General features: G+C 46.0%; 8 protein-coding genes across 11 annotated transcripts in view; 5 read left to right on the plus strand and 3 right to left on the minus strand.

The window, feature by feature from the left end:
• Window positions 1-1,974, minus strand: part of LOC8036510 (DAZ-associated protein 2-like) — a 3,944-nt gene extending 1,970 nt beyond the window's left edge. Inside the window, exon 1 of the mRNA XM_002411873.5 lies at window positions 1,771-1,974. Coding sequence (XP_002411918.3) covers window positions 1,771-1,905 — 135 coding nt within the window. The 5' untranslated portion in view covers window positions 1,906-1,974. The remainder of the gene's footprint in view (window positions 1-1,770) is intronic.
• A 12,236-nt stretch (window positions 1,975-14,210) lies between these two features.
• LOC8036508 (RNA-binding protein 4) lies at window positions 14,211-20,530 on the minus strand. Of its 3 annotated transcripts, none has more exons than XM_040499780.1 (7): window positions 20,207-20,520; window positions 19,565-19,592; window positions 18,247-18,447; window positions 17,923-18,026; window positions 16,805-17,104; window positions 16,239-16,295; window positions 14,211-14,705 (listed from the first exon to the last, which is right to left on the minus strand). In XM_040499780.1, exons 2-7 carry the CDS (start codon window positions 19,565-19,567, stop codon window positions 14,330-14,332), a joined length of 1,041 nt encoding a protein of 346 aa, XP_040355714.1. In that variant the 5' UTR covers window positions 19,568-19,592; window positions 20,207-20,520; the 3' UTR covers window positions 14,211-14,329. The 3 variants fall into 3 exon arrangements, with proteins under 3 accessions (XP_040355714.1, XP_040355715.1, XP_029829956.1); XM_040499781.2 differs by lacking the exon at window positions 14,211-14,705 and adding an exon at window positions 15,526-16,040 and having other exon boundaries at window positions 20,207-20,530; XM_029974096.4 differs by lacking the exon at window positions 14,211-14,705 and adding an exon at window positions 15,526-16,040 and having other exon boundaries at window positions 19,559-19,592; window positions 20,207-20,329.
• Window positions 20,531-20,562: 32 nt separating this feature from the next.
• Window positions 20,563-34,231, plus strand: LOC8036507 (ras-related protein Rab-32B). Of its 2 annotated transcripts, XM_029974097.3 has the most exons (10): window positions 20,563-21,061; window positions 23,882-23,978; window positions 24,066-24,190; window positions 24,327-24,359; window positions 25,100-25,196; window positions 25,495-25,551; window positions 25,649-25,681; window positions 27,901-27,928; window positions 31,188-31,371; window positions 32,933-34,231. In XM_029974097.3, the coding sequence occupies exons 3-10, from the start codon at window positions 24,079-24,081 to the stop codon at window positions 33,076-33,078; spliced, it is 690 nt and encodes a 229-aa protein (XP_029829957.1). In that variant the 5' UTR covers window positions 20,563-21,061; window positions 23,882-23,978; window positions 24,066-24,078; the 3' UTR covers window positions 33,079-34,231. The 2 variants fall into 2 exon arrangements, with proteins under 2 accessions (XP_029829957.1, XP_040355716.1); XM_040499782.1 differs by having other exon boundaries at window positions 20,756-21,061; window positions 23,882-24,190.
• Window positions 34,232-35,245: 1,014 nt separating this feature from the next.
• Window positions 35,246-56,315, plus strand: LOC8036506 (neutral and basic amino acid transport protein rBAT). Its single transcript, XM_029974098.3, has 13 exons — window positions 35,246-35,337; window positions 37,521-37,746; window positions 38,851-39,109; window positions 41,437-41,613; window positions 42,810-42,961; window positions 44,288-44,413; window positions 45,583-45,657; window positions 47,121-47,218; window positions 48,683-48,881; window positions 49,704-49,838; window positions 52,703-52,783; window positions 53,233-53,421; window positions 55,428-56,315. Exons 2-13 carry the CDS (start codon window positions 37,555-37,557, stop codon window positions 55,593-55,595), a joined length of 1,851 nt encoding a protein of 616 aa, XP_029829958.2. The 5' UTR covers window positions 35,246-35,337; window positions 37,521-37,554; the 3' UTR covers window positions 55,596-56,315.
• Window positions 56,316-60,201: 3,886 nt separating this feature from the next.
• On the plus strand, window positions 60,202-64,629 carry LOC8036505 (lipoyltransferase 1, mitochondrial). The gene is made up of 3 exons (XM_002411868.5): window positions 60,202-60,818; window positions 61,369-61,476; window positions 63,530-64,629. Exons 1-3 carry the CDS (start codon window positions 60,351-60,353, stop codon window positions 64,100-64,102), a joined length of 1,149 nt encoding a protein of 382 aa, XP_002411913.3. The 5' UTR covers window positions 60,202-60,350; the 3' UTR covers window positions 64,103-64,629.
• Window positions 64,630-65,612: 983 nt separating this feature from the next.
• LOC8036504 (tRNA N(3)-methylcytidine methyltransferase METTL6) lies at window positions 65,613-66,830 on the minus strand. The gene has a single exon (XM_002411867.5). The coding sequence runs from the start codon at window positions 66,692-66,694 to the stop codon at window positions 65,822-65,824; it is 873 nt and encodes a 290-aa protein (XP_002411912.4). The 5' UTR covers window positions 66,695-66,830; the 3' UTR covers window positions 65,613-65,821.
• Window positions 66,831-68,789: 1,959 nt separating this feature from the next.
• LOC8036503 (dyslexia-associated protein KIAA0319-like protein) lies at window positions 68,790-117,016 on the plus strand. The gene is made up of 20 exons (XM_029974100.4): window positions 68,790-69,003; window positions 74,032-74,086; window positions 75,509-75,593; window positions 78,885-79,085; window positions 80,262-80,445; window positions 81,222-81,410; window positions 81,508-81,600; window positions 86,013-86,145; window positions 87,199-87,263; window positions 90,265-90,425; window positions 92,622-92,881; window positions 93,362-93,510; window positions 96,761-96,912; window positions 97,582-97,791; window positions 103,149-103,243; window positions 104,622-104,770; window positions 105,612-105,734; window positions 107,045-107,135; window positions 109,932-110,029; window positions 112,379-117,016. Exons 1-20 carry the CDS (start codon window positions 68,913-68,915, stop codon window positions 112,537-112,539), a joined length of 2,745 nt encoding a protein of 914 aa, XP_029829960.3. The 5' UTR covers window positions 68,790-68,912; the 3' UTR covers window positions 112,540-117,016.
• Window positions 117,017-132,030: 15,014 nt separating this feature from the next.
• LOC8036499 (exostosin-1b) overlaps window positions 132,031-141,960 on the plus strand; it is a 165,867-nt gene continuing 155,937 nt past the window's right edge. Inside the window, exon 1 of the mRNA XM_029974101.4 lies at window positions 132,031-133,110. Coding sequence (XP_029829961.2) covers window positions 132,212-133,110 — 899 coding nt within the window. The 5' untranslated portion in view covers window positions 132,031-132,211. The remainder of the gene's footprint in view (window positions 133,111-141,960) is intronic.

A 141,960-nucleotide genomic window follows, 5' to 3' on the forward strand; every position in this document is an offset into this window, starting at 1 on the left:
CAGTTGCAAGTCGCTGACGCTTCAGCGTCCCCAAAAATGAAAAATAGACCTTCTACAGGGTGTCACAAAAGAAAAAATTACTTTTTTTTTTTTTTTTTAACCGCAAAAATAAAATATGCATCGCCGAACGCCCATTCTCTGCCGAAAGGTAGAGCTAGAGGTCACAACCAGATGCCAAAGTTTCAGTCCGATTCGGTAACTTAATCAAAAGTTATAAGTAATTTTCTGAAAATTTCAATGGGAAAATGGAGCCTATTTTTGCCCGTTTTCGGTTTCTGGTGCCATAGAGCCCCATGTGTTTGGAAACAACGTCGGCCGCCATTTTCCCATTGACATTTTTAAAAAATCGCATAACTTTTTATTAAGTTATCGAATCGGGCTGAAACTTTGGCATCTGGTTGTGACCTCTAGCGCAACCTTTGGGCGGAGAATGAGCGTTCGGCAATGCCTAGTTTATTTTTGCGGTAAAAAAGACCGTAAATTTTCTTTTGTGACTACCGTTTGCATGTTTAATTTTTGCAGACCCGAATGCGCATGAGGTCTGGGGGGTCTCATGGGTTCCGGGACCACCTCCAATTTTGGCGGGGGGTTTCAGACCCCCCGTTGTACCTAAGGTCCCTCCGTCTTCGTCCTTTGCTTGGGGAACAGAGATGACAAATCCTGGATAAACTACAATAATACATAGCAGCAGAAAAAAGCTGTAGAAGTGTCGGTTTGATGTTTTCCAAGAAGCACAAATAGAGCTTCCCCCCTGCCCTTCCTCCTCTTTTTTTCGGGGGCCTCTACTTGGGCTCGAGCTAGGAGAATTTGTAAACAATTCTTAGTAAAAAATAGGATAGATCAAATTAATCAGTTGCCTGAATTTGCCGGGCCATGGCCGACACTTTAAGAATATTTGAGAATGTCTGCTTCTCTTTCGAGCAGAAGTCTCGATGTGACGAATTTCTTTGTCACGTATTCGATTTGGGAGGAGCTTCAGTTGCTGACGGGCATCTGCTCGGCATCAACTGTCGAGTCACACTTAGATAGAAGCGTCGGTATCGGCAAGCTCAGTGTTAACATATAATGTAAAACAAGTGTGCGGCGCTTTGCAACAGAACTTCGCGCGCGTGCGCAGCTAAGGCAGCACGTCATTTATTCTGGTTAATGCAAACTTTTTTTCTAGTGCAGCCTCCGCAAATACAGAATAACAAGAATCAGACAGGCTGTGAAAACGAATAGCCCTGACTCACGCCGCGCAAGCTGTAATGCGAGAAGCTCCAGGCTTGCTTTTGAACATTTTGTTTTATAATATAATAAGCAATTTCGAAGCGCTGTTATTAAAACTCTACTTGGGCTCTCCTCCTCTCCCCCATTTCCGGGGAGAGGAGGAGAGCCCGCGCACGCTCAAAATGGGAAAGGGGACGCGGGCCTGTACTTTCCACTGCATTGCCAAGAACCACGACCATGTGCCGAAACGCGTGTGTACGACCCTCAAACGCGCGTGTCCAGAAACTTATAAATCTCACCTAGCTGACATTGAACAGCAAATTGGCTAACTGAAGTCATGTGCTGACGTAGATGCGTCCGCCATTATGTTGTTCTGAGCCGCCTGGAGCGTGTCTGAAGTAGCTGTAGGCGAGCATTCCAAGGAATCGGATGACACCCTCAAATGTGTACAGAACAGTCATAAACAACAAAATGATGGACTAGCGTTATGTAAGCAGCACCTATATCCTCTAAGCGGGAGGTCGCTCTGCGCCTTCGTTGATGGGCGACGGTCTTCCTCACCTGCGGACCGAAGGCCGGGCCTTGCTGCGGTGCCGGCTGCCCAGGCGGCCTCAGAGGAGCGCCCTGCCATTGCATGGGCGGTGGCATACGCGACCCGCCGGCAGAGCCTGGTTGATTTGGGTTGTTGCGCTGCATGCCGGCCTCCCCTTCGCACACCCCTAGACTCCGACCGCAGTTCGAGCGTCCACCAGCTTCGCTGCCTCGGCGGCCTCAAATCGGAACCAACAACAGTGGGGGAACATCGCGCGCGTACGGAGCCACGCGGGACCTGTGAGCCAGGTGTTAGCATAACGCCGAGGTTTGACTAGACCGTGGTTTGACGAAAAAGTTTTTTTTTTTTTTCGCCCAATATTTTTAAGGTCAGCTAAAGCCCCTCGATTCTGGGAAAAGTGGCGTCATTCATTGTTGTGGAAATGCTCGAGACACGTGCCGCGATGGTAAGAACATGGCGTCTGAAAGTGCTGCGTTCTGCTAGAGTGCCGCCATGATCTTCCCAAAGGCTACACGTGCCTCGTGCATCGACGCACTTTGTGCTACTTTTGAAACATGAAGGGCCTTTAAGGTTAGCCTGATGATAGGGAGTTTTAGTGGTTACGTAGCCTGGTTTTAGTAGAGCGTTTCAAAGGCCCGCTACCGCTACGGGCGCGTGTTTCAGAGCACGTATCGAAGTGGCAGCGCGAGCTCCCGCTACAAATAGCCTGACCCGAAAACACGATCTCCTAAAACTCTCTAATAGAGAGTTTTAGTAGATCGTTCCGATACCTCCGATAGCCCCGATAACGATACTATGCATGCGCAAGGGAGGCGGTGGCGGAGTATCGGGATATCGTTATCGGAGTCATGGGAACGATCTACTAAAACTCTCTAGTATCACCGCTTGGTGCCAATTAGAGGAAGGGGCGAAATCATATTTTTTGTTTCTTTGATTTCTACGCTAGGTGGCGCAAGCTGCCGCCCGTTATAAAGCGTACAACCGTTAGAATCCATCAGAGCCGTTCTGGAATCCATCCATCAATCCAGCACTGCTCGTAGTTGCGGCTGTCGGAGTTGTCGCCCTGTCGCGTCTTTTCCTTTGCCACGTGTAAAATGCCGAGGAGCATATTGCTAGTTGTTGATTCCCATGCTTTCTATTTTGTGGGGACTAGAATACGCAGTCAACGGACCAAATACTAAGCCTGCTCTTGGCATATATGGCACCACATGGTTGCAAGGCATGTGAGCCTAGTTCAGCAGAATGCTTCTATGCGAGAACTCGTGCACAGGAAGCACTTTCCAAAGCCACGCCCTCGTGCCCATGCCTATGCCTGATGCACGCTTGGTCTTTCCCCCAAAGAACCGAAAACCGGTGTTGTGCGAACGCGCGCGACACGTGTCACGAGCGAGTGAGCGGCTATGGCACATTTGACGCTACTTGCAAGATGAATACAAACCCAACAAGTGGTTTATACCTTAAACTCCTTGACATGTGTTTGTCTCACAGATAGTCAACCAAACAGTAGAGATTTCGTAGATTGATGTGATTGGTTGGAGTCATTTTGGAGCACCTGGTGTAGTAGAGTTCATTTTAGCAGCAAAATGAACTTTTAGAGCTTAAGCACACTTCATTTTCATTTATTCCACTGCAAATATTATGCTAAAATGTATGTGTTGGTCTGTCGAACTGAAAGACAGTGTCTTGCATCTCACTTCTCCGAAACATTTTGTTAGAATCAGTTGCACGGCAACCTTGACTCCCTTGAAAGCGGGACAAGCTGCTCAGTTTTGCGAAGCACCACCAAACACGGCAACAAGATGCTCATAGATGGTCAGTATGAACTGCAGTGAGCAGGTATTTTCGGCACGGAAGCAAGGGCAAAGCCAGTAGAATAATTTAGAGTCCCAAAATAATGTTAGAATAGAATAATTTAAAGTACCAAAATGTTATTTCTTCAAATTTGTTTTAATAAAGTTGTTCAATTTGTTCTAACTGCAACTCTTCCATCCAATTTCTTCAGCTAATCTTAATTTACTCTATTTACTGTGCCGTCGAAGAGATGTGAGGCCATTTTGAGGTATTAACTAAACCAGTGGTTTTCGAATCTCAACCACTAGTGTTTGGCGGATCCCTTGAGGGTCGGCGGAGATGACGGAGGGCCCTGTTCGTGGTGAAGAAGGGAAAGTAATAAATGGATTTGACAAAGGCCTAGCGTGAAGCAGACTTCTCTCGATGACAAACACACGAGAGAACTCATTCGAGAATTGAAACGTTTCTTTCTAATCTGAAAAAATAAAACTTTTATTGCCGCGTATCATGGGTGCGTGTTTCACGCACCCGTGATACACACGCGACGAAATGTCACCACAGCGTGCAATCAGCCTATTTTCGGTGAAACGTATAGGGACCCATCACATCACTGTAGATCAGTGGCGTCACGAAGGTCAGCGGCACCCGGGGCGCTAGCCCGTTGGCTAGCCCAGCCAGAACACCCCTCCCTTTGCGACACCACTGTTGCAGATAGTTCCGAATACCCCCGACACAGATACGATGCACGCGAAAAGGCGGCGGCGGAGTATATTGGATAACGGCCTCTGCAGGTATCCGAGTCATTGGAACGATCTACTATAACTCTCTATTCGCCTCGAGACCCAGATTGAGTTGTGTAGAAGCGTGCTTTTGTTTATCCATGGTTCTCTCCGAGGTACGTGATGATACCATCTGTCCACAGCGCAAGTGGAGACAAAGCATCCACACTAAAGGCAAAGAGCACGAGCACTGCCTTGGCGCCTCCCATGGCTTCGGCCGCGCGTGCGTAGCATTCGTTTTGCTTCAAGTGTAAAACAAAGCATAGTTCCGCTTTCACCACATAAAACCGTGTCGATCGAATCTCTATGCGAATAGACCTATGGGGAGTATTCACTGGGCGCCATATTTGTGGGTGCTGTTTAGAGCGCATGCTCAGAACGAAGATCGACAATCTTGAGGGTGTGGAATGCACGTTGCAAAATAACTGTGGAAGCTCGCCATCTGCACGCGCTTAGCATTCACGCACAGAGCTATGGCCGCCAGTGGATACTTCCTATTGCTACATTACTCACGCATCAAGGAGAATGCAGGGATTGGTGTTTCACGCGCCGCACGTGCTGGCCTCAGCAGTCTTTTCTAAAGCAAATACCTAAAACAAATGGCATCTTGCACGCGCGTTCGTCAACGCTTTATTTTGGTTATTTCCTTTGAAGGTTTTATACAGGGAAGGCGTGCACGTGTGGCGCACCGATCCCTGCATTCTCCTCGATGCTTGGCGTCAAACGCGCCAATGCACGAGGTCTATGCCCCCGCACTAGTGTACCCGCACGGCCCTTGGAAGCAAATGGCGGCGCAGCTCACGTGTACAATTAATGAAAAAACGGTTAAAGTGCAGGCGAGCTGGTGGATATTTACCATGATGGAACTTACCCCGAGACTGGGGTAGAAACAGAAATTTAAAAGTAGAAGGGACAGAGACAAGTGAAGAAGAGAACGTCTCAAATGACGTTCTCTTCTTCACTTGTCTCTGTCCCTTCTACTTTTAAGTTTCTGTTTCTACCCCAGTCTCGGGGTAAGTTCCATTAGAGCCACTAAATAAGCTGCGCTTAGAGTATCGGCACTCCGTTCCCCGACATTGTTGTGGGCGCCGCCATTTTGGCTCGTATGCAGAGCAGTCGCAACTGCCGATCGTCATGATTCAAAAGGGCGACTTCCTCGGCATTAGATTCGGTGTTAGGAAGGTCATGTAATACCCCTGTCAGACGGCAGCTAAAATGGCATTTACGCCAAATGACATTCAGGTTTTCAAATGACATTCATGATGGGACCTGCCAGACGACAGCTAAAATGACATTTAAGTGATGTCTATTACAATTGCGATCGCAAATTCGTCTCGTGCACATAGAACACGTTTTCGTCAATAAACAATTTTAACACGGCGAAACACTTGTTTTTTGTGTGTGTTGTCTGCTGGGACAAGAAAATATAACGAAAAACTGGGATAGAAAGTTGCGCTCACTAGTTTCTGACGAAAAAATAAAGCGAAGCGTGGGGCGAAATCCATTAGCCAACATAACGTCGTCATAAGCCGATCCGTAAGCCGAGCCTCCCGCGCTCCGCCACTACAGCTGACAGCTTGCTCGCACAGTTCTCGCTTGCAGTTCTTTCGTTAATTTCGGTAGTGCTTGCTTGCTCTGGCTGTCCCTCACGCTCGATCTTCGGCTGCCGTGTTCACTTCTACGTCTGCGAGGGATCCTGGATGCCGTATTGCGCTTCCGCCGTCACTATCACGGTGGTATGGATTGATCTTGGTTCGAGCGTCTCCGGCTGTTGAGAAGGCCGTCCATCATCTTCGTCGTAGACGCATTCCGCGAGCTTCGGTTTGAAGACAGGCTACCGTACCTACTAACGTACTGCGTCTTCAAGCAGGCGTTTGGCTGATGTCGGCGACGTGATCAGGCACCTTGTGAATGTGTGTCGGTGTTACATAGAGTGCTTGGTTCGCCAGGTGACTTGCGTGCACCTAACCACCCCAGTGACAAAGTGAGTCGGCGCTGCAAAGCTATACTCTCCTGCGGAGGACAGAACCATCGCCAACTTGCTCGTCGTGAGGCAAACCACTGCCAAGTGATCGCACCCCTCCGACGCGACTGGCCGAAGATCTTGAGCGCCGCCGCGACCGCTGAACGGTTAAACACACACGGGATAACCGAACTGCCCCAGGACTCCCTCGGGTCATAGGGAATCGCTGTAGGAATGCCACCTGGGACATCAAGTTGCAGCACCAGCGGCTACCAAAGCACAATAAAAATAGTAAATACCCTTTTTTGCGAAAACCAAGAAAAAAAAGAAAAAAATGTTTGAACTAGTAGAAATAATATCCCTACATGTTTTTTTTAGCTCTTAGAAAATGCACGCAATCTTGTTTCAAACTCACAAAATTAAAAAGATAAAAAAAATTCACTTGTCTTCCTTTTACTGAATGTCACTCAAAACTAACTGATATAGCTCCTGTCAGCATTCTAAAGTTATTCGTTAACTCGTTTTAATGTGAATAAAACAACTGGATTGATCATCTTCCCAATTGTGCATCTTTGATTAGGTGAAAATGACTGAATAATTGTTTCGAAATACGAGACAAGAGTGCCAGCTTCTAGCACTGTAAATACTATGTTTAGAAGCTATAGAATGTTTGCCATTCTGTGAAGTTTCCAAGAAATGTTCCAAGCTAGCTGTGTGGTGAAATTTTGACTGCTCTGCTTCCCCATTGAATCTACAATATTGAGAATAATATGTCTAAGGTGTAAGATATTTTATGCCTAGAGGACTGATGCATCTGTTGCAATGTTTCTATCCAACTACAGTGATTCCTCTGGCTCTCCTAGACCACTGCTACCAGTTCCAGTATCTCAATGTTGGGATGCTGAGGCAGTTTCGTGACCATCTTCCAGAGGTTGGCACTGGCTAGCACTCGGGAAGCAGTGACGCCCCAGGCACATATGGCCACAGTCAATGGGACCGCCGTGTCCCCACGGATCCTGTGTAACCACGTGTTCCTGATAGCATCCAACATGCTCGAACCTTGCCCAACCCAGGACATCATCTTGCAGGGAACGGCACGTCGATCAGTCAATTCCGTACATGCGACGACCCTCCCAGACTTCTCAGCATCATTCCCAATTTCTTGTAGTGATGGATAAATTTCAGCCTACTACTGACTTGGAGAATTAGAGTGGATACAGGGGCTATGGTTTCATTTACTTCATGCGCAAGTGAAGCTGAAGCTATGAGCATGAGCATGTTGCCCTGAACGATGCTAACACTACATGATCGTGCATGCTTGGTAGCGACATTGAAAGCCTGGATCTTGCACTTAAAATGAAACGGAATCTTGCGTCGTGAGTGTTGTGTGTGCATCTGGCATCATCGGCGAGTTGGCAGAAGTCAAGCCAAGGCGAGTCAAGCTGGTTTTACCGAACCGTTTGTCATTCTGGGAACTCGTCGTAAACCATGTGTCTCTTGTCTAACTCCTCTTTTCTGCACGGCCAAGTCGGCCGCCTGAATAAAGCTTTGGGCAACAACGAGAATGAAGAAATTCAAACTCCGAGGCACGCAACCACACTTTTTTGAGCAACGACAGCTTCGTGGCAACTTGGCAACGACGAGAGCATATGGCGAAAAAAGACGAGCCTAATGTTGTCATCAAAGGGCGGCTGAGACATCTCGAAGAGTTAGACCCAAAAAGATTGAAACATGGCCCCTGTACCAGGAGCGACTAAACGTTTTCTTCATTGTGCTCAACATCGTCGAGGAGTCCCCAATATGCGCAGTCCCGTGTAGCCTTTGTGGACCGACAATCTACTCCGTCGTATGCTCGTTGTGTGTGCCAGTGGACTCCCTATGCGGACATTGTGTTGGAGCTCACCGCCCACTTCACACCGTGCCTGTCAGTGATTGTTCAGTGCTTTGCGTTTCATAAGTGCAGCCAACAGCCTGGAGAAAGCATCTCGAATTTCGTCCCCGCCCCACGCTGCTTCTCCGAACACTGCAACTTTGGTGAGACCTTGTCAGCCATGCTATGGGACCGTCTGGTGTGTGGTGTCCTGGACAAAAGGGTGCAGCGTCGTCCCCTGGGCAAACCAGTGCTGGAGCTCAAAAAGGCATTTGAGGCTGCAGATCCTTTGCCTTTGTAGGATTTGCAGCAACGACGTTGATTTCCGTCAACAGCTTAAAGGGGCACTCAAGTGGATTCTGAGATCGTCTATTTATTGGCATAACTCAATCTATGGGCTTTAAGCATTCTAAAAAACCCAAGGTAGCATTCAAGGGCAGCCGATTTTCATAGTAAAAGTCCAATTAAAGATTCTGGCACGCCACCTTTTCTGTGCCGTAGCGCAGAACACCAGGGGGTGCCACCGGACGGGAAGGCAGCATGGGAGGGCACGCGACAGCCAGTCACAAGTGACGGCTTCTCGGCGGACTGATTTTTCAAAGGCGCACATGTTTGAAAATTTAGTGTGCCGGGAAGCCATTATTCGTAATTGGCTGTCATGTGCCCTCCCCTGTTGCCTTCCCGTCCGATGGCACCCTCTGGCGTTCTGCGCCACAGCGCAGAAAGGAGGGCATGCCGCAATTTTTAATAGAATTTTAAATAGCGAGATTGACCGCCCTTGTATGTAATTTCGGGTTTCTTAGGATGCTTAGAGTCCATAGATTGAGTTATGACATAAAATAGACGATCTCGGAATCCACCTGAGTGCCCCTTTAAGACGATGACCGCCTTCTTTATTGAAAGTAGCTACCCACTCAGCATTCTGTGCAATGCGAGCAGTCGCTTCTCTAACATTTCGCGACACAACGCTCTATTTCCCCAACCAAGATCTAAACCACCATGCAACACCCTCATCATCACGTTCCATCCCTCCATACCCAGGCTCAGCAGACTAATCATCGAGACCACTTTCCACCTGGTAGACTCTACAGTTATCTCTAAAGCACCCGCCCTAACGTCCTATCGAAGCACAACTTACGATCCCTTCCAGTATGCAGCAACCACTCCGAAACCCCCTCATCTTTACGTGCCATCCCTCCATACCCAGGCTTGGCAAACTAATCATGGAAACCACTTTCCACCTCGAAGACTCTACAGTTATCTCTAAAGCACCCGCCCTAACGTCCTATCGAAGCACAACTTACGATCCCTTCCAGTATGCAGCAACCACTCCGAAACCCCCTCATCTTCACGTTCCATCCCCCCATACCCAGGCTCGGCAAACTAATCATGGAAACCACTTCCCACCTCGAAGACTCTACAGTTATTTCTAAAGCACCCGCCCTAACTTCCTATCGACAGCCCAACTTACGATCCCTTCCAGTATGCAGCAACCATTCCGAAACCCCCTCATCTTTACGTTCCATCCCTCCATACCCAGGCTCGGCAAACTAATCATGGAGACCACTTTTTACCTCGTAGACTCTACAGTTATTTCTAAAGCACCCGCCCTAACTTCCTATCGAAGCCCAACTTATGATCCCTTCCAGTATGCAGCAACCATTCCGAAACCCCCTCATCTTTACGTTCCATCCCTCCATACCCAGGCTCGGCAAACTAATCATGGAAACCACTTCCCACCTCATTGACTCTACAGTTATTTCTAAAGCACCCGCCCTAACTTCCTATCGACAGCCCAACTTACGATCCCTTCCAGTATGCAGCAACCATTCCGAAACCCCCTCATCTTTACGTTCCATCCCTCCATACCCAGGCTCGGCAAACTAATCATGGAGACCACTTTTTACCTCGTAGACTCTACAGTTATTTCTAAAGCACCCGCCCTAACTTCCTATCGAAGCCCAACTTATGATCCCTTCCAGTATGCAGCAACCATTCCGAAACCCCCTCATCTTTACGTTCCATCCCTCCATACCCAGGCTCGGCAAACTAATCATGGAAACCACTTCCCACCTCATTGACTCTACAGTTATTTCTAAAGCACCCGCCCTAACTTCCTATCGACAGCCCAACTTACGATCCCTTTCAGTATGCAGCAACCATTCCGAAACCCCCTCATCTTTACGTTCCATCCCTCCATACCCAGGCTCGGCAAACTAATCATGGAAACCACTTCCCACCTCAAAGACTCTACAGTTATTTCTAAAGCACCCGCCCTAACTTCCTATTGACAGCCCAACTTACGATCCCTTCCAGTATGCAGCAACCATTCCGAAACCCCCTCATCTAGTTCCGTCCCTCCGTACCCAGGCTCAGCAAACTAATCATTAAAACGACTTTCCACCTCGTAGACTCTACAGTTATTTCTAAAGCACCCACCCTAACTTCCTATCGAAGCCCAACTTATGATACCTTCCAGTATGCAGCAACCAGACCACAAAGCCTCAGACTTTGCTCCCTGGTACCACGCCGTGCGGCACTCCGACATGTCTTGCGTGCAAACAGACCGGCCCTCCTTACAACCTGCCAATGAGAATTCCTCCGGCCCTTCAAAAGTGTCACAAATATTAGATAATGCTGCTCTCCAGCTAGTGAAGGCACATCTGAGATATCATAATGACCACTGTGCCCAGTTACGCCAAACGCTCACCGTCGCTAAGACTCCTCAAGTCCCTTGACTCATCTTTCGATTCACACTCATGCAAACTTGTTGACAAAATTCTGGAAGTCAACTCATATCTCTATGCCGATGGTCTCACCTGTAAATCAAGGAAACTATACACTCTCTTGCCCCGAAATGATGAGGCTGCCGTCCAACGCATTGATGATGTCACCATACGAGACGATTTACCCCTCACTGCCCCTGAACACGTTATCTTATCGAAGGGCCCGTCCTTCGTTCCTGCACTTCAAAGCCGACCTTACCCTTTTTTGTTTTTACATGTGGACAGCAAACAATTCTTCTGATGCCTACTTTTAGATGCCCACTTCACCCAGCATCCGTCTAACTTTAATCGCACCATGTTCGACACCATTAACCCAAAGACTACTATTCGGACCCTGCTTCCCGCCAAACACCCTGAAACTGACAGTTCAATCAAAGCATGTCGTAGCATTCTTGCCAACTCCTCTAGCAAACTAATCTCTAAATACCGCAACGCAACCCCACAAGAAGTTACCGCTCTAAACTCCCTTCGAAAACGCACTAACCTCGTAACCAAGCCAGCCGATAAGGGTGGAAACGTGGTGGTCTGCACTCTGCAACGCCTACCCCTCCCTCAAGTTTACCTCACTGATATCGAAATGCGCTGTCAACTTCCTAGACTTAAAAGTCACTAGTGACGGTCACAGGTTCCACACCTTTGTGCACTATAAACCCACTGACAGCCATAGCTACCTTCTTTACTCCTTGATCCATCCTAGATCCCAAATCAACTCTATTCCCTTCTCACAATTCCTTCGCCTCCATAAGATTTGCAGCGACGAAATCGATTTTCGTCTTTAAGACAATGACCGCCTTCTTTACTGAACGTAGTTACCCACTCGACCTTCTGCGCAATGCGAGCAGTTGCTTCTCCAACATTTCGCGGCACTGCTACTGCGACTCGCATCTTCCGAGTGCTCTAGTGGGGCATGTCGGGCTGCTTCAACAACCCGAAACAGCTCCTATGGCTATGTGGCCTTTTCCTTTTCACTCTTGTCAGCTCAGCTGCACACTACTGTTTGTGCCGGCCCTTATACCACTGCTTTGTCGGCCTGTTCTGGTACTTGTGGCATCATCACTGACATTGCCACTAGTCTCGGGTATCTTGGGGTCAATACCAGTGACAGCCTTGATGCTGGCTATTGGACTGTCATCGTCAGCCTCACACAATTATTTTATTGCTGCTTTTCTAGAAGGTACCTCACCCAGGTTGCTTTCTGCGATACTTTTACACTGCACGTCTGAAAACAAGTGAGGAGAATGTCACAAAAGTGGCCATGGCTGCAAGAAACTGCCACTTATTTAGAGACAGTGATCCCGGGAACTTGTAGATTCCTTTGTAATGTAGCCAGCTCACTACTTTGCCTACTTCTATGGTGGCCCCCAGCAGCAGATGTTTTCTGGAACACGTAAATATCTCAAGTAGCAACTGTGCAGCAACTGTATTCAATGTATATATGCAATGCATTATTAAACAATTTTTAGGATGTTTTGGAATAAAAATGTGCACGCATCACGTAAACACACGTAACATATTTCGCTTTGAAACAGTATGGGATTATCCAACATCAAAGAAAGCTAGAAATAGAAACATTGAGAGACTGACTTCACGCAGCATTTCTTTTTATTTCTTTTTGGAGGATGTCAATGGGAATGTAAAAGCCGGTCAAGAGTCAGGGTGACGAATACCTAGACTACGTTTATTACAACAGGGCATTTACAAGATTTGTACCACTTAAAGAAAAGTAAACTGTTTTTGTCGTATTGCATTCTTCCCAGAATCTCTACTTCGCGGCAGCCAAGTAAAGATTCAGCCAACTTCGCAAGCTGTTGCCAGAGCAACAAACGCGAAATTTAAAGCGCTGCTAGGTGAAGTAAGCTAGTATAAACCACGACCACGCCGGTCGTGCAATGAACTCGTTCGAGGTACGCAGTGCTGCGACGACCCGCACACACAGAACGAATACTAGACGGCCGTCCGCTCCGCTAATTGTTTCGCGTGCTCCTGTTGGTTATGCCCACCGTGAAAGTTATATCTTACCCAAAAATGTTCCTTGAGGTTTCGGTATTGTGATGGAGCGCGACGTATATCTTGAGGAAACGGAGGGCTTCTCAAATCGCCTTTGGCCGGTGCAGAACCCGCCGTTCCGCTTCTGCTACCGAAGACCATTCGAGGCGCTCGTCTCGCATAGTTTGAGTACCGACGTCTCGCGGGACAGGTCGCCTTTTTTTGTCTGCAGGCGCTCCTTCCGATATCGTAAAAACGCGTAAATGAGGAGCGCATCGCAAGTGGAACCAACGAACCGAGAGCCGACCGAGGCGAGCACACGACAAGTTCAGCGGTTCAGAGCCATTAGGCCTACTGGGTAACTGGAGTCGTGAGTAGGTTAAACAATTAGGAACGTAAAGTGCGTGCGAAATACGCGTTAAAGAAATTATTTTCGTAATTAAAACGATGTAAAAATTGTTTCCGTAATATATGCCTTCTTTTTTTAAAACAATCCCGTAATATGTGTCGAGCGCTGCCATCGAGAGTACGCTTTGCAAGCCGTAAATGGGTTTGGGGAACTCTGTTTACCCGAAATGGCATTTAGGTTAAATGCCATTTGAGTTGCCGTGTGGCAGTGCCTAAATGACATTTACACTGAATGTCATTTGGTGTAAATGCCATTTTAGCTGCCGTCTGACAGGGGTATTATATTGCTTTGCTCTGTCGCGAACGGTTTAAACATTTGTGGAGGGCGGAAAAGCATTTTCTGTGATTTCAGATGAAGCTTCAGATAACTGGCAACCATGATTTTAAGACACAATATGGCCAAGTGTCGTTACTCTGAAGCGTAGCTTATTTAGTGGCACTAAGTTCCATCACGTGTACCGCGGTACTTGTAATATATCCAGGACTCTTGAGCATTAATTATTCACTACGGGTGTTGGGTAGTAGTAGTAATAGTAAAATTTATTCAGGAAAGGGGTGGCACTTTTCTAACCGCAAAAAAATGAACTACGGATCGCCGAACGCTAGGCTCGAATGCAGCCGTCCGGACCAGCCGTAATGAGAAAATTGCGTACAACAAACCCCGCGATCTAATATACATAAGAAAAAAAAAACCCGCTAATTTTATTGTATTTGCTTTAGCGATTTCCAAAACAAATTTAGCCAGTGGAGTACAACCACTAGCCTGGGGGTCGTACCGGCGTGCGGTCGTGTACCGTTTCATTTGGACATAGGATCTGTTTTGATCCTATGTCCAGATGTCCGCAAGCTACCGGCCCCTAGCGTCGCCACTGCCCGAAAGGACTTGGGTCTTCAAATCTCACGAGAACTCTTTTTAAGGGGACGAAATGTAGCCGAAGACCTAATTCCGAGGCCTGTCATGCAACTAATATTACACTTACAAGATCAGTAATGACCCCTGGAGTTTATGAAGTGTTGTAGACAGGGGCTTTCGATTTGAAATAGGACAGGAAGTACTGGCACTTCTGGACATCCAGCTTCGAGGTAACTATGCAAGCACGATGAACCTTTGTCACCAGTGTCACACTTGTCCCGGTTATCCACGCTACCAGACTGGAGAGGGGATGACAAAACATCTTTATTGCTATCAATACCTACGCCATGAATGGTCCCACGGTGGCAGGCACACCTGAAAAGAAACGACACGCACACCAGCCAACACCCCAATGCAGACTGCAAACCATCACCAGTCGCCACAAGGGCGGTGGCCCGTCCCGGACGATCCAAAGTCCTCCGGTACCACCACAGCACCAGGGCCAACCTGCAGGGGAAGATGCCAGCCGCGCAGAGACTGACCACGGGGTGTTGACTTATCACCGCGACACTATCTCCAGTTCCATGCGATACTACATCAGTTCGCAGCTCCTGGAGCTCCAACAGGCGTTCATCTTCGTAGATTTTGGTGCCCAGAGCACGTCTCGTCTACGTTTCAGTTTCTCAATTTTCACCCAATTACATCATAGAAGTGGCATGCTGTTAAGTTGGCCACCACGATCCTGCTTATGTGGCAGCAACGAGGCAGTAGCCTGCTATCTTGATGGCTCATGGAAGCTTCTACAAACTGGGACAACCACCTTCGCTTATCTTGCGCAAAAAAATCTCCTGCAAAGTTCACAACTGACATGACATATCCAACAATCTGTAGCCACTCTGGGACCAGTCTTAATGCTCCAGGCACTATGGTGAAGTCTGGATTTGTCACTGGAACACAAACTGCAAGAGGCTAGAAATGAACCATAAAGACGAGGTTTGGACCTGGGCTACATGTAAGCAGCATTAATCAAACCGAAGACCAACTTGCTCGCAAGATCGATCCCTCTAGAAGAGTGCCCAACAGAACGAGTTCCAATGTCAAACCAAAATGACTTGTTTCGCGCAGTTTCCCGGTGAACACTCCCCCCCTCCATGAGTGGCAGGTCGACTTCCAAGACAGCTCCCGAGAACAGTCCTCGTCTGCGGTCCCGTCTCACGCCGGCAGCGGGTCCAAAACCGATCTTCCCGTCTCACGACGCCACACCTCCACTGCGCCGCAGCAGACTACCGCCCCACCCACCAAGCAATGAAAGACGCGGAAGCCGTTCTTTGACTCACGTGGGTGGACGCCAGCGACGCACCGCCACCGCTTTATTCAGACACAGACTTTCGCAAAAGGTGCACTTTTTCCGCACACCAACTCACTACTCACATGATGGGGGGGAAAGGGGACCATGTAAAAAAAAACAACAGGTGGGTGTATAAACAGAGGTTAGACTTTGGGAGGGGACGCCCCGGGTCCCCGTTGCAAAAAAGGAGGTATGATGGGGAGTGAACAAAATGGGGAGGCTTTTGTCGGCGGGCACCTTCCGGGCCCGGTCGAAGAGTGGCAGCCGCTGCCACAGGATGCCACCGACCCGAGACCGTAGGACCGTCCCGACGAGGGCGGAGAGCCACGGCAGCGCGCGTTCTCTGTCCACGACGCGTTCCTTCCTCCGTCCGTTCCGAGCGCCTGGTGCCGCCGAGTGTGTGTGCCGCCCGGCGCTCCGCGACACGCGCGCTCTCTCTTTAGAACGCGGGGGTACGCGACGCGCTGGGGTACGTCGTCCGATCGGCCGAATAACTGGAGAAAAGAGGCACACACGCCCACTGGTTAGCCACGTCCCACCACCGTCCAATGCCCACGCATCGGGCGGAGAACACCAAACACACCCTCCGCCACCGGCTAGGCACGCACAATCCCAAACACGGCCCTGCCACACCGACCAAACCGCATGCACCGCTTCCATGAGTTATGCGCGAGAGAGGAGGGTCCGCTCACCTGTAACCGTTGCCGTAGCTCTGGCTGGGACCCTCCTGGGAACCGTAGTAGCCGCTTCTGCAAACACAAGACCACCCACATGCAACAACTATCGCTGACACCCTAGCGCTTCTCTTACAAGATCGCGTCCAGCTCACCACTTGTGAATGTTACATTACACTAGGCCGGAGAATGCCGACTTATGAAAATGCACATGTTCGACTAGCATGCCCACTCCATAGTGGTTTTGTTAATTCCCCTAGCGCAGAGCGTGCTGCGTGCAAGCGCTCGGGTCCGGAGAGGCATAGTCCATGCACTCCCCCCCCTCTCTGACAAATTGAACACGAACATACCAGGCAACGACAAAGCTTCACAGATTCGTTTCAGACAGCCAAAGGCTAGATGTTAATGGAGCATCTTAATTACAGCATAACCGACTGTCTCTCTACGCTCTAGACCAGTGGTTCTTGAATTTGGGAAGGGGGGGGGGGGATCCCGTAGGCCTCCTCAAGGCAATAATGCTACAAGAACCGAAGACGCCTCGCTGCCCTCAGACAATGCGGCCAGTCTTCCCCGAGGACACCCACCCAAAGTCTTCGTAGGGCCGTCTGTAGTAGTAGAAGTCGTCCCTGGGCGCGGATGGGGGAGGTGGGGCCGCCCTGCGCTCGTAGGGGTCCGGGTAGGGTCGCATGCGGTCCGCATAGCCCCCGGCCGCTGCCCCAAAGCCACGGTCTGCCCCGTAGGCGGCACTGCGGTCCAGGAACCGGTCTGGTCCTCCGGCGGCGCCGTAGCCGCCCAGCCTGTCGGGACCCCCGACGCTCGGGTAGCGGGCCAGGGGGCCTCCCGCCGGAGGCATCATGGGCATCGCAGCCCCGAAACGGGCATTCCTGCAATGCCCAGGAAGAAAGTGGCAATTGCGATGAGAGTTACACGGACACATTGGCAATGAGCCCCCTCCCAGTAAGCACTCCCCGACCTTGCCTCCCGGAAGGCACCATCACGCTTGACGAACACATTCAGCACACATCTCTGCGTGTAGTACTTTATCTTTCTTGAAAGGTCCTTCGTTGAGAGAAATCAATGAAAACCGATACAATGGCACGATATGAATGTGCTCGAACTGGCAGAGGCATAATGGCTGCCCATTTTAGATTGGGAACGACAGCCCAGTCCTCTCCAATCAAGGAAGGTCCATTTATTGCTTCCCCATTCTCCTACCCGAAAAGCTTTGCTGCCTACCCACTAATAGGAACAAGCCAGCTGATAAGAATCATCTTCATTATCTCAGAAGACCCTAAATTCATCTAAAAAGGGAAGGACTTAACACATGACACGGCATGAGCAAGCCAGTTGGCACCTTGTTCCTGGTTTCTTTCCTCCAATGAGCGGCCCTCATCAAAACCATGGTCTGAGGCAGGTTAAAAACACAGATGCCCAGCTTTTGACAAAACTCCATCACATGCACGGCCAAAGCTCAGCAGAAAGCAACAAGTGCACGCTGAAGCACCCACTATGTGGTTACCCTGTCACTGACTGTAGGGAGTTAGCTCGACTGAAGCGCCAACACATTTGGACATCCTCACGTCTGTGCGTAACGGATAAAAAAGTGAAGCATCACGTAGCACTGCATTCTTCTATCCAGTTTTAACTAAACAAACAGACGCCAAAACAAAGTCTCAAACAGTGCTTGCAAAAGGGCACTCACGGGTTGCGTGGGCACTCCTTGGACCAGTGTCCCTGGCGGCCACAACGGTAGCACTGGCCGCGGCCGCCCATGCCGGGCTTGGGGCGCACCTTGCTGTGAGAGGCCTGCAATGAAGCAATTCGCTCAAATTAGCCAATTCCCTCAAAAAGACAACTGGATAATCGCACACAGACCAGGATAATATGGTTTGCCCCCGCCCGCTCTCCTCTCCCAATCCCTACCAATGAAGATTCCCCTGGATAGAATCGCCGCAGTCTACGCCAAGAGATGCGCCACGAGTCTGATGGGAACGGAGGTTTTTCTCAGCCTCCAGTCTTCACTCACCTCCACCGTGATCTTGCTACCCATGAACTCAGAGTTGTGGAGGGCGTCAATGGCTAGCTTGGCTTCATCCTCGTTGGCCATGTGCACAAAGGCGTAGTTCTTGACGATGTCGCACTCGTCCACCTTGCCGTACTTGGCAAAGATGGCCTCCAGCGATGCATTGTCGCAACCTTCGGGGAGGCTACCCACGTAGAGCTTGGTCTGAAAGCCCACAGATGGCAGCACCAATCAGCACATACACGACTCGCCACCAGCCAGCACACAAGCCTAGTAAGTCTCGATTTTTAGCGTTACCAACTGCTCAATCGGGTGACATGGTCTGCATTTGCACAGTGAGGAGGAAACCCAACTGTTGATTGCCTGCAGCTGTCTAAGCTTCACCACAAATGGGCACAGGTGGTGACCACCATTAAATTGCAAACTCTCCACAGTTGGACTCCCCTCATTATGAAATCTAGACCTTCCACACACGCCTTGCCCACGTCACCACAGATGGCGGCACCCATCACCACACTATTCTCAAACAGCTATCGACAGCTATTGTCCTCTTTAACAAGCATCTTGCAAGCAGCTGTGAAATTCGCGCAGCTGTTTTTTTTTCACAATGGCAAGCTATAAAGTTCACGATTAAGGATTTTATGAAGCAGCACAGGCAAAAGTCAAGCTTTCTATTAATTTTTTGTTAGGAAAGGTTTAGAACCACCTTTATAGATAAAAGGAAAAACTGACCACTTTTTAACTTGACACAAATACTTGAAAAATCAGATTTTCAGGGCGGCATGCGACGTCATAATGAACTCCAAATTTAGCCATAACGCGATGAGGTATTCAACACTTCCTCAACCTGGCAACTCAAATGCTACAACACCGATGATGTGGAAAATTGCCACCATTATCTTCAGTTCCTCACACGTTAGAGATCAGAACTAAGCCTCCAACATTCTCAACGCAGGAAGCAGTGCAGACGAAACTGATGCTCCCAATGCGCTCGGCTGGCTTATTCGGCTGCCCCACTCGGCCGCGGATGGAAGAAAATTATCCGACGGCATGACTTCCACGTAGCCGCAACACTCGTCTAAGGTTACCCAGAGTCACTTTCGTGCGTAACCAAAGCCGAACAGCCAACGCAACAGGAGCGAACGGGTAAAGAACAGTGAAGCAGCGAATTTTTTGTTTTCTTAGCATGTGACGGATTAGCGCAGCAGTAGCCACCTAAGCCTAAAATTACCGCCAGCAGACGAAAAATTCGCTTCTTCAGGACGTTCTTCGAAATGCTAAGGGGATAGAGAGTATTCAAAAAATATTGCCTTACACTAACCATTCTGGGCGTCGAGTTCGCCGAGTACCTAGATGGGAAAGAAAAGAGCGTGATCAAAATGTCCACGTAGTATAGTCGCGAGACAAGTTAGAACACCGCCACGCGAAACGACAGCAAGAAAAAAAAAAAAAAGAAAACGGGTTGTTACAATAGGCAGACTTGAGTTCGGGAATGGGACGTCTTCAGGCTGCGGAGAACAGTTCAGTTAATCAGTCAATTAGTTTTTAATTATTTTTTTTTCCGGGTTCAGGCTCCGGCGCTTCCGCAAACTTGATTGAGAACCTTTCAAAATGGCGGCTTCTCCAACCCTGGTAAAGACGACGCAGTTTAGCTCGACGGGTCGGTACGCTGGTCACAACCGGCTGTTTGGCGGTTTAAAGTGCCGGAAAATACATATGGCATTGAGAAATGTCTAGTTTCAGGAAAGGCTAAGCGGCTACGGAGTTAGCGTAGTTCGATTGCGAAATGAACAAAGGCGGCGAAGAGACACGCCATTTTGTAGATTTTCGAGCCCACGCTACGCCTTTGGGAAGGAGGCCGTTATTTGAATGCTACAGTGCTTCTGTACAACCTAATATTAGCAGAGTCGTTTGATCTTTAAAGGAGGTACCGAAAAATAAGAAAGACCACTCAGCCACTTACGACACAGATTCTTCAACGGAGCGCCTCAAGAGGGTTCACGCCTTGCCACCTCAACCGCAGCCTTCTGTTCCGGTCACGTGAAGACAAGAAAAATGTTCCCCTCGCTCGTCTCTGACGCAATGTATGTTACTCCGCGGACCAGATTACTCCTTAATCCGACTGCTAAGAAAAATAGTTCTCGTAGCAACAAGTGTTAAATATATAATTTAACCAATCATTTGTTATATTGAATAAACTACGTCAAGTAATGCAGACAAGGCTTACTAACAAAATGTACAATAAGCTCGAACTTAAAGTTTAAGAAGCGTAGCGGTGGAACCACATCGCCTGCCACGATGCATAAAATCACTTTGTGTATTCTTCCGCTCGCCTCATTACATCAATCACGCGCATTGCAAAATAATCCACCAACCGTTACGAGCTCAATGTGGAAATTATAACCGAAAAAAAAAAATAGTCTCTAATACACAACGGCCCTAGGTCAATTTGGTACCGCTCATACACGCTTCGGTAGACATTTCAGACGCTAATTTAGGCAGTTTGTATTTTAATTTAAAAGATTGGCCACCTGTCCGATCCAATCCGCTAGTTTGCGGTCACCTGCCATGAGAGAGCGGACCCTATTGGTCGGTGGTCGACAGGTGACTCATAAGGACGCTTAGACACGTGTGTGTGTGTGCGTGCGCCTTGTTGTGTGAGCTCTTGTGTGTGTTCGCGGGCCACATTCTTGAACGGGAAATGTGTTCTCGGTGATTACCCCCTTTAGCTGTTCCGTCCAGCGATGTATTTCTTTTAACTAGCCACAACAAGTTGTCAGCTGACTTGCAACTATTTGTTTGGACTCTGCCTGCAAGGGTAAGTCACCTGTCACAAAACATATCGCCCGACTGAATCAAGTTGCATTACCTACAGCGTTTTCGCGTGAGGCGGAACGGGGTTTAGTTATGCAATCTTGTCTGGGACTGCGAGTAATTGGCATTGGAACTACTGCGATATTTCCGCATATCTCGCGGGCGTGGGACTGCCAAGGTCGCACCGTGTCCACTGGCGAGGATTGCACAAGTGGACGAGATCGCGTCCTTGAGCTCTTTTAGAACTTTCAACGGGACGTTGCTTTATTGTTTCTCCTTTTTTTAAATATATATAATAAAGTTAGGCAGGAATGGTTTTCCAAACACGCAGAAAAAGAAAGTAGTGTTAAATCAAAAGATAATAAACGACCATATTATCTTTTTTTTTTAATTTTTAAGTATATATTAATTTAATTAGTGCTGCCTTGACGAGACTGATCTCTGTCAAATGTTTACGTCCAGATTAATTACTAACTGTCTTACACATTTTTTTTTGTTGCTTATATGTCTCAAAAGAAGCACCTTGACTATATAAATTTGTTCATCTTGATTTCGAATAGTTCCTTGGCACACAATCACATACATTGATCTCTGTGACAATTTGCTAGATCGCGCATCCCCGCTTGGTTGCTGCAGCGCAAATTCGGCCACCTGACGGCCATATCGGGACACGGAGTATCTACCTTTTGGAGTGTTGCAGAGGCTCGGTGGCAGCGTGCTGAAGATATGTTTTCTGCTCGTTCGTCATCATTTGCCGAAGAAGTTTGTTGAAACCCTGTGTGAACGGTGATAATTGCCTTTGAGAACACTTGGAAATTTTAACGGAAGCGCAGCACCGCAGGAAAAAGGAGCAGTTGTCAAATGCAAGTCTCGCCGGTCTCGTGGTGTGATCAAAGCTTCATTGGCACACTGAAGTGCTGCGTTTCTGTGCCTTCGCACGCTTAGATACCGATCAAGAGTCAATGCAATCTGGATTTGTTTCACGAGTTAAAGTGCGTGAAGACGTATGTGCTCATGAAGCAGCGTTTTACTTTACTCTGCGGCTATTTGTATCTTGCGGCACTCATGTTCTAGAAACGAGCTTGATCCAGTGGAGACAAAAGAGGGGTAAGGGCGTACAGCGAAGGCGACTGATGGCACACAACCATATGGGCCGCGTTTACAAAGTTTTAATCTCGCCGTTTCATACTTTTGTGTTCGGAAAACCTACCTTGCTCCACAGCGTTGCTCTATTTGTGCTGTAATGGGATCCATGGTCAATCATGCGTAATAGCAACCACTAATTTTTTTTTTCCCTTTATTGATAGCAACTTGCCGGAACAGCTGGCGCACCTTCAAAACTTTGACACTGCGTCAACTCTTGATAAGTATTCAAGCGTGCGAAGGTACAGAGACGCAGCACTTCGGCGTGCCAATGAAGCTTTGATTATGCCGCTGGACCGGCGAGATTCGAGTTCAACGAGTTGTGCCTTTTCCTGCGGTGCTGCGCTTTCGTAAAAATTCACGTGTTCTCAAAGGGAATCCTTACAGTTTACACAAGGTTTTAAAAAACGTCTTCGGCGAATGATGACGAACGAGCAGAAAAACCTTTCTTCAGCACGCTGCCGCTCAGCCTCCGCAACGCTCCAAAAGGTTCATTTTTCGTGCCCGAAGATGGCCGTCCGGTGGCTGCATTTGTGGAGCGGGGAAGCGCAATCCAGCAATTGTCATAGAGATGAGTAATCACATAGCTTGCTGCTACAGCACTGTGCATTATAGTATTCACCCAAGCAGCACAGATTTGGTCGATCATTGTCCGATGACTGGGAATGGTCCTTTGGCCAGTGGCCAGCTGTTGGCCAATAACTGGCCACTCTTTGGCCATTGGCCAAAAGTCCATCGCCAGATATTGACCAATGATGGGCCAAAATCCGTGCTGCTTGGGCATAACTAGGGCTCTGTGTTTTCGGAGTTTATTTTTCGTGAAATTCGGAGGGTGTTTTTGGGAGTTTATTTTTTTAGCAAAAATTGGGTGTCTATCGGAGTTTATTTTTCGTAAATCCCCAGTTTTTTTAAATTCGGAGATTAATTTTGCAGTGTTTCGTTTTAAAAAAATAATAAATAATAACCGGATGCAAACATATGCCAGATAAAAAATAAAACGAGCTTGTATCGATTAAGATTTCTTCAGTTGAATTTGGCATTGGTGCCATTGCCATTGAGAATACTAATTTATCCACGACAAAAGTCACACACAAGTGGCGCTTTGATAAACGTCGATACCTTAAAATCAATAAACTGCCGTAGGTAGCCGTAAGGAAGCTCGTAGTCATCCCATCAATCTATCACGCGGCTGCGCGAGGTGGAGTGGTTAAGGATGTAATAGAGAAGTTTCCACTGGCCCTCTTGCCTATTTTATGCAATCTCCATGGTCCATAGCTTTCACTGTTACCCCCAGAAACATACCTTCTGCTTTCTCTAAATTCCAAATCCCATGGCCAAAACTGGAAACCAAAAGAGTGGCTTTTGTAGTGACACGAATGTTACAATGACCTGATTTCCTGAACTAACCTTGAAGGGACAAGCAGTAAGACCCCCTTTTGACAACAGGGGGGGGGGGGGGGAGGGGGGGTTGCATAGGCACATAACTATTCGGTGTTATCGGATAAATCCGAATTGACAAAAACTTTACCGGCGGGTGTTTTTCGGAGTTTTTTGGATTTATCCAAAAACACGGAGCCCTAGGCATAACTTACCGGTTATAATTATCTTCCCTACATTTCTTAATCATAAGGTTATTTTGAAAGTAAGCTTAAGAAAACAAAATGTTTCCTGTATTCTTTAGGTGGCTGCTGAAAGTTCGGTGCCAGGAATGTGTCAGCAAATCACCTGGACACATCTACCTTTGTTCCTGTCTGATAAGCCCTAAAAAAAAAGTTCACGTGAGAGATAGCTGTCTTTTCTTTTTAATAGAACACAACAGTATTTCCTTTTTCCCGAGCGTAATTGTGGAAGTCATTTCCCTGCAGACGCTGATCTGCAATGTCGTTTACCTCGAAAGAAGCCAATCGTCTGAACGGGACTTTCGACTACAACAAATATGACGTGGAGGATCTCCTCTTCAAGGTTCTTGTCGTCGGGGAGTTTGGAGTCGGTAAGCTCATTGAACGAGTTTGCGATTCCTTTGCTCGAGTGCTCAGATTGGCTTCAATTGTCCTTGATTCTTTTTTTTTTTTTGTGCTGTCAACAATTTGCAGTTTTACTTTATGTAACCTTGTCCTTTCCTCCAGGAAAGACCTCCCTGATACGGCGCTACACTGAAGGCAAGTGGCTATGGCATCACTAAATGTGTTATGCCAGTTCGTCTCTCTCGGCATAACCCTCAAATTGGGGCAGAACTTCAGCTTTGGGCTAGTGATGTTGGGACTAACGTTGGGAGATGAAGTCAGTTGAGTAAAGTTATAGACACTGTAAGGAGAGAGAAAAAAAAAAAAAAAAAAACTTCTAGCTACAGCCTGCACACGGTTAATATATTTTGTGTGATGAGAGCTAGGATTCCAAAGATGAATTCCAATCAAGCATTTTGAATTCTTAAGTTATCAGAAAGAGTGTGCGCTCGCGATGGCCTTGCAGAATGGGCTTATGCCATCAGGTAATAGTTGCCACTATTTGATGGGGAGAAATTGATTTTTAAAACCTATTGTTTCGCCAGTATTTTGCTTACACAGTGCAACCCACATATAATGGTAATGAGAAAGCCCGAAAATGCAATAGTCATAACCGCTTATCGTTTTATCTGGACTGGATACCCTACACAAAAATATATCGTCCTCTAGAAACTGATTGCTATAAATGGTACATTATTATATGTGGTGTCATCATAAGTAGATTGCACTGTAACTAAAAATATTGCCAAGGCAATATCATGCCCGCATGTTAAATTATGCCATGCTGCTTTCCAGAATGAATTTATCTGGTTCATACAAACTCTTGGAGAAATTTTTGCAATGGTCTGTAGAGATGTATATGTTGTTGAACGTCTCCATGACTGCTTTGCTTCCAGGAGTGTTTAATCAGGCCTACAAGATCACAATTGGGGTGGACTTCTCCTTGAAGCACATTGTTTACGACAACAAGAAACACATCACTCTTCAGCTATGGTATGCCAAAGTAGTATTTTCCTCTCTTTTAATATAGCATTACTTCATCTATGATAAAAATTCATTTGTCAGACATTTTGCACTGACATGTATCACATGAGGATAGGAAGTATACCAGAGAACATTAGTGTAATTAATATTGCCTGTTGATGTTGAGAACCCAAGTTAACTGTCCTTCTCTCGCCACTGGAGACACCAGATGTCAGTTTAAGACTCATTAATTCCCTAATATATGAGACCGACTTTTAATTTTAATGTGATACTGCCGAAGTTATTCATCCTTTCTTTGATCTTTAAGGGACATTGCCGGTCATGAGCGTTTTGGCTGTATGACACGGGTATACTACAAATATGCGTAAGTAATATTCAAGCTGTCATTTCCTCGTTTTGCCTGTCGCTTTGAAATTTGTCCTATTGCCTTTGTTTATTGTTGTCCCCGTCTTTCCTTGCAGCACTGCAGCAATAGTGGTGTACGACCTGTCGAGGTAAGTTCGGTCGTCGTCTGCAGTTGATTTTCACCACGTATTTTGGACCGCATAGACGTTTGCAAGCAGCTGCGATTCGAGAGCTGGTCTGGCCACTGTGGATGAAAAACACCTTGTTTGGGTGCAAGTCTAGAAACCGGGGGTATGCCTGAGCAATGTTTGACTTTCAGACAATCTACCCACACCGGCAGTAAGATAGCGGCGCCCGGAGGCCATACTTGCAAACGTCTATACACCTTTCCAATAAACACTCGACCCCAGGGGCAGTAAACTCTTTTCGAGCCCAGTCACTGGGTTTGAGGCTAGACTGTCACCGGCGTCCCTGCTAACCCTAACCGAGTGGACTGTGATTCCGATAGGCGCAGCCCTGCGTAGGCGCAGTTCCAAACACTGCTGGCGGCTAAATTCTCGTCTTTTCCCGCTGCATTTTGTGTTTCATGGTGCATGCAGTTTCCCGAGGTCACTGTAAAAGCATTGTACCACCTTTGAAAAAAAAAAAAAAAATCATAAAGAAACTTATAAACTATTTTTGTTGGGTACGCGCACGACAGAACAAATGCGACTGGAATGTATAGTTCTAGTTTTTGGTGTTATTTTTTTACGATAAGTTTTTAACGGCTCCGCGCGATTCGCCGCATGACAAACGACAATGCGCTTAGCTGTCATAAATCACAAGAGAAGAAAGCCGAAAGGCATGCATTTTTCACGCTCACAACTAACGTGTTTAGCAATGGACAGAACACGGACATGCAATTTAGAAAGTGTTAACATTCGAACAATATATTGTACGTACCATACGATGCAGTGTTATCTAAAACAAATTTATTTGAGAAAGATCTCAAATAACACAGTCACAGTCGAGGACAGTCACATCTTGACGGACGGAATCCAAGATGACTTCGTTTTGGAGCCATTTTGGGGAGAGCTTCCTTTTTTCACAACAGCACCAAGTCAAAGAAACGAACGCGACTGACCCGTTTTCACCCCAACCCAGACAACTATTTTCGGAAATGGCTGAGACCTCTACGCGGATTATCTCTGGGAGGGGGGAGAACAATGTTTGCAAAATCGCGTCGAGGGTCGTTCGACGTCCTTCACCTCCTTCGTTTCCCGTGAGTGTCGAGCAGAAAAGCTTGGATGGCAGGCACTTTCCAGCCTTATTTCTCACGATAGAAGATAACACAGATAGGGTACACAGCACACATAGAAAAAAATTAAGTGGAAACTTTCAAGAGGGGCGAGAAAACGTCGACTGCTAAACCGCAAAAATGTAGGTAGAGAACCGCGCTGAGCGGGTCTTCACTGTCCAAGAGGGTGACAGAAAATTTCTGGCTGATAGAGGGCGCGAGAGTCGCACCAGCCGCGTTAGCATCAGCAACATAGCGGCGGCCTAAAAGCGTTTTTCGGAAAGGTGTATAGTCTGCACCTGGTATGTTATCCGCAAAAACAAATTTTGTCTGAAAAAAAAAAAAAGTTTTTCCTTGAATAGTTTGCAACTAAAAACAGTTCTTGTACACTGCACGCCTTGAAATACGCCTGCTTTATTAGCGCACAGAAATATTGTATCGTCAGAAAGCATCATTAACAAAGCCTATCATTCACAGAACATGACTCGTTGTAATGAATGATCATGGAAAAACAAATCTCTGCAGGCTCCGCACCGCATAAAATTACATCCTCTAAACACGTGTAAAGTCCGTGGACCATAGTACGGAAAATACTGTAAGTGTTTCATGAAGTCAGCCCTATGGTTATGTATACAATATTGATTAGTGATGCTAATTAGCGATGTGGCACTAGTTAAGAAAAAAGAAATGGAGGTGTTCCATTTTGTTTAAAATACGTGCCTATGAACATTTTGCAGAGCGCATTTCAAACTTGCGAAACATGTAATGCTCTTTTCTAGCTCTGTTTTCCGCAGATTTTCTCGTTTTTCTGCAGCAAAGATAATTTTCTTGTCGCTCCCCTCTCTTAAGCTGCGAGGGGAGCCAAGTTGGGGCAAGGTAAAAAATGGACAGGATATAGGAAAAGAGGAAAGTGTACATCGACCTCTAAGACAAAATTTAAAAAAAAGAACAAGAAATTGGTTGCCGGAGTACATTCATTTAAAGTTTTCGCAGAACATGACGTATTGAATTCGGCGTAGTTTTCCTACAAAATGTGAATCTTCGTGGAATGTGCCAACCACTTTGTTTTGTTTTTTTTTTCATCTTTTTCAGGCCGACCACCTTGCATTCTGTGTTGAAGGTATGCTGACATCTGCTATTTCTCTCTTGCTTTTTATCAAGCGTTTTTGATGCAGTGTGGAATGTGCAGCTGTTTCTTTTCATATTTTTCATAAAACGATGAGAGAAAGAATTCGGTGACAATAGATTGATGGTTGGACGTTGGTGGGAAAGGAATTTGGAGGGCAGAAACGAGTATGGAATGCGTATGTCTGTTCAAAAGCTTTGGCTGCCGCACACGCATCCTGTCTTGTGCAGGCGGCAGTAAAATTCGCCAGATTTTTGTCATATACGGTATGCCTCTATGTATTGCACATTGCGAGCTAATACTTATATGTAGCTTCTTTTCAAGCTCTAAATTTATCTGGGTGTTCATGAAACAATTCAATATTTGTTACAAGAATGTGCATCCTATCCCATCATTGTTTACCTTGTTGCTGTTAATGTTTTTTTATTTAAAAACAGCTCCTTTTAGGTTAGAAACAGAGTGCACAGGATAAAAGAGATTGAAGAGAGACATACATACATCCTATTCTCCAGTACTAACTAGCCCAGTTTTTAGCACTTCAGCAGTACCTTTGTTCTTTAAAATGGAGAACATCAAAATGCGTACCTTTAACGTTTATGCCATGTTGCTTGGGGTGACTGGGGAAAATATATGATATGACTCATCTTCTGCTGATCGGTGCAAATGGTGTTTGTCCCATACATGACAGCCTTGTGGCTGATGAGAAGAACAGTTGTGAGACGTTTCAAAGTAATGTTTGGAGTGCACACAAGTACTGCTTAAGTGTTTGTGTTGACATCAGTCAAATCCACTCCTGTGTGCTTACTTGGCTTGGCTTACTTTGTATAGAGTGCGACTCGGTTAGCACAAACAAAGAAGTCATTAATATTCGGAGAGTTCGTCAGTTTTCTCGGCTGAGCTCTCTTGGGCGGTGTTCTGTTTTCCTTTGTTCACCGAACGCTCATAAGTGTTTAGGTGACGTGTTATTAAAACAAAAACGCAGCTCCCCTTAAAATTTTTGCACCCCCTCCCCCCCCAAAAGAAAAAGCTTTCGGTGCAATGTTAAGGTTGCATGCCTCATTTTCAGTATTGTGAGATTTTTGTATTGCCGGTTTCTATTTCTGGATTTTGAGACAATATACCAAAATGGAAGCACGTTTCTGATTTGCTTCTTTCTCAAAATGGGCCTCACAGCCTAATAATTACTGCTGTAAATTATTTTGAGGAGGAGGGGAGTTTATTTTCTGACATGCGTCTGCAATCCAGGCACCTTGAAAATATTTTTTCGAAGTTCAGTGTCTCTACGGGCAATTCCGAATCCTGCTTCTATTTCTTTTGCCAAATACCAAAATCAAAAAAACACTGACAGGTCAAAATTATTTTTTTTTTATTATTATTTGAAACGATTGAAATTGATGCATTGACATTGCCCTCAGTATTCAAAACTTAAGAACTTAAGAATCAATTTCCAAAAGCCGAATTTGAAGTTTCCGCACGATCCGCGCCAGTGCAGAGTTGTCAAAGATTGAGTTGTCCTGCAACTCGAGTTTCTCTCGCGCCTCGGTGTCATGTTTGCCAGTGTCCCCACGGCCAACCGCTCCGTGCGGGCCGCCTATCGCTGTGATCAGACGACGCTTCACTCTCGAGATGGAAGTTCTTTGAGGGCTCTTTCAGCGATCTCCAATTCTTTGAAATGGTGTGAGGTCGAAAAGAATGCGCAGTGGACTTTTGTTAGCGACGGGAAGGGACACCTCACGCCGGTTCTGCATGAAAGGCTGTCCCAGCGGAGTCACAACCGAAACAATGGTACACGAACACCAAGCCCAGTTGTTTTCATTGTTTGACAATTTCCTTCTCGAAGTTTGAGAGGTCGCAGGGCACCTAGAAAAGATAACTTCTTCCGATTCCCCGACTCACCGATCATCCTCAGTGCTACATGCGTCGAGTACCGCCATGTTTTCCGAGGGTGGATAAAAAGCCAGGAGGCGACATCACTCCAGACTCCGATTTTCAGTATTTCAAAAAGAAGGGCCATAGTGCATTCGCAGTTGCGTTATAACACATGTTTTATGAATGCAGTTACTAAATATTATAGAAATGACGCTTACAAAGCTTCTAAATTTCATAATCAATTACGTCGCAAATAAAAAGGTGCGAGGTGGTTAGGAGCAAGAGAGAAGGGAAACAAAAATAAAAAAGTGTGCATGTGTGCAGAAAACTTTTTTTGGGTGTCTATGACTAGAATTCGCATCGTTCTTGACAACAAAAACAAATATGACCTTTGGGGTTTCAGTTATCGGTGCCCCTTTAACTCAAAAATGTCTTGCAACAAAAAAACTTTTGGGGTGGGGGGCAATTTTATTTTGTGACATAGTATGTGTTTTATCTGAGTACTCAACAAAAGAAGTTTTTTTGTAAGTTCAGCATTCCTTTAATGCTGTAAAGGCTGGTTGGTACACTTATATTAGTTTGAAAATGAGTGTACTCCAACCAGTTTTGAGCCTCTTGTGACTGCTTGCGACCAGCAGTGCGGCAGCATAGCTGGTTGTAAGCAGCTGCAAGAGGCCTAATGGGGAGCTCCGGAGGTTTCTTGAGCTACCCAAAGTAAACATTTTTTGGGAAGCTTCTCACCGAGCACCGGTGCACTGCAGAGAAGCAACATCTGCAGAAGCAAGCTCCGTGGGTGTTGCCTGTCTGCAGTGCACCGGTGCTCTGAAAGAAGCAGACTCAATGGGGCCGCGGGAACAAAAAAATTAGAATTACACGAAAACGCCGTTTGAAATAAGCAGCTTATGAATACATGAAAAGCATGGCGGGACAGCCAAAATCTTGAAACTTTGAACTATCGCGAACCTACATACTGTAAAAGTTGTGTCGAAACCGCCGTTCAAATATTTCCGTGCTTTCTAGTGATGTGACGCCACATGTTGCATAACCTGCAACTGAAGCAGGCAGCCCAAAAAACAGTGTTTTGCATGTTCCTTTTTAAATATTTTTGTTGATATGAGCTTTTTTAGCATTAATTTCATACCATCTAACCTCTTGTAACCTGTCGGGAACAAGCTGTAGTGCTCCCAGATTACAACGTTCAGATGCATCTAATAATGCATTCAGCCAATTTTGAGGCAAATGAGTGACTATAAATGTTTTGCCTTTATAAACCGGTTGTAGCAGTTGAAACCAGAGGCATGTGTTTGAACCAGCCTTAAAAGTTTAGAGCCAGCATCTGGTGACAGGGTGCTTCTGGTTCCCTCGCTCGCTTCATCTTGCACAGTGGAAGGCGGACCTGACGGAGAAGGTGGAGCAGCAGAATGGTCACCCGATCCCCGTGGTTCTGGTGGCCAACAAGTGCGACCTGGAGGGAAGCACCATCAATGCCCGCTTCCTCACCAACTTCTGCCAGGAGCACGGCTTTGTCGGCTGGTTCTTCACCTCCGCCAAGGAGAACATCAACATCAGTGAGCATGCCGCCTCTTTTGACGACCTCGTTCGGGGCCGCAATTTCCCTCTTGTTTATACGACGAGCAAGGTTGTCTGCTTATTTTGCAGATGATAGTGTTGTTACAGCACCGGGCTCTTTCGTAAGCAATCTTCTGTAACTACTTACTACCAGAGAGCTATCTTATTAGGTAGTCCTAGAGCACTTAAGGGGCACTAATGTGCTTTTTAAGATCCTCGTATTGTCATAATTCAACCTACGAGCTCTAGGCATCCTAAAAAACTTGAAATTACATTCATGCACAGCCAATTTTCATATTAAAAAAGTAATCAACGATTCCAGCACTTACCGTTGGCGTAGAACGACAGATGGCTCTACCAAACTTTGCTGAATATGGTCGAACGACGGACTGCGCTCGTCGGTCACTAGCGAGCAATGGTTTCCCGTGTGGACAACCGGGACTCGTCAGCCGCTCGTCCACGCGGGGACCCATCGCTCGCGTGTGGCTGACAACTGCCATCCGTCATTCCACCATATTCAGCAAGGTTTGGTAGTGCTATCTGCCCTGCGTCAACGGTAGGTGTTGGGTTCTTCCGTCACTTTTTTAATATGCAAGTCGGCCGTGGATGAATGTAATTTCGGATTTTTTAGAATGCTTAGGGCTCATAGATTGAAATATGACCATAAAACGAGGATCTCAAGAAGCACTTTAGTGCCCCTTTAAACTGCATATATATATATTTTTTTTTATGCAATATTTTTTTTTTTTGTATTCCTGGCCGCTGAGCTGGGCAAAACAATACTATGCTAGACGGCGGGTGATAGAGTTGATGTCGCGGCTTCTGCCACTCATCGCGCCTCCAAAATACAGCTGCAGCAATGCAGCCACCGAAGCGGCGCTTGCCGGAACCGGAAGAGTTGACATGCCTGCAAGTACCAAAGGACGCGCATGCACATGCTACGGGTCTCGACAGTGGGCGCTGCGCCGCAAGTTTGTGTGGTGATGCAGCTCGGCCACAGCTAGCATGGTCCATGAACTTTTGTGGCCAAGTGTACTATAAATACAATGTACCTTCAAATTAAGGTACAAGTACTTTTTAACACAATCTCTCGAGATGCTCTTGCATTCCCCTATACAGTGTTTCTTTTTTTTTTTTTTTTTTAACAATTGTTATGCATAGTCCCAGGGGTAATCGGGGGTGCATCAGTTATTTTCAAAAATGGTGGCGAATATTATTTAAAATTGAAGCTTGGGCATGTTGATAAGGCATGACGATTAAAACGTACAGCGCACAAAGACAGGGGGAAGAATATTGGATAAAGTTAACTCCCCACAGAGTACCAGTCATTATCAGAAACGGTGCCAAAATCGCTTGCCTGTTTTTTTCGGTAATTGGCACCATTCAGTTCCACGTATTCGAGAGGTCCGTTGGCCGCCATCTTGAGCACCTCTCAAGGTCGTTCTTTTTGCTGTCTTGGCAAACCCGATATATCTCAGTACATGCCGGTAGTGGCATCCTGGAACTCTGCGACAGTGGGGTCAGCGTGATGCTAGCTCTCCTCTCTTTTTTTCTTTACAGACGAGTCCATCAACTCTCTCGTGGAGCACATTCTGACCCTGCAGGAAGAGAACCTGTGGCGCTCGAGCAGCCTGTCCTCGCGCGACCTGTCCGTGAAGCGTCTCACACGCGCACCGTCCAAGAAGCGATCCTCTTGCTGCCGTTGAGCTCACCGACGGAAGCTTCGACCCCGTTGTCGTTTGGGTGCCCCTGGACTTTCGACGTCGTCATCGCGCTCGTTCGTGCGCGGCGACCGTTTGTGACGTCTACTTTGTAACTGCCTCGCACGACGGTCGACCTCACAAATGTGCCGGTGGCTTGCAGGAAGTCGTATTACGAGCGGAGGGGGTGAAGTACCGCAAGGCGGTGTGAGCAATGCCTTCTTTCAGAAGCCCCAACGATGCATCACGTCGCTCGGCGTTTCACTCTCTTTGTGTGACCCAAAATGGCACGTCCCTCGAGGTTTGGTCCAAAAACTTTAGTATTTCGTGTCGCCCCACTGCCAGAGAAAGTTGCGTTTGCCGCCGAGGGCCGTTGATCGCGGCGGCTTCTCTGTTTTGCTAGCACGTTTTCAGCTTGTTGACAGAAAGTTCTTGTTGCGCGTTTTGTTGTCTGCCGTCTTTTGAACGAATGTGAATTTTTCTATTCTAATTTCTTGACTCGTGTGTGTGTGTGTATGTTGGAGAGTACTATGCAGGAATGCGTCTTCGAGCTCTGGGATTTCACTCGGAGCGAGGTCGGACGACTGCATGTTGCATCGTCGGTTTACTCGAGGACTCTTGTTACCTCGTTTCTTTGGAGCATGCAAAGGTGGAGGTGGTGCCCCTGTACCGCACAAGGTTTTTTTCTATGACGTATCTTTCATTGTTTATGTTTCCTCCGCTCAATATGTTTCAAAGTTTTGTTTAAAGCCCATACATTTCGCCGTGTGATTCTCATTGTTGTTCATGTTCATCCATTTGCGGCGCTGCTGGCAACGCCACCGTTTTTCGTTCCCAACATTGGTACGCTGGCGTACCTGTGCCATTCCTATTTTTGCATATACACCGAAATCATCACATACACTCGTGTGCTTCGTCCCAAGCAGCGAGGGTGCATTGCTCAGCATATTTTAAAGAACAATTTTCTCAGTTTTGTCTACGGGCTCTCTTTGTTGGGCAAATGGCGATTGTACCGGGTGTTTTGCCACAGTGTCCCTGATGACCATCACGTGCCCCTATCATACCTCAAAGCACACAGTGATGTTCAAATATCTGTGATGAAGTTGTGTATATGACGTTTTTTGACCTCTCAGTAAAGCTTTGTTTTTTTCATCCAAAAGAGTGTTCGTTTTCGCCCACGGGCCCGAAGCCTACGTGTCGGGTTCCTTGTGGTTTTATACATCATACATTACAACATGTTATTGAATTTATATTACATTATGGTTTTGTACATTACAACATTTTATCCAAGTAAAAATCAACTTCCACACTTTTTTTTTTATTTTTTTTTTTTTTATTTTGCTTTGTTGATTTCGCGATTCTGGTGTAGATAGCTTTTAAAATGTTGCTCAAAAGACCGCCGTTTTTTTTTATGTTTTGTGCAAAAATTGCATTTCGTTTGGGATAAAATCGAGACTTTCTTGAAAACTAAGAACGCCCCCATGTAGAGTGAAACGAGAGCTTCGGTCAACAGCTTGCCATGCGTCGCGCTGTAGTTGGAAGTAAAAGCAGTAAAAGCGGTGCATAGGGAACTCAAAATTTTGCTGAAGACACCTCCTGTCAAGCTTGCTGAAAATATTTTGCTGTATGTCAGTCTTTAATCGGGAAGTTTGTAAGATATGTACTTCATAGCACACCAAAAACGAATCTTCTAAAGTGTTTTTTTTTTCTTTCCTTCTTTTTTTTATGTAAACGAATGGCCAAGTTTGTCAAGCGGTTGGGCGCTGGGTTGGGAGCAAAGGCGAGCAACGCGAGCGATCGGTATTTTGCTGAAGCCATTTAGACGCATTCAGACAAGCTTGCGCCATGTACGGAAAAGAAAAAAAAAAAGAAAACTATGTGGTTTTATTGTTAAATAGTACGCTGTAGTTACTGCAGTATTTGACGATGACGACTCCCTAGAATGTCCCTAGGGACCCTCAAATCCAGCTTACGCTCAAACTACAAGGCACCTACTTTCATGATGTTTAGGTGCTTTTACATTTCTAAACGTCCGTCAAGATTAAAAGATAACCATTAATTAAAAATAATTGTTGTTAACAAAGTAATTTCTGCTCAACGTGCGTCATCTAGGGAATCTTTAAAGGTCTAGGGATAACGTACCCGGCTGGACGGACACCGACGACACTTTATGACTTTATCCGGCTGTTCACTCGGTTCACTTCAGTCGTTCAGTCTGCGTGCCACCTCAGCAAGCTGCAGCTGAGGACATCCTTCATTTTATTCGTGAGTCTGACATCTTCGAAAACCCTTATTGGTTTATAACTCCACGGGAAAAACTATGAACGCCGATAAAAAAAAGGCGCTATGGGGGGAAGATCGGGCAGAACCACCTTTCCGCTCAGCACCGCACCTCGTTCCGCTAGGACTAACTCGAGAGGCCTCAGCCACCGCGGCCCCAAAGTTTGCCTCAAGTTCGTTGCCAATTTTATTCTAGAAGCCTTTTTTCCTCACAAGCCTATGATTTCCGTATGAATGTTCGTATAAGAGCAGGCGAAATTCTTAACGAATAATTCGGTTTTAAGTATCCTGAATGTTCACGAGTACAGGGTGTCACAAAAGAAAATTTACACGGTCTTTTTTACCGCAAAAATAAACTAGGCATCGCTGAACGCTCATTCTCCGCCCAAAGGTAGAGCTAGAGGTCACAACCAGATGCCAAAGTTTCAGCCCGATCCGATAACTTAATCAAAAGTTATAAGTGATTTTCTGAAAAGTTCAATGGGAAAATGGAGCCTGTTTTTGCCTGTTTTCGGTTTCTGGTGCCATAGAGCCTCATGTGTTTGAAAACTCCGTCGGCCGCCATTTTCCCATTGAAATTTTCAGAAAATCACTTATAACTTTTGATTAAGTTATCGGATCGGGCTGAAACTTTGGCATCTGGTTGTGACCTCTAGCGCTACCTTTGGGTGGAGAATGAGCGTTCGGCGATGCCTAGTTTATTTTTGCGGTAAAAAAGACCGTGTAAATTTTCTTTTGTGACACCCTGTACAATGATCCCTAAATGATAGTGGTACGATCACCGCCGTGGGTACGATAAGGCTCAACGCCGGAGCTGGCTGAGATCGACGGATGAACTTTGGCCGCTTGTTATCCTGAGAGACGAAATATGTAGCAGCCAATCGTGCGGCACTTAACTTGTTGACCTCATAGCCCTGTGCCGGGGATCAATAGTAGCCACGCCGGATGAGATGTAACTTGTTGAAGACCCGTTATATTTTTCTGTCGCCTTTTGCGCAGTAAAAGCCCCACATTGCGAAGGGGCCATGTGACGTAAGCATCACGCACTCAAGCGTTGCTTGAGTACGTGATGCGTAGGCGTAGAATTCGTTTTCAGACCTTGGAAATGAGCTCTGTGCGGAGCAGGTGGCTTACCGCAAAGGTAGTACCACGCAGCTGTGGCGTTAAGCCGCAGCACGCTGCAAAAAAAAAAAAAAAAAAAAAAAGAAGGTTATTTTTTATTGTTATAGTTGCTTGAATCACTGTGGTTCGGACAGTAAAGAAGCAATAAACACGTTAATTACTGAAGTCTTTTTTTTTTTTGTGAATTTATTGAATAATTTAGCTACACCTCTTGGTATGGAGGCCAGGGCGTACAGAGTGGACACGAGTGCTGTGTCGGCATTTGGCCGAGACCCGTATCCTCTGAGAAACTGAAGGAGAGGAGGAAAGTAGAGCGCGTGGAGACTTTATGACGCCGAGTTCTGGTAGGAATGTAGACATAAAGTTAGCTTTGTCTCCTTTGCATTGCAAATGCATTGGAACATAGAATGCAGGCATCGGGCGTTTGGCTTTCGCATTCGAACGTGCTTGACAAATGCAGTGGAGAGAGGCAGCTAGCTTTAGGTATACCCACTAATCATTCCAACTAGAGCTCAGCATTCTAATGTCCCTATGTGCTCTCGCCTCCTCTTCTCCCATTGTTTCACAGCGCACATGATGCACAGATTCCACAGAAGTCGCGGCTGGACACTGACACAGCACTCGTGTCCCGCCTGTTCGCTTCATTGGCATCTGGTGAAGAATTCAGTCATGACCTTGCTATACTGGAGGTATTGGTTATCTCCACATTCAAGGCGCCTTGGTTGCTTCGAGGCAAAGCGCTGGCCTACGGATCCCCAGGTGGCTGGTTCGAATCCCGGCCAAGGTGCCTGCAATATGACGGGGGCATATTGCAGAGGTCGAGCTTTCGGTTGCACGTCAAAAGATCCCCAGGTGGTCAAAATTATTCCTTTGTCCCCCGCTGGGGCGTGCCAGATGCCCTTCGTTGGTTTGGCACATCATACCCCCAATTTCGACTTTGATCTCCACATTTGAGAGCCACTCCCCCTGCTCCTCTCTTGCCCTTCGATAACATACTTGATAGCTAGACTGCTCTGAATGTGTGGTTCTGCACTTTTTACGTGCAGGCTGCAGTAGGTCCCCTAGAGCACTTCAGTGGCTATGGAGGTGGTTGAGAACGAGAACTACAAGGCACCCCACGCCACCGTAGAGGATGCCGTGGCAGATGGCGAACTGGCTGCCAAGGAGAAGCTGGTGACGGCGACGGATGCCGCCAAGATCACCTTCACCAACAGCAAGGCAGATGGCAAGGACCTCAACGGCGATGCCAAGATCGAGATCCAGGGAGTCGAGGTTTGTTGGTTTTTGAGCACTCAATACAATAGAAAGCAAAATATACGTCTGGGGCCAATGTTTTGGTCATGTTCAATGAGATATCATCTAGCTGCTATTGCCATCTGGTGTGATCATGCTCTTGGCCACCCGCTGTGATCATGCTCTTGGCCATCTGCTGTGATCATGTTCTTGGCCATCTACTGTGACCATGCAGATCATGCCCTGAGCCATCTGCTGTGGATGTGCTCTTGGCCATCTGCCTTGGTCATTCTGTTGACTGTCTGCTATAGACGTGCTCTTGACTGTTTGCTGTGGTCATGCTTTTGTCCAAGGGCATTAGTCTGTTTGGTATCAAACTTCAACATTGACAGTTTTAAACAGTGCCTTTCACAACCCTGCAGGATGTTTGTTACATTGGGAGCCATTAAAAGGGAGGCCCCGTGGTTTCAAGTCGGCAACAGACAAGGGTGCATGAAGTGCTATCCAGGCAGCACAATATTAGTCTGTTTTAACTTAATAAAGGTTGTATGTTTTGACTGCAAAATTATCTCTCAGAAGCATGCATCTGGGTTACCAATTCAACAAACCGAGGTGAAAAGCAGTTCAATTGCAGCTGCATTATAGAGTTGGCCTTAGCTGGATCCAGCCAGACTGCCTCATTTCCAGCTAGATGCAGCTGGGTCCAGTTCCATAATCCAGCTGCAGGTGGATTGACTCTCACCTGGGAAGCTTTGAATTGCATGGTTGACATGGCAACACAGTTGCAGTGACCCCAAGGGCATTAGTCTGTCTGGTATCAAACCTCCACGCCACCATGGAGGATGCTGTGGCAGATGGCGAACTGACTGCCAAGGAGAAGCTGGTGACGGCGACGTCACCAGCCAGGTTTTGAACAACAAAATGCCAATCCCCTACAATGTAGTTACATTGTCAAATGGTACTAGTATGTGAATGGGCTTTTATCTTTGTAACTCCAAAATGGAACAGGAGTAAGAGAAGCAATGCAAGAGATATCTAGGGATGTCTAGTGACATTTTAGGTGCGGAGTAAGGACATCACGGTCCAGACAGTCCCAGCACCCCCAAGACTATACCTTTCCGTAACATACTCTTTTGTCCGCAGTCGGTGTTTGTGGGACTGAGCAAGGACGAGCTGATGAAGTATGCCAACGACCCATTCTGGGTGCGCACCCGCATGGCCCTTTTCGTGCTCTTCTGGCTGCTTTGGCTGGCCATGCTGGTTGGAGCAATCATCATCATCGTGGTTACTCCGCGGTGCGCTTCGCCCCCACAACTGGCGTGGTGGCAGAGCTCGCCCGTGTACAACGTTGAGGTGACCGCCTTCCGCGACTCCAACAAGGACAACACTGGTGACTTTGAGGGTGAGGCACATCTTCGTCTCTATGTTCAGCTAGAAACGGGGAGATTTTCACATTGAATGGGTCCACCTTTCGTGAAACGCTCTGTATATCAATATTATAAACGGTTTAATAACGAAAACAGAGAAACCATCAGAGTGTGGTTCAACTTGGCTTGCGTGTAGAGGGGGGTTACAGATTCTAGGGTGCTATATTTATTATATTTGAAATGAAGTATTTTCCATTAAACCATTTCCAGCTTGTTTACATTTGTTTGTATACTCGAGTACTGGGCGAATCTATGTTTTGCATGCAATCAGTTTAGCTAAGCTGGTACAATGCCTTAGGTTACGCTTTAGGAACCAAAGTTTGCCTTGGGCTTTGCATACAATTGTGTCTTCATGAATATTCCATCGTAGGTCCGTTGAGAGTTACACCAAGGTATTTAAAGTTGGACATGCTTGGGAGAGGATGGTTGTTTACAGTGTATGAAACGGTAAACAGATGCTTTTTCTGTGTAAAAGTCAAAATAACACATTTTCTCCGATTAAGTGGCATTTGCCAGGCAGAGCACCAGTTCGAAAAATCCTGCAAGTGTTTGTTGAGATAAGGCTGGTCCTCTACTTTTCTTATTTCGTGGTACAAAATACAGTCCTCTGCAAACATTCTTGTCACCGTTTAACATGACTGCCCAAATCGTACATAAAAATAAGAAATAAGAGGGGCCCCAGGACAGGCCCCTGAAGGACATCGGAGACAACTAGTATGCTATCAGTTAACACCTCCTACGAATACGCTTTGGCTGCAGTTCACGAGATATGATTCAATCCACTCTGTTGTGTTGCTATTATTTAGGATTATCCCGATTTTTCTCAGAAGTTCGGGATGCGTCACACGATCGAAGGCTTTAGAAAAATCCATAAATACTACATCGGCTTGCCCCTGCCTGTCTAGAGATTCCGCAATGTCATGTACTCTTTCTGTCAGTTGAGTCATGGTTGAAAGTAGACATCTGAATCCGTGTTGACAAGCATCAAGGAAGTTGGCCACATGTTTGAGTATGATGTGTTCAGCTATTTAGCTACATGATGAGGGAAGGGGAATATACAGGTTGGCAAGTTTGGCTTTAAGGCAATGCCATTTTGCTCGCCTGGGGTGCGCTTGGATGTGTCATAATCCGATTATGAAGCCTTGCTAAGGCGACGTAATCGGATTCTGGCCACGCCCAAGCGCACCCCACTGAGCAAGATGGCGGCGCCCTGAGACCGGACTTGCAAACGTGTATATGGCAGTGGACAGCGAGTCACTGGCCTTGTGGATGGGCACAATCTTGGCCAGTTTCCATTTGTCAGGAAATATGCCATCATTCGACGAGTTGCTAAAAGTTCTGTGCAGAAATTTAGAGCATTTAGTGTATTTAGTGCCGCTAGTTGGCATGCAAAGATTCAGACCTCTGAGACCGTAACATTTGTTTTCAGGGTGGACTCTTTGTTTAGTTTCCTTCTACATTGACCTTTTAAATTTGTACAGTAGTTGAGATGCTCCGCATAGTGTAAATAAATGATTACTGTGACCTATGATTCGCCCACTAGCAGTGACATAGCCAGGGGGGCGGCTTATGCGACTTCAGTATACCCCCTCACACGCACACACACACACACCCCAGCATCCCAGACACCTCGGCCCCCCTTGCCAAATATCCCTGGATATGCCTCTGCCCACTAGAGGTTTGATCAGGTTGCAGATAGCCAAAAAGTTAAGAACACAATATAAATGGAAAGGTTCTAAATACAGGCACTCTAAGAACGCATTAGACATGATTTTTTGCTTAATTGAATCGACATGCTGGGTGTTCCCGGCACAACCATATTGTTTTGGTTTCCAAAAGGAGGTTACTTGTCAAGCTACTCTACAAAGCTCTTTTAGAGTGCAGCTCTTAGGCGCCCGTTTCCGGCTTGAGTGGCGTCGCCGTCGGCGTAACCAAGGTCACCCCAAGGTCACGTGACCCCTCAAGGTCACGTGACCCCTCAAGGTCACGTGACCCGTGCCATGGTCACCTCAAGGTCACGTGACCCCCAAGGTGACCCCCGAAGTCACGCGACACCCCCCCCGAGGTCAGGCGACCCCCGGAGCATATTAAAGAATGAGGGGAGGAGGAGGAGGAGGAGGAGGGGTCTGCCCTCCCCTTAGTACCCTTCCCTCCTCCTCCTCAAGAGCTGCGCTCCAATTTGGCGTTACAGGGAGTTGTAAACGGCTTTCACTTTTTCCCTCTCCTTCTTTGCGACTATATAGAGTACAAAATTGAATCGAAAAAAATTTCTGCTATCTCTAATCGTCCCCACCACCTTCAGGTCTGACTTCAAAGCTGGACTACATCAAGAGCCTGGGCATGACCACTCTGCTCCTCAACTCCATCTTCCCCACCGCTCCGGGCAGTGGGGGCACGACGGACTTCTCCACGGTGGATGAAGGCCTCCTGGGCACCCTTCACCAGTTCGAAGCGCTGGTAAATGCCACCAAGGAGCGGGGGTGAGTTGAGTTGGACCTGTGGCACGTCTCTCCTGCTCGGTCTTCTCTCTTCCCTTCAACAACTGAGGGTTTCTGCGTGCCTATGCGGAGCACAAGTTCATCTGCTTCATGCACGGGGGTTGCGATGACTAGTGGGTAGACCTTAAGACATCTGATGTTGAGGGCTACCCACTATCCTTTCAATCAAAGCCAATCGGAGCTCGGTGTCATTCTGACGTCACCGCAACTCCTGTGCAAGAAGCGGACGACTTGCTCTTTACATAGGCTGTTGCAGGGTTAGAGTAGCGGCATAAGCCCCTCCTCCTAAGATCTCTGCTCTTCACAATTGGTTTTTCCCTCTCCATTCTCCTTCTCTCCGGCCTTCACTCTGCTAAAGTGGTAAGGGTGGAGGGCTTTGTTGGAGGAGCTCGTACAGCTTTTCACAGCCTGCAACAGACTATCGTTTGAAGACCTATCTACTGTAGTCGGTGACTGGTTAAGAGTGCAGTGAGGCTCCGCCTTCGGTGCAAGCATTTTTACAGTAGACTCTCGGTAATTCAAACTCCAGAAAGCCGTGTACGTCAGCGCTTTATTTCGGTTATTTTGAATCTCTTATACGGGCAAGGTGCGCGCCTATAAAAGAGTATGGCAGCTCGTGAGCATGCACAGCCAAAGCACCACCGAAGGCAACGAGCATGTTCTTGAGGCAGAGCTTCTACTGCATTCTTAACGTGTTGCCGCCTCCAGAGAGCGAGCAGAGGCAGATAGTTGCCGACACGACGAGTGCAGGTTTCACGCGTTTTATCGACGGCGAAGTTCTGGTTTGGGCGCGATTCTCTTGACGCGCCAAGTGCTTGTGGGAGGAAAGGGAAAGGTTTGCACCAAGCGTTCGTCATCACCTCTATGTTCACCGACGAGATGAGAACGGCGGGCGGTCCCTTGGTTGTAGCGCCTCCAGGACTAGCTTCCCACCTTTGGTAACTCTTTGTCGTCTCACGAGCTTTGAGTATGAATGCACAGCCAAAGCACGGAGGGAGGCAAAGGGCACGTACTGGAGGCTAGGCATCCGAAAGAGGCACCCCGCCGTTCTCAACCTGTCTGTGACCATAGCGTCCTTATTAAAGAGGAGGCCGAGAATCGACGCTTGCGATTTGAGAACCATGCCAATGAGGGAAGCCAAGGTGTCACACCTCCCCTTTCCCCGCTTTGGCGCCAGACATGCACCTGGTCCTGGAAGTGCTGCCGGGCTTCACGGACGCCACCCACCCCTGGTTTGCCAGCAGTGCCAAGAAGGAGAACGGCTTCGACGACCTCTATGTGTGGCGGGACGGAGCCGGAGGTGACGACAGCAAACCCCCCAACGACTGGGTACGTGGACGGACCCTTGAGCCGCGTTTGCGCTGCCCCTACGTCGCACAGAAGGGTCGAGCGTGTTCGAGGCCGCTTCGTACGCATGTGCGCTTTGAATGTGTCTGCGGGCAGTTCTTTTATGACCAATGTGACAATGTGGTGCAACGATATTAGCATTAAAAGTATTCGCAGCTTGTATTTTTTATATTGTTTATTTTAGCGCAGTGGTCGGCAACCTTTCGGCGCAGCGGGCCGAGTCACCGTGAAGCTAAAGTGAAATGGGCCGGATGGCAAGCAGCGGGGGAGGGGGGGGGGGGGGGGGTTAAAATTAAAAAAAAAAAACAAAAAAAAACACTTGCACAAACTTACATTGACGTACATAAATCGAAAATGAACAGTTTCTTTATTTCACGACACACGACATGAGATACAACATTTCCACAAAAACCTAGAGACTCCTCTTAGTGAGATTTCTGGTGTTGAACTGCGCTCGACAGACTACGACATCCACATTCAAGCTACTAACTGCGAGTCGCAAACATTGTAGAGGTCCTCGTCAGTCATTCGTGAAGGCGGGCAATGGGCAGCGAATTAGACAACTTTATTTTTTTTTCCTTCTTTTTTAGCTGGTCGCATTGGGGGGGGGGGGGGGGGGGGGGGGGAGGGGAGGGGGGGGGCGCTGGGGGGCTAGGGGTTGCAAGATACTGCCTCGCGGGCCGGATCCGGCCCACGGGCCACTGGTTGCCGACTACTGCCTTAGCGCAAGAGAGAGAAGACTCTCCACCTTCCCCCGGAATGACGCAGTTCCGCCATATATTTGCAAGGGGAAAAAAACTCAACGCTTGCCAACCTGCAGCTGCTTACAGTGGTCGTGGGAACCACGTTGCGACATCGCCGGGAAGGGAGGGGGGGGGGGGGGGTCGACCTCAGTACCCTCCATTTCCCGCTCTCTTTCGTATCGAATCCTAAAATGCTCTCGTTTGAGCGCACTTATATTTGATTGACTTTTTGTGGCACTGCCTACTTGCAGTCAGCAAAACTATCCCCCCTTCCCAATCCCCCTTCCACTGCTACTGTCCTCGAGCTAAACCTGGTATGTTTTACGAACGAAGAAGAGTTTGCATTGGCGTTCTCTCTTTTCGCTCAACTTTGACTAACGAGAGAGATGCTTCTCGACGTGGAAAAATTGGGGAACTTCGATGTAGATGACGTCCTGGACAAGTTCGGCGTTGCCCGCACCCCTTTTTGTGAAATGGGCCCAGGTGGGAGCATACAAAACTTGAGCCATGGTTAGGCATTGTCGTAGGGAACTTTGGGGAAAACTTGTTCCTCTTTTCTTTCCAGACGATGGCAGACGGGCAGCCTGCCTGGAGCTGGAACAGTGACCGTAGCCAGTTCTTCCTTCACCGGCGCGGCGTCACCAAGCCGGACCTGAACCTTCGCAGCTTCCAACTCCGAGAGCGTTTCAATGTAAGAACCTCACCTTCTAGGCTCGTTCGTGAATGAACCCCTGCTGTTTCTTACCTCGGAGAATGACACCTTGCACTTTTCCAGTGAGACATAGTCGCTTGTTGATGGTCATAGTTGCAATCTGCAATTATTATCGCGAGGTCGCCAGTGGTACTTGGTTACTTCGTGATGAAGGTTAAATGTTCAGGAGAGCTTTGTGCCACCAGGATTCTCTGTTTAGATATGAGCACAAAAGGAGCAGATTGTCGCAGCATAACATTTATTTCAGGTAGCTCTAAGCATACATTCACTTTACCGCATTTTTCAGACTACCGTTAAATCCCGAGAGATAGCGTATCTAACATCAAGAGCAAATTGGCTGAAAATGTGGAGTGGGCTAAGTTTAGGTGTACAATCCAGAAAAGATTTTAAAAATTTGCCATTTTTAGGTTGTGTCCCCTCCAAGCTTGTTACAGAGGCAAGGGGCAACGAAGCAGAGATGACTGTACTTCCAAGTCAGCAACGTTCGCTTATGTACCGCCATAGCAAACTAGCCACATTTACGCTGATGCCATCATTGATCCCAACACTACTATTACTAGGAGTAGGTTATCTTTCAGTGTTTACAAAAATATAGCAAATCAAGCCAAAAATGTGGGTGGGCTTCTTTCGGGCGTGGGGCATCTTTTGGGATTTTACGGTAAATAATCAGGGGAAACATTGGGAAGTTTGATGATTTGCAAGTGGCTTCGAGTCATCCATTCCTATAAGCTAATGTGCTTGTTTAAAAAAAAAAATAGAGGAGGTTATGTAAAAACTGAAAGCTATTGATGCAGTGCTGGTTCACATTATACTTTCAATGTTGACCTTGGACTTGTACCACCATGCCACAGTGGTCAGATCAGTGAGTAAGCAAGGTTTTGCCAAAACATTTAGCTTGAACAATAAAATCTGTTTTATCAAAGCATAGCTCCGATGTTCCGTGCCGCTGTTGCTCAGATTCTGTTTATTACAGCCGTTGCATAGCAGTGATTGTGTACCAGCTCAGCTACTGTCTCGAATGTGCGCATGGGTTTGTTGAGAGGCATATCATTAAACAGGACGCGTTGCAGGGGGGAACGTCTGCACTGTCTGGTTCCTCCATTTGTTCGTTGTAGAGTTGGAGTTTATTCCTGCCTTTGTTTATTCAGGAGATCCTGCGGCTCTGGCTGGACCGTGGCGTCAGCGGTTTTTTGGTTTCCAACTTGACTGAGGGCAGTGCAAGCGTGAGTGTTCCGTTCTCTGGCATGCACCCTGTCTGCTTAGTTTTAGTACAGGGTACAGTGTGTCATACAGCCAGAGTACAGGATTTGAGCTGCAGATGGTGTTTATGAGGTATCACATTGTGCATTTTAAGGGGGGGACACTGGCTAGAGGTCGAACTTCTGAACTACTCAAGTGATCGGAACGTAATTTAGCAGGGGAGATTAAACTTCATACGTAGGTGTACTGTGCAAACTTTCAGCTCTAGGACAAATTTACATACCTGCATAAGTTGATGTGTCACTATGATATGCAAATGAACCTATTAAGCACCATTTTTACTGCTTGAATATAATGTGGGGGATATGGGACTTAGGGCTATCTAGTTTTAATAACTCTAATGTAAATATTTCAGGAAGAGTTATTACCTCATGATAGGAGATGCATATCTGTCCTATGTCAATTTTTGAAAACTTTGTTTTTTATCACTGAAGTTTTTTTTATCATTGAAAACTTCAACTTAAAACGAAGTAGATAGCCCGATTCCCCAGTAAATTTCAGTTCAGAAACATCTTGATTGGGGTATCAGAATACTTTTACCTTTGAACAAAAGATTCCTTCATATGAAATTTGCAGCAAGAAGTGGAACTGAGAAAAAGTCATTCAAACATTGAACTCCTTTGTTCCACAATGTGTTGAAAATGTTTTATATCAACGTAACTATTGCGCGTATGGGTATCAAATTTAGTGCAAGGGTGTATGATTTGATTCTAGAACCGAGAACCTCAAAATTGAAAAATTAATTTTTTCAGAAAAATGTTTAGGCCCATGTCCCCCCCCCTTAAGAAGGCAAGAACACTCAAAGAGAGGCACAGAGAAGGAGCGTCACTGCAGTACCATACTTACTCGAATAATTCCTGCGCTGTTTAGGAACGAGTGTTGAACATTTACTTCCATGAAACAACGGGCGAAGGACAGAGCCTTTTGTTGCCGTGAGGTTGGTGTGCAAAACACGATACTCTGTTGCAGCAGAGACTGTGATTTCATGTAGAACTACTTGTATCTGCCTCCGCCATCCTCCATTCACCCCTAACCTGACGGTGCGGTGAGAGCCATCTGCTCGTCGGAGCAGTCACGCGTCTTCTGTCACCACATGATAGCGCTCCCTCCCGCATCCACACATAGAAAGTAGGGTCAGGCGATGAAGGAGAGGTTGCTCATTGGTCGGGCAAACTCATACGTAGTTCCCACCACACTGTTCGCTTAGGGGCGAATGGAGTGTAGCAGTCTTCTATAGATAGCAGCGACTGGCTAAATCCATGTTTTGCGACAAAGTAGGTGCGCAATCCTCGTAGTAAACAGCGCCAAGTAATGTTGTCCGATACCACAGTGGGGGTCGGAACAAGATGGACCTTGTACTTTGCAGTTGCGATGTTAGCTTGTCCAGGAAATTTCAAAGCGGCGTATGTATTTTTGGCCGGCACAGAACATGCAGGAAGGAGACATCCCCGAAGTGGTGGTGCTGCTGCAAGATTGGCGTCAGCTTCTGACCAACTATTCGGATAGCCATGACTCTGTGCACAGGTGGGTTGGCGCTGGGAATGGGTGTCTGGCTTTGGGGTGTTGAGCGCTGATAAGAGACCATTTCTCGTAGATAGTAAGAATAAATTGGCTTCTACCTGAAGTGGAGCGCAACTCACAACCTCTTGATGGTCAGTGGAAGAACCCGTCTGGTCCAGGTTTCAATCTCGGGTCCCCTCCAAAACTAGGAGTGCGCTCCTCTACTCCCGGAGAGGTCCTGGGATCGAAGCCTGAAGCAGGCGGATTTTTTTCAGAGACCACCAGCCTCCTAGAGGGTGCGAGTTGCACTCCATTTCAGGTGGAGGCCGATTTATTCTTAAGTGAATCTCCTCCACGCTAGGTGGGGACTTCTTAAATTTTGATCTCTCAAATACTGCAAAACCTACAGTCTAGTTATAGCATAGTCCTTAAATTACTTGGCTTGGAATCTTCCCGTCACGCTATGGGAAAGTTTTCGCTAGACACAAATTGAAGCACCAGTGGCGCTCTACCGACGTTAGGAGTAAACCAGTCGGGTCGCTCGAAGAACCTAACGGAGGGACGTAGGTTGGAGAAGCCGTCATGGAGAAAGCCCATGGATCTGTCTACTTTCATAAGATGCCCCACGGAATCGTTGGAAGAATGGACAATGGGAAAAACCATTTGTACTGAAGACTAAAGGGTCACATTATTTTATAATAATTGGAACACCGTGTGAAATATGCTGTATCTGGTTTGAAAAAATTGGCTGTTTTTTCAATAAGTTCTTTTCATTCTTTACTCCTTTTTTTACTGCTACTTGGTTCAGCGCTGCTCGTGCTTACGAAATTTACTATGGCCGACACCGCAAAAGCTTTCAGAGCAGCAACATTCAAATTTCACTTGGCGCCAAATGAAACACTGTGAGGACAGCAACATTCAACCTTTTGTCACCACAGTGCGATCCACTAAAAACGATACCACACAGGCACGTAGCCAGGGGGGGCCCATATGGGGCCCAGGCCCCCCCCCCCCGGAATCTTTTATTTTGCTGGGACCTCCTCTCCCCCCTCCCCCTCATACAGCATTTTGTCATGGGTGCCCCCCCCCCCCCCCCCCCCCCCGAAACAAAAACCTGGCTACGTGCCTGAAACAATGTATTGCATATAACAATCAGTTTCTAGAGTTCCTAGAGTAGAAACTACCAGTACTTTCTAGTCCAGGTATGGTAATCGGTTGAAATGATTGAAATTTCGGGTTTTTTCGTTATCGTCATGAATGGATTGCACTTTACATATACGGCCAACCGCTAGGATCCCGACATCTCGCAGCACAGCGCGCAGACTCTCGCGACATCGCTCGTTGCCACCTGGGGTATCGTTACTTTGAAAATAAAGATCATCACTATTGTTATTATTTTTGGCACGTGGGCGGTATAGGACGCTGAACACGCCATTCGAAGATGCTTATCTGAGAACGGTGTGGTGATCCGCGCGGTTGTAAATGCAGGCTGCTGGCGGTGGAGGCCCTCGGAAAGCCCGCCGAAATGTCCCGGCTGTACGGGTCGGCGGACGAGCCCCTGGCTGACCTGGTGCTGAACGGGGAGTTTGCCCGCCGGTCGGGCACGCTGGATGCACAGGTCCTCAACGACGTGGTGCACGAGGCGCTGAATGCCACCACGGCCGAAGGTCAATGGCCGTCCCTCGTGGTGAGTGAGAAGGGTGTCCGGCCTCGCACGTACGGAGGGGGCCCTTCGGAGCTACAGGCCGAGAGAGTTGAGAGGATGTGGGGCGTTGCGCGTACAGCACCTCTGGAGCTGCGTGCAGATAGTCCAGACGGCGTTGGACCTCGCATGTACGGCAGTGGGTCCTCCATTGCCACGTGTAGAGAGAGAGAGAGAGGGTTTGGCCTCGCCTCGCATGTACATCGGTTGGTTCTTTGGAGCTGCGTCTAGAGAGTTAAAAAACTGAATGGCACCAAAGCTCTGGATGACTCCGAGGCGGAAACCGCAGCGTTTCCCTCTATACTCAGTGTCGGCGTTATGGTGCGATGTTTTCGAGGCCAGCATTGTTCCCTCGGTGCTGTCGGAGCTGCTTGCACAGGCCTTTGCACGAGGGCACGTGCAAATGAGACGAAGGACAAAGCCACCTGTTCTCGCAGCACGTAGCCTTTTACCACATATCAAACTCATTTTCCTTATCCTATCCCTTACGCTTATTGTGCATTTGCAATGCGAAGTGCAGGTTCATCCACTTATTTTGCGGGGATTGTAGCGACGTCAAAGCGCCAAGCTCCGATTGGCTACGATGGAAGGATAGTGGGTAGACCTCAAAGCAAGCAGCCTTAAGGTCTACCCAGTATCCTTCAGTGAGAGCCAATCGGAGATCGGCATTCTGACGTCACCACAACCCCAGCAAAAGAGGCAGACGAACTTGCACTCCGCATAGCAAACATAGTTTTAGGAGGTTGACTGCAAACCTTTTTCGCAAGATTCGGACAGTTGACGAGCGTTCCTGCCGTTGTCTTGCAGCTGGGTGCCAAGGGTGTCCACCGTCTGGCGCACCGGGCAGGCGAGGAACTCCTGGACGGACTTCACATGGTGGCCGCATTGCTTCGAGGGACGCCCCTGTTCTACTACGGCGACGAGCTGGGAGTGCAAGGAGACGTACGTTTTGGCCCTCTCTCGCCATCAGTCTAGTGTGTGTCAAGGCGACACCTCCTCGATGACAAAGTTGTAGCACCAGATCTAGCAGAGGTAGCGCGTGCCGCAGGGGGGAGGTCACGAGTATGGCGTCTGAAACTCATCTTCGACTGGCATGTTTGGCAATCTTACTGCTCGTGCATCAAAGGTGGTTTCGGGGTGGCTGTCAGGTGTCGTAGCGTCCTCATTAATTCAAACTCCACAAAGCCCTACATCCTCATTAATTCAAACTCCATAAAGCCAAAAATTTTGTTTTTTAATTATCGGAAATTTGAATTTTCAAAGATTCACCTAAATACGATGCAAGATAAAAATGATTTGTTGTGTGGATGGCTACACATGCAAAGTAGATGTTTCACGATTTCCTCTACACAGGCGTACTAATCATGAGCAGGTATGCCACGCATGAAACATTGGTGAAATGCATGGCCGAAGTTTATTCATCCCTCCAAAATGTTGTTTGTCGTGTACTGTTTAGACAGCAGATGACACCTCAAAGCAAAATTAAGTTCGCTCTTCCAGCAAAAAAAGTTGTCTATTGTGGACTATTAAGCGGCAGACAGATGAGCAATGAAAATGGGCACCGCGCGGCAGCTTCCACGGCAATTTGCACGGACGGCGTGACGTGGACTTGTGCTGTGCCGCCAAGTCGCAGCGTCCACGTAAGTTGCTATAGCAACAGTCGCATGTTCCTGGCTTTAGCTCCATCGAGTGGCCTCTTGCCGAGCACCAGTGCACTGCAGAGAAGCAGCACCCGCAAAAGCGAGCTTTGCTGGTGTTGCTTCTCTGCGGTGCACCAGTGCTCGGAAAAAAGCGCGCTCGACGGGGCCGTGAGAACGAAAACTGAATTGCACGAAAATGCCGTTTGAATTAAGGGGTTTATAAATACATGAAAAACAGAGGGACAAACCAAAATTTGTTTGAATTACCCAGAAGTATGAAATATCAGTTTGAATATTTGTGAGCGTACGACAGTTCTAGAAATTCCAATGAAAAGAGGCAACTGGCCAAACGCGTTGCCGTCGCCGCAGTACCCAAACGCGCTGTTGCAGACGCTTCTGCAGGCCGTCGAGCCGAGAATGAGCTACAGCCGAACGGCGGTGGCACGGCTGCGATCCTGGCACCTTAACGATGTACGCCGTCGAGCGGAAATCTAGAGATTCTTTTGAGGACGCCGTAAACACGCCCGTCGGGGAGATGTGCTTCGTGTAGCGTGGACATGCCCCTTGCGTCGGAGGACACGCATGCCGGCTCAAACGCCGACTCTGATATCTCTTTCCCGTGCTGGCCTCGTGTGGGTGGCGTGGAAAATCTAGCACTAGGGGCTTGTCAACTTTAGGAGGTGTCGGTTGAGGGAGGTGCGGCGACTCGGAGTTCCTAATCTTGAGACGACGGTCTCAAGGTTGGGAACTTCGTTCCGTGCGACGTGCAGTCCTCGTGCCGTGGATGTCGTGTGGGGTGGATGAAATGCTGCCAAGACTTTCACGTGACTTGTGCACTCCCTAGGTGTCTTACTTCTGCGAAGTGATCCCCGGTGTCTCGTGAAAAACAATCATTTAGGTTGTTCGGTCGCTTGTTGCAAATAATGCAATTTGCTGCACTTCAAATAATGGTGCGCACTAAAAAAAATGTTCTTTTTTTTTAAATTTGTTTAGATATTTTTATTGATGTCTCGAGCTATACTTTCCCTGAAAAAAAAAATAAACAAAAAAATAATGTGGGTATTAAGTTGCATGCAATGTGCTGGCTCAAGAGGTAGTTTTATTTGGAGGAAAACGTTGCGGGTGCATCGAAATGAGAATTGTTTTGTCAGCCTCCCATCACCTGGAAGGAACGCAAAGTAGTACATCCACTGCACTTCTCTCTGTGGGAGGATTGACTCAGAACGCCTTATCCACAGCTCTGTTTGAACTGCATCTCGCTGCTCCCGTATTGCATTAATCTTTTTTGGGGGTGGGGGGGGGGGGGGGGGGGGGGGCATATATATTTGACATGTAAGTTGAATAATCAAAAACTTTATTTTTTAGTGTTCAATGTCCTTTTAAAAGGAGTGGATAATTCATTAGCTTGGGACAAAGATGGAACTTCACCATTGTAGGCACATCATGTGGCCTGTGAAGTGTCTCATTAATTTATGTATTAAATTTTTAGGGAGCAGCTGCCAAGTAGTTACTGAGTGACCAAGGTGGCAGTGACGTTTGAATCTCTTAACAGCTAAGATCTGTAGCTCAGTTTAGTTTGCTGTCTTATAGTCATGTATGCTAGTTCGAGATAATGAGACTTTAAATTGTGCGCATGTGCATTTTGACATGTGAAATATTACATCCATCCCAGATAAGCCTAGTAGGTTGTTTTTTTGTTTTTTTACAAAATGGAAATTACTTTGTACTATGGGCCTGTCCCTGTCAGGTTCATCGGATGAACCTTGTGTTAATTTTTTTCTGGGAGCTGATGTTCGCTCTTTGTTTTTAAATAGAGTATGCATACTCATGCTTGTAGTTTTGGGAAGTGGATTCCCTGCACGAGAATTTGATTTCCAAATCAAATCTCATAATTAGACATGTGGTGTGCATTTCGAAAGAGAGGTATTAGTGGAGTCTCGTCTGGCGACATTAGTAAGCCCGTCGTTTTTGACTATGTTTGAATGGGCACACCGCTAAATCCCATAAATGATGCTATCCCCCAAGATGTTTTGCAGATGGCACGCTTGTTGTGGCTAAAGAAAATTTGTGAATGAGAGGGAAGTGTTTAGAAGCATTAGACTTTTTCATCCTGCACAACAGTAATGGTGCCTTATGTTTTTTTTTGTTTTTTTTTCTGTGACGCAGTTGCAAGATCCGTCAAAGAACTATGTCATGCAGTGGTATCATCCCAGCGACTCGGAAGGGCCCAGTGTTACCAGCGTTGAGGTAAGCGACATCCTTTTGTCTTCACGGTTGAACAACTTCGCGAGCTAGAATAGTTTGGGACGTCGCAGTTCTTTGGCCTGGACTGCACCTGTCCGATAAAAGTACTGTTTATAGCCATGGATTTGCACCTGAAGCTTTATGCTGCAACTTTGAAATCTCTAAACTACTCTACTACTGGCTTTTTCCGATTTACATGGCTCGTCATCATTGCAATCAAAACAGACTGGAGCCAGAATGAAGCAATCATTAATCGGGACTACAGTATGTGCCAAAGACCCTGCTTATGACTCGTATAACTTGCGGCATTAAGCGACCAGAAATTGTGAAAACGTACAGTCCCGACAGTCTTCTTCAGAAAGTGAAAGCTTAAACCTTGGTAGAAGTTGTCTGGAGTTCTCGCTTTTGGTGCTCGTTTGACATTTGCACGATGGCGCTGTTGCGGAATTCAGGCGCAGAGGAACGAGACCAACTCCCACCTGAAGGTGGTGCAGCACTCGGTGGCTCTCAGGGAGAAGCTTGCGGTGCGTCTGGGTTCGACGGTGACGTCGGTACTCAACAACGGCACCGTGTTCACCATGCTGAGGGTGCGCAAGGGCACCCCGGGCTACCTGGTGGTGGTGAACACCGCTCACGAGCCGGTGAGTGGCTGTTCTGCGTGTCTCTCGTTGCCGTGTCTGTTTCAAATCTTCTTGAGTAGCCTTGCGTGATGCATGCACGTGCTGCTTACAGTCGGTGCTGACTGGCTAGCTGCGAGCGATACAGCGGGAGTCTCATTCAAATAACCTGCAAACAAGATCGACTGCATTGGAAGTCTTAACTGAAAATAGTAATTGCTCTCGTCGAAATCATCTGCTGGTACTTTTGACATAGGTCATCTCTGTTTCTTTGAGGCAATGTGCTGGCCTACGGATCCTCAGATGGCAGGCTCTAATCCCGGCCAAGGTGGCCGCAATACTACGAAAGCTAATGGACCCTTTGTGAAATTTCAAAATAATACATAGATTATGTGCGGCCAACATCAGTTGGTCGTGCACTGTTACGTGTGGGCATCGGGCCAGAAGCGATGAGACCAACTAATGGCGGCTGTGCATATTCTATGCGTCATTTCACAATTTTCGAAAGGGTTCTATTGGGGAGAAGGTACTGTGTAACCAAGATTTCAAACCCACACCGTAAGATCCCCAGGTAGTGGGCATTAATTCTCAGTCCTCCGCTGGAGCGTGCCAGATGCCCTTAGTTTGGCACGTAATGCCCGTTCACACTCTTGCAACAGAGTATGACCGGGAGAGACGAGACCTGTTGAAACCTCTTAAAATTTCTTGGGACGAGAGAACACACTGGCACGCTGACACCATCTATGCGGTGACCCTGTAACTGCATTTCAGAACAGCAAAGGTTGTGCGGGATTTCCGAGGTCAAATGTGCATAATACCTATAAGAAAGGCTCGTTTATAATGTTGACAAAAGTTTTTTGAGCCAAGAAAGAAAGGTTAATGCGTGAGAGAAATAAAAAATACGCCGGACCGCCAAGTTTACACTGGTACCCAATAGATGGCGCCAGTGTGTCCTCTCGTTAGAGATATTAAGAGGTTCCAAGGCACCTGGTTTTAAGAGGTCGCAAGTGTGTGAACGGCCCTTTAGGCACCCAAATTAGACTATTGACGTGACCTCTGATTGCACCAGACTTGCCCATGCCCTCGTTGTGATCGCTTGAATGAGACGTGGCTGGTCTCATGGCTTTTCAGATAAGCGGTCATGGCTTTTCATATAAGAACTTTCTGAACCCAGCAAACTAGAAAGTACTCGCTGAAATTGAGAGGTTTGGGTTAGTGTTATCCATTATTTTGCAACCTACAAAATGAGCCCTTAGCGAGGCGTAGATCTTTCGGAGCACTGTCTGGATGTTTCGAGCTTTGACAAAGGTGACATTAGTAAGTTGTTGTTTCTGTTTTTTTCCCCATCTTTATTGTTTTTCTGCTCTTATCATTCTAGTTTCCCCGTGGTTTTGCAGGTTTATTTTTTAGTTCCCTGTTCGTTTCCCTACCACTTTTGTTTCCCAAATTTTCTAATTGCTACCTCGAGGTGCCCAACGTGCCCCAAACCATTGCTAGCCCTGCTACTAAAACAGTTATTTTGTGCAGGCTGCAATTTTCGTTGTTTGCCTTTTTCCCCTAGTATTGTTTCTACTCTTATCATTCCCAAGTTTTCCCCTTGCTTTGCATGTTTATTTTCTGGTTCCCTGTTCATTTCCCTACATCTTTTATTTCTCTCCTAAATTTTCCCATTTCTTCTTTTAGGTGCCCATAATCTGCTCCTTCCCTAGTTCCTTATTTTGTTTCCTTGCTCTTTTATATAGTTCCCTAGTTTCCTATTTTTCCCCGAGATGCCATAGTGTGCCACTTACCTAGTTCCTTGTTTGTTTTCCTTCTCTTTTTTTTTGTTTCCCTAATTTTCCTACGTCCTTCTTGACGTACCCGACGTACTGCCTCAAGCAAAAGCTTGGCATAGTACCAGAGCAGGGTCTTGACACTATACCTTCTCTCACTATGACACAACGGTTTCAGGTGTGTCCCAACTGTAGGGATACCATGCTGCGCCGCCCTGGCGCATCTGCTAACTCTAATGCCAAAACCGTGTTACGCAGGTGACGGTGAACCTCGCAGAGGCGAGCTCGCACATACCAGAGTCTGGGCACGTGGACGTGGTGAGCACGCACTCGACACGTGCTCTGCAGTCCAAGGTCAGGCTGGGCGAACTCTCCTTGGACCAGCACGAGGCCCTAGTGCTCCAGTTTGTGCCCATCTTTGAATGAGCAGACAGCCCTGGGTTGTCCGACACGTCTGCATAGCCAAGACAAGACAAATCCGCTCGCAGCTGTTGACTTGGCTCACGGGGGGGGCTCTTGGATCAGGTTTCAGATCAAAAGTGGAACAAAACTTGGGATCAGGCTGTGGAGCTAAAGTAACAACAAAAAGTTTGCAAAGCTTTTTTTTTTGGTTGTTTGACACGTTACTGAAGGAACATGATGCTTTGTGCCACATAAATAACTGCAACGACTTTATGAAGACAGGGTCATTTGGAGTAGAGAAAATAAAAAAAGATTAACTTTAAATGGCACAAGCAGTGCAATTGTTTGGCACATTACTAAGAGAATGACTGGACATAAAGCTTTTCTGTGGTTTGTGCCACATTAAGATATAAAATGACTCTGCGAATGAAGTTTTGTTTGCAGTGGAGCAAATCTAAATAAAATATATTTAACTTTAAATGGCACAAACAGGGAAGTAGACAGTGAACACTCGTATGATGTTGGTTTTTGCTCCTGAAAATTTGTTCCATTTTGCTTTACATACATCCTATGTGTCTTGTCAGATTTTTAAATTTTTTAATTTAATCTTTTTGCATATGATGCTTTCGATTTTTAAGACATCCGTTTGAAACTTCGCAGCTGAATTAATAAAAGAGCCTTTTGTAAACACCGTAGCCAAGAGCATTAACAATGCGGAAATAAACATTAGTCTATGCATTAAAACTGTGGTTGTCTTGCTACTTTATTTAGTGTGGTTATAGCATTTTGGCGCATGTTTTACATCTTTGTTTGAATCTCGTGTTTTAATTAGTAGTCTTGGAACCTCGCGGCATAACTTCATTTAAAAAAAAAAAGTTTTTTAAGACATGAAATTTTGTACATCTGGACGACGTATATAACTGCTTGAAAGTGTGGTAACACTGTCTGCACTACTTTCTTCTGCTCATCTTGGTTTCATCAAGGTGACTTTGAAAGTCTGTTCAAAGCAGCAGTTTCATATTTTCCAAAGTTCCGACCACTCAACAAACTTGGGTGAAGGAGTTGGTTTTTATTGCAGAGGACACTTTAAATCCCCTGTGCGACATCAAGGTGAGCTCGTCCAAAGCAAGAGCTTGTTTCATATTGCGACTTGCTATTCTGTTTTTGTGCCTTTCCACAAAAGAAACTGAACCCTTTGCTCATTCGGCGGCTTGTCACTAGCTGTTGGAGCAGAGATTCCCCATCCTTTGCGCACCTCTAGATTTAGCACCGGGAAGGTAGAGTTCGACTGCTCTCGCTGGTGCTATGACAGAAGGCATGGGGTCACAGAAGTAGGAAGCTTCTGGAGGTGACATGGCGCTACCAGAGGTGAAGCCGGGGGAGACTTGTGGTTTGGAGGGACACTATGACGACCAAACCGTAAAAACCAAAAGACTATGGGCACCCTTGGAAGTGTTCCCACCAATCGCGACCTGTACTTCCGAATTCACTTGAGCCAGTACGTTGACTCCTATTCCTACCTCCATGCCTAGGGGCCACTGTGGCCTGGGCAAGGGCCGTATATTGGGAGAGTTTGGCCAGTTTATGATTTCATCGCCGTAACGCCCCTCTCCGGAGTGAGCCAATCGGCCTGCGGCATAGAGGGGCGCGAGCACATGCGCATAAACTCCCGTCTGCTTCCAGCTGTGCGTGGAATGCTGCCATCTTTAACGGTGGGACGCGTCCATGGGATCGACATCCAGTTTGCTTTTCTTTTATTTCGCTGGCTCTGGCAAGAAAATGATAGTGTTAATTCCTCAGCGGGTTAAAAGCTAATGAAAGGAGGTTTCTCGACGTTTTACCGCAAACTTTTATTCGGGCGAAAAAGAAGTTTGCCCGTAGCAGATGATGCGTAGCCTCAACCAACAGTGCTTTGTGCTGAAAGCGTATGGTGTCAAAATGGCGGTAGTTTCCTTTGCTCCCTCCTTCCCCTCTCGTTCCTTTGGCACTCTCCCCCTTTCCTTCACTTTTCTACTCTCCAGTGCCTTTTACTACGCCTACTAACCACACTCCCAATATATGGCTCTGGCCTGGGCCAGAGCAGTGAGAGTTTGGCCAGTTTATGATCTTGCTGCCATAACTCCCCTCTCCCGAGTGAGCCAATCAGCCCGTGGCGTAGAGCAAGAGGCACGTGCACATTTGCGTGAACTCCCAGCTGTGCGGGGATGGCGGCGATTATCATTCGTTCGACTAGTGGAATGCAAGGGATCGACATCCAAATTTCACTTCTTTTATTTCGCTGGCTCTGGCAAGAAAATTGTACAGTATTATTCCTCGGTGGGTCAAAAAGCTAACGAATGAAGTTTTCTCTATGTTTGACTGCAAATTTTTATTCAGGCAAAAAAGAAGTCTACCCGTAGAAGACGACGCGTAGCCACAACGGTGCTCTGCCACAAGCTACCTTAGCTCTGCGCCAAAAGCATGCTGCATCAAAATGGCTGTTATTTCCTCTTTACTCCCTCCTGTCGCTACTTCAGCGCTCTCCCCCTTTTTTTCTCCTCTCCAGTGCGTTCGTCGCCACACCTACTGGCCAGACTGTCCCAATATACGGCTCTGGCCCGGACTATCCAGGCAATCCTTTGTTATCCCTAGTGTCACTTTTACATTCCTGAAATTAGTGGAACAATGCGATTCTTTGATCCGCGCTTAAGGGAAAGCTGGAACACTTCTTGATAAAAACGAGATAGGGGTGAATTCTGACATTTTTATCATGTGAATCTGTTCGTTTTCCCCGAAGATGTAACTAAATGAGCGAAAACACGAAAAACTTTCGAAGCAGTCGTGACGCGTCATACTAGGATGAACATGGTTAAAAGCAACGTCAGTTAAAAGTCATACTAGGCGCTTTGGGCCGCCAAATGCGTGTCGCTCGTAATACCCCCGCACGGACAGCAGTCGTGATGTCTCTTCCTGACCTTTTCTGAATATAGCAAGAGTGTGCGTGCATAGCTTTGACAGGTGCTGAAGATGCGCGAGAGCCGAGATTCCGAAAGTCCCGAAAACTAATGCGGAGGGCAAGTTCGTCTGCTTCTCGCGCAGGGGGTAGCGGTGACGTCAGAACGCCGAGCCCTGATTGGCTGATCGCGCCCCCCTATCTGAGCGTCGTCTGCTCCTTTGCAACGTCGTCTGCTCGCAACGTCGTCTGCGTCTGTCTTACCTTTCCTGCGACTTTCGGAAGTGCAGAGGCCAGATTCACGAAACGATCTTACGCCAAACATGTGCGTAAGACAAAACTTAAGAGCAAATTCGTATTCACGAAACGAAATTTTCGTAACTTTTGCGCAGGTTACGACAAAATCCTACGACAGCTCCGAAGCTGTCTTCGCACTTCTTACGATCAAATCAGCATGGCCGACAACGTCGCGGTCGCGACGACCCACGGACGTTTATTTTTTTACGTGCGGTTCTGACGCGTCCCGACTTCAAGCAGCTAGAGAAGAAAGTACTTGAAACAGACCACGACGAACAAGAACACTGGATCCACAAACACCCGGGAAAAGCTCCCACGGCCACGATCCCACCGAACGCGACCAAACGAGCTGGGCAGTTAGGCCTAGCAGGCTCTCCGCGACTCGGCGACCGTCTGCCCACGACCGGCTGGCGTGCTGAGTGGAATATACCCGCGCGACCCTTGTGAACCCTTCCCGTATAATATTTTGATTGCTGACCTCAATTTTAGATTAAGGGGTCAATTTCTTCCTCTTGTTATCTCCTTGTTTCCCGAGGCAACGGTGACTCTCGCCAATGAAAAAGCGGTGAATCTCCGACAGACGCAGCAAAGGTAAAGCAGCCATCGCTTTGACCGCTTTGACTAGCAGACGTAAAGCAGACGACGTTAACTGCGCCAACCCGCCGACGCCGTTAAAGAGTGAGGGGTCTCGCCGCACACGAATGGAGGGAAAAAGTATTTGGGAGGGAACTTGCCTCGGTTCTAAGCAAAAAAACCTCGGCGCCCCGGGACACCTCGCCAGGGAGTCCTTTGACTTCCCTCCTTGATGCGCGTCTGCTAGTTGTTAGACAAAAACAACGTACCGCTCGAGCTATTTCGTTTGCCCTCTCTTAAAGGCGAGGTCGAGTTCGCTCCGAAAGTCGCAGGAAAGGTAAGACAGACGCAGACGACGTTGAGAGCAGACGACGTTGCAAAGGAGCAGACGACGCTGAGATAGGGGGCCGCGATCAGCCAATCAGAGTTCGTCGTTCTGACGTCACCGCTACTTCCTTTCTTATGCGCAGAAGACGAAAATGAGCCCACTTGCGAGGCGTATATGTCCGTCACGCCCGGGAAGGAGGGGCTTCAGCGGTACTATTTAGTTTCTGCAGCCTTCGTGCACAAAGTTGAAAATTAATCTCGATACTTGTGATCCTGGAGGCCAAATGAAGACTATTTAGATGTTTTTACTCAAATACAGAACCGTCTCAGCTGAACTTAGATGTCGTTACTTTCGGTTTCGATCAACTTACTTAACAAGATTATTTTTGCCAAACGTTCAAGTTTGCCGACCCTGTCGAGCGTTGGGGCCTCAGGTTCGACTGGACTGGTTCGACGAAAGGAACGAGAACGAAAACTCGCGACCCCGGAGTTTTTGCTAAGTTTCGCTAACTTTGACAGAATTTTGCGCATCTCGTCAACCTCGTCTGCTTCCCCGAAGATGGCAGCCTCCATTAGCAAAGCACGCCACTCACGCGACGCGGGGTTCCTGCACGGATGGCATCGCACGACGAATACACCGAATCTCCGCAATGCGTTTGCTGGGCTACCTCGCCGCGTCTGTGTCTGGCAAACAGCACGAACTCTCATACCTCGCCAAGAAAGGGGCAGCCATCTTCTCCAAATCGAATGACATCTACCGCAACCTGGCGCTCGAGCAGTGGATCTACGAGAAGGTCGATTTTGAGCCCGGCTCACCGGGTCTGCTCCTGATGTGGGCTAACGCACCGGCGGTGGTGATCGGGAGGCACCAGAACCCGTGGGTGGAGTGCAGCCTGAATAACGCCTCCCGGTTTGGCGTCGACGTGGCGAGGCGGAACAGTGGTGGTGGCACCGTCTACCACGACGCGGGAAACCTCAACTGCTGCTTCATGGGTCACGAACGAGACTACGACCGCAAGGCTAACCTCCGACTTGTCTGCGATTCTCTGAGAACTTGCTGGGGCGTGAATGCGTCCATCACGAGCAGGGATGACGTGCTGGTGCAGGACGCCTTCAAGGTGCCCTTCTGCTCTTGACCTCTTTGGCGTCTGCTACCGTCGCCGCCATCATGGGGCGATTGTAGCAGACGCCATTCAGCAGCGTTACTGGACTGTCTGTTATTATATGTACTTACACGTTTTTTGAAACTACACGAGTAAATTATTGCCTCGACACTCTTTACCAAACACTGCAGGTCACCCAGGGTGACTTGCTTTGCAAACAGTACTTCACAACTTTGAGTCGTTTGCTTCATCATGCTAATGCACTTTTAGCTACACCACTTTGTTATATCAATTGTATACAATTAAATTGTTCTATTTAAGGATCCAGTTGAGGCGCTCAATGTGACCAGCATCCCATTGAAACCAAAAAGAAATGTGAAATGGGGGAGAAATGCTCTGTAGTAATTCATATATTTCTCAGAATCTTCACTTTCAAAGTGTGTGTCTTGTTTTTGCCAACAATCTTTCAGAGGCAACTTTTTGGGAGCATTTGGTTAACATCTTCCTAAATCAGTTAACTGTTGCGCATATCTTGCCAGACCTGCCATTTTTATACCATTTCCAGATATCTGGCACAGCCTCCAAGATTGGACACCAAAAAGCTTACCATCATTTCACACTCCTGGTCGATGTCAACACAACTACAATGCACCAGGTCTTAGGAGGACGATGTGTGAGTGACAACTTCCTAGCTCGATTTCATTGTGTTCTGTTTCTTTTGTAGTAATATGGGAAAAAATATATCGTAACCCCTACTATCATGCCCCTGTACTGTTGTGAGATGGATTGCCATAATTGGAGATTCCAGCAAAACTGAAGCTTTAATTAGCCATTACAGGAAACAAACCAAGAGCAGTCATTTGTTCATACCAGCAGCAGAATCCCATAGAAAATCCCACTAGAGATAAGCTCCCTGGAGGAAAGCTCACCAACATTTGTGCGGGTCTGGAGAAAAGTTAACCAGTCTGTTGACAGACCCGGAGAAAAGCTCACATCAAAATAAATTTTTGTGTAAAGTGGTTGCCATTTTGTGCCTCCAACAAGCAATTTCCACCGCACTAGTAGTATCTATGCAACCTCTAAAACCTAACTAAGACAAAAAAAAATTGCTTGTTTATGTCAACAGTGTTACACGGTGTACACACTTCACATCAGGTTTCCAGGCTGTAGCCAGGGTAGAAATATAATGAAAAAAACAACAATAAAATAAATCAGATTTTATTAATTTAAATAAGATTTATTTGATTTATTAATATGTTTTAAATCACTGTAGCTAGAAAATATTGATTATTTATCACTATATGCATTTTAAATACGACAGATTGTTTGATCAATTCTTTCGATCAGTGGAAACAATGAGGAAAAAAAGTATTTTTACCAATTTTAATCATTTTTTGTTTGTGAAAATTCTGCCAAACTAGAAGAAAAAGAGCTTAGTATAAGTTGTGATATGTGACATATATGTATGTACAAAATATGTGACATAACCGGCGAACAGAGACGAAGGTAGAAATAAAGCTCAAAGCAATAAAAAGTTTTCTTGCGTGATGATTTTTTAAAATTTAAATACAGAACGGATGCACATAAGAAGCATCTAATAACAAACATAATATTTATATATATATATATCTTTTTTTTTTTTGGGGGGGGGGGGTATTTTTGTGGGAAAGGTTTAAGTCATCCTAGTAAAACTGGTCTGATTTAAATCACAATTAAAATCTTGATTTTTATTCTCCACCCAGGCTGATAGCCCTTGTTGCATTTTTTTCATCAACCCACCTCGCGTGAGTAACCATAATTTCATTCCAACGTAGCCTGGATGTAGGAAATACAACCTTTCTATATTTTCAGTTTGAATGAGCCAAGAATTGAAACCACTTGAGTCTGAAACAAATGGTAAAATGTGAAGATTTGGCAATGCGGTGTCGGTATACTACGTAAAAGGTCATTTAAAAAATAAATATCCAGAAACTACTCAAGCTGCAGTCCTCTACACTGGTTATATTCCTGCCCCTTATTATTTTTCAATTGCGTGCTATTGAACTTACATATTTTATTTTCGTCAGGCAACACGCAACATAAAAAAAACGTTTTTATATTTTAAAAATAAATTCTGCTAGGGAAATACACAATGACCACGTGCGCTCATTGGAATGAATGTATTTCAATTGAGTGAATGCTCGATTCTTAGATTTGTAGGCGAGCTTTTCTCTGCATCTGTCAAAAGGCCTGTGAGCTTTTCTCCGCTTCGGACAGTTTTGCGGCGAGTTTTTTCCGGTGGGATTTTCTCCAGTGAACTTTTCTCCGCCGCCTCCAGTAGCCGGCATCATAAATTTACTGCAACTGGTAAACAAAACTCAAGGTTGTGAAAGCAAGCATCGGAGCAGCCAATAAGGGCACGCCAAAAGAGGATTTTCAAGAATTCCTCGAGAGCCATGTGGGGTCATTCCCATTCGTCCTTTCTAAACCACACGCCTCCTGCCACCTGACTCAGTTGTAGTGTGCGGCTTTGATGCCTAGGAAGAATGGGTCGAGTAGGTTTCAGCTTCTGCAGAAGTGTGGCTGCCAGTCTTTCTAGTTTCATACGCGTTCCAATAAGCCAGCGTTTACAAATACGGGAAGTACCGTTTTGCACTCGCAACGGTTAAGATATGGCAGGGTCGCTGGCAGAGAACAGAATTGTTCGGTCGAGCCGGCCAGTTGAAATCTATTTGCTTTGGTTTCAGGAGCACATAGATAGCAAGGCGACATCCAGCGTCAAAGCATCCGTCAAGAACCTGAAAGAACTCTGTCCCAGGATGACGGTGGAGTCCCTTGCAGAGTCCGTTGGACTGGCCCACCAGGCTCGGCTGTCGCACGACAGAGGATCCCAGATCCACACCGTGGACCCTTCTGAAGAGAACTTCCCGGGAATCGACGCAACCTGTGCACACCTCCGGAGCTGGGACTGGGTGTTTGGCATGACTCCGCGCTTTACCATCAGCGGCACCTTCCAGCTGCCGCCGAAGATAGCCAGCGGATTGGACCTCGGTGACATGCTCAGTGGTAGCAATGCCGCCGTCATGAGGCTGAGCGTCACGTGTTACCACGGCAAGGTGACAGGCGTGCGGTGCGTGCCCATCCTCGCCGAAACAGGGTTGCAGGAAGTGCTCGACACCGCACTTCTCGGGGTACGGTTTGTGCGCGGGGATTTAGAAGATGCCTTTCGGAAGATGCTAATGGTGTCCACCGGGGGTAACCATGTTCTTGGCTTTATTGGCCGGTGTGTCCTAACGCTTGTTGCCAATGCACAAAGATAGCAAGAGCACAGCGAAATTGCAGCAGTGAGATTTGTTGAACGGCCACATCAAACAAGCTACCTCAGCTACGGTTAGCAAAAGCAATACTGCTCAGAGTTGTGTGCCCTGTTTATTTTCTCTGGCTAGTGTTTGAGCGGGTAACACTGCGACGGAAGATACTGACACACGTAACTGCATTAGGGCACAGAAGGAAGCCTGTGCTCACAGTGTCTGCTTCAGTCGGGAAGAAGGGCTGACAGACTAGTCATTCACATTTCATGCCATCGTCGGCCAACTGCTACCAGGCAAAAACCTTGAAAAAGATAATGTAGGCAAGGTATAAAAAAAAAAATCAAGCGAAAGAAATGAGTGGAGTCAGGCCAGAAGTTAAAAGAATTTTCTATAGTAATGAGTTGTAACTTGTGATAACCAAAATTTTATCTGTAGACGTCCTTATAAAAGGTTTGAGCATTGTTACAGCCTTGAACCAGGCGTGCACATACCTGTGCTTGTTGAAAATGCATATATAAATTTTTTACTTCAGTTAATCTGTGTCAATTTGGTCTCATTTTTTTATAATATAAAAAGTCCCCAGATTTTCGTCTGGTAAGCTTATATATAACTTCAAAATTACGAAAATTACAGGACAGCTGAAGCTCCCCCCTACACACTCTATCAGTAACTATATGAAGTATTTTTTGGATGCCATATTTGAGTGCGCAATCCAAAGCGCATAGGCCTCCTATGTTGCCCAGGCGGCGCTGCAAAAAGAGATTCGTTTTGGGTAGTACAAACGTAGGTGTCTCAAACTGTCGCACGTCTAGAAGCGTGCCTGCCCTGGTACGGAACGCAATCGCAAGGAAAATGCAAAGAAACAGGAAACGTTTGAACGCCGTCGTATTGTGGGCCAAAGATGAGACGCTACGAGCGCCACGGTGGCGCGAGTCAAAAGGCATAGTTTCACACGTCTCAAAGTATAGAAGAAAAAAAAAAAAAAAGAAGCGTCACGACGCCAGATATTTTGCCATCCCCACAGAGATAGAAGACGCGTACCCTAGCACCGGAAGCACGAACCCCGCATTTTCAATTGTGCTACTGTGTCGGACCTAGCCGATTTCGCCGGATGTCAAGGTATTTTTTAGTTCGCTCTAAACTTTGACGCAGGAGGCCTATGCTCGGAACGAGTGCACACCTAAGGTCTGCCAAGGCCAACGGCCTTCATTGTTGTGCCTGGAACACATCTCCCGACTGGTGTGCTGACTGCGTCCTCAAATGTGGTCCCTCAATTTTTGCCCAGTAACATCGTGGAAGTGTCGTGCTGTTGCCCGCCACGACATTGGGAGTGGCACGTCAGCAGTGCAGGTTGCTTTCCAGCTGGACAGTTTATGGAAGCTCCGACAGCCAGGATTTGGGCAACGATAGCAATTCTCGCGCCTTGTTGCCTTCCTTGCCAGAGTTTCTGTAGTCGACTACTAGGATCGTAACATCCGACAGCATGACAGACCGACTCCTGCGACGTAATTTGTTGCAACTTCGAGACCACTTTCAACGGATGGGCAGGACAGGAGGGTAAACGTGCTGGTGAAAGACTGGTTCCAGGTCTTGACGGTCTGGTATGCATGTTACAAAAACACAGTGGAAGCTTGCCATCAACTCGCGGTCAGCAGCTAGGAACACGGCTTTGGCCTCCAGTGAACAGCCAGCAACCTGTCTTTTTTTCTTTTTTTAAGCACTTGAGCATCAGGTGAGCGTCCGGTCAGCGCCATCTCCGCAGAGTTTCCGGAACCTGCCCTGCACGAACACCCGAGGCACGCAGATTCCTTCCTTCTTGTTCACAGTCTCGCGTCGCACGTAGCCGTTGCTCTCCGCCTCAAAGCCGGCGTCCCGAAACAGCCGGGCCAAGTTCTCCTCGGAGAAGTAGTACGCCCTCGTGCCGTCCTGCCGCACGTAAAAGTCATCGCCAATCTTATGACCCGGCGCGAATCTTAGCATGGCCTGGTCGTAGAGCCCGTAGTCCCTGAACAGCACAACGCCACCGGGCTTGAGCACGCGGCGAACGTTCTCCAACGCCGCCGACATCTTTTCGGGACAGATCGCGGACAGCACGAAGATCATGGTGACCACATCGACGCCGCATTCGGGTACGCTGTCCGTCAGAGCATCTCGCGTCAGGTCGCATCGAAATGCTTTCACGCGGGCTTCGTCGTAAAGCGCGTGCGACTTGACGAAGTCGACGGCTCGCGGCGAGAAGTCGCAAGCGTACACGAAGAAACGGGTGTTCTCTTCGAGCAAGGGAAAGATGAAGTTGCCCACGCCGCAACCCACTTCGAGCAGCACGGGCGGCTCGTCGGCGCGGTTGGAAGACGTCGCCGACGCCGCGAGTTCTTCGAATTCTCGCTGGGTCCAGTGCCTGTCCTTGAAGAACCGGGTTTCGTTGCGCTTGTAGAACAGGTCCCAGTTTTTCTGAGCTTCGGCTTCGAGCTTCGTGCGCTTGAACTCCGACAGCAGGTTCGTGTCCAGTGCCAGCTTGGAGGCCTCGGATTCGGTCAGCGTTCGGGCGTAATGGCCTTGTCGTTCGTTTGGAGCGTGGTTTTCGTTTGTGTTGGGGTCCATAGCTGTCTGTTAGGTGAAAAACTCATTGATTGAACCTACTGAACTTTGTACAAAACATGATCTCATTTCTCACCTAATCGCAGACCGGCATCTACCACCGCGTGCGCGAATACGCGTGTAAATAAAATGTTGAACTCGCCGTGTTCGCTTACCGAGCTCCTTCACATTCCCTTAAATCGGCGGGTCGATTCCGGGCGAAAATAAGTTTATGACGTCACTACGCGTGTATGCTTTCGAGTATGCCAGAGTAGTTTCGAGTAACCCGCTATTCATCCGCGAATTACACTATTGCTAAAGTCCCGTAGTATTCTGAGATCATAGTTTAATCAAGATGAGCTTTTCTTATAGCAAGTAAAAATTGGCTTTGTTATACTTTATTTTAGACAACAAATCGCACAAACACTACGTTTGGAACGGGAATAGGAATAGCCAACAGAATCCACCTATCATCGGTTGATTGACGATTGTAGCAGATGACTGTCTTTGCTCGGTCGGCTATCGCCGTGATGTTGACTTGCAACGAACGGTGATAACCAACAAGTAAGACGTTTTTTCATTGTAAAACAGCGTGCTAACTCTGCGTACGTTCTCGCTTCTTAGAATTCTAAAGCTCCTTTCTCACCCCGATGGCTTTTCTTCGAGCTACCGTTTCAGTACTCTCGCTTCGCACACCTTTCAGTATCGGCAGATGTCTTGCTAGATCGAGCGATGCTTTCTTTTTTCTAGTTTTTTTTTCTTCTTTGAGTTGCTAAGACAACTAACTGGTCGATCGTTTGTGGTCGCTGGTGCGTTTAGGGTACCGGCATCGGTTGCGTTGCGATTTGCATAATTGGGCTGTCAACTCGCACCTGTGTTGTTTGGATCTTATTTGCGCGTTAAAGACCACCAGCGTTTCCATATGGTTTTGTTTTTGATCCTTTGCGGCCTTCGTTCTTTTAGTCGTAATGAACTCACTTTCGTAATTTTGCTTCATTGCGCTCGTAATTCGGGACTGTGAGACCAAAATAAGCTTGCAAGAACAATAACTGAAAACGAAAGTTACTCGTTCTTTCACCTTGAAAACTAACGACCTTCCCTATGCTTTTTTTTTTCCTTTTTTCTGCAATTTACAAAGAATTGCTGTTATGACAGAACGATATGATTTCGGTTGAGAATTCAGTTTTTTACCTATGTTATAATAAAAGCAAAAAGCAAATGACATTGTTACAGGCATGGCCATTTAATAGGTCATGAGGTTTTTACAATATGCTGTGCGCCTTAAATTTGGCTAGCTAGGTTCGGTTAGTGTGTTTGCATCTATGCAGAGCGCAAGTTCGTCTGCTTCTTGTACAGAGAGTGTGATGATGTCAAAACGCCAAGCTCTTATTGGCTGAAAAAAAATAAATAAATAAATAATGGGTAGAGCTCAAGGCATCTAGCATTGAGGTCTACCCACTATTCTTTCACTCAAAGCCAAATAGAGCTCGGCTTCATCCTGACGTCACCGCAACTCCTGCGCAAGAAGCAGACGACTTGCTCTTTGCATAGCTTTGGCAAACACGGTGACAAATACCTGCTTCACAAGCAGGTGGTTTTGCCGTGGTCTGCACACGTTATCAACCTGGGGCCTTTTGGCATTATCGGAGCCATTGTATTGTCAACAATTTAATCTGTCGGCGTAGTTTTGGTCGGTGCTTTACGAATGCAATGCGGCAGCAGGCTTTCATGTTTGATTCGACGTTGCGATTATGCTGATACGGTTTGAGACTTAGAAACTAACAATCTGTTTGGTATGAAGAAGTAGAAACAATCGTCAGATGTTCACGAACACCAAATAGATTTCTTTCGCCTTGCAGCAACATCCATCAATTTTTCGTGCCCAAACCTTCTACTATTTTCGATGGTGAATGGCAAACTTTTCTAGCCACTTCTGTAAACCAAACCAAACCGAATACAGAAATGTGGGGGGAGGGGGATGGGGGGGGGGGGGGGGGGGGGCCTCCATAGATAACAAGCTAAGATGGGAACTGGCCTGGCCAAATACGTGACAAGTATCTGCCTGATAACAGCTCCTCAGCCCAAAGTAAATAGCCCTCTAGCACTATGGGCACCTCCCTGTTCTGTGTTTCTTCAGGAAGCTTCTGCAGAAAGCAAGAGATGTCGGGCGAGGCGTCTTCATCTGGCACTGCCTCGACGTAACCTTGGGCCCAATCTCCAAACCTAGCAACTTTCGGCTGTCATGCGGCTGTGGGCAACGCTACTCGGCTTGGGCTGCTTTTCGGCACTCCTCTGGCCTTCACGGGCTGGCAATACTGTAGCTGACACCGGCAGTGAGTAGATGCAACCTTTTTTACGTTGCACTTCGTGTTTTCTAACATATTAGTGGAATAGATATTTGACTCTAGTTAAACCTCTGAAGTCCCCGCGAGCTCTCGTCTCCCCTCTTCCTCAGTTTCTCGGCAAATTGTCTATTGCTGGTTAAAAAAACCAGGACAAGCTCCCTCCACAGAGCTCTCTGCTCATCGTGATTGGGTGTTTCCTCCTCTCCACTCACATCCTCTTCAGCATTTGCTCTGCTAAAGTAGGAAGTGCAGAGGGCTGCGCGGGGGGAGCTGGCTTGCTTTTCTTAACCTGCAACAAACTATAGTATCTATATTGTTCTGTAAAATGTGGATATAGTGATCATGGATCAGTTTAGTTTAGTGTTGTAGAAGTTTGTTGCGAGTTGTAGGGAAGGTATGCTGTATATAACGGTGTGGGACGGATATATATGTCTAATTAAACAAACATGATCACTCGGAGAAGGTCTCAATTTAAATGGTCTCGGCGATTGGTATTGATTTTTTCCTCGGATCAATGTGGGAGGAAAGAATGATCTAATCAGCGAATCATATGTCTTGTCTAACCATGTTGTTCTTGTGACATTTTTACAAGTACTTTTTTTTTTTTGTTTTAAAATTTCATGCTCAATTGCTTTTTGAGTGGCATTTTTTAAAACATGACCTTGTTGATGCAGTTATGTTGAAAACTTGTTGGAGGCAGGTTTTGTTGAGACATCTGTTCAAAGATTGATAAAGTCAGTGAGTCTCACTGTAGTAATTGAGTCTTTGGTTGCTAATGACTCGATATCATCAGGTCCTCAGCCCCTCCCTGTCATTTCTGTTCATTTGAGCTGGATTTATAGTAAATCATACATTATGATGTCACCGAAACATGGCAAGTGTGTCTCTCCGTAAGACGTCATTCTAGCTGGTTTCAGCGAGGTGAACGCCGAATCGCTGTGCAGATGCCTCAGTTTCCTTTAAAAGCCGACATACAACACGGTTTTCTCCAGGGAAGGTAATTCTTTTAGCACTCCCCTATCCTAAGCTGCGAGGGGAGCCAAGATGGGGCAAGGTAAAAAGTGGAGAGGATTAAGGAAAGGAGAAGGCGGGCAAGAGTGGAAAGTGCGAAGTGTACGTCGGCCTTTAATGCATTTCATTTTGACAGCGGATCACTTTCCTCTTATCTGCCTCAGTTGAAATGGGCATTCTGGGAACACCAAACTTGTAAAACAATGTTGTGTACCATATGTTTTTCCACAAAAATTATGTTTTTTGGTTCGTGCTAAGTTTCATGGAGTATGTGATGAGGTTATGGTTTCATTTCCAAGTTTTTTCTGACCTGGATTAAAGTTGATACTTTGCTTTCCAATGTTTGTTTTATTATTTCTACCTTTGTTTGGACAGTGTTTTGGATCGTTGGCTGCATTATTGTGGTTCTTGTTTCTGTTTTGGCTCTTAGTTGCAACTTGTTTGCCAAACTTTTTTTTTTTTTTTTACTTTGGGCTTGTTTTTGTTTTTTGACAAGGGCAAGAAAGAGCAACAGATTACACTTTTTGGGGTGCTCTCATTTCTCAAGCTCAGAGCCTGTCCTCCCTCGTAAACCAAGCATGCAGCAAATTAGTCGGAAAGCATGGACATCCAAGTTTTGACCAACATCCAGAGCATTTGTAATGGCAAAACATTCACTTTAGAGAGTTAAGAACCACAAAACGCTTAAACAGGTTCAAGACAAAATTCCAGTTTCAAAACACAAGTGGACATTCATCCGAAGTTTAGGTTAATTAAAACGGTACTTAGATGATACAGATTAAGAGCACTCTGTACGTCACCATTCGCATGCTTCTGCTCCATTCAAACACTCAGTTTGGTCTTTCCCCAATATCTTTTCTGGTTCATTGTCTGAAAATATTTCATTCTGATCAAAGCTTCAGTGCCATGGCAACAATAGCAAGTGCAATGAATTCGCTAAGGTTAATCAGACTCTTATTGAACAATGTTTGAGCAAATGGCCGCCATTTCACTGAATGATATTTTAGTGAATTGCGAAAACCAACTCGACAGGCTAAACAATTACTGCTATTACCAGTAGATCACAGTTCGTTCATTCATAAACTGACAGTGCAATTGAAACTATGTGTTCATTGGACCAGTTATATGCTGCTTTCTTTTGCCACACAATCATACCCTCATCCACACCCGCTGGGTGACAAAAAGGTGATTGACTTATTCGGTGGACATGTGGCTCCCTTTGCGTTGTCTGCTTAGGGGCGAACAAAACGAAGGAAAATACTCCTTTCACTCCGTGAAGTCCGCACCGCCTAAGGTACCCATAAGCAGTGCTTAAAAAAAAAAAAAGATATAAAATGTTTGTTAAATTGTTTCTCGACGAAATGAACCACCTCCGAATCGGCAACGATAACAACGACTTCGTCGCACGACCGTCGGGAAGGTGATCCCCTCTCCGACAATGTCCTCGTGGACGGCGACGACGGCGACGACGACGGAGGCTTCTGCCCGGACTCGCTGTTTCCGAGGCTGACTCCGCTGCGCCACGTGGTCCCGCGCGGCGACGTGAGCGCCGGGCGCTTCACCAAGGTGGCGCATGCCGGCAGCCTCCTGGACTGCACCAAGGCCTGCTGCGCCGCGGGCGCCGACTGCCACCTGGTGTTCCTCCACGGCGACTCCTGCTTCCTCGTGCACTGCCGTTCGGCCGCGCTGTGCCAGCCGCAGCGCCGCGCGGGCGCCAAGTTCGACTCGAGCTTCATGGTGGTCGTGCGGCCCCTGCGTAAGTCGGGCAACGCAACGGTCCGGCGGTCGGCGTGACGCGGTGGCTCGAGATTCGGTTTGCTTCTCGTTTTGCACGGGGGTGAACGGTTGGATGACTGGCTGTTTTGCAGTTTGTTTCGTTCTTGGCGCCTGCGCAGCACCGGTGTTAGATTTCGTTTGCTCCTCATTTCATGTGTGTGCAGACGGTCGGGCACCAAAGGTGGAGTCCTTTGTGTTTCGTTTTGGTCTTGCCTCGTTGTTTCTTTTTTTCATTGGCTGTTGATCTGTTTTCATTTACGTTTCAAGTACATACTTTACCGAGTGTCCAGAGACATGAAGGTCGTCACAGATATATTTTTCGTGGGGGACATAGGAAGAACTAAACTGGATAGCAATGTCATCTGGTCACGCAATGCTTGATACTAGGATACGTGGAAGTTTCATTGTATCGTTGGTGGCATAATAACTTCAAATGCCTCTATGCGGTCTGGCTGCCGTGAATGTTTTGCCTCTCCGGTGAGGAAGATTTGCAACATAGTGTGCTCAAAATTGTTGATTGATCTCCGTGGCACCACCCACGCTCATCGACAGTTACCGCAAAAATGGCTACCGCACTTGGGAATTGCAGTGATTTTTGCCGCCTTGGATTCGCTGTCCTATTTCCTCCATGGGAACTAATTCTATCGTGATTCTTTTGCTCTCAATCTTTTGCGGGGCTTGTTTTGGTGATCGATTGTCCTGATTCATGGTTATGTCTCTTGATTGGTTGATGTAAATATCCTTCTCCATTGTGCATGATTGGTTTCCTTCGTTTTGTTATGTTCCTTTTGCTTTGTGGTACTGGTCTTGGATCCATTTTGGTGTTTCACGTTTTTTTCAGATAACAAGCGACCTTGACTTGTGTTATATTTTTTTTTTTGTTTTTATTTATTTTGCTCGTTCTCACCGTCTCCCATTGATCGGTTATTTTGATGTATACTACTCTGTATTTGCACCCCTTATTTTTTTAAATTTGTGATTCAAATGACTTCATTGTTGCATGCAGTTTATCTCGCTTCCTTTAAAACTCAAACTCATGTAAATAAAAGTTATCCAATGTCTTTGCTGTAGGGCGACAATTTAACCAGTTAACACAACTGCTAGCCTTTAAAAAAAAAACCTGAAAAGGGAAAAAAAACATTTTTACAGTCTGGTTGGGACGTGCGTGTCAAAAAATTAATTTTACACACACACAAAAAAATAATTTTAAAGCAATATTGACGGCGCGAGACGCAATTTAGTTGGTAGTCACCTCCTCTCCACTTGTTTCCTCTCGGTATTTCGAGTGCGTGAAGGAGAGGTGGATCGGCTTCGCCTTCACGTTGAGGTGATCGGCTTCGCCTTCACATTGAGGTTTAAAGAGCGAATTACCATCTCGTTGAGTGAATGACAATTCCGTGACATCAGGGTCTTTGCGCGTACAATTTAAATTAAATCTCTCGCTGTTAATATTGCTCTAAAAAATTTTTTTCCGTAATATTTATTTTTTGACATGTGTCCCAACCAGACTGTTAAAAAAAAAAAAAGGTTTTTCTTTTCAGGGTTTTTTTAACATGTATTGTGGAGTGCTCTGCGAGTCCTAGGTGGCATATAAATTAATGTTAAATTTAATTTTGACAGTAATAGGCTTGCAATTTTTCTGTGATGTGTGCAAACTTGTCATATCTCATTTGTCTTTGAATGCCCACTTCATATGCGATAGTCCAAAGATCGTTTGCGAACCGTGTGATACCTAAATATTTCAGATCTACCTTTAGAAGTGGGTCGCAGTAAGGACAGCCTGCCCATGCCTAAATTTTACCAGTACATTAATCATTAGCCATCCAATACATCCAGAAAAGAAAAAAAACGATCCATACTGGGAAGTCGGGTGTGTGTTTTTGACATTAATATTGAAATGAAGCTGATGCTCTAACATTGTGTTGACAGTCATTTAGTGCAATGATGAAATCAACCTATTAAATTGAATAAAATTAAAGCGAGACAAATTTTTATGGACATATAATTTGTTTTTGGATTAGTTTTTATATACAGCAGATACATCAAATTCCTTTCAAGAAATAAACACAGCCATTCAAATAATTCATTCAGAAGAACAAACGATAGCACTGTTACTCAATAAAGATGCTGGAGCTTCAGCTGAAGTAGCGCACTTGTCGTAGAGAAGTCAATTCCAATAAAAGCACATCAGGATGAAGCTATATCATTATGTACCCTGGTCTTTCCCAGAAAAGGGCACAACAGAAGAATCTCACGAGGCTGATGTCGGCTCAAGCGAAGACTCGTAAGTGACCTCATTTTCCAAGGTCGTTCAGTGGTGAACTGACTGTCCACGACCAGTCTCTCAAGTGGTTACAGTAGAGAAGCTGAGATACGCATTAAAGTGGACGAGGCAGGGAATGTATAAAACTATAAACGATTAACATTGCGTACAGGTTAGTAGGAGTTTTTAGGTGGTATTTCGATCCCTTTACCTTAATCTAGTTTCATGGTGTACGGTAATCTGAAGATATAGCTGAGGGACAATGTATGGCGCATTGCTTATTTCACATATTTGTCTCATGCGTCCAGCAAGCATTTAAGTTTATGTAGTATTGTCTTTAAAACACAGTTTCAACCCAGGGATGTCTCAAACCTGTTGAGGTTTGAGTTCGGCTAAGGCTAACTTTCTTGAAGTTTAAGCATGAAGCTCAACTGAAGTTTGACTTTCGTGTGCGTGCACAAAATTTTTAAAGTGAGCTGACACAACCTAGTGGAGAGAAAATGAAATGTTTTTTGGCCATATCACTCCACTGCTGTGTTACTAACTAACGATTGCATTAAAAGTACCTATGTTTGCTTTTATATCCTGTAAATGCTGGTAATACTTCTACAAAATATAAAATAAACTACTTTCTAAACTTTTTTTGGTTTCCCAAGATTCAAAATGGGGACAGGGTAACACTGTTCACGAGTCAAACTTCGTCAAACTTTCCAAAAAGTTTGGAGGTAGGGGGTTCAACGGCAAACCTCAATTTCAACACAAGTTTGCGACGTCCCTGGCTTTAGCGTTCAAAATTTGCCGTTTGTCTGCAGAATGGCGTGTGCCACATTTTAGCGTTTTCCACCAGTTTAGGCAATATACGAAGATCTATATTTACCTTTTGAGAGTCCGTAAATATTGTCGCTCGTTTCGCAAGTGTCCGCGAGTTAATGAAAGCGTCTCGAAGAGCAGCGCGTGGCACGGTGCCTGTAATGTATCTCCGATTGGTGCGTTTAGTGTCCCGAGCCGCCCACGCATCGAGAGTAGTCCCAAAGGGGGCAACGAACGATGTCGCAGACGCCAAAATGTCCCATTGCGGTCCCGGCAGCGTGCTGTAAAAGTCCCAGCAAAAAACGCGAGCGAACACAAGTGTCGCCACCGTTGTGGCGTCCCAGCTCCCGGCCGCCGAAGCTTCCGTGGACAGTGAAGCGGGAAAGCAAACCGCAGCAAACATTGCATCTTCCACATGCACCATCGCAGCCATGACACCGCTGGAATCGCGGACGATGGCGACGCGATGCCTCCACGACGTCGTCGGGCGGAAATCGAGGGACCACACTTGAGGACGTGGGAAGCGGACCGGTCGGTGATGCGTTCGAGGTGTCGCGCTCGTGGCGGTCGGTTCGGGCGTCTCGAAATGGCTAATGCTGCCTCTTACGAGTGCTCAATTCCTGCCTCTGACAGGGTGTCGTCGTCGACGGTTCCGTTTTCGTGGGCGGACCTGAAGGACCTTGGCAAGTCTTCCACGGGAGCATCTCGGAACGCAACCGTGAGTGCTTATCGCGTTTCGTTTATGTAGCCCTGCTTCCTCTGCAATGTATACGTGCTGCCTGCATCGGCAAGTTCTAAGGCTTTTTCAGATGTAAACTGGTGTACAAAGGGGGAAAGCTTAAAAAAAATTGAACTTTAATATCCAATCGAATCTAGATCTGACTGTGAAGGAATCTAGGTGCTAGATGCACAAACTTTGAGCAGTTTGCTTTTTCATGGAGCGGCGTGCCATGTAGGCAGATGCTCTTAGAATAGCAACTCTCGGGATTTTACAAACTCTATCAATTGGTGGTTTAAAGGGGCCATGAATTAATTTTTCAACTTTTTCCTCCTTAGCTTTCCTCCTCAACTCAAAAGCAGAATGAGAAATCACGTGGTCATGACGTAGTATTTCACCATATGCGATGGCTCCAAGCTTTCACCGAGCTTATTAAACACACCATGGAACTTGTCATTCACAAGTAATGACAAGTGTAGTCATGACACTGATTGGCCTCGAACATTAATCCAAATATTCGTCTACGGATTGGTTGTTGACGAGTACGTATGTCCAAGTGACGCAGTGCTCGCGTCTAATGCGTGAGCTGGGGCTGGCTGACATGCTTTCGGTACTGTGGATGTATGGCGCTGACATGCTTTTCACTACGGATGTATCACGGTGAAAAGGCAGAAAGCTTTCAAAGGAAAAGAGGTACGAAAGGGTCTGCTATATTTTACAATTTTTGTAGCGTGAGCTACACTGGCCGAGGTTGAGCAGTTTCGCTTGGCTCCTGGAGAGCCGTGCTGCGCATGCGCGAGGAGCAGTGACGTCACACGGCGCACAGCTGGCGCGCCAAAGCCGCCGCCGCCGCCGCCGCGCGCGCCTCGCCGCCCTGCGTATTTAGAGAAGTGACGTTATAGCCGCAGCAGACGCACTGGTGCCGGCGCGTGCCCAGCTGTGCGCCTCCGTTGCGCAGTAGCCAAGTCTGACGCTGCACCGGAGCCGCTTGATAGCGCCTCTCACTTTTTGCGCATGCGCGGACGTATCGGTTGGGGTATACATATGGCAGGGCGTTTGCCAGTGTGGTATAGCCATGAAGAAGGAGAGCGAAATTGCTGCTCAGCGGCGCAGAAGAGCGGAGAAGCTTAACTCATCGGATCCCAAAGTAGTTGCCTGGCAATTGGTGGTTGAGCGTAGGAAGTACGAACAGAAGAAGGCTAAACGTGCTGCGGAGACACCGGAGCAGAGGGAGGAACGTCTAGCAAAGCAGCGTCGCCAGGAGGCTGAGCGACATGCCCGACCGCTCACGCTACATATATCCTGGCATAGCTGAGCTAAGCCACTGCAATTTTTTGTGCCGAAAAGCAGACTTTTGACCCCTGAACGATTTGCAATTAGTAAAAGCCTAATCTGAAATCATTTATCTCAGGCCGAAATTCATTTCATGACCCGTTTAACATTAAGCCAATAAGATTGTAACAAAAAATATTGTTTCTGCACGGTTATTTTTTTTCCCCGCTGAGCATAGTCATGTCTGGTTAATATGGTACCCCACCGTATGGACCAAACTTTCGGGGACAAACTGGGTAACTACATGCATTTTCGTGTCATTATTATGGACGTCTCGCATTGTGTGCAATTTTTTGGGAGGTGCCGAGATTAACAGGACATCACGGTTTTATATTTCCGAAGTAGGATTGCAGCAAAATATTGCATCAGTGTTTTTCTATCGATGCAGTATTTTGCTAGGATAGAAAGCAAATTTTTGGGAATCACTAAGCAAGGCCTCAAGATTCAAAATCCACTCTTTACAAGAAAAGTTAAAAACTTGTTGTACGGCCCCTTTAAGATGAGTCTACTGTATGAAATGGTTGAACTCAAAGCAGCACTTGTGGGTAGGCACCTACAGACACCTCAGTATTCATTCCTTTTAAGAACTGAGGAGGCGCTAGTAAAATGGTTAAAGGAGGCAGTCAATGCAATGCACTTCTATCTAAGAGGGGACTAGTAGGCTTTGAGATAGCACTAGAGGAATAAGTGTACCTAGCATTTATGGACAGTCAAGTGTTTGGGCACTAAACATGTAACTAGGGTTCTTTGTTATCGCATAAATCCTATAAAATCCGAAAAACACTTGGCAGTATAAATTTTGCCAATTCGAATTTATTAGAAAACCTAAAAATTCAAAGTTACGGTAGCAACAAAAGAATTAAAAAAGAAGGAAAAAAGATAAAATGACGGTAAGATTGGTTAGAGAACAGGGTCAGTGATCCCAAGGAGAGACCACTTGAGTTTCAAATCTGAGACTATTGACGAAAGGGTGTTTACCATATATTTTGCCAAGGTTTCTTTAAGACAATGGGTGATTGCACTTGTGGGTCATGGCAAAAGGAACTGCTTTGGCTTCCAGTTTGGACCATATACTATTTGTGCTTTGCAGAGGAGAAGGGGTCATGTTTTTATGCCTGGAAAAAATTTAAACCCATAAAATTTCATAGGAGGGGGACAAGGCAATGAAGCTTTTACGCTTCCCAGCGACCACGTCTAGGTGTTTGGTGGTCTTATAGTACTGACGTTTATTCGAGCAATTTTTGTTTGCAAGTTTTGTCATGGAACGACTAATATTCCCAATGGCAAGGGCACCAACAATCCAGCTGAAGAAAAATTATTCAATACAGGTGAATTTAGCGTATGTTTGTGTTTCGGAAATTATTTATCTTTATTTTATATTCTCGAAAGTTTTGGAGCACGGCAAAATTAAACCTCAAACCTTGGAGAATCGCAAACCTAGCAAAAACAAACTTAGATAAACCCAGAATTTTCGGCGAAAAATGTACTTAGAAAAACACCCTCCGAATTTCATGAAAAATAATAGACTCCCAAAAATGTGGAACCCCACATACTATAATGCAAATATGTTTGTTTGTAGCTATAGCCTCCAAAAACCAATCAAGTTCAATGGGAAGCTTATACTTTTACGGAGGTCCGGTGGCTCCGGCAACATTTTAGTTTGCCTTACCCTCTGAGCTGTTCAGAATGCACTCCATGTCGCTGCTACAGTGACGAACGACTACGAAACATAAAATGTTCCGTTGGTACCGGGCCAGCACAAAGGGTGCTGGCACGAGAGAGAGGCATGCGTCAGTGCCCGGTCGTCATTTTCACCTTCGTCACAACTCGCAATGTAGGCGGCTCCGAGACTTCGGATGCAGTACCCAAACAGTGGCGGTGGCAGTACTACGTACGCCAGCGGACGATTACGGACAGTGTCTCGCTTTTTACGGTACGGCTTTGCTACGTGCCTCGCAGGTACCCGTGACCCACGTGGTGGACGGGGGAGGCGGACAGACCTGCTACTATGGACTGGTCCTGCAGTGCCCCAAAAACGAGGAGTGCGTCAACCTCAGCGGGAAACGACGCAACGGCGTCTGCAATTGCAAGTCCGGACTTTCCAGGGACCCCACCACGGGCTCCTGCGTCGCCACCCTCAATGCGTCCGCGCTCACCCAAGTGAGTTCGACCGTGCTTCACTCCTAGGCATGGCACTGGGACTACTTTGTGCGGGTACGTCGAAAGGCCTCGGACCTAATTTTTGGAGAAGAGAGTAAGGCACGCTGTAAACGACTGAATTTTTGCGAAATTTGCGACTCGAAAAATATTGCATAAAATGGATCAATGTGAATACGTATCATTTTTGGTAACCAATAGATGCCATACCACTCCCGGTCGCAAATGTTTTGTATACACTAAATGTTTCCAAAACACACACTTGATGAAATTTGTGCATAGTATTGCACCTGCGAAAAGGAAGTAGCTTACGGTATGCGAGTTTACTTTCTCGAGACTTCGGAAACGAAAACTGTGGTTTTTCGAGTTTGCTGTAGACGTACGAAAATGTCTGGATGATATCTCCGACTGGTCTTCTTAGCATCCCGTATTGCCCGTGTGTCAGAGTCTTTCAAGTGAGAATAAGTATGTCTTAAAAGCCGGGGCTTTATGCCGTCCATTGTTGCAATCCCAGTGGTTGTTTGTAGAGGTGACGGCAAAGAAGGTTGCGTCGTTGTCGTGACGTCGCAACTTACAAGTCTTGGAATTTTCGTCCATCGGCCAGCTCCAGGGGGAGCCGCACTACAACGGGCATCTGCCATACACCTCTTCTGCTGTACCAACGCCAGAATCGTAAAAAAAATTGCGGCGTCGCCAGCCTGAAGTTGAGGGCCTAAAACCAAGGTGGAGATATTTTTCACCACGGATGTGGGTGGCGGACGTTTGGTGGACTTCCACGATGACCGCAGTTTTTTTTTACTTTTTAGGGCAGATTATAATCTTTTCGAGACATAAAAAAATCAATTTAGAATATTTTCGAAAATGTACTTGCACCACCCTGCCCAGTTACTTTTGCACAGTACCAAATCGCTGGTAGCTAGACATAGCGGGTCATCAGCAACTCCACGATGTCGCCGTTACGGCTCATAGTTTGCCGCGGTTCACCTGCACCATCGGAAAAGCGATATCGACTGAGTGAAGAACGTTCGTTGTACCTAATTTTTAAGATGTGCAAGATTATGAAAATTTTCTAAAATTAATTAGTGTTCACTTCACAGGCTAACTCGAATACGCAGATATTCCAATCTATTTTAAGTTCTGAAAGTTTGTGTGTGTCTAATGATTCCACGTTACCGTCAGCTGAACTCGACGACCAAGCTGCCTTTGACACCTTCGAGCCCACCGACGCCGGTGCCGGTGTCGTCGTCCACGGCCACGTCCACGCCGTATGCCCTCATTGTGTCGGCAGGAGACAACAAGGAACTGCACCTCCCAGAGAATGAGGTCATCCTCTCTGCCTACGTCTTCAAGGAGAACAGTGAGGGTGCGTCCGCCAGTCTTTTTGTCTTCACGTTTTCCCTTGTAGTTCTCAGCAATATCTCAACACAGGATGTGTTATAGGGCTAGTTTCTATGAGACGAACGTATCAAAAGAATGTCGTGCCTGCTCGTGATTGCTTACGAGGAGGGAATGCACTGGCAGCGCACTGACGCCACCTATGCAGACCTCGGAACACTTTCCACCTGCAGAAACTAGTGAATGTTTTCTGTCTAGCTAGTACTTCACAATTGAGCATCCTCTTTAATAAGACAGTGTGTTCTCTTGTCGCAAGCGGTTAAAAGCAAGAACTACGCACTTGGTTGCACTCAAACGCGAATGTGTCAAAAAGCCTTTAAGATTTCTGCAGTACCTAATCGTCAGATTGGTAAAAAAACCTTCATTCAAAGCAATAGCCTCTTATCGGAATCCTGCATGGACTTGCTTGCCCGCGCTGGTTGCAGCCTAGCGAAGCTGTTGGTTTGATGTCATAGCCCCTTCTGCGGGAAGCGAAGTGTCACATGGCATCTGGGCGTCACATGACATTACAATGTCACTTATGTCACGCGACATAATGATTGACATCACACACGTAAGGGTTCACGTGACATCGTGGTATGTGATGTCAAAATGTCACATGACAACATGGCATCACATGGCACCCCAGTGTCACATGGTGCCACAGTGTCATGTGATGTTACATCAGAATTTTTGCTATGCAGTTATGGTGGATGTCGAAAAACGCGAAAACTTTACTGCCTGCTGATCTCCCCGTCCCAACAGGAAGCCAGTACCGGTACCAGTGGACCCTGGTGTCGCACCCCGACGGCGAAGAGACCGGCGTCATGCAGGACCAGAACACCAACTCCCTGAAGCTGTCCCACCTCCGCCAGGGCCTCTACACCTTCCGCGTGGAAGCCACCGGGAACAACTCCTACGGCGACAACACCGTCAACGTCACGGTGCTCCCTCGTGAGTGAGAACCGCGTTGGGTTCTGTCGGGTTCCCGATTAATTTTGTTCAGCGATGTGGCGTGGGTGCAACGCTTCCATTGATCACCCTTTTTCAGCCAAACGTATCAACAAACCACCCGTGGCTGTCATTCAGCCGGACAACGTCACAGTCAAGCTACCCACCAAAGAGACTGTCCTGGACGGCTCGTGTGAGTTAGGCCACCAAGGGCTGCTGTGGCATATTTCTGTTTTGTCTCTGCTTGTTTCTGACACTTCCTCCCAATTTGTTTGAATAGTAGGTTTAATTTGAGTATTATATTTTTGCTGGTTGTCTCCTTTTTCAGCAATAGCGTCTTGATTGTTTCTTGATACTGTTGACAATAAGGTTGCAAATAGAATGACAGTGTCAGACTTCTCCCACCATGCATTTTCTTATGAACCATGATAAAGTAAAAAAATAAACAATTGGATTGCTTCATCTAGCAATTGCCGGCATACCGTAACATACTGAGCAAGCACCCAGTACCCTATGATTTTCACAAGGTTGTTGCTGATGGCTACCGTATTTACACGACTGTAGGTGGACCCTTTTTTAAATTTTTGAAAAGCTGAAGTGCGGGGGTCGACTTATAATCGAACCAAAGCATTCCACCGCCGGCAAAAATGAAACAATCGCGATACCATGGACACCTCGACTTGTTACGAGTTCAGCCGGCTGTACCTCTAGCATTGCACTGTTCTTTGCGCTCATTTTACAAATTAATAATTTTTTATGTGCGCAAATGAGTATTATTGATAGTGATTCGCAAATTAATCCGAATGTACGGCGGTGAACAGCGCACGGAGCGCCCAATTCCCGGAGGGTGGTGGCACTTCTTGTAAGGGCCACTCCGGAGGCCACTGCAACAACCCCCGCGGCTTCTCTTCGCAGTTTTTCGCACAATTCACGGTCACACATTGTTTCATCGAGTAACGAGATCATGCTGGTGCGCTAACTACGTTCATTTGTATTCAAATGCGTGATCCGGGCAGTTTGGGTTTTCGGTACTCGTTTATGGCCATTCTTCACTTCGAAGCAACCAACAACTGCGCTGTTGGATGCAAGTTTGACCCGTCGGAGCGGTTGATGCTCCAGTGGGGCCTGCGGTGGCGCGGGATCTCTTAAACTGTGACGGCAAACGAAAAGGCTTCCGTGGGCCAAAGTCTGGATAGGTCGGGTTGCCTTCCGGAGTTGGAGGTCAGGCATGCAACATGCGCCTCAAACGTGCGCAATCGTTCCCTACCCGTGACGTCCAACGCGATCGCCGAGCAAGCGCGGAAGATGTGGTTGATCCTGTCATTTGCGAAGTGCAAGATTTCGTTGGAAGACGCCGACGACGGGCTTCGAGGACGTAGCAGTGATGGCGACGGGACTGACAACACCAGTGCGGACGAGTCGTGGACTAGTCACGGACAGAGTGAGAAATGGGAGCAGCTTCAGTTGTCGCGCCTGCAGTTTGAACTTCCTAGTTTCGATAATGCCTGACCATCTTGTGCACCTCGCGCGTGCATGCACAGCCAAACTTTGCCGTTCTCACGTGTTCGCAATAAAATGCGCATGTAAAGATTTTTTTTTTTTTTGCTGATGTGCGATGTGGGGGGTCGACTTACAATCGAGTCGACCTACAATCTTGTAAATACGGTACTTCCTTGATTCGGTTCCAAACACTTGCACGCACGCTTCTGCAAATTCCGAAACCAACAACAATTTTGCTAATAGTCATGTTCTGTGAGCTATTTGTACAATATTTATACGACACCCAGTTGCAGGTTGCCCTTCCCTGCATTATTCTTAAAATGTAGGATACATATCTCATAGAGACGAGTGCCTCTGCTAACAGATAATAAGAATAGTAATAATTTCCTTCATCTTCCATCAAAAACAATGTTGACGAAGCCAAAGGGAAAAAGCTGTTGGAAGCAGCTTGACTGGCCCCGGGCCTCCAAAGCACAGCAACAGTAGAGCACATATCAAAATGTGGTCTTATACATTGATAATTAACCAATAAAGAACATCGGTGAGCTCATACAATAGAAAAGTAGAATCTGTACACACGTGTAAAAAGAAGAAAACATTGACACTACAAGTTGCTCTTGAAATTAGAGGATATGGTTAAAAATGATCATATCTTATATATAGTGCCTTCATTTTCAGGATTTATACTTTTCAACAATGGGGGGTGGGGGGAAGAATGTGGTATTTTATAAGCTCGTAATAAGGAGAAAACGGGTTTTTGTAGTAACTATTATGAAAATTGGGTTATATATATAAATAAATAACTATACTTGACAGTAAAAAAATATTGATCAGTTCTAGGACATGGAATGCTTTATTTATGCAAGCAAGTCATTAATGTGCAGATGTTCGGATTAAACTGTGGTACAGTCGACTTCCATTAATACGACCTTGACGGGACATGCTAAAGGGGGTCGAATTCAAAAGTCTAATTAAAATATTGGTGCAATATTTTAAATAGTGCTTTACATCAGGTGGGCAACATTTTTATAATGCGCCACCACATGACGTTGGCAGCGGCCGTGTACGTCCTTCGCACTTTCGGTGCGGCAGCAATTACTGGTGGCCGGCAACCGAACCGCAACCCGCCGGGTGCTACGAGGCAAACATTATTGGTTTGCGTGCATTGACGTCATCAGTGGCCCTCTCTCACAAACAGCCAATCAGCGCTTGCTTCTCCGGAGCGGTGTTGCAATGGTTTTGTGCTGAGACCCGGCCGTGTCCCGTGTCTTTACATGTGCTCTCTTCTTCTCCATCGTCGCAATTCGGTGCACACTTCAAAATTTGAAAATGGGTTCTTTCACCGACGGGCGCGGCCGATCACGCTTGTAACTTGCATACCACTTAATTTGGAAAAAAAAAGGCCTGTTTTGTGCTTCATGCACAATCGTGCATGTAATTTGCCCATCGCCGCTTCTCTCTAGGTTGAATTAACCGATATTTTATATTTCAAGATTGAAAGGACCAGTTTTCTTTTCTGCAGAAATGTGTGGCGTCTTGCCAGGACTTTTGAACAGGGTCAAATTAAACAATATGTCGAATACCGTATTTACTCGCACAATGAACACACTCGCGTAATGAACGCACCCCCAAGTCGGCTCTCAAAATTTTGAGTTTTTTTTTTCACTCGCGTAATAAACGCACCCCCAAATCGGACGTCAAAATTTTGACCCCCTCCCCCCACGCACGCGAAATGGACGCACTTTTTTATCCTGGTGCAGCGAGGTCGCGAGTGCATGGGCAGCGTGGGCGAACAAAACGCCTTGCAAAAGGTGTCTAAAAGATTGGCAAAGATCCAACAGAAGCAAAAAAAAAACATGGAGAAGAGCTTTTTTTTTTTTTTTTTTGCACAGCCCAGTCTGGGCTTTGGGTTCGCCTGCCGCCGCGCGCAAGGAGGTAAGAAGGAGAAGCGCGAAACAGCTTGCGAAAGGCGGCAAAAAGAAAGAAAAAAAAAAAACCTTATGGAACTGAGAAAGAAACAAAAGCAAAAGAGCTTTTTTTTCTTCTTTTCTTTTTGCACAGCGCAGTCTGGTTAAGGGGAGTCGCGTCGCGCACCGCCCGCAAGGAGATAAGAAAGATAAGTGGAGAGCCCTCCCCTAAGCAAACAAAACAGCTTGGGAAAGGCGGCCAAGAAGAAACCCCAAGGAACTAAGAAAAAGAAAACAAAGAGGAGTTTTTTTTGCACAGCTTAGTTTGGTTACAGGTCGGGGCGCCGCCCACAAAGAGATAAGAAGTACTATTTTTTAGGATAAAAGGTTGGTTCATTATGCCAGCCAGTAAATAGAGTAAATAGGACGCAAATATTTTACTTCGCCTAATAAACGCCCCCCCCCCCCCCCCCCCCTCCCCCAACTTTGCATCGATTTTTCGTTAAAAAAAGTGTGTTCATTCTGCGAGTAAATACGGTACATTGAGGTTGGATGAACGCAAGTCGACAGTATAAGGGCTCACTTGGTCATTTCAGTTTTCAGCAAATGTTTGTTGACAGACATAGTCAGCTGCATGCGCAGCATTTCTGTCCCAATAGTAGACCTGTCCAGTCTTCAGACAGATCTTAACTGAATGTTTTCTAAATAAAATTGTCTTTGCAATTTTTTTTTTTTCTAGAAGGTATTGTTTAATTATTTTCTGCATTACTTTTGTTCTGAATTCAGAAAATAATAGAATTTAACCCAATTAAAAAAAAAACATGTTTAAGGTGTAAAAATGTTAGGCAGAAATAGGTCGGCCAGATCATTTACTGTTGCTCTCGAATATCCGGCACGGACAAGTGTCTCCCCGTGCAAGTCGGCCGACAATGTTGGTAGTGTCGCACACCAGCCACTGACGATGACGAAGTTGGCCAGTAGCGGCACGCATGATCGATCTTGCAATATAGGGAAATATTGCGTTTTACCCGAAAATGGAAGGACCCTACCTATAAAATGCTCATTTATATATTATTAATTTCAGTACGAAACTTGTCAAATCAAATTAGAACATACACAAGAAATGAGGGCTGCATGTTGCGAATATGCTGCTCATACTTCGAGGACTCGGCGTGGGTTTCTGTCTCTACATGTGCAGTTAGCACAGACGACGACAAGATTGTGCGGCACCACTGGGAGCCAGTAGTGATCCCGATCGGCTACAACGCACGCCTCAACGACACCCCGACGCTTCAGCTCAAGGACCTCATCCCTGGTTTCTACCGGTTCATGTGAGTCGCCACGCCCATACCACCTGCAGTCGCTTCAAACGTGCAGTAGACTGGAAAAGCATGAACGAAAGAGACGTGGAGAAAGCTCAACAGGAGTAGAGAAGAGGGCTGACTGCCTGCTAATATGACGGATGCCTCGTTGGCTCTCGAGTTTGAGAGCCAGTTGTCAGTTGAAATCAGCTGTGTTCTGGTCTAACCTTAGCCTTGACACTGAGACTGCTTTAATATTTGGTAGAGCAGTGCTTCTCAACCACTGATGTTTTGGGCACCCCTTCTGAATCAGCCAGGGGTGAAGGAGGGATATTGGATGATTGTAATGACAAAAAAGTAAAAAAAGAAAAAAAACTAAATGTGTGAAAACCAACTTCGAAACTCCGAGATGGAAAATAATCAACCCTACTCACTTGGCACATATGGTTTGGCCTGTTTGCTCTTGTGTGACAGTTAGCATGAATAATGACAAAAAGTTATTACAGCGGAGCTGTTAAGGGCTAGGTTCCCCAGGATTGTGTCCGGTATGTTGACACAAACCTACCTGGACAGCTACCGCCATCTTTAAGCGACGGCGGCAAGCACACAACCAGTCTGGTTTCTGCCGTCGCTCGTAGATGACAACAACCATTTTTGCGTCACGTGCGCCGTATGCGACCGACTCAGGTTTGCCAAAGACGTATCCACGATTGGCGGTGTGTCGGACAAGAAGAAGCGGGAATCAGGCGCGTGCGCGTTGCGGCAGTGTGTTGAGTACAGCTCCGCTGGTCTTTCTTCTTCACGAGAATGGAAAAGCTGAACGTTTTTGCTTGGCTTGACTGATGGTCAAAGGCTTCGGTCACACTAAGAAGGCCCTCAGGGACCCCAAAAGGGCCCACGGACCCTTAGTTAATAACCACTGTGATAGAACATTGGAGCAGTCTTATTTAGAAAGATGCGTATTGTAAACACTTTTGTTTTTGAAATTTGTGTTGTGCGGCGGATTTCCACTATAGAATGACGAGAAGCACTCCACGGTATTTTCATTACAAGTACAAACGACTTCTGTGCACACTCTTCCAGGTTGACGGTGACCGACTCTGACGCCGTCACCAACTCCACTTATGCCAACGTCACCGTTCTCAAAGGTATGTTGAATACCGAAGAACCTGGCTATATCGAACCTGCTGTCCATCCTCTGCTGTGCGAAACAATCTTTTAAAATGCGTCGAAGATTTTTACAAAGACAAGCACGGAAAAAGGCATCGTTTAGTCATGTGCGAATAGTGGATTTTGAGTTCGAAGCGGATAGTGGTCTTAGTTGAATATTTTATAATCGAATATCAAATAGTTTCTCCAAGCCTTTCACTACCGCACTATGCTTACAACAAAAACTCGGCTGAACTCATAAAGCTAGTTTCTAAGCTTCCATTTGTCCATATCTACACTAAGTTAATTTTATGGCCTCAGAAAGTTCACTGCCTATGTTGGAAAGGTATGTAAAGTATGCATTTGACATAAAATTAAACCTATAAAGATGTCCAGCTACAGTCAAACCCGATTCCCGTTTAATTCGAACTATTTCTTCTATTGAACTATTTTTGAACAGACTAGTAGCTGCGAAAGATGCGGTTACATTGAACGAAAATTGTTGCGTCTCCTGATAGGTCGAACTGCCAAAAGCACCCTTTTGCTCTGCAAGCTCGCTTTCCCACGACGCAGGCGGCCACGTGTGTTTGAAAGCCAGCTTGCAGAGCAAGCTGACTTTTTTTCTTCTGGGCAACCGCGTCGAGTGAACGGAAGAAAAAAAATTCCCTTTTGCGGAGGGAGTGGGGAGAGGGTGAGCCGGTGTGGCCTTGAAAAACAAAGAGGCGGCCACAGAATAGCCGCACACCACGTCCCTCATGATGTACAGACGCTCCTTTGAACGGTCAGTTGGTTTCTCTCCTATTTGTTTTCCTCCTTTCCCGCACATTCTCTGTATTGGGTCGTGTCGTCTTTGGTCGTGCCATTGTTGCCATGTTGCCATCGTTTGCAGCTCAGTTGACACTCGCTGATCGTGGCAATTGTTTCGCTGTTTGTTTGCTGTTCATCCTCTTTGATCGTCCGTTAGGGCTGCCGTGAAACGGCAGTATCTTTCCTTCAAAATGAAACTTGAAATCATCAACAAATGCAAGCGAGGAGCAAAGAAGGTTGACCTCGCCGCGGAGTCAACAATTTTACTAATTTTCTTGTTTGTTGTCAAATTCATTAAATAAAACCTTTATATTGAATTACCTGCTATATCAAACTGGTAGACAGTTTTTTGCGAGTTCGATATAAATAATTTAACCCTATACCCAATTCAGTTTCATGAATTTTGCTATATGCAATGATCCTTTTTTAATCTTGAGCTTGAGAAAAGAAAAGAAAACAATAACAAATGATGAATGTAGGTTGTCAGGACACCTGTGCCTAGCATATATTCTTGCACAATAACCAGAGTTTAATTTTGAACATTCTTCTGTAGTGTTAATTTCAACAGTCACAAAGTTTCCTTTTGTCTTTAAATAGACAAAGCGCATGCTTGTTCCACCCCACTTTTAAAGAGGGCTTTTTCCCTAAGCATGCGACTGCATTATTTGTACTTTTCAAAGTGTTGATCGCGGCAGGTTAGCCTCTTTGAGCGTACTTCTTACCCGTCATTGGTGCACTGCCGAGAAGCAAAACCCGTGAAAGCAAGCTCTGCGGGAGTTGCTTCTCCGCTTTGCACCGGTGCTCTGTAAGAAGCATGCTCGGCGGGTTAGCCCTGTTGAGCATGCTTCTTACCAAGCACCAGTGCACTGCGGAGAAGGAACTCCCACAGAGCTTGCTTCGAAATATATGAATATCAAAGTTAATCTCGAAGCGAATATTGAGTATTCGCACAACAGTAGTGTTGTTACATCGAACAAGGACATAGACTGTATCAAATAGATATAACGTTGTGGACACACAAACGATTCGAAAGCTGGCTTTCCATCACTGTGTAACTGTCTTTGGATCCTTAAGGGGCACTAAACCACTTCCTGCTGGTCTAGCTATGGTCATAACTCAATCCCTTTGCCCTAAGCATCCTAAAAACCAAATATTACATTCATGTGTGGCCGATTTTTTGTTAAAATCGGTATCAAATATCGATTAACTCGGATTTATTGCTGACACCAGATGGTGCCATCGGACGAAAAGGGCTTCTCTGCTTCTCCTCGTCTGATGGCGCCATCTGGTGTCAGCGATAGTTCCAAGGTAGTCGACCTTTGATACCGATTTTAATAGAGAAATCGGCCTTGCATGAACGTAATGTTTTTTTTTTTTTTAATACTTAGAGCCCATAGATTGAGTTATGGCCATAAATAGACTTACTAGAATGGTCCTTCTTGTCTGTGTGTTATTCGCGCTGTTTTTCAAAATAAATAGACTATCACAAAAAGAGGTCTCGTGCCCCTTCAACTTCGATCATCCTTAAAGGCCGACCTGCAAAATATTTTTCTACCAGGGTGAACATCCTTCTCTCCACCCTTCCCATTTTCCCCTCTCCCACTCTTAACTGCGGGGGGACCCCTTTTGTTGCTGCATTTTTGGGGTTGGAAGCTCCCGGCTTATTCGGCCATAAGATGCAGCCATTATAACAATGACTTTGTTGCACTTTTTAGTGTCAAAGAGAGCTCAAAGAGTCCAACAAAGCCATTATAACAATGGCTTTGTTGCACTCTTTACTGTTTGTAGAACATGCTGATATACTTTGTGCCATATATTTTTATCCGGGTATTGTAAAAAAGTTGGGCAGAGAAATTTGTGATAAATTTGAGGTTTTCTTGAAAGCTATAATAGATAAGAAAAATTGAGCTTATGTTTGTGCTTAGCACAATAACTTATAGTAGATGTGAAAATTAAATATAGATTATATCAGAAATGACAAAAAACTTGGTTCTCCCCTTAACGTCTCATACCTTCCGTTCTTGTCGTTGCAGCGGTCTGTGAGTGGCGGGTGCGTCTGAAAAGTTGGAGTGGGTCGTGGAAAGATCAGTGTGGGTTATGAGTAAAGTAATGCCTCTGAACGGTGCCTCAAGGGCTAAGATGAATAAATTAATTAATGACTTAATAAAAGACGGGTGGGTTGTGTCTCCACAGAGGTGGACTACCCCCCGACGGCGAATGCGGGCACCCAGACGGTGGTGTACATGCCGAAGAATGAGGTGACCCTTAACGGGAACCTGAGCACGGATGACAAGGGCATCAAGGCCTGGGAGTGGACCAAGAGCCCCGACACCGACAAGCACGTCGACATGGAGGTGGGGCTACTGCTACTTCTTTTGCCTTCTTTCTTTTTCTGGCAGATGTGCATATACAAACTTGGGAGCGTGTTGGTATTGGACGAAGGCATATGTGCATTCTTTTCGGTTTACCGATTTCCGGCAGTCCATAGAGGAAAAATGACAAAATAATGGAAGTGTGGAGGGATCGAAGGTGGACACTTGCTGTTCTTTCAAGTAGCATTGACCTCGAAGGATGTTAGTCGCACCTCGGCAGCGATCCCCGGTTCAAGAGGAAGGGAAGGTAAACCTCCGAAAAGGAATACATCTGCCCCTTTGGCATTTCCCAGAACTATTCAAAGTGCATAGCCTCTAGAGCAGCTCCTTTCACGTCGACCCAAAATTAGTGAATAGCAGACACTACACACCGCAACAAACAAAATAGTCAATGAACCGGTGCTTGAACCGCCAGTCGGCCAGCGTGTCTAATGTCAACTGACTTTGCGTTGCTGTTGGGCTAGGTGCTCTCGTTCTGCGGCCGTGTCCTTTGTTCTTCCCTCTTTACCTTGCTCTGCCCACCATTATTGTGCACAACAAAGCCGGCACCAAAGCCCAGAAGCAAGAGCCTTCATAGTATGCATACTCTGCATTGCTGCCGCCGAACACACACTGAGGAAAGTCCCCGCTCCCAGAGCAGTCGCCGAGTGCATGCAGTGTGTGCAGTCTGTGACTGCACGCTCCAAATGTGACTTCCGTGTTTGTATGGAGTAAGGTCGGTCTGCCTTTTTGAGGTGCAGTGACACTGGTTTATGCCATAGATGAGAAATTCTGCCGGTGTGGTGCCACTGTTAGCCTGTTTCTTTTTTACAGCTGAGCTGTTTAGGGCTAGTTTCCCCACAATTGCAAGCTGTGACGTCATAAAAGGACCAGGTGCGATTCTAATTGCATCTTTTGCAGAACGATCAACTGGCAATCCTTTACTCGTTTTGTGTCCGCTTCATGTAAGCTCCATGGATTCGCCGAGGTGCCTGCCTTTTTGTAGAAAGGTGCTTGGAACTGCTGAACAAGCAACCATTTACTGAAGATAAACCTCTTACTACTTCCACACCCTTTAGTTCCGAGATATGAAATTAATGGGTGTGGAAGAAGAGGACGCTTTTCTTTAGTAAATGGTTGCTAGTTCATCGGTGTGTTTGTCCTCTTTTCTCTCTCTCTCAAAAACTTTCCTACGCTCAGCTGGCATCTTTTAGAAGCATAAATCACCAACTAGCTCAGCTACATGTAGCCGCAGCAAGTATCAACGACGCACGACGCTGGCTCTTTGAGCTAGTGTCGTGGAGGGGCGTGTTTTCTTTGCAACTTCAAAGGCATATTTTTTAGGTAATACAGACATGAAATAGCCTACTTTGCGTGATATTCATGATGTTTGTAGTTGTATTAAAAAGAATTAAGTGTTTTGAATCAAATTCAAAACCACTTGGAAGTTACCAAGTGGGAAGTTGGGAACAACCTTCATGTGTTCAGCTGAAGTGTGATGACGTGGCGATAGAGAGGCATATGACTGGCCTAACGCAGACAGGAGTGGATCCAAGGGGCTGCCGCCCCCCCCCCCCCCCCCCCCAATTTAACATGGGTGGACCTGCCGGTGCACACGAAAAAATGGGAGAATAGTATCCTTACAAATTTTCTGCCCCCCCTCCAAAATAGAGCTCTGGATCCACCCCTAAACGCAGACGTAGCTTCCACCGCAGGCTCACCTTAGGGGTGAATCTAGTATTGTCGGTGTGGCTGCTCTCTGCACGAAAGTCTAGCTTCGCACAAGCACCGATTCGGCGACTCCCGGCACCGCCGGCACCTCGATGGAAAAGACGAAGGCAATCTCCTTGAAACAAAAGCGTACCGCCATCCTCGACGAAGTGCGCAGTAACTTAAAGAATGCCATCCACCGTACGTAGCTCGCAGGATTTTTTTTTCGATTGGAGCTTCTCGCAGTTGGCGAGAAGCGGCTTCGATTTAGTAGAGAGCATGTGCAGGGAAGCCTTGACCGCTTTCTGCAGGCGTGTTATTTTTATGGAGTCCAGGTATAACGAAGAAGCGGATATGGCAAAGGGATTTCAGATTCCCGTCAACTTCGTTATAACTGGTCCCGACAGTATATTCGCTTCGAACTCAAAATCCGCTGTTCGCACCTTCCTAAAAACAATAAACCGTCGACCTTCTCCGCATGCACAACAGGGCACGACCAGCCCGTACCTGCACCTGTCCAACATGGAGGTGGGCGTATACAAGTTTGTGCTCAAGGTGACCGACACGGCGGACCAGACGTCCCGGGCCGAGGTGCACGTCTTCGTCAAGCCGGCCTCCAACCAGGCGCCCACGGCCAGTGCGGGGAAGGACCTCCGCGTCTCCCTGCCGCTGGACAAACCTGTGACCCTGGACGGGAGCCACAGCACCGACGACGTCGGCATTGCTTCCTGGCGCTGGAGCCAGATACGGTACGCGTGCCAATCTTGGTCCGTTGATTGGCCGCCGGAGGTTCCGACGGATCGCGTTTTTATGAGACGAGGCCGGCGTCTGGCAGACGTGGAGTCGGCGTTTTGCTGCCCTAGGCGGTCTTCAAGTATTACCCTTCCATTTTTCCCACCGGTCGTTCAAACCCCGATTCTCTTGGCACTGTGGGCCGTCAGCTATTTTATATGATGTGGCAGCGAAGCATTGATGTGCAAGAGGAAGCCCACGAGAGCAGTTTTTCGAATAGTGTGAGAGGCTGGAGCTGCACGACGTGTCGGGAGGCAACGAACGGGAACGGCGCAATTTTTCTTCGCTGAGCGAATTCGGTCAGTGGTGAGGGTGTTTTCTACAATTGTGAACAAGGTATTACGTGATGCCGCACAAGTGTGCGCACCAGGCGCCATACTTTTCGCGATAGAATGGCATCCCTTACAAATGTGAGTGGCTGTGGTGCCGTGGTGCAGAGGACCCAAGCAGAGCCAGCTCGAGGGTGCCACCGGCGCCGTGGCCAAGGTGTCGGGTCTGGTGCCGGGGGAGTACACCTTCCGGCTGGACGTTGTTGACACCAACAACCTGACCAGCTCCGACAATGTGTCCGTCACCGTTACTCAGAGTGAGTCGGCGTTTTGACAAAAGTCATTTCGTACAATAACTCTGGAGTTCAACTTGGTCACGGTCACATCCCATTCCTCCGTTCCCCTCCGAAATCATTCATTCTGCGAGTTGTCCCTAATATTGAGACAAAAAAGTGTGTATTTTTCTAGTTCATACCCGGTATTTTTGTCTATATAGCGGGGCATTCGTGTTAATGGGGTCAGAATCGACGAAGCGTCACTGTACAGGGTATCCCAAAAGAAAATTTACAGGGTTTTTTTTACCGCAAAAATAAACTAGGCATCGCCGAATGCTCATTCTCCGCCCAAAGGTAGCGCTAGAGGTCACAACAAGATGCCAAAGTTTCAGCCTGATCCGATATCTTAATCAAAAGGTATAAATGATTTTCTGAAAATTTCAAGAAGAAAATGGCGGCCGACGGAGTTTTTGAATACATGGGGCTCTATGGCACCAGAAACCGAAAACGGGCAAAAATGGGCTCCATTTTTCCATTGAAATTTTCAGAAAATCACTTGTAACTTTTGATTAAAATATTGGATCGGGCTGAAACCTTGGCATCTCGTTGTGACCTCTAGCGCTACCTTTGGGCGGAAAATGAGCGTTTGGCAATGCCTAGTTTATTTTTGCGGTTAAAAAACCCCTGTAAACTTTTTTTTTTGTGACACTCTATACTTTCTTTTTTGCCTTACGATGGACCTGGGGGATGCTACGAGACGTGTAAGCGAATCCAGGGCCACGTGAGTATCGTGGGACCTTGGGGGAGGGGGCGCAGCGACCTAGGACGCGGTCACACAATATGTTTGCAGCACTGGATTGGCCGGAATGGCTAGTGGCATAGGTTACGTTTTGTTGTAAGGTGAAATAGAGTAAGATGTTTTATGAGAATTTGGGCTAATAGGTGTTTGTGAGCTGCTTTCTTTCTATAGGTGCACATTCAAGCTGAATGTATTTCAGTGCCCTTTTAACGCAGAATGCATTTAATCAGCCAGTTTTCACAGAATTACGTAATGTTGGGCTGTAACAGTCGTAATGAAGAAATGACACCGGAAGGTGTTACGCCTTTAGGGAACTATAGAAAGAGACTTTAGCCTTGTCAGGATTTGAACTCCCCGCTTCAGGACTCGGGATTGTGAGCCAAGTGCTTTGCCTACCGAGCTATCCAGGGCCGTTGGTTTCTAGAGCTCCGAAACAAACTCGTTTGCCCGGCGCGTGAAGGTGCGATCGCATGCTTCACGTGCGGCTTTTGCTGTCGTGTTGCGCCATCTCACGGTGTGTGTCAAAAATGGGAGCGAATCTCGGTGGCGGTGCTGTTAGATGCCCTTCTCTTCTTCCCTTCAACGCCTATTACATATTCTGTGGTTACCAGTCTTTGTTAGCATGATCATGCTTCCAAGAATAACTTTTACAGCGGAGCTGTTAAGGGCTAGTTTCTCCAGTATCGTGTCCGCGGACAAACATATGTTGACACAAAACTCCAGACAGCTACCGCCATCTATGAGCAATGGCGACAGCCTTTCCACTCTGGTTTTCACCAGAGTGGAAGGGCTGAATTTCTCTAGGCGTTGTCCTTGAGGTCGTCCTAGATGTCGTCCTTGAGGTCATCCTAGACGTCGTCCTTGGTGTAGTCCGAGAGGTTGTTCTCGAAGGTGTCCTAGAAGTTATCCTTGAGGTCCTCTTCGACGTCGTCCTCGAGGTCAGCCTAGAAGTCGTCCTAGACGTTGTCCTCGAGGCCGTCCTAGATGTCGTCCTTGAGGTCGTCCTGAATGTCGTCGTTGAGATTATCCTAGACATCGTCCCTGAGGTCGTCCTAGGTGTCGTCCTCTAGGCGTCGTCCTCGAGGTCGCCCTAGAAGTCATCCTTGAGGTCGTCCTAGACGTGGTCCTCTAGGCATCGTCCTTGAGGTCATTCAAGAAGTTTTCCTTGAAGGTCGTCCTAGACGTCGTCCTCTAGGCATTGTCTCAGACGTCGTAAAGCTAACAGCTTTGCTGGTTCTCCATTTTCATGTGAAGTGGAAGGGCTCTACATTTTTTTTCCCGCATTTATTGTCTATTTATTGGATCTCTATGATGGTGGAGGCACTGTTTTAGTCTGTTGATTGCTGTTCAGTTGTTGCTTTTCTGCTTCTTAGTCTGGAATCTGGTACTACAGACAGCTGGTTGTTTTGATGGCCTATAGATGGAATTTCAATTTATTGCCATTTACGTGCTGACCATTTCTACTTTTACAGCAAAGCTGTTATGTGCTAGGATCTGGGAAAAAATGGATCCGCCGATGTTGGCAGAAAACTCTCCATTGGTCGTGGCAAGTATGAATAAATAAAAATAAAAAGAGGGGGCAACCAACATGAGTCAGCCTCCCTTGGCATTATTAGATAGTGAGGTCCTGATCCCTTGTTATCATCTCTAGGCATCGTCCTCGAAGTCATCCTAGAGGTTGTCCTTGAGGTTGTCCGAGAGGTTGTCCTAGGTGCCGTCCTTAAGGCGGCGTCCTCGAGGTCGTCCTGGAAGTTGTCCTTCTGGTCATCCTAGACGTCGTCCTCGAGGTAGTCCTAGCCATCGTCTTTGAGGTCCTCTAGGCGTCGTCCTGGAGGTCGTCCGCTAGGCGTCATCCTCAAGGTCGTCTTGGAGGTCGTCTTAGATGCCGCCTAGAGGTCGCCCTTGAGGTCATCTAGGCGTCGTCCTCGAGGTCGTCCTAGACGCCGCCCTAGAAATCGTCCTTGAGGTCGTCCTAAACATCGTCCTCTAGGCACCGTTCTAGATGTCGTAAAAATAACAGCTTCGCTGGTCCTACACCTTTACGTGAAGTGGAAGGGCTCTACAATTATTTGCTGCTGGAAAAGGTAGTGGGTGGACGTCGGGGAAACAAACTATGCACAGACTGGGCAGGTGACTTCATCTATGTCCAGGTCTTAGTGAAGCTTGCCTTAAATGAGTGCACCAAAAAAATGTCCAAGAAGCTGAGAGGTCAACAGGAGATGGCATAGCTTTATGCTGAATTCTTTAATTAATGAAGATAAGAAACATACATAAAAGCATAAAAACAATGAATACATGCTCGCAGAACAGACTGAAGATACGATAATGAGATATTTAGTTAATCTCTCGCGTTAATTCAAGAAGCGTTCAATATTTTGGATGGTTTCATTATTCCATCACCTTCAAATGCAAGTGGAACGTCAATGAGACGCGACGTCGTATTTGTGATATGACTGCCCGACATTTGCACACTCTCTTTTGCCGTTTCCACAGACACTAATGCAGCTCCCAAGGCGGACGCGGGCGGAGACCGAACAGTGTTTCTCCCCGCGGACGTAGTCTCGCTGAATGGTTCCCGCTCGAGCGATGACGTCGAGATCGTCTCGTGGCTCTGGACGCGCGAGCCCTCGTCACTGGCGGCTGGGGTGAGTGTCACCGGCTCAGACTCCCCGGCCTTGTGTCTCCGTTGCCGTGCTTAGGACGGCATGCGGCGTTTCACCGCCGAGACTGTGGCTCTTTTGGTAGAATTGGCCAGAAATCTAATAGGTCACCTTCCACACTAGTTATGAAAACAATTATGGGAGATTCTCACAGTTATGCACGTTTCTTTCGAGTGCGTCCCCGGTCTTTGGATTTTACGGTTACAGCCGCTACGAGGACTTGCCGGCAACACTTGCGGTACTGGGCAGAAAATTCCTTCTAACATGTGCTCTCACGTGCGTCGCCCTGTGACGGCAAGCGAAGCGCATGCACTTGGCTCTTGCCAGGCAGCAGTGTCTTACACTTTTGTGATTGGCGGAGGAGACTGCTGCCCACTGCTTACCATAGAACTCAATTTGTGCGTACTACACAATGTAAAACAGCCCACCACTCGTAATGTTACCTGTCTCGATTTAGTCTTGGGCAAAAACTCGTGTATGGGGTGTGTTCCCTTTCTCTTACATACTTGAGTGACCATACCAGAAGGTTGTGTAGTGTGCGATTGAGTGTGGATGTGATTGAAAGTGTGCGTTGCTACGTATGACACTTCTTCGCACACCGTGGCGAAAAGATTCAAATTTTTACCGGTACCCCTCTGTTTGCCGTGGCTGCAGCACATCCTGGAGAACTCGAGCTCGTCAGCGGTGCTGCGGCTGTCTTCGCTGATCCCCGGACGCTACATGTTCACGCTGACGGTGGGGGACGCCCAGGGGGCCACGGGCAAGGACACGGCCTCGCTCATCGTCAAGGCCGCCCCCACCCTTGCCCACCACGTTGAGCTTCTGCTGGATGTCGACATTGAGACCTTCACCCAGGAGCAGCTGGTCAGTGTCGGGGGCGGGCGCTGCGCCAGTCTCCGCTTTCAAATTGCGCACGACAGAGCGACCCAAGTGGCCGATCGTTGGCGGGGGGATTGAGCAATAGAGGACGTGCTCTGTTCGGCTCGTTTTCCTCAATGCACAGCATGTACCCAACACAAAGCCTGTGGACCTGATGCTTTACGTCATCTTCCTTGAGGGAGCACAGGGCACAGTGGATGTAAATATACAGGCTCGATCATGCTGATCAAGACCAGGGGCCCTAATCTACATGGCGGGACCAAGGAACCCGGACATTGCCGCCTGCTGCGATTGGCCAGTTCTGCACCACTGACCAATCGTAGCAAGTAGAAATGTCCTGGTCCCTTGGTCCCGCCGTGTAGATTAGTGCCCCTAGGAGCACAGAATCTGTCCCGTGCAAACCGGACTTCGTGTCTGGTTTGTGCTAGATTTTTGATTATTTTTGTTATATATTTTTTATATCATTGTGTTTTACTTTTGTTTTTATTATTTTAATCTATTTCTTTAATATGTTTTTGTTTTCTCTATTAATTTATTTTTATTTGTTTTCTTATTTTTTTTATTATTTTCACCCAAATTTGCTGCTGTTGCTGGCACGTTTTCTTTAAAACTAACATTATTTATTCCTCCATATCAGCTAAAAGTCCAGTGGTTACGATATCCAACTGCCTTTGCACCGACCCAGGTTCGATCCCCACCGTGGCTCAAACTTCATTTACAATCGCCAACGAATTTTCCAGACTTCGTGGGGGCTGAAAAAGCGTCGGAATAATAAAGCAGTCTGAAAAATCTGCTGATTACAAAACTTGGTTTTATGGAGCCTAAGCGGTCTTAAAAAGTTCTACAAAAGTACCTTCCGTCATGTTACGCTTGCAGGCGATCACGTACGCTTTTATTCACATCAGCATCATGTCCACACCTGGTGGAGGTGCAAAAGGCGGCCATGGGGTCCAAAGCAGGTATCGACGCAGGGCAAAATGACAAAACTGCGAAACATTTAGGTGCAAAGTTTAGAAGCTGTCAGCAGTGCACTCCGCACTTAAAAAATATAGGTAAAGAAAAAAAAAATTTTTTTAAACAGCCTGGATGAAAAGAAGTTGTCATAAAATACACTTGCAAGAAAAAAAAAAAAAAATTAGAGCTAAATTTGTTGCGCAAAACGAATTTGTAGTTGGCACTCGGAACGCCCACGCCGCCGCCGCCACTACCAAGTGTGGCGCGCCACTGGCTGAACGCATTTTTCTTTCTTGATAGACAGAAAGTAATTGAAATATTGTTTCATATAAAATAAAAAAAACTTGCACGAGTCCTATCCAGCCGAATGATACGCAAACTAAAATTCCGAAAAAACCATCATCATCATTACTTAGCGACTTATCTCCACACCGCCGCTGAGAGAGAATGCCCCAGCATGCTGCCATCGTCAATTTCTGACTGGTGCACTGGTCTATCGCGTGGTGCTTGCACTCGTTCGGGAGCTTCCTATGGGTTTTAAAGTTGCTTATTAATCTTTGTTTTTTATAGCGGCGCTGTTAAGGGCTAGGTTCCCCAGGATTGTGTCCGGTATGTCGACACAAACCTACCTGGACAGCTACCGCCATCTATAAGCGACGGCGGCAAGCACACAACCAGTCTGCTGGCCGCCGTCGCTCGTAGATGGTGGCAACCTTTCGAGCTATCGTAGAAGAATGGATAGTTGGGCGCGTTGGTGGGAATTCATCATAGGAAACAGCGCGAAAAACAGACGACGACAAAGAAGAAGCACACATAACGAGCGCAGCGCTCTTCACGTGTGTTTCTTCGTTCTCGTCTGTTTTGCACGCTGTTCCCTACGCTCTTATCAGTTTCGGTTTGGACTTAGGCCATGCGCCCTTTCGAGGAGTGAAGACTGGGGAGCGGGGACGTACGCAGCAGCGCGAATGGGGCTGCAACTGCCACAAAGCCGCTGTCGACTTCCACTGCGTCGAGCGCTTCGGATTTTCTTGCCAAAGAAGAGCACATCGCTCGCCTGGAAAGCCTCCGCCGAGAACAGAACCAGCAATGTAAAGGGTGCTGGCGGGCCAATGCCACGGACGATCGTGCCACGGAAGCCAAGCGCAAGTGCGAGGCCCGGCGACGACTGCGCTCCATGCCGGCTGAACAGTTCCCGGGCGCAACGGCGAGGATCCGGAGGGAGTTCGTGGATTACCCGTTTGGCGTCACGTGCGCCGCGTGCGCTTCATGGGACTCTGGTTCGCCGGAGACGTATCCACGATCAGCGGCATGTCGGACGAGGAGAAACGGGAAACGGGCACGTTACGGCAGTGTGTCGAGCACAGCTCCACTGATCCTCCTCCTTCACGAGAGTGGAAAGGCTGAACGTTTTTTGTTGCACTTAAAGGGACGCTGACACCCCCCAAAATTTATATTTTAATTTTTTGCCAGGCGATTCATTATGGTGTCGGAAGACTACCCAATCAATTGTTTTCTACAACATCACATATTTTTAATAAAGTACAAAAATGTAACTGCTCGAAACCGAAACTGGACTGGGGAGGAAGAAGAAATATAGAGGGGGAGAAAGGTGGCAGGAAGTCATGTGGCTGTGATACTTTGCTGCTTTGAAGCAACGCATTTTCAGCTTTTTAGAAGCCACGAAAAATGGGCATCATATGTCTTTATTTGGCGGTTGTGTCTAAGCCATGGAAAACGGCACGTGGCCACGGAAAAGAGAGTGATTGCGACTCAAACCGGCCAGCTCTTGATGGGCTGTGTTCGGTCAAAAAGAAAACTAATTTCAAGCCGCAAATTGTTTTCTGGGTAGCTAGGCTCTCGTATGTAATGTGCAAATAAAAACCTTGATGAGCATAAATACCCTGTCAGTGTCCCTTTAATACTAATAAGTAAATTTTAGTTCCCATAGGAAGCTCCCAGAAGAGTGCAAGCACCACGTAACTATAGTGGCCACTCACGTGACTCTAGTAGCCACTTTTCTGCGGGCTCCCACGGCTGCCAACTACAAATTCGTTTTGCGCCGTAGAATTAACTCTAACAAATATTTTTTCATTGTAAATTTGTTTTATTACATTTTCTTTCCATCCAGACTGTTCAAAAACAATTTTTTTAGAGCGCAGCTCTTAGGCGCCCGTTTCCGGCTTGAGGGGTGTGAGGGCCGGTGGTAGGCCCCAGGAAGAGAGAACAAGTTTAAAGATTAAGATAACTGTTTATTACGGAGAAGGAAGGTATGTCTGAGTCAGTGGGATGGGCGGAAGCAACTGGAAGAGAAGAACGCGGGCTTGGAGAATCTTGAGGCGAAGAGGCGATGGCAGCGGGGCAGGGGCGAGGGCGAGGCTAGTTTATGAGGTGAGGGGCAAGGTTACAGCTGCGGCGAAGAAGTCGGCTGCCGGGGCTTGCGAGCAGAGTCGACTTGGCTGGTGTTTACATTTGGGCGATGGGTAGAACTGAGGTCGAGAAGAATAAACGGTGGTTTGAACGGCGAGGGCTCGTTGGCTCCAGAGAACTCGGGTTGCGGGGAGCAATTTGGAAGGAACGAACGGAGCGGGGGCGGCAGAGGGGATGGAAGAATAACAGATGGCTACGGTTAACATATATGCTTACAGGGGCGTCGCCGTAATTGTGCGGTGCATTATGGGCAAATTTCCCCGCTAAATTTAGTGAAAAAATTTCCCCGCTAAATCTAGCGGAAAAATTTCCCCCCTAAATCTAGCGGAAACATTTCCCCACTAAATTTAGCGGAAAAATTTCTCTGGGGGGCCACGTGACCCTCCCCCCCCCCGAGAACACGTGACCCTCAGTACACTTCCCTCCTCCTCCTCAGGAGCTGCACTCTAATTCGGCGTTACAGGGAGTTGTAAACGGCATTCATTTTTTTTCCTTTGCATATGTCTTTTAATGGATGGTGAATGGCATGAAAACTGAACAAGAAGTTGGTCAGAGATCTAAATTTGACCAAACAAAGAAACCAAAACGATGATGATGATGAATCGTTAGCAAAAACAAAACGCTTAGCGTAGCACGCCTAGTGGTTGGTTTGGCAGCACTAAAATAGTGCTGCCAAACCTATCCAATCTATGTGAAACATCAGGCCAAGCCCATGGTCAAGCCAGCAAAAAATCCAAGACGGCAGCCTCCCAGTGGTCGCCGCTCATAACTAGGGATGTCGCAAACTTTTCTCGAACCAGATTTTTAGGTCGAACTTTCGGGGTTCGACTGGGTCGAACCGGTTCGACGAACCTTCGAACTTTTCCCCAGATTCGACCGGTTCGACTTTGTGGACAGTGTGGCCAGACCTTGATACAAGCATGTCTAGATTTGGAGAATGTTTTTTTAAGAAAAGGGTTATTTTATTTTATAAACAGTTGCAATTAAAACAAACTAATTCTAATCACTGAAGAGGTTAATAACTTAATTTTTTTTTGTACTGTATTAAGTGAAATAACAAATCAGCGCTGCCCTTAATTTTTCTCTTAGCCATTACCATCCAATCCGAAGCCAACTGGCCAGCCTGTCGCGCATGCGCACACGAGTCGAACCTCAATACAAGGTTCGTTGAATTTTCCACTAAAAGTTCGAAAAAGTCGAACCTGGTCGAACTCGAACCTCGGCCGGTTCGCGACACCCCTACTCATAACAACTTTAGTCCTAAAAATGTAACTTTCGGACTACATACTGTCAAAAAAATTGGTTGTTAATGCATACTATTTCAATTGGGTGCGTCACGGTTCCTCGTCTGTGTCCGAAATAATAGGCAAGTCCGAATTTTCGGCGTCCGAAAAATTGGTCGGGGGCTGTATTGACTCTATATAAAATCTTGACATCCGTAACAATATTTTTTAATGGTTCAAAGGATGGGCTTCGGGAATATTTTGCAGACAGGGAACTTTGCGATTGAGAATGTTATGCCAATGTAGTATTCATTACCCCATGATGATATACTCGCGTGATCAGTGTTTGCAATATATTTTTAAAAGTCGCTAAATTTGCAATAATTGGTTTGTTTACTGTATCAGCTTTATTTTGTGCTGACCCAGAGCCACGCTGTAAGATATAATATACCGTGCCTGGAACACAGCCTGCACTGAACTGTCGGCGAGGCTACCTCTTTGTTCCAAAACTTTCATCTTGTTTCCTTCTTTTGGTGGGGACGTTCTTCAAGGTTCTGAGCCACGCTCGTGTTCCCTGAAGATCAAGGAGTCCCTCGCTCATATTATGTTTTTTTTTTATCAAAATACATCAGTATAAATGTAAATCCGAAAAACACTGAGCCCTGCTTATGAGCCGATGTTAATCAATCAATCAATCGATTGTAAGCTAATTTACGGTGTCGCACATGTGCCTCGCAGGACACGTTGCTCAAGCAGCTGGAGTTGCTGCTGCATGACGGGGAGACAGTTCGTGTACACCTGGTCGACCTCAACTACCAGCAAGACTCTCGCAGGTGGGTGTTCCTTTGTCCTTGACCCCCCCGCCCCTGTCGTCCTATGGGCTTCACATGCGTGTCATTACGTCCCATGGACGTTCTGTGGACGGCTTCAGGATCACTTACGTCTTTCTGGGCAGTTAATTGTGCTGCAGACGAGCTAGCTCATTTGTCGAGTGCATACCCCACTCGTGCATCTTCGAAGCTGGACGTTTGCCTCAGGCTCTTTTTCCAGATCTAGGGCTTGTACCTTTCATTGACTGCGGATCAACATTTATTTAGTTTTAGTTATTCATTGAAATCCCTCTACATTCCCTGACGGGGGAGTGTTTTATACAATCAAGTTTGCAAAATTAGTATAAAAAAAAAAAAAATGTATGGTCATGCTAAACAGAACCTAAAAGAAAACTCTGCGATTCAAAGTTACACATGCATACGGATATTTGGAAACCCGAGTCGTGCCAAACTAAATATTAGCAGTGCTGTTTCCAAACAAACGATATATACATGGTATAAATAGTGCATCATCCTCATGATGAGCTGTAGTCTTTATGCCTCTGAATTGTTTAAAGGGACACTGACGGAATATCTATGCTCGCCAAGGTTTTTATTTGTACACGACATACGAGAGTCCAACTACCAGAACAGAATTTGTGGCTAGAAATTTGTTTTCTTTCCGCCCGAAAACCGCCGTTCGAGAACTGGCCGGTTTGAGTCACTCTCACTTTCTTCTCCGTGGCCACATGCCGTTCTCCACATGGTTTTGACACAACCACAAATATAATCAAAGTTGTGGGTCATTTAAGCCACACAATCAATATTAAAAATGGAAGAAAAATATGATACCCATTTTTTCTGGCCTCTAAAAAACTGCAAATACGTTGATTGAAATAAAAAAAAAGTTGCACAGCCATATGATTTTTGGCAACCCTCTCCTCCTCTATATTTCTTCTTCCTTACCAGTCCAGTTTCAGTTTTGGTTTCGAGCAGTTGCGTTTTTTGACTTCATAAAATATATATGTGATGCTTTAGCAATATATTGATTGTGTAGTCTACTGACACCATATTAAATTGCCTGGAAAGAAATTAAAAAAAAATATTTTGGAGGGTGTCAGTGTCCCTTTAAGGCCATGTCATCCTTAATACGAGTATACTTCATTAAAATATTCTGGTTTCGCAAATTTATCCCTAAAATTCGAGTATGGAAAGAGCATAGTCTAGAACCATTTTTCTTTCTCAAACTGGACTTCCGTCCATCCGTCTTCCGATTTGCACAATTTTTTTAGAGAGGCGGGAGCGTTTCTCGATGATGAGCCGTCCTAAATTCGTGCGGCCCTTCGCAAAGCCCACGTGGCACTCGACGTCGGTGTACGCCTTTGGATTTCCTCCGGTGCAGGGTGCGGATTGTATTCATGGCGGAGAAGGAAGGCGTCAAGGGGACCTGGGTGTCTTGCCGCGGCACCGCCGTGGTGTCTCGGCTCAAGCAGCGCCTGCGCACCCACAGCGCGCTTCTCGACTGGGACGTGCTCTACATCGACACCGTAGGTGAGCCTCCGCCGTCGTCCTCCCGTCGCCCGGGGTCGCTAAATCTAACGTTCATATATTTCAATTCGCCTTACGATCGGCCACAAAGGACGTTACGAGCCGTCTTGAGCTGATCCGTTACCAAGCAAGTGTCACGAGAGCTTAAGAGAGAAGCGCGGCGACTCGCCGGGCGCTCGGCCGCCTCGGTTTGACCGGGATGGCTCGTAGCGTCTGCCCCATTTTACTGTATCGCCAAGTGCACAGTAAAACCGTCTTTCTACGCAATTCTAAAGCTGCCTTGCCCTGTACGAATGTTGGGTGGCAAGTAAGGACTAACATTTTTTTCTGGCACATTTTCTGGCATCTCTTTTTCGGCGTCTTTTTTTCGGCGTCTTTTTTTCTGGTGTAGAGACAAGTGGAACGCGACTAGAGTCGGCCGACGGCGTAAAAGATGTGTGGCGAGCTGAGTCGAGAGCATCTCATTATCGCTCCGTGGCGAACAAGATTTCAGCATTAGCGGACGAGAAGGCCGAGGAACAAATCGCTAAGCAAGAAGCGCGAAGGTGATGAGCCATGCTCAACGCGTACGATGGCAAGCAATGACGTCGCCATTTATTTAACAACCGTGGCAGGCTCTTATTCGAACTTTGGGTGCCTCTTGAGCAGAAACGTCTATCGAAGAATCGCGGGCAATCTCTGCGCGGCTCGTATCGTTTGCGTCAGCGGTATAATGTCTCGACAGTTGGACCGCTGACGGTTCGTTTCTTTCGGGTCACATCCGCTCATCGCAGCGGCGGCGGTCGCCGGTGTTGTGTGCCACCGGTGCGTCCTGTACGAATCCTCGCTCTCTCCGTTTATGCAGTGTGCCAGAACGAGTGTTCGGGGCACGGCTCGTGCGACATCTACACCAAGCGCTGCGTCTGCGAGGCGTTCTGGATGGAGGACTTTGTGCGTGCGAGTCTGGGAGACCGCGAGAGCAACTGCGGTCAGGCTCTTTCTTGTCTTTCTCATCTACAACACGATTTAGTTTGGCTTTTTGCTGTACACTGCATGACGCTGTCGTTGCGAACACGTCATCGGCGATTTGCTGCTTTTGACTTGATTAGAGTATCGATGAGCAGCGAGTTCCACCGCTTTTAGGTTGCTGCCCCAAATGAATGCTTTCCTCTGCTGTAGTGGCTTTTATGACAGCCATTAGATTTTAAGGGAAAAAAAAAGAAAAGGAAAAATTGAAGATTGCTTGTTTGCTCTAACAGTGTCGCACTATTTCTGTCTTCCGAAGCTTTGGTATGTAGTGAAAATGGCTAGAAGGCATCCACCTAAACTCTTTGATGGTTGTGTCTTTTTTTTCCCCGAAAGATGTTTCCCAGTGGTCCGGCTTTGTTTACAAAGGAATAGTATAAAGAAAAGTTCAATCCGCAGGTTTTTTTTTTAGCTATCTTGCGAGCTGTTTAGGTTTAGAAGCATCAAATGAAAATACTGAACGTGAAAAGTGGCCGCTTTTTTTTTTCATTCGGTCGCACTTTGGCATATTCGCTTCCGCGACCTTCCAGCAGCTCAGATTCCTATCTGGAGGTACTTTACAAAACGTCTCCGTCGGATGACTAGCTCTCTTACTCTAAATTTATTTCCAAAAAGCGTTATGAATCGTAAGAGCCAGTGCTCCCATTCACACTACCGCCAGGGTGGCCTTTATGCTAAGTGAGCATCACGTGTGCAGAGCATCTAATTTTAAGACTATAAATAGCCCAGCAATGTGAAACACTGTGCGAATATAATGTTTATAGTTCACCAAAGACAAAACAAATAGCAATACCTCCCGCAGTGTGCACAGTTTCGCATTTAGGCAAGCACCTTCAAATGTGTACATAACCACTGCCTTGCATGTACGGTGACGACCGTCAAAGGGTTAAAGAGGGCACTTTCATTCGCACTCGAATCCCACACAACCTTGTCACAAACAAAGCCTGTCTGTCTACTTTCCCACGCTTCCTCCAAAGTGCCAATCATTATGGTCAAGGACAATGATGAGCTCAGAATCCTGCTGCACATAACGCCTTTTGGCCTAAACGTGATTGGTACCCTGTCATTCACTGGTCGCCGTCCTTAAATCACGATACCTAATTCTTCACGCATGTTGGAAGCTGAGCTCAAAGGTTTCATTTACGAAAAGGACGTTTGATTTGTGTGTATTGAACATTGGGGGTTCTGTTCGAGCTTTGAGCAAGCTTGTGGTGGGTTTGAATACTGGTATAGACATCCCATTGTTTCACGTGTTGCCCCGTGCCCCTCCAGACTGGAGCGTCCTGTACGTGATCATCATCTCGTTCCTGCTGCTCAGCCTGCTGTCCTCCCTGCTCTGGGGCATGACCTGCCTCTGCTCCAGGTGGGGAACGATGGCAGCAAAGATCTTCTTCCCCGGGGAAAGGTTGAAAGGCCACTCAATCACTCGAGCTAGGCGAACGGCGCCTTCGGCCGCTTTTGGGGAGACGCCGCTGGGCTTCCTCAGAGACTGCGTGCCACCTTACGATGACGGTTGCGCTCTGGGGGGTTTTCGCAACGGATCCCGGTGCGCGTTTGCGTGCGGGTAAATGTTCGCTGAATGCGGCGGAGACAGTTTCCTCGCTACAGCCTCTTTCACAAAGGTCTCTGTACGCCTTGATGGGTGGTTTTCTCCTCTCCACCCTCCTCCTCTCCAGCATTTGCTCTGTCAAAGGGTAAAGACTGGAGGACCTCATGTGGGGAGCTTGTCTCGCTTTTCTTAACCTACAACAGGCTATAGATTTAGTGCGAAATCTTCTCTGCTACATTTAGGGGGAAACCAGTGGTGTCACGTGACATCGGGTCACGCTACGATTTAGAGGGGGTCTCAATACTCCCTCTAAATCTTACGGGAATTTAGTGTCGTGTGACGTCAGATCTCGTGCCACGTCAGTGTGTCACGTGACGTCACAGTGTCGCGTCAACACCAACCTAAATTTAGTGAGACGCAAGTCTCACTAAATTTAGGTTTAAGTTTAAACCTAAGTTTAAACTAAGTTTAAGTCTAAGTTTAAACACGGTAGCGTAACTGTGTGCAGAAAGGTGTGCAGTGCCTTTGTTATCGCTGCAGTTCATCTGCAGGCCCCGGCAAGGAACCGACAATTATTTTACTGTCTACGACGATTGCTCGTGAGCTTAGAAACATTTTTGAGGACGACGACAGAAGGATTGCAGTAATACACTAGTTCCATGCTCCTCAAGCTTTTCGCTCTCGAGAGATCTCTATCTGTTTCGAGTGGCAGCCAAGGAACCCCTCCAGGTCTCTGCATTGATGCTGTAAGGCGGTGCAGGAGCCTACAGACTTTGTAGACAGTAATCGGAATGTAGTCATTTGTTTCCTTCCACCTCCCTTCTTTTGGCATTGTTGAATTTAAGTAGTGTGGGAGTCTCATAACTTTGTTTGCAATAATGTATGCACCAGGGAGTTTCTGTTCTTATACTTGCGCACGGCTCAGTCATACTACAAGAGTGCCTAAACGGAGAAAACCCTTTGCTTAGGGGTAGTGATAATCTATATGACTTAGGTACTTGAGGAGCCCCTGAAGGTACTTTGGGCAGCCCCTTGCTTCCTAAGAGTCATGTTTGAAAACCTGTGCATAAGCAGTAAGACATACCTAAACAAGCTCAAAGGTTGTGTGAAATTTGTACGAGATAAGCCTTGTTAAAGGGATTGTCCTGTCAAGTTTTGTGTTTGAGAGAACAATTGAATATCATTGTTATTGCCCCGAAATGCATTGTCCGCGCAATATCGGAATTTTATATGCCCCTCTGCATGAGTAATTAAATTTTAAATTGCTCCTATCGCTTCCTCGTGTAAACGGTGCTTTCGTTGGCAACATTGATGCCCTGACGTCACATGATGCAAAGCGAGCACATCCGTCTCGTCATTTGCCAGCGAGTGAATACTGTAGCATACTTCATATTTGTTGTGATCATTTTGTTTCGTGAAGGGTCAGATTTTTGTTGCACTTCTACTACTACAACTGCTACAATTGCCGGGCTGCACCTGCGATCCACGAGACGTGCAGCAACAAGGAAAAATGGATCGTCACCGTGCGTAGGGAGCACTGGGTTCTCGTCAAGATCGAGATCCTGCTTGTGCATCAATCATTTCACAAAAGGGAGCTACGAGCTGGGCTCTAAGCAGACAGAAGGCTCGTAAGCTGAGGTGTGATGCTGTGTCAACGATATTCAATTACGTCCACCCACTCCTCGCCCAAATTGGATCGATCAATTCGATTATGCAGCGAAACTGAAACCAACAGCTAGGCCATCTTGAAGCGATGCCAAAAGTTAAATTTAGCACGCGTGCAGCTCGATTCAATTTGACCCGCATGTGAAAACGGGATGTGGCTACGATTCACCAAACTTGTCCGAGTCAAGTGACGATCTAGAAATGTTGCAGGCATTTTGAACGATTCGCTGTTTGCCTTCAACCCGCGGGCATCGCCTCCGGGGGAACGACCCGTAGCCGCATCACCAATCTAGTGGATCTGCCTATATGGGGACCCAGATACCGCTTTAGAGACAAAGTCTGCATCCGTCCCTTTGCTAGCGCGCCTTGTCCGATTGGTGGCCATCGCAGTTGTGTATGCGCGAGACGGCATGTGTTTGCTCGAAGCCAACGGTTGTTTTTGTGTAATGTCCTGCTAAAAGGTGCAACTTTTTTGCACTTGCTTGGAAGCTGCATTAGAAGGAGCATATTTCAGTAGGGTACAGCCTAGGAGACTATATAATTCTAAACAAAATGCAAGGCATCCATCGACCAACGCTTGTTATGCCGACCATACAACGATTCTTTGCATTATGCGACGTCACGCGGCAGCTACGAATGTCAGTCATCGACACTGGTGAATTCGGAGTGCAGTTTCATACACACATTCAAGAGAGGTTTAATCAATATTGGGACATCGTATATCAAAATAAAAATGATGTTTGTCTATATGAAGGCTCCCTTGACATAACGAGCGCAACAACTTAAGTACTTCCGGTTTCGACTGGACAATCCCTTTAAGAACCTTTGTGTTTTTAATTTCAAACTTTGCTACGTCTTTACACACGTGGACACTGATGTCGATGAGAAAGAAGGTTTCGGTTAACGGTGTGTTGGAGTCATGCCATCATCGGTTGCGGGGTGCAGGATGCGGCTGAAGCGGCCCAGGGTGAAGAAGAGCAACTACACCCTGCTCAAGGACTTTCGCGACGTAGAGAAGGATGGGCAGGAGCTCATTCCCAAAGGTATGCCTGCTCCCCAATGGGGAACTTCAGATCACTTCGGTGTTGTTAGTATACTGGGATGTGCCATGTGTGTTTCTGATAGCCTGATGCAGAACCAAACGGACTGATGAGGCACTGAAGTGTTCCAAGCAGGCTGTTGCGAAATGATAAATTTCTCGTCAGCTTCACATTTGACTCTGCTGTAGAATCTCTGGTTGCGTTGTTTGGTCAGCTGTTGCCTCCTTTACAATCTGAATAATCGACAATGTGTTGACGGAAATTTTGCCAACATAGTCCTTACTAACTTGGGGAAGAGATAAGTGTATGATGGTAGGCAGGACAGCTGTAAAGTAACTAAAAAGGTATTAGTGAAAAGACTGAGTGTGTGCAGGCGAGCTGGTGGTAGCTAATCATGTCGTATTACACCTGAGACTGCGGTGGAAGAAATCGGAAGAACTTTCAGTAGAAGGAACAGACACAGAGAATGTGAATGTCTGCAACAAAGGAGTTTATCTGTAGAGTGTGGTTGGGAAAAAGTTCCGTGGGTACTTAAAGGCTGTTTGAGAAAAAAAACAGTTAGCTGAGTTTGAGACGTTCTCTGTGTCTGTTCCTTCTACTGAAAGTTCTTCCGATTTCTTCCACCGCAGTCTCAGGTGTAATACGACATGATTAAAAAGGTATATTAACTCTTTCCATACTATGCCATAGGTTATCGATCACCGGTGATCAATGGTTTCCAAGCGCCGTCAAGAAATTAAATTTAGTGCGGAGAATTATGTTCCACAATCTTGTGGATAGCCTAAGAACTCTAGTTTCAGTTTCAACGTAGGTTTGAGCTTGATCACAAGCTGGTGGGCTGTCAAAAATAGTTTTGGGAATGGTTGTTGCACCTGTCTAGCATGACTAACTGCTTGTATCAGTCTTTTTAACAAAAATGGCATTATTTAGCTATACTGTGGCATATATTTTAGACCTCAAGAGCTCTGGGCACTCTTTAAATTATGTTATAGGCGTCGCTCAACAGATGTTTGTTGGTAAGCATCACTATAATTTTCAATGCTCTCCTGAGCCGGCGTGTACTTTTTATGTTCCCAACAAGGCGGACAACAAGGCTAACTCTCCGACGAACCACAAACTATACAACTTGGTTAGATTGCGCTAACCTTCAGAAGTAATAGCCGTAGGTGTGGAGCGCATTTTGTATATTCTGAACTTTTTTTTATTTGTCGTTTACTTTGACATAATTGTAGAAGTTTCAGCGTTTAAATGCCTAACACATGTGCATTGTGTTTTCAAGGAATTAAATTTTGAATTATTTTTTCTAGATTATACTAACCTTTGTTTCTCTTGGAAGGATTGGCCACATTTTGATGTGTCATATTTCTTCATACGCAAATTAGTTTGGGAAATAAAAGATACTTCCTAGGTTGCGATGACATCTCAGTAACTGTAACTTGACGACATTTTTGGAGTATCCAATATATGTCGACAAATGTATAAAAGATACATGTTGACGAGTACCCAAATTCATATGGATTCAGTCCCAACATTCGTGCTACCCTTTGTCACTTCCCCAAACTCTACAGTCAATACGATGTTGAATTGAGGTGGAACTGTGCCAGTATACTTCCCACTTTACAAACTGATCGGGTCGTCGACAGTCGCAGCGCGCCTCAATGTCGTGGAACATTTTTGATAGTAACCGCTACATAACTTAGTAGTTGTTTCTTCTTAGTGTCTGTAACTTGTTACAGTACATGTATTTTTAACTTATGTCAGCTTACCATAAAATACCGAGCAAGCACCCACGCAAACGGGGGAGGTAATCGCAACAAAATGGGGGTGGGTTCTTGTTACGTCCGAGAGCAGAAAAGCATAAGGGGACTTATGGTAGGGCAGGCCCTTGCTTGATCCGACAGAACGGTACAGGAACAGTATAAGGGTCTGGCGGAAACCTTAATTTTTAAAGCAGACTCCCCGCCCTCGTCGAGCCCGCTTTGCACTGGCACTCTCGCGTCAAGCTTCACCACCCCTACCGACACACATGCGTAAAGCTTCATCACTTCGCACCGGCTTCTCTGAAAAGCAGCCGACACGACGGAGCCCCCCCGGTCAGCCCGGTGTGCTCGGAAGTTGGCCGGGGTGGACGTTCATCATGTCCTTTGCCTATATATTTAAAATGCTTCAAAAGTAGGCGGCGGGCGCTCATTGCAACGTGGGTGCATGCTCAATATTTTACAGTGAGTAGCTGTAGTTTAATTACGTTTTAAAATTTACTCTTGAAATAAATCCATAATCTACAAACTCTCAGACATTCCTACTGTGCCGCATTCCTGCCATTGCTCACACTCGACTGCCCGTTCATCCCAGGCAAGCACCAGACGAGCAGTTTGATGGCGTCCGACTCTGACTCTGACACCCTGTTCGAGACGAGACCTCGGCCGTCGGTGGCGGTGAAACCGCTCACCGGAAACCACCGGACGGTGCTCTCCAACGGACTAGTCAAGCACCCCAACCGAGTTCGGACCTGAACACCGATCGGGGTGCAACCCTCGCGCTGCAAGTCTAGAACTGGAGGTGGCGAGTCCGTCAAACTTCGCAAGTCGGATGCTTCCCAATGCAGGGCTCGCTGAGCACCGAAGCAACACGTGTCAAGTTGCAAGACGGAACTCGTGTAGCCCTGCAAACGTCCGTGGGACGTTCGTGCGACATTGTAACGTCTTCATGACGTTTATCTGATGTCATAACGTCCTGTGAATGTTGATGGGACATTTATGGATCATTTCAACGTCTTCAGGACATCCGTGAGACAATGTAATGCCCTTAGGTTGTTGACGATACGTTATGATGTCGTAAGGACATTATATAGACCTGTAGCATCCTGTGAATGTCAATGGGACATTCATGGGTCATCATGATGTCCTGTGGATGTTGATGGGGCATCGATGGGTCCATTAAAATGCTCAGGATATCTATGAGACATTATAATGCCCTGGAGGCTTCAATAGAATGTTATGATGTCCTAAGGACATCCATGAGGCATTCATGAGTTATTATAACATCCTTAGGACATCTCTGAGACATTATAACTGCCTGAGGACATCAGTGACACATTATAACATCCATGACACATTATAATGTCATCAGAACATTCTTTCGATATTATAACCTCTGGTGAGCGTCAATGAAACGTTCATAGGTCATAAAATGTCCTGTGGACGCCGATGGGACATTCATGGGTCAATTTTAATGTCCACGGGGCATGTGTGAGGCATTAAAACTCCCTGGGGACATCGATGGCACATTAAAACTTCCCTAAAATGTCCACAGGACATTCATGGGACATTATAACGTCCTGAAGACGTCTGCAGAATATTTTGTGCTGTTTGGGTTGGCACCTCCCGAATTCGGGCAATGATAGTGTGCACCAAAGTTGGAAAGGTTTCGCTGAACTTGCAGTGCTCGCTCGACAAGCGTTTTTCGAGATGACTGTGATGTTCCACCATGCTTGTCCGGCCGGTCATTGTTGTTGTGTTCCTCTCCGATTTGCCTTTCCTAGTGGCATCCATCTTTGAAGATTTTGGAAGGCTGTTTGACGGAGATGGTTTATAGATCACTACTTTCTTAAAGTTTATTTCACAGAGCCACATGGCATACTTGGTTCAAAGGTAGCTTCCCACGTTTTCCATTTGCAGACGGCTGCGAGGCGTGCAACAAAAATGACATATTGGCTTTCTGAAGGAAAGTGGAAGCTACTTGGTAGTTACTACCATAGTCGCTGACTATAAGCGACGATGTAGTACTCGGGGACGGTAAACTGAGCAACCTCTTGTTGCCAACACCAGCCTCGAGCTGCTTTATAGGTTTCGGTGTCGCAGACCTTTTTGCTTCAGGCTTTTTGTTGTTTGGTACTTAAGGGGGGGGGGGGGGGGGACTGGTAGCAAAACCGTTGTTTTTTTACCCTAGCTCAAGTTTATGCAACGCAGCAAGTTTTGCCGACTCATGCTTGCAGCGAGTTTGATTGACCCCTTTCTCTAATTTTATGCGCCAGTTTACAAGGTGCTTATGTTACTGATTGGCGTCGATCGACCTTGTCAAAGCACGCTTGGAGATGTTTTAACTCTCTGATGCCCAGTATTGCTCGGGAGCAATAATTCAAGAGTGATTTAATTTCTCCCATGCCATGTGCACCTCAGTAAATTTAGTGCCCTCTGTCGCAAGAACAAGGACACCCGCGCTTAGCACTGAAGAATCGAATCGCGTCTTCGAAACAGATCACTTTTCCTTTGAAGCCATAGCTGACAGGGTATCTGAGTTACGATGGAGTGCACCACTCGCCTCGAAACTCTGGGAAGGAAAACAGGTGCAAATATTGCAAGTCCAGTTACAAGTGTCTCTACCGTGCGAAATGCGAAGTGGACCTGGTGCCTACTCCTGGGTCGTAACTGATTTCGGTCGTTGGGCATAAAATAATGCTGCAAATGCCCAATGTTGCTCACAATCAACATTTTGAAAACATAATTACGAAAAAAGGTAATATTTTTCTGAGACCAGATTTTTGTTATTCTGTGTGCTCTAAAACCATGTCGAGATTTCTAGGTCTCCAGTATTTCAACTAAACTTCTGGGCATCAAAGGGTTAAGTGCAATGTTTAAGTGTGAAAAAAATGTTTTTTTTTTCTTGCTTTTGCTTGCCTCTTTGCGTATTGATCAATGCCTTCAAGCAGGGTTGCAGAATGGCAAACTTTACTGCTCTGCTAGAATGACTTGTGAGATTGGCACTGGTAAACTATGACAAATTATATTTGTGTGTTATAGTTCAAGTTAAAATTTTATTTGATTTTATTCTTTGTTCTTTGTATACATAAAATTGCAGTCAGTTACTATTGCAGTCGAGCTCAGGATAATTATAATGATCAAATGTCTGTTAAGCTAATAGGCCCTCTTTATCGATATATGTTTTTTGGGGAGGAGAGATGTTTGCTGGGTTGATCAAAGCTGTTATTGCACAAAAGAAATGGTTCACTTTGTGAAATGCTGGAATCAAAAATCATACAAAGGTGCCTTCATTGAGGGAACAACAAATTATGAACACTTGCGTGTCATATATGCTCTGTACCCCTTAGTAAATGCTGCCATTTAACTGAACTGGTCTTTGATTTATTGAGTGCAACTTTTCTTACCATTTATATTCTCATTAAAGGTGGAAATACTATCAGCAAACAGTGTCTCTGCAAATAGGTTAACAGCTCGAGTTTGTTTCGAGAACATTAAAAAACTCCCGCAATTCTTTCTGCTGTTTACGTTTTGTGCCATTTTTTTATTTGTTTACATCGGCCCCAAAATGTTTGTATATTTGTAATATAAAAAGCCGAGGTTCTTTGAACTGAAACAAATTGAATCTATTTTAAAACAGCCCTTCTGCAACCTTTGCTTTTAGTGATTAGGAACAAAGCTGCATTTCTTGTGCATTACATGCTATGAAACACATCATGCATACATTCTTAGTTCCTCAAGTTGCATTATTGCTCTCTAGGTGACTTGCATCGCGTGAACTCGGGCGTCACAGTTTGCTTCCACGAAAGAGCCACGACACTGTGTTCTGATTCTCCATGACACACTTTTCGAGTTGCAACCTTTTTTTTTTTTTTTTTTTGGCAGTTTCTCTGTAACAGAGTGAAATGTGCGTTTGCAACGTTGCAATTATGTAATTATTCTTCAGGTGCCGGAGTTTGCCATTGTCTTCCTCTGCATTAGCTGCAGAGGTCATCGCTGGTACGATGCGGTCATTCCATGTCGTCTTTCACGATTAGCTTATGTGGTTCCCGCGGCATTAAAAAGAATCAACCGAACTGTGCAGGAACAAATGGCGTTGATTGCATCACGCAAAGGTTGATTTGTGTTTTATGTCCGTGGTGTCACGCAGGTCTGTTGTTAATTTTTCTTTTCTCGTTATATCAGTTGGGAGTTATGCACATTTTGGGGCACTTTTTGTCCGTATGGAGTGTAAATAGAGACGTCGACATTCTGCAGTACTGTGATGTTAGCAGCTGTAGCCTTTTGAAGGTGCTATGCCCCCGAGAACTGTGTATATACGGGGGGTCTTTGATCCTGAGGCACGCTGGAAAACGAGCAGGAAAAATGGTTGTCTGCACGTAGAAAACCCAAAATCTCATTAAGGTTGTATATTAGTGGGATATTTTACCTTGTGAAATTTCAAGGTGTAGCTTCAGTCCTGCAAAAAATGAGAACATTCTGGACATTTTAAACGATGGGCTCCAAAGCAGACGACTGACTCACGACGATCGAGGGACTTGTTTGGAGTTGCTGTTAGGAGGTGGCGCGGATCGTGTTACAACTGGAAAACGTTGTCATGGCTGCCGTCGATCAGACTGAAGATAATCTTTGTATGCGTAATCTAATTTACCTCAAAATAATTATGCGGAGTAAGTATGGGCACTTAGTTGCACATAGTGCCACCCCTCTCTAGCGGCTCCAAACATGGCTATCTGCACAAATCAGCCATTAGCATCACTTAAATTCTCAAGGACGTTTTTTTTATTTGTTTTTTTATGGGAGGAGCGATGGCTTGAAATTTCGCAATCCAAAATCCGCTTGCTACATGCAGACATTGATTCTTCCGTCTCGTGTTATATTATTTCCAGTCGACATGCCGGCATTTTTCACGATTGTGCAATATGATGTGGTTTGAGTGAAATGTGAGTGAATGTTTTAAATGGATATCTGTACTGTCAGTACCAAGAGGATGATCTCGTAGCTCTTGAGGCTGACACCGGCTGCTGTTTTGTGGCGCTCCTTGTGTAGAGGTCAGTGTGCCATAGGACTATTTAATGGGAGTATTTCGATAACAGACGAGCCCAGTGTTGTGAGTCAGGTGTTTCACTAGTTGCGGGATTAGAAGCACCCGTCCTTTGTTAGTAGTACTGATGTCCACGCATTTTGTATTTGAGTTTTATGCGTCGAAATAAACTTGAATTGAAAGACTTTCCATCAATGTCAGACTCTCTTTTTCTTCTGTCAAGGGGTCGAGAAGCGAGGTCTTTTGTAATTTGAATTTCGAATTCGGTGAGATTTGGCGCTGTCAACGAGTTTTCTGACAAATAATTACCTAGTGAATTGCTCGCGTGATGAGTCAAATTATATATTATTAATTCGTAACAGTAGACACATACAAATAATGGATCTGGAGTTCGAAGCGAAGTGTGGTTTTGGGCCAAATATTTTCAAATCGAATCTCAAATAGCTGCTGCACCCCTCTCCAAACCTTTCAGTTCTGTTGCACTATCCTTAAACGAAAACCCAGCTGGACTTGTAAATTTTGATTCCAAGCTTGCACTTGTTCATTTCTAGGCTCAGTTAAAGGACGGATTTCACATGAAAATATACCCACAGCGATGCCCGGCTATATCTAGTTGAAGAAAGTTGTAAACCGTGCCCTATGCAGATATTCTTTCTTCAATTTCAATTTAAAGGCAGAGAAACGCGAATGATGAACGCAGCTTGTCAGGAAACCGCTGCCTAACATCATGATAGCCACGATTTCATTTGAACATCTTACTGCCACGTAAAAATCAGCATTCACAAAAAAATTAAAAAAAAAATTGGCTTGCTCATTATGTTTATACAGCCTTGATGGAGATGCGCCTCTACGGGTAATCGGTCTCTTAGCTGTAGATGAGAAATTTGGCCAGTGTGGTACAACCGCTAACCTGGGGTTTTTAACGTGCATCACGCAGTAGTGATGACTCGAACGCGTGTCGGTACGAAACTCATCCAGATCGAAACGGGCGGGGGCGGCGGGGATCGAACCCAGGAGGTTCCCAGCGCAAGCTTTCGCTCCACGCTCCGAGCTGAGACGCGTTAGCTCACTCGGCCACTTCCTTTTTTTTTTTTCTTCTTTATTGCCAGGCATAAGTATCAACAAAAAGAGGAACAGAATGATAAAAGTAGACGCGATGGTTAGACAAACACTACATACACAAAATTAAAAAGGTTTCAAAGGCAGCGCTTCTTCTAGAACAGGCACCCAATCCGGGCAACACTCCTGCGCTTTCCACACCTCAATGACGTTGCGCAAAGAAACACAAAAATAATCAGAGACCGGCCTAGCATCAACTTCTGCATGACGAACCGCCATGCGCGATTTCCAGATGCTGTGTAGACCCAAAAGCATAACCAAGTCGTAAGGGACACAATTATCATTTTCAATGCTTAGATACCGATACCCTGTGGATCCAACGGAAAATCCTTTTTCAATGTGCGTTGCAGCACGTCCCAAAAAAAAACCCCATCCCAACAATCTAGAAAGACGTGTTCTACAGTCTCCGGTTTTTGACACAGTAAACAATTTACCCCCCACACTCGGCCACTTCCTTCCACGTAGAAATCAGCATTCACAAAGTTTATGTTTCTCTTTTAAATACACCAGGCGCGCGCGTGTAGCAGCCGCCTTGAAGGTGCGGTATTGCTTCCCCGCAGTGCACCGCTGCTCGGTAAGAAGCGCACTCAACGGAACTAAGTCGCCGCGACCAACATTGTGAAGAGTGCAAATACCGTAGTTCATATCGAAGTTGATAGCGAATAGCGCATTATCCGAAACTACTATTCGAATCTTCGCACTACCCTACATGCCACACGAGGACACAGCGCACCCGTAACAAACACTCAACGTTCACAGTCACACCGAAAGAAAGGGACACTTACACAGCGCTGACTTCAACTCTTTGTATATTCCCGCCTTTTCTCTTCTTTCACGTCTAATGCATAACCTAGGCCTCATCTTTTTCTTTCTTTGCTAACGGTTAACTGTAAAAGTTTTAAGCCAGAAATTGAAAATTAAAATTTAAAACTTAAATGGAAAAATGAAATGAAAATTAAAATTGAAATTACTGTAGATCAATGATGCAAAGCTAAGTAATCCAGCTCTTTTTGTGACAGCGCTATAGATGGATTACTAATACACCTGCCGTTTTGTCTGGCAATGTTCTCCGCTTCTATTATTTCCCTTGTGAGCTGGTCTCGACTCCTTGCCAACACCACACACTTGTCAAGTTCCGCTGTGCACCCACAGTCCCGAATGTGTATGCCAACATGTCCAGAGTTCTTGTTGATGGTGGACAGGTTGTGTTCTCTAAGGCGGTGGTTTAAACACCTACCCGTCTGTCCGATATATGTTCTTCCACAGGACAGGGGGAAGGAGTATACCACATTTTCCGTGCATCGAACGAACTTATTTCTGTGATTCGTTGTGCAGGACGTCGGTGTTCTTGAAGGAGTATTTACCCACTTACACAGGCTGTAGAGCTTGTTCGGAGCGGAGAAAATAACGTCCGTGCCTACTTTGTTTGCTATTTTCTTGAGGCCATGAGAAAAATGATGGAGATATGGCACAATCACTGGTCTTTTTGCCCTGTCCCGATGACTTTTCTTAATTCGCTCATCATGCTTAAAATCTCTGAAAAGTCCTTCCGCCACTGATATTAACAAGGATGGTGGATATCCAGCGCGTTTTAATCTCAACACTTGCCCATCAAAGCTCCTTTGGATGGAATGGAAGCATGACTTCGTAAGAGAGTTCTTAAGGCACAACCGCGCTATGCCTCTCTTTACGAGTTTTGAATGCGCTGAGTTGAATGGCAGAAGTGGCTTCTTTCCCCTTGGCTCGTAAGTCCAGCACGTATGGTACGGTGACGTACAAAGACGAAGATCTAAGAATCTTAAACTTCTTTCACTTGGAAGTTCGTGGGTAACCTCCAATGGGTTCATGCACCTTTTGAAATTGTTGAGAATGTCTGGTACCAAGGCTGTCAGATTTTGGTCATCGGTGGCGAGGACAATTAAATAATCGTCGACATATCTGAATACTTTTTTAACTTTTGACCCGTCGAGGGTTTGGTTTAAATTCCTGTCAAGGTGTGCAAGATACAGGTCACTGAGGATAGGTGCTTCTGTTTTAACAAGCTTCATTTCTAGTACATCGGGCCCTTTTAGCCATCATTCCTTGGACCGTAACGGCCTTGTCACCTTAATCGCCATATGTGTCTGCCAAGCAAGATCCTTTGGGTACTGCATACGAGTAAAGATGTTGCCCCCTGAGGTCATGGCCCTCTTCGGAGGCTTCCTACCATCCGTAGGGCACGGGAAGAGAATTTGTAAAATACTCCAGGCCGAGTGGCATAGGCAGGCACGGCACTATCGAAATAGCCTGTTCTCACTACTGCATGAGGACACCACTCTTTCTACCAGCAGAAGAATATGGCAAACTTACGCCTCTTTAACGGAAGGTACGACTGAGCATCTTTGGACACTCACGTTAAGGCATCTCCGGACCACCCGACCCAAGAAAGAAACGGCTTCAAGTAACCCAGTACACACGTTAGGGGACATTGATATACCAAGTTCTGTGAAGCACGTTCTAAGCTTGGGCCCCAAGTTTGCAGTGGAACCCAAGAAGACGGCACCGGAGCTACTCTCCATCATTAGGCAAGTGTCGCGACGAGCTCCAGAGACCGAGATAGATCGATGCACCTCCGAGGGAGTGGACATGCTCGTTCGTTACAAGCCTTCAGCTACACCTCTGCCTATCAAGAGAGTAGAAGCATACCTCAAAGAACACTCACTGACACTTATGCCAGCTGACAAAGAAGGCGGTTTTGTGCTCATGCACAAGGAGACGTTCGGAGAAAAAGCTTTAACAGCGGTCGAATCTGTCTTCAGCAGCCACGACGAGATCTCCCTGGAAAAAGTTAAACGGGTAGCAAAAACGTTTTGTCAGTCACAGAATTTGAATCAACTTTGCTCCAGAATTGAACGCAGCAAAAACTTGAGCCTTCAATTATTCTTCAGCGCCAAAACTCATAAACCGGAATGCCCTCTTAGAGTAATAATTTCAGAAAGGGAAACTTGGCAGAAGTCGGTAGGTGTATTTTTGCAAGAAAGACTGAAGCTGCTAGTCATCGATGATCCTTACTTGATTCATAGCTCTTATGACGTCATCAGCTTCTTCGATCAAAATAGCGACCTAGATCTAAGAGCATTCTCCATCGATATCAAGGATCTCTACTATTCCCTGCCCCAACCCCATCTCCTAAGGTGTATCGAGGACTGCATAGACACATATGGCATTACCGCCTTTCAGAATGCGGCAGGCCTATCCCAAAGCAAATTCTTAAACTTACTTGACATCTATCTAAAATCTACCTTCGCCACCTGGGATGGACATACGTATCTACAGAAGAGAGGGGTGTGTATTGGTTCGTGCATTGCACCTATCCTCAGTGACCTGTATCTTGCACACCTTGACAGGAATTTAAACCAAACCCTCGACGGGTCAAAAGTTAAAAAAGTATTCAGATATGTCGACGATTATTTAATTGTCCTCGCCACCGATGACCAAAATCTGACAGCCTTGGTACCAGACATTCTCAACAATTTCAAAAGGTGCATGAACCCATTGGAGGTTACCCACGAACTTCCAAGTGAAAGAAGTTTAAGATTCTTAGATCTTCGTCTTTGTACGTCACCGTACCATACGTGCTGGACTTACGAGCCAAGGGGAAAGAAGCCACTTCTGCCATTCAACTCAGCGCATTCAAAACTCGTAAAGAGAGGCATAGCGCGGTTGTGCCTTAAGAACTCTCTTACGAAGTCATGCTTCCATTCCATCCAAAGGAGCTTTGATGGGCAAGTGTTGAGATTAAAACGCGCTGGATATCCACCATCCTTGTTAATATCAGTGGCGGAAGGACTTTTCAGAGATTTTAAGCATGATGAGCGAATTAAGAAAAGTCATCGGGACAGGGCAAAAAGACCAGTGATTGTGCCATATCTCCATCATTTTTCTCATGGCCTCAAGAAAATAGCAAACAAAGTAGGCACGGACGTTATTTTCTCCGCTCCGAACAAGCTCTACAGCCTGTGTAAGTGGGTAAATACTCCTTCAAGAACACCGACGTCCTGCACAACGAATCACAGAAATAAGTTCGTTCGATGCACGGAAAATGTGGTATACTCCTTCCCCCTGTCCTGTGGAAGAACATATATCGGACAGACGGGTAGGTGTTTAAACCACCGCCTTAGAGAACACAACCTGTCCACCATCAACAAGAACTCTGGACATGTTGGCATACACATTCGGGACTGTGGGTGCACAGCGGAACTTGACAAGTGTGTGGTGTTGGCAAGGAGTCGAGACCAGCTCACAAGGGAAATAATAGAAGCGGAGAACATTGCCAGACAAAACGGCAGGTGTATTAGTAATCCATCTATAGCGCTGTCACAAAAAGAGCTGGATTACTTAGCTTTGCATCATTGATCTACAGTAATTTCAATTTTAATTTTCATTTCATTTTTCCATTTAAGTTTTAAATTTTAATTTTCAATTTCTGGCTTAAAACTTTTACAGTTAACCGTTAGCAAAGAAAGAAAAAGATGAGGCCTAGGTTATGCATTAGACGTGAAAGAAGAGAAAAGGCGGGAATATACAAAGAGTTGAAGTCAGCGCTGTGTAAGTGTCCCTTTCTTTCGGTGTGACTGTGAACGTTGAGTGTTTGTTACGGGTGCGCTGTGTCCTCGTGCGTCATGAACTACCAACTCGCCCGAACTTCTGTTTTAACAACCTACATGCCAGCATAGGGGATGGGCAAAATACATGCAAATATGTATCGAAATACAAATACAAAATACTTTGTCAAAAATGTATTTAATTACAAATCTAATTACATTTCCAAAAAAGCATTTAAGTACAAGATACAAATACAACCAAATGTATTTGGTCTCCTCCAAATACCTTTCCAAATACATTCCTCAAAATTTGCGTCAGCGACTTCAGGGCACCTGCAACGGGTTTCTGGGTATCTCATTTTAATTTTGCATCGCACACTCGGGAGTTAGTGTGCGAGGCTCTAGTAACGTATTAGAAATATAATCACAAAAAAATGTAATCAGCTTGGACGTAATAGATGAAAAAAGTACAGAGCTTCAAGCAGCTTTTTTTGTCGATTACATTTTGGTATAGACCAACAAAGAACCAAGAAGACCAGGACGTGCAGCACTGGCTAGAGAATTTCTTATTGTTGCAACTCGCACTAGTTACGAAACTTTGAACGACCCGCGCATTTAGAATGTTCCAGACAAACATATGAATGTAAATCAGGCTGGAAAGCATCACAAGTTGTCACAGGCACTTATTTAGCCAGTCTGCCTGTGAACGTCGATTTCGTCACTATTCTTGCCCTTGACTAGCACTGTAATCGCAAAGTCACTAAACGCTTGTGCTTGATTGAGAGACACTGCATTCGGTGCAGAACGTAGTTTTCTTCCTGCTCTGGACAGTGCATTTAAAATAAAGCCGGAGGAGAAAAAGAAAAAAGCCCCATGGCTGAATAAAGGATGGAGACTATATCTTACAACCATATCATAAAAACAAGAATTATCGTGACAATAAATTTGAGGGATGTATTTTCGCCCACAAAATTGTATTTAATTACAATTGTATTTGAAATACCCACATTTTAGTATTTAAATACGCACATCAACTACATTACCCAATTTGTAATTAAATACAAATGCAAAATACACAAAGTATTTGAAATACGTATTTCAAATACTTGTATTTGAAATACGTATTTCAAATACTTGTATTTGAAATATTGCCCATCTTTGCTACTCGGGAACCCCAGCTAACTTAAATTTTTTTCCCGCATACAATCTGCATTTCACTTCGTCCCCAAATATTTTTGTGGTTTACCCGTATTTTTACCACAGGGCTGATTGTCGACAAGATATGCATCGTGGTAAGTTTTCATAATTTCATTCACGTAAAAGAAAAAAAAAAAAATCCAATTTAACTCATCTTGTTGACATTAATGACGACATATACGGCTTGAGCTACCCATTAATTTGAAAGAGTTCAGCCGTGCCCACCTACGTAGAATACCGCGCATCCGCCCGTACCAGACTAAGCGCCCATACACAAATTTGTAAGATCTGAGAAAATATGCACAGGACATTAATATGTAAAACTGATGACCGGAGAAGCTCCCATCCCCCATTTTTTCGCGATTATCTCTAAATTTTGAGTGGGCGCTTGCCCGGTACTTTACGGTATCTTTATTTTTTTTTCCCCTATTTTTGGGCGCGTTTGTAGATTTCGGTTTCGTATCGGACAGCATCTTCGCAGCAGCTGTTTCCCGTGTTAGTAATATTTAGTATTTAGTTGCACCCAAACCCGATAGATGGCGCCAGCGCGCCAGCGGTTATTATGGTTACTACGCTTACATGCGTGGCACAAGTTCGTCTGCTTTTTGCACAGGGGCTACGATGATGTCAGAGTGCGGAGCACTTATTGACTGATTGAAAAGAAATCAGTGGGTAGACCTCAAGGCTTCTAGCAATGAATTCTAGTACTTCGCCCCGTTCTGACGTCATCGCAACCCCTCATGTCGTCTGCAAGGAGCAGACGACATGCTCTTCCCTTCTCTCCTGTGAGGGAAGGAGGATGTTGAGCGCTTTGGGAGCGACACTGCTGCTGGCGCTGCAGGACCCAAGGATCCTGTGTTCAATCCCCACACCTTTTTATTTCTAACATCATACGTGCTTGCGGTCTTTTATCAATACTGTGTGGTGCCCAGCCTAGCAGTCACACTGCACTAGCTAAATTTCTCATTTACAGTGGGTAACAGTATGTCGCCATAGTCTGGCAGACTGAACTCGTGTTGTCTAAATAACTAATGACTAGTGTGTTCGTTTTTTAGCAAGACCGCTATAGAGCAGAGCTGTGCTCTGATACAAAACCGAAACTTTAAAACGCGACCAAATCTCAGAACCTTGATTCATGTTTCTAATTCATACCACATCCTTAGATTTATTAATGAAAAAGTTAATTACTCAAAAGTAGTTAATAAGCGAATTAAACCCAACCTTCTGACTCAAGCGCCGACAGGGCACCCCTAGTGGCATACAGATCATTTTTGACGGGACTTTGGAAGCAACCGCCGCATTGAGAATGCGCCAGAGCGAGCTAGATATCGCGAATATAGCTTTCCAAAAAATCACGCTTGTGCCGGCTCGAACGCTTCGTATATCCTGGTAGTGTCATTCATTCATCCTTACCATTAGAAAATCAAAACACACAAAAACAAAAATAAATCAATAAGTGAACGGAAAAGGTCACCACATACTCTGATTTGCTTTCCTTCTGCCTTCTCTGCGTTCAGAAATCACGAACTGTTAAACCAACGACAACTTCGTCTTTGCTTGGACGTTCAGATGTACGGCAAGTGCCGTACATCTGAACGTCACAATGCGTAAAGCAGACACCGGTTCATCAGTGGCTTGCACTTGCAACTATTTATGGCGCATAGTTGAGAATCATCCATATTTTCACCGATGGTTCGGCCTCACCACTCGTTTTTCTGAGGCAGCTTTCGGAATACTTTTGATATTTTTTTTTCTCGCATTGAATGAAACATAACACATTGTCCACATCATCCGAATTAGTAGCCATATGAGAGACAAAAGGTTACCTCGAAAATCCCCCCAATGGCCCAAACATCAAAACTAATTCACAGCACAGTTATTTTTATTATTTTCTTAATATACGAGGTTTGCGTGCTTACGCTTCTTTCAAGATACTACCGCAAGTCACCGGCACATCCGTGTGCTTCGTACGGAGCGTTGCAAGCAGTTAAAGTAGTTTGACACGCGGAATAGGAAGCACGAATTTGCCGCAGTGACTTGCGGGCCGGCCGTATCTCTCGGGTATCAACGTAATTAGCGTACGCAAGCTTCGTAAGGTAAGAAAACGGGGCTGTGCAAGCCAGCTTTAATCTTGATAATCCCGTATAATTTTTCTGTTGGCTCCAAGTCGTCCCTTCAGGCAATTCAGTATTTTTTACGACGCTGGCAGCGCGATTGCCCGACGAGTGATGTTTATTCTATAGAAGGGTATGCACTTCGGTAGTTGCCGGTGATTCATAGTCCCAAGGGTTTAAAAGTGATAAACAAACAACGGACAAGTGAAAGAGACGAACAGCACAGAGGCGCTACTTGCAACTGAAGTTTACTCACGGAAAAACATTCATACAGCGTGTCCCCCAAGAAAGAAATAATCTTCTTTTCTTTTCTTTTTTTCACTTTCATCGTGTAACACAACGGGACATATCAGATACAAGATTTTTTTTTTCTTAGTCGGTCAAAAATAATAATAAAAAAGGTAACTTGCGTTAGGGTTATTTTAGCCTTGGGCCAAAATAAAAACCGTAGCAGCTACGAAAAAAAAAAAAAAAAAAAGAAAAAGGCGAAACGGTGAAATTGTATAATATAGCTAATTAACAACATTTATGTATTGAACTGTTTAACTTTTTTTTTTTTATTTTGGGGGGCATAATGCACGTACTTGGAGAATTGACCCATGAACATAATGCAGTCCATCCGCGCCATGAAATTTTGATTAAAAAGTTGGAAATGGGCCCTACAGGACGAGGAGTATCACCGTCATCACCCTTGTATGCGGCTTCAAACCGAAACGAATCAGGCAATGAGCACCAGTGATGTCGATTTTTCGGCCGACTCCGCAAGTGCTCGCGTAGTTTCGCTTTGTGGCCACGTGCAAGGCTGACATTTCTTACGCCGTAGTGCCTATCACGTATTTTTTAATTAAAATGTTACAGAAAAAAATAGTGATCCTTTTTTTTTAATTCCAAAAATAAATTACGTATGACCGAACGTTCTGCCTCTGCCCGAATGTTGCGCTAGCGGTCCGGACCGACGGCAAAGTTACCGTCATCTTATTCAAAATTCATGAGGGATTACGTCGAGTGTTCAATGGGAAAATGATGGCCGACGAAGTCCTCGAATACACGGGGCTGAATGGCGCAAACTACCCGGAATGGGCCCCATCTTCTTCCATTGAAGGTTTCAATGGAAGAAGTTCACACGATGCATTTTTCAGGCACGTTGTGACTCGTGAAACGAGTTTCGCGAAATGGATTCGCCGCCTGAACAGGACCTAAAAAACGCGCGTATGCAACTTCCTGCACTTTGAAGAAACCCCTTGAGGGTAGCAAGAAAATACTCTCAGAAAACTCCAATGAAACTCCTAGGTGGATGTGAAGGAATACTCCCATATATCCACCTAGGAACACCTTGATGGAAGAAAATAAGTACTCCCATTAATCCATATAAAAACTCCCGTACTGAAGGGAGTTCTGTACTTACTCCCTTGCATCCCCCCTTTTTTTCTCTAAAAAAAAAAAAAAAAAAAAAATCAGGCTTGCATGGGAGTAAACTCTGAACTCCTTTCCGGCGGAGTTTATAAAGCTCCTATATGGGAGTGCGCTAGAGGACAAGCGATTCACTCCCATCTGGGCACATTGTGGCTTAGTGTGTAGGGGAAGGACCAATATTAAAATAAATGGAGGAATATCTAAGAAATTGTCTCCAGTTTGTTTGTTATGAAGGGCACTTTTCGCAAACAGCTGCAGTGAAGTTCCGAGTTCCATAAGGTTCTGTTTTAGCTCCGCCTTTATTTCTTCTGTTAATAAACGACATTACAGACGGCGCCGGTGCATACATAAAATTATTCGCAGACGACTGCGTTATTTATCGTGATATTTCATGCCAAGATGACCGACTGGCTGGTGCAGTGACTGACGAATGATTCTAAACACTGAAGAGAAAAAAAGTTTTATTGTGCCTGACTAAAAAAAAAAAAATGTTCTAGATTATTCTTACAATCTCAATGGCATAAACTTAGTTAATGAATACAAGTATCTAGGTGTCGTGATAACGTGAGATCTCAACTGGAACGCGCATATAAAATATGTAACATGTAAAGCTCTTATAATTTTTTTTTAAAAAAAGAACGTTAAAACGCGTAAGTCATGAAACCAAACTGTTCGCATGTACTGCACTGGTGCGCCCGGTCTAATAGGCCATCATAGCCTTGTTCCATCATAAACAAATCAATAGCAATATCCTTAAAAATGTTCACAGGAAAGCAATAAGATTTGTTTATCACAAATATGGACGGTTATTTTATCCCCCCACTCGGCTGCTGAAAGGATCTGTTGTTTTGACCATTGCTGATCGCGCAAAATTAGAACTACTTAAATTCTTGGATCTCCTTTTATGCGACGCTTTCAAATTAGACAAAAACAAGTATGTGAACTTTTCTCAAACAAGAACCAGAGACAAACAGAGCAGTATACACTTATCCAATATTCATTTAATGATAATGCTTTCAAGCACTCTTTTTTCCCTTTTACCATAGGAGATTGGAATAGCCTCGACAGAACATTTCTTTAGCTTTAGAACAGTCTCTGCTACTTAGTCAATTTATGAGTTGACGTGTTTCTTTGAATAGTTAGGAAAGTGACAATTTTGACTATTATACTCTTCGCGCGCATCTCAAAGCCACGTTTTTATGTACCTTTGCCTGATATAATCTCCCAAAGAAATTGACGACATATATATTAAAAAAAAAAGAGTAAAACTTGAACGCTTTATTGCGTAGACGTGGACGACTCACCTCTAGGGAGGTAAGTTTTAGATGCAACTTTGACCTAAAGTAAACTGTAAGGGCGAGATTTGTAACTCCAAACAAATGGAGTTCGCCATATCCGCTTTGTTTCTGCGGCTGAGGAATTTAGGAGTGTAGCAAGTGTCTTTTGAGTGTTCTCAACTATACGTCAAGTTTGATTTAAAATTCGAAATTATATCGAAGTTATATCACGCACACTCAGCGAAGGGGGAAAAAAAGAAGAAGTAATTTTGACTTTTTTTTTTTTTAAATATTATGCATGAGAGTGAACGAAAACGACCAATCGAATAATTAATGGGTTAAAGGGTGGTGATTAATCGGATTAAACATTTTAATCGACGCCAAGTTCTATAGTTCAAATTACTGACTTGTTTTTACTTTTTATATGTGCACAGATGCGTGGCACACTCACTCGAACTGCTCTATCGTTTTTAACGTTAACCTTTCTCGAAAAAAAGAAGAAGAAAAAAAAAAAAGAAAGGAATTTAGTGAGCTCATTTGTAAAACATAATGTGGAAAACAGCTCCGAAAACGCAGACGACGAAAAAGAACACACGACAAGGCAATGCTGTTAGTAAAAATATTCTGACTAACTAGTTTTTTTTTTCTTTTTACACGACAGGACAAAGTATTAGTAAAACTGTCTTGAATAATTAGTTTTTTTTTGTTTGTTTTTTCGTGCTTAGAAAATGTATATGTTTCGAGGTAGGGGGAGGCAATACTCGGATTACTAAGCTCGTGGCTGACTGAAATCCTATTAGCTGCTTGAGGGAGTATAAATAAGGATTCTTTGTCTTTGCTCTCTGGCTTTGGCTTGATGCTCAATCAGCGCATTGTACTTTCGCAGTGTGACGCGAGGGCCAAATTATTCCAACTCGCTTTACATATATCGGGAGAAAAAAATATAGTTTTGCATTAGACAATGCGATTTACCAGGTATGTATCGAGGTGGTACCATGTGTGTGTAAAAAAATATGAAAAGAAAAGCTGGGCTCAATAAAAAAAAAAAAAGTTAAGAATAAAAGTAAGAGTAAAACATTCCTAACGACTAAATACGATTAAGTTTTTTTTTTTTTTCATGTCGAAGTTAAATATAAAACAAATCATCCGCAGCTTTCCGACTCGCTGTTCGTAGAAGCGACACCGATAGCCGTTATTGCGCGTAGAGAAACACACTTTTTACGCAAAATCATTTTTATTTACTCAATCACGCACAACTAGGGTGGAGAATAAAGATCAAGGTGATTTGTACACTAATTTATATCGTGATATAAATCGGGCCAGTTTACTATAACAATAAAAATATTCCCCCAAAACAATTAAGAAAAAAAGCTTTTATTTAACGTTTGAGTATCATTTGAGGCTTCCTGAGAAAATTGGATTATTGAGTACTCTTTCAACTTTCTATACTTCGTTCGTCATTCGTTTGTCAGTTACGTCATTGCAAGCAAATCAGAACGCGAATGAAAGTAACAAAAACTAGAAAAAAGTAGTGTCTTCATGCAACCCAATCAGACCGCAAAAAAAAAAAAAAAAAAAAAAAGTTTTTTTTTTTTTTTTTGAGGTAGGGGGTTACAGAAATAAGAAGTAATTCATTAGACTACTTTAAATGTACAAGAATTCTTTCTTCTGCATTGCTATCGGTGATCTAATGGATTAATGAATCAATATGTCATGTTTGAAAATACAGCTTAGGATTATTTCTTGACACTTATAACCTGACACGCGCGTTGCTTTTTTTTTTTTTTCCGCTACGCAGTGGCAGTCGCAGACAAAAGTCAGAGAGGAACGAACACAGTTTATTCCCTCGGTTCGCAGCCAGAAGAGGCAGTCACGTGATCGGAAACCAATTATCTGCCGCTAATGTTTTTTTTTCTTTTTTTTTTTTAACATAGCCACGCGTTGGTGTAGGGCACGAACCACCACCCGAATCCATGCGAAGGCATTAATTGTCACGAGCCAAGATCGAATGCCTATGCAGTCTTCGTGTTCACTGATTGAGCAGCATTTAAATATCGTCGCAGCGGGGATTGCAAAGCTTGATGACGCACTCCTGAGGATCGCATTGTAGGCGTTGTTCCCACAGCTACGTCATCAAATTTTACAACCCCCCCCCCCCCCCCCAAAAAAAAAAAAAAAAAGAAAGCTCGTTTTTTGTTTTAATTTTTTTGCGACGAAGACGCTTCTTGGTCAATGGCGTGGCGTTCGAGTATTCTTGGGCCCCCCAAGTGCCCGTAAGCTGGTGAAAAATGAGAAACAATATTTTTTTTACTTCGGATTCACAACATAGCTTTGTGGTCTCTAAAGTACGCCGGAAAGGAAACACTGCACACACTGCTACACCAGTGCTGCCACCTCTCGACGGGGGAGGGGGGGATTGAACATTACTGTTCGTAACATAATGTGCAAATGAGCTGGTGGTACATGGCGCTCCGTGTGTTCATTCCTACCTCTTTGTCCCCTTTTCTTTTTTCTCTTAATTTCTCCATTTTATTCATTGCGCTTTTACGTAGTATTTTGATTGCACATGGTCAAGTGAATTCAAGACGTTCCGGGGTTTTCTGTCTAGTCAGCGTGCCTAGCTTAACGCCGACGCCGCTAACGCCGCGAGTTGAGCAACGTTGTCTTGAATTTCCCACAACAGCTATCGCTGCCAAATATTTTGCTGGGACATTGGAGAATTTGACTGAACAAAGGAGGAAACGGGAGCAAAGTCCGAAATATTATCTCCTTTCCATAAAAAAGGCTAGAAATTTTTTCTTGATCCGCAGGCAAATTTTCGTTTCCATCTGCAACGCCTGATCGACGCAAGAGATTCTTTCGATATTTTCACAAAACGTGGTAAATTAGAGAGCTGTTTTATGGGTTCATTGACTTCAATGCACTTGGCCCCCATACTGTGGCGTCTAGACAGGAGCTACCCAGCGTCTTCTTTCTTTGCAATGCTGCTGAACCCTTAAACTTGGCATTGGAGCGAATAACGTCTTCCAAGGAGCTCCCCATCCACTCGTACTTTACGCCTTGGCATTGTCTTTTGTGGCCAAGACAATGGACGGAAGCTCCGGTGATCCGTTTCTCTTCGTGTATTACGTGACATGAAAGCAAAATATAGAAAAAGAAAAGAATATAAAAAGAGGACTCGGAAAAAGGAAATAAAAAACAAAAACTCCGCGACTGCAAGGGCATACACACGCACAGTAACAGACGCTTCTTTCTTAGTTTCGGTTTAGCACATACTGACTTTTTCACGGAGGTAAACTTTTTAGAGAGATTTTATGTTGTTATTTGGTTACTATTGTATGCTCAGGAATACTCGAGGGCACTAAGAATGTGATTGCAAATCTCAAACATGGAGCCGGTGCGCCTATCCTTGAAACACTGGGTACCGCCGGCCACCGGAGATATTGCGCGTGGGGTGCGACCAAGGCGCTCCCGACGGCGCGCCTCGCAACTACAATCCGTCGTCTGCGCCGACCGCTCTCTCGTTCTCGCGAGAAGCAGCGCGGCGGCTGCCAAGATGGCTGCGGCGTCAGCGTCGTCGTCTTGTGGCTCCGGAGTCGCGATCATGCCTTGAAACGGAGCCCGACCGAGGAGGGGTCCGCCGCACTCGGACCCGTGGCCGAGACGCCCAGCACGCCTCCGATGCAAGCCAAAAAGCGATACCTGCTTCTCTTGCTCGCTGCCGGTGTCTCGGTCGCCCTAGTCCTGCTCTGCCGCCACCAGCGCGGCGGCGTGAACTCCGATGGCGGCAGAGCTCGGAGCTACGACCGCAGCTCGCTGGGACCCTACGCGGACCCGGCCGTCCTGGACAGCGAAGACCTGTGCGCGTCACGGAGGCGACTGCGGGCCGAGCGGCGCGCGGGGCCGGACCCACGCCGGTGCCGCATGCACTCGTGTTTCGACTTCTCGCGCTGCCGCGGCAAGGACTTCAAGGTGTACGTCTACCCGCCGTCGGACTCGGTGCCGCCGCCGTCGCCCGTCTACCAGCGGGTCCTCCGGTCGATCCGGGAGTCCCGCTTCGCGACGGCGGACCCGGCCGAGGCGTGCGTGTTCGTGCCGGCCGTAGACACACTGGATCGCGACCCGCTCAGTCCGGACTACGTGAAAGGCGTGAATCTTGCCGAGTCGCCGCTTTGGAACGGCGGGAGGAACCACCTAATCTTCAACCTGTTCTCGGGCACCTGGCCGGACTACAGCGAGGACCTCGGGCTCGACGTGGGGCTCGCGATGCTCGCAAAAAGCAGCCTGCCCGAGGTCGCGTTCCGACCCGGGTTCGATGTCGCGCTGCCGCTCTTTCCCAGGTCTCATCCCGAGCGAGGCGGCAAACCCGCCGTGCAAGGGTCCGGACCTCGAGACAAGGCCTATCTTCTCGTGTTCAAAGGGAAGCGTTATGTGTACGGCATCGGGTCCGACACCCGCAACGCTTTGCACCACCTCAACAACGGCCGCGATGTGCTCTTGCTGACAACTTGCCGGCACGGCAAGCAGTGGATGGAGCGGCGAGACGAACGTTGCGACGCCGACAACAAGCTCTACGACCGGTGAGCGGTATTCTTTTTCCTTCTTCACACCCTTTGCAACACCCACACGCAGAGTTCGGCGTGCCATGCGACTTGAACTACTCTACGATCGTCTTTCGTTGGTTTTGCTTTTTATTCTTCTCGCTTGTTATCGGTGGTTATCGGAGATCAAACGAGCCGTAGCAGCCGCGTAACGTCACGCAGTGACGAAGAAGAAAAAAAATTAAATAAAAAGAACTGTCGCGAGTGGTGTAACTGCATCATTCCGGGCGTCGGTTTTGAGAACGTTGGCTTTCGCCACAACGCACCCGTGTTTGGACGATGCATCACGCCCACTCGTATCACGACGAAGCGTCGAAAAAAGAATAGCGCGGGTTTTGCATCGCTTTCCCCACGTGTCAGTGACCGAGTTTAACTAGCTGCGAGTGCCCCGCCCTTATACTGTGTGCAATAAATGCACGAATGAGGAAAGAAACCCATCAAACGTGCACGCCTCCTTGTCTAAGCTAACGGCTCCGGCGATAAGGATCCCCCCCCCCCCCCCCCCCCCCTTTTTTTTTTTTTTTTTCGGATCAGAGAGATTGATTTGGAAGGTGCGGTTAAAGTTTGAGAGCAGAGTTTTGTCGCAACTACAACAAAAAAAAAAAAAAAAAAAGGAATAAAAAAAAAATCAGCACGTTGGACAGTATGTGTTGCTCAAATGAAGATCGGGTGTGTTTACTGTGTGCAGCAAATTTCAGCTTCGCTGATTGCTGCTAGTCATACGAGTTGCAGACGACGTAAATTATCTTCCATCGGCAGTGCTGACCGTAGCAGAAATGAATTTCTTCTTTCCTTCTGGACTTCTCGTGAACTGCGACGCGATAGCGAGGCTTCTCGAGATAAAAAGAGAGAGAAGTAACACATCCTCCTTCTCAGATTTGGTTTCGAGTGGATATAAGGCGTCTTCAGAGATCGGTTTTATTATTTTTAGCTTTTTATACTGAACACAATTTCAGAATACCCAGGCTTTGCTCCTTCCGGCGTGCTATTTATTATTTCTAAATTCAAAATTGCTATTGTTGAAACTGGAAATGAAGGTTTTTGCCAAAACTAACATTCAAATTTTCCCACGTCCTCCAGTGGGGTGACGACACATGTCGCATGACTCCAACTTGCAAGTCGCGCAGTATTTAGCAATTTCTTTATTTCCTTTTTTTTTTTTTTTTGTGGCTGGCGCGAGTTTTTTTAGCATTTGACACTATCAAACTTATTGTAACCATATTTCACCATTTGATGTCACGTTTCCAATGTTGTCAATGGTGCCCCTCAACCTCTGTTACCAAATTTAAAAATGCAAAAACTTCGTTAAAAAAGAAAAAAAAAAAAGAAATTGCGATTTGTAATTTGAAAGTTTTCTAGGTGAATTGTACTTAGAGCACTAGTTTATGTTGGTTTAGAAAACTTGTACTTTACTTGAAGTACATTCTCTGAGTGGATGCACTTGTACTTGATTCTTTTTCTTTGGGTACTTTCCGAGGAAAGTACGACTCCCGACTTTAAAATACATTCCCCAAATTGCATCTTGTTAAATTTGTATTACAAAATGACGCTTTGCCACCTCTGAAGAAATACTGGGAAGAAATACCTCACCAAGAAGCGCGAGTACTAGACGACGCACCGCTCAACTGGTTATTTCTGTGATTGAAGTACAGATAGGGGCATTATAAGTTGACTGTGTTAAATAATTTGTCAGCGGGAGCAAAACACATACTCTGTGGCAACTTGACTTTATCCAACATTCGCCGCCATTTCCGAAAATAACTGATGCACCCCCGATTATCCCTAAACCATAGCATGCCAGTTAAATAATAATACTAATAATAATTGGGGGAATAAAAGGGTATCATAAAAGATCCTCATTCACTTTGTTCTTTACTTCGAAAGTACATTTGTGGTTATAGTGCTTTACTTCAAGTACATTGCTTCCGGTATACTTATTACTTTACTAAGTACATATAGTCTCTCATTTACTTTGTACTTCAAGTAGTTCAGATGTGTCTATTAATGTGTTGAACCAATTTTGAGGAAAATCAGTGACTATTAAAAGTTGCCCTTCAGTAACAAAAGAAAAGAAAGAAAAAAATTGCGGCTACTGGGACCTTGACCGTGTGGTACACTTCTGTCTAAGCGAGTCGAACGCGACCATTTCCGGAGGCCACCAATTATCCCATTGCTCGTTAAGGGTAGCTAACGAGCTTAGGAAATATAAAAGAAGATCATCGAGAGACCACACACGTCGCCGATCGTTATGTCTTTGTATGTTCTTTAGACCTTACGTTTAGACTTTCTTTCTTTTTTTTTTTTTCTTTCGAGTAAAGTTTTTGTACGGATTGAAACAACTTAGAAACTAGGACGCGAATTATACGTTTTATATCCGAATTTATCAGAAAGACACGGAGTTGTTGGGTTCCCATCCTGCGCATCATCTGTTCGAGAACTGAACGGGCAAAATAAGAATACGTCTCCTTCAGCTGTGTCGTAAGCATGTATGCGTGCTTTTATACCGAGCGCATTTCCCGGGACGTACTCACCACCACCCACGCGGTATGTTTTTCGGAAGCAATATGCTCATTTGAGAAAAAAAAAAGTATATTGGTTTGATAGTTGGACCAAGCTGGTCTGGGACCCAGAGTGCTGGTCTAGGAGGACAACGTGCCTTCAGCGTCACTTCCACAGATGGAGTCGTGCGGGATGTTTGCCGAGTTGAGCCTTTACTCACTCAGTCAACACCTCAGGCTGGTTGAAGAAAGGGCAAGTAAACAGGCGAGCTAAATGATGTTACACATACTTAAAAAAAAAAAAAAAAAAAAAATCGGAGACGACGGACGAAGAAGGGGACGAACACAAAACGTGTCCAACATTTTTTGGACGTTTTGCATTTGAAAGTGGTTCCATAGTGGCAACAACAAATGACACCACAGAAGCCGGAGTGTCTCGCCGTCGGATGTCGCGAACCTGGTGGTTTGCCGTATACGAGTATTCTGGCAAAGAACACGAGCAGACGCGAGTGTCGCCGTCGTCGCATTCGTCCCAACTCCTGGCTGCCGAAGCGTCCGTGGACTATCAAGTGGTGGAACAGGCGTCTGCCACGTCGACCACCACCGCTGTGACGCCGCCAGGATCGCGACCGGCGACAGCGCGACACTTCCATGACGTCATAAAACAAAGATCGAGAAACCACTTCTTTTTTTTTTTTTTTGAGAGGGTAAACACATGAGTCTTAGACGCGCTCCAGATGCTGTGAATGTATCAGGTGTCTGCGTGCCCCGAGCGTTAGTGCGCCCTAAGCTTGCTCCCTCCCATATGTCACGTGACGCTCACACGGTATTGGATTGGCTGGTTAATTTTGTATCACAAAAGTGGTGATTTGTGAACAAAGAAGTGCCTTGCAAGTTGATTCTGTTAACGGAGCCATGAAGCGATTTTTCTACTTTCGCTATATACTACTCAGAATCACGCCGTAACGCTAATTACTGAATAAGCTAGCTTTCTAGGCAATGGGAGTCGCCCCCCAAAAATTCGAGAAATATGAGCACCGTTCATCCCCTCAACTCGGAGCCGGAACAAGCGGCCACGTGGCCTAGTGCCTATTCCACGCTGCCAACGTTAATCATAACCACGCGCTAGGGTTTCCAAAGTAAAGACGCGTGCTGAGCTCCAGGCAACGAGGGTTCGGCAATTCTCATCACCGCAGTGATTGGACACGAGCCACTACCCGAGTGTCCGCCGAGGCATTGATTGTTGTATACGAGCCGAAGTCGAGTGCTCATGCAATTCTCGTGTCGAATCCACGAGCCGCGCTTGACTCTCGTGAGGCAGGTGGTTCCATCAAGCTTTGCGAAGGCAAGACTGAAATAAATAATCCCCTTTTATCCTTGCAATTTCACTGGGACAAGGAAGCTCCTGAAGCAGTGGCGGTCTGCGCGAGTATACTTGGGCCAGACTAGGAGCAGTACGCCTCTGCAAAGTCACTAACGTTCCAACCCGATATCGTTTTATGGCCCCTTTAAGTAGTCCGTCAGCGAGAGTAAAACTGCTACTGTGTGGCCACTTGACTTTATCCAATATTCGCCGTCATTTCCCAAAAATAACTGATGCGCCCCTGATTACCCCTGGCGCAATGGATACCATGCAGTGTTGCGAAATGGGCACTCTCATTCCGCGGAATTGAGTTTCCGACAATTCCATTCCTTTCAACTCCTCGGAATGGAGACACTGGGCCCATTCCCACTCCTTTAATGACTGGACTCCACCATTCCAATCTTCTAATTCCCAACGCGAAAAAAAAAAAAAAAGGCCATTGACAGTTACACTGTGTTACTGGAAAAAAAGCCGCATAAAGTTGATGACATCAAACGCGGAGGCCAGTGGAAAAGTATGCAAAAGCCTCCTCAAAGCACTCATTCTACTAAGCGAATGGGTGGTCGCACAAAGCACTTTGTGGCACTTGGTGGCACTGCAGACATCGATTGCGCGATCAAGCGTGAAAAGCTTGCAAGTCGCAACAGACGCTAAACTTAGAACTACCGATTTTCCTCGCACACGGACCGTATCCCTCCTCAGATACACGGTTAGCGTGTTGTTCGTCTGATAAGGTCTTAAAAATGCACAGTTCGTTCGTGGCGCGAGACGCTATCTTGCTCTCTGCTTCGAGTATACTTGGCAGAACAGCATCGCTAGTGCGCTGGTGGAAGCGACGCCGCGTGTATACCTGCCCCAAATCTCGATGCACTGTGGCAAGAACAGAAAACCGATGACAAAGTGCAGTCGGTACACGGCGCCAGCGCGAGCGACTGTAGCACCATATTTTGGAACTTGCCTTAAAACGTAAACTTTTACGTTTGCTGTACAAATTCTTGCGATTTCTAAACATTCATTCCAATTCTTTGTGTTCCATGCGAACACTATAGAAGATCGGCTGGGTTTAAAAGCTGGGAGTCGAACCGGTCATTATTCCGTAGAAATTTTCATTTTGTTGCGGTGCGGTTCTGGTTCTGTAATTGTTTTGAAATAACGGTTCGGTTACCGGTTCCGCCAAGCGCAAACAAGTTCAAACCAAATCTTAAAAAAAAAGAAAAAAAAAAAAGTCTACAGTTTTTAGTCGTTAGCAATAAAAACACCGTTCTATGAAAATTACATTGTTACACAGTTGCTTGGAAACTACCAAAGTACAGTACTCACATGTGAAGTCAATCAGCCAGCACGCACAGTGGCACCGTGACGATAGTACGCACCGTACTCGCAAACTACCTACAAAGAACAAATGAGTCGTTACTTGTTTAGAAAGCAGGAGTTCAGTCTGCCAGACTATGACGACATTGTTACCCACTGTAGATGAAAAATTTAGCCAGTGCACTATGCGACTGTTTGCCCGGGGTCTTTACGGAATATACGACCGCACGCCGGTACAACACTGATCCAGATCGAAACAGCAAACTACCCACGCCGAACCTTTTCCAATGAAACGGTAAGCGCCACATGAAATTACGGTTCCGTTCTGGTTCGGGTTCAATATCAAATTCTTGATTTCGGTTACAGTTTTGTTCCGGTTCAGTTAAAAATAACGCGTTTGCTCCGGTTTTCGGTTCGGGTTCAGTTCGTCACCGTATTTATAAGCTACAGGTTAATCACGCATGATTACAACAGCCGCTTTGTCGTGTCTCGCGGCGCCAGGAACGACACTTGTCCGTCTACAACTATTCAGTTTTACTTGTTGCTTCACTGAGGGCGCGCGGCCATTTTCATCCTCGTAGGAGGATAAACCAGTGGGACAATCAAGCCGTGAGTCACCTCCAGTGCAATTAGGCTATTTCAAAGCCACTTACCGTGCGCTAGCGAATTTCGCCCTCAGCCCGCAGACCGTAGACGGAAATCGACACAGCTCGCGTAATTAGAACCGAGCCCATTCCATTCCCACTGCATTCCGGGCAAAAGGCATCTAATTCCATTCCCATTCCATTCCGGGGTCGCAAAAATGCAAAATAATACCGGAATAAAAAAAAAAAAACTGTTAGGGGAGTGAGGATCGTCTTGAAATATTGTGTTCAAAAGTACTTACATTGCATTTATAGTACTTCAGTTACATTGCACCTGGTGTGCTTACTACTTTATCTAAAGCGCATAACTTCTTATTTATTTCGTACTTCAAGTTCTTTTTAGATATACTGTACTGATTTAACCCAACACTGTATTTAATCAGCGCCGTGTGAACTATATGCGTTCGATGATACATACTTTTTGGTGTGTAATCAAGCAGGTACGTAGCCAGGGGGGAGGCCCATGGGGCCCGCCCCCCCCCCCCCCCCCCCCCCCCCGAAATTTTCCATTTTGCTGGGACCTCCTATTCCCCTCCCCCTCATACAGCATTTTGTCATGGGCGCCCCCCCCCCCCCCCCCCCCCCCCCCCTCCGAAACAAAATCCTTGCTACGTGCCTGTAAAATCAAGTAATGAAAGGTATAACTGATACCAGTACGTGCAACTATAGTGCACAGACGTTTTGCATGGTTTACTTGGGATCCTGACTCCGAGATTCATTATTGTGCGCCATCGTCTGTCGTACAATGCACGCATTTGGCGTCCACTTGACGCGCTCAAACTCGTTAATATTTAACGATGCTTTGGGATAGCACTATTCCTATTGTGCTCCTTTCCACGTATCCTCAGCGGAGTGTTTCAGGCACCACTTAAAGGGACACCCCCCCCCTCTCCCATTTTTCCATTAAAAAGTAAAGGAAATATGGATGGGTGGATGGATGCTAGCAGCTTTAGTCTTTATAACGGGTGGTAGCTTGCGCCACCTAGTAGCCCAAGGAAATATTACGCTGTAATAGAATTATTTTTTTTTCTTTGGTGAAATGTTCTATTTTTAATATCCGTAATCTAATATAGACAATTGAAGTTAAAAAAAGAAGAAAAAAAAAAGCGGTGTCAATTTTACCATACCATGAAAAATGCAATAAACAGAATGTACATCGATGTGGTTGTGTATATATAGGGCGTTTCTGGCGAACGCTTTAAAAATATCTAAAATTATGCTGTTCGAGATAAAAATAAACTCTTTGCGGGAACAAACTGCCAGCCTTGGCGGACCTCAACGATTGCAGAAACATTCTAGTTAGCAAGATAACTAAAATTTACTGAATATCTTTTAATTAGTGAAAATTAACGTATGGTTTTATTGAAAAACTTGCTAAGCATCATCAAAAATTACGGAATCAACCTTTTTTTTTTTTTTTTTTTTTTCAGAATATATGAGGCAGAAACAACAATTTACGGCGATCTAAAAAAAAAAAAAAAAAAAAAAAAAAGGAAAAAAGGCTTAGTTGGGACGTGTTTTTAGGTTTCGGTTTCTTATCCGAGCGCATCTTCGCGCCCGTGGTCCTGCTCCCCGGTGGTCGCGGCGCGAAGCCACCGCCTCGCCTCGCTCTTTTTTGAAGTTGGCGCACGTGGGTTGCGCGCCTCGGCCACCGGGGAGCAGGACGACGGGCGCAGAGATGCGCTCCGATAAGCAACCGAAATTTAGGAACGCGTCCAAATTGAGTTATTTTCTTTTAGATCGCCTTAAATTGCTGCCCCTGCCTTATATCTTTCTAAAAATGGTTGAGTTAATGGTTTTTCGGTGATGCTTAGCAAGTTTTTCAATAAAACCATATGTTCATTTTCACTAAATAAAAAAAAAAATTAGTAAATTATCTTGGTAGTTAGTATGTTTTTTACAGTCCTTGACGTCCGCCAAGGATGGTAATTTGTTCCCGCAAAAAGTATATTTTTGTCTCGAAGAGCATGCCTTTAGGGATTAGCGCAGAAACACCTTATAATATTAACATCAATGTTATATAGCCAAATATAGTCTACCTGAGAATATAAAGATGAGAAATGCGTCTCATCAAAATCCACACCCTTTATGAATAAGTCATTATTTTATCGATTATTTAATGGGCGGCTGAATACAGCGTGCATGGAATGGTGAAACAAACCATTTCTCTTTCGGACAAAGTTGACACGGACCGATGAAAGGGCTAACCTGTATAAACGTATCAAAAGAAGCAAACTATTTTCGGGTCAACCTTCGTCAAAGGGGACTATACTGTATCTTCCCGTGTAGTTAGACCGAACAAAACAAAACTATTCGAGCTCCCTTCAGCTGACAGTGCGGTGCGAGCTACGCGCTCGTTCAACCAATGATACGTCGACCTCTAACCACGTGATCGCTTTGTCGCCTGTACCTACGCGCAGAGAGAAAGGACGGGGATGAAAGGGGAGGCGTTTGATTGGTCCGGCGACCTTGCAGCTACCACCGCCCTGTCAACGTAAGGGTGCGAGGAGTAGGAACAGCGATGTACACGTGATGCGCCGCTTATATTGTTTGCGTGCCGTACACCAGCCATCGCATGTCCCGACTGCTGATTCCGACGGCAGATGTATCGACCGTGTGTAAGGGGGGGCCATGTTCGGCGAGTTATGTCTGCGTTCGAGCATGGGCCGAGTATTGCACTCCTCTTTTTTTTTTTCTTTTTTTTTTTTTTTTAGGGTTGCGTTGTTTTTGTGTCTTTCCTTGCTTGTCGTATTTTTTTTTTTTCGTCTGCGAAACTAATATATTTTTTTTTTTGTTTAGCTTGGGAACCCTGTGTTGTGTAAACGTGTCGCTAGAGTGCCGTATTTTCTGAACTGCAGTCTGCACCCCGTGGACTGTAAAACCCTTAACGTTCGCGAGCCCTTAAATTTCCTGAATTGAAAACGCGTAATTGAAAGGGACACTGACCCCCCCCCCCCCTCTTTTTTTTTTTTTTGTTTCTTCTTTTTTGCCAGGTGATTTATTTTGGTGTCAC

This window comes from Ixodes scapularis, unplaced genomic scaffold (genome assembly GCF_016920785.2).
Source record: "Ixodes scapularis isolate PalLabHiFi unplaced genomic scaffold, ASM1692078v2 PGA_scaffold10__122_contigs__length_95168666, whole genome shotgun sequence".
Classification (NCBI taxonomy): Eukaryota; Metazoa; Arthropoda; class Arachnida; order Ixodida; family Ixodidae; genus Ixodes; species Ixodes scapularis.

Coding starts and splice junctions, on each gene's coding strand:
- LOC8036508 (XM_040499780.1), bottom strand. Junction 16,296..16,804: donor CGGCCCTACGAAGACTTTGG/GTGGGTGTCCTC, acceptor TTGTGTTTGCAG/AAGCGGCTACTACGGTTCCC. Junction 14,706..16,238: donor AGCTACGGCAACGGTTACAG/GTGAGCGGACCC, acceptor CTTCCCCTGCAG/GTTGGCCCTGGTGCTGTGGT.
- LOC8036507 (XM_029974097.3), top strand. CDS start 24,079: ATGTCGTTTACCTCGAAAGAAGCCAATCGTCTGAACGGGACTTTCGAC. Junction 24,191..24,326: donor CGTCGGGGAGTTTGGAGTCG/GTAAGCTCATTG, acceptor CCTTTCCTCCAG/GAAAGACCTCCCTGATACGG. Junction 25,552..25,648: donor CGGGTATACTACAAATATGC/GTAAGTAATATT, acceptor CTTTCCTTGCAG/CACTGCAGCAATAGTGGTGT.
- LOC8036506 (XM_029974098.3), top strand. CDS start 37,555: ATGGAGGTGGTTGAGAACGAGAACTACAAGGCACCCCACGCCACCGTA. Junction 47,219..48,682: donor AGCCATGACTCTGTGCACAG/GTGGGTTGGCGC, acceptor TTGTAAATGCAG/GCTGCTGGCGGTGGAGGCCC. Junction 53,422..55,427: donor TGAACACCGCTCACGAGCCG/GTGAGTGGCTGT, acceptor CGTGTTACGCAG/GTGACGGTGAACCTCGCAGA.
- LOC8036505 (XM_002411868.5), top strand. CDS start 60,351: ATGCGTTTGCTGGGCTACCTCGCCGCGTCTGTGTCTGGCAAACAGCAC. Junction 60,819..61,368: donor TGGTGCAGGACGCCTTCAAG/GTGCCCTTCTGC, acceptor TACCATTTCCAG/ATATCTGGCACAGCCTCCAA. Junction 61,477..63,529: donor AGGTCTTAGGAGGACGATGT/GTGAGTGACAAC, acceptor CTTTGGTTTCAG/GAGCACATAGATAGCAAGGC.
- LOC8036504 (XM_002411867.5), bottom strand. CDS start 66,694: ATGGACCCCAACACAAACGAAAACCACGCTCCAAACGAACGACAAGGC.
- LOC8036503 (XM_029974100.4), top strand. CDS start 68,913: ATGCGGCTGTGGGCAACGCTACTCGGCTTGGGCTGCTTTTCGGCACTC. Junction 74,087..75,508: donor GTCGGCTCAAGCGAAGACTC/GTAAGTGACCTC, acceptor TGCCTCTGACAG/GGTGTCGTCGTCGACGGTTC. Junction 75,594..78,884: donor GAGCATCTCGGAACGCAACC/GTGAGTGCTTAT, acceptor CGTGCCTCGCAG/GTACCCGTGACCCACGTGGT.